The sequence below is a fragment of the Trichomycterus rosablanca genome, chromosome 2, assembly GCF_030014385.1.
Source record: "Trichomycterus rosablanca isolate fTriRos1 chromosome 2, fTriRos1.hap1, whole genome shotgun sequence".
NCBI classification, from domain to species: Eukaryota; Metazoa; Chordata; class Actinopteri; order Siluriformes; family Trichomycteridae; genus Trichomycterus; species Trichomycterus rosablanca.
In genome coordinates, this window is record NC_085989.1 from 38103569 (window position 1) to 38247747 (window position 144179).

Consider the following 144179-nt stretch of genomic DNA (forward strand, 5'->3'; position numbering starts at 1 on the left):
CAGACGCTCAGGTGGTGCAGTAGTAAAATACATCGTATCGAATCCCAGCTCTGCCATCAGACTGGGCTGGGCGCCTACATGAACAACGATTGGCTGTTGTTCACAGGGTGGGAAAAGCCTGACCGGGTTCCTCATAACTGGTGAAATTGCGATCTCTGCTGGCTGACCTCTGCAAAGGGCATGATCAATGACATCCTTTGTTCAGTTTGAAACAAAGGACAAAAACAGACTAACCTGTGAAATTAAATTTACCTATCCACATGACTTTAATTAGCCTATGAATGGAGGCTTTGATGCTTAAAAGAGCCAGCTTTATTCACTATTACTTGTTCACAGTGGCAAAGACAAGAGAGCTGTTTCAGCAGACCAGAAATCCTATTATCACTAAGCACAAGGAGTCTAAAGGGTACAAGACAGTCTCCAAAGACTTTGGCAGCCCTGCTTCAACAGCTACCCTCAACGGAAGTTACATTTGCATTGCAGCCCATCTCAAGTCTGTGCAAGTCCACCTGTATGTTCCACAACACTTTCATAAAAATATTGTATGGGCAGGTAAGACAAAAGTGGAATTTTTGAACAAATGCACAACACTTTTGGTCATGTTTGGAGGAAAAGAACACTGCACACCAAAACCTTATCCCAACTGTAAAGCATGGTCGAGGGAGCAGCCTGAATGGGCTGCTTTGCTTCCTCAAGGCCTAGATGCCTTATGATCATTGGGGGATAAAAAGGTGTATCAAAACATTTTATAGGAGTGTCAGAGTTGCAGTCCAAGACCTCGAGTCAAAGACAGATTTGCTAATGCAGCAAGACAGCAAGACCCAAACTGCACAAGTAAATCAAAAGAATAGTTACAAAGAAGGAGATTTGTGTTTTGGAATGGCCAGTCTGAATCCTGAGTTTACCCCTATCAAGATGCTTTGGCATGAGCTGAAGAGGGCTGTGCACGCAAGGCATCACAGAAATATTGATAAATGGAAACACATTTGCAGAGAGTTACGGTCCAGAATTCCTCCTCAACATTGTACAAATCTTATTCGCAGCAACAGAAAACGTTTGGCATAGGTGATGGTTGCTACATGTTATTAAATTTCAGTTTCCTTACTTCTTCCCCCTGTTAAGTAGATTTCTACTCAGTGTGCTCAAAAACAGACATGCACAGAAAAACTGCTTGTTATTAGGTTAGTTATACTGAGCTTGTCTATAATCGTGACTAAAATAAGTACCTGTGCTAAAATTGGTTACTCTACTTGATCAGTGACCATATGTATCGTTATGAGTGGTGAGAGGGCTTTATATGAGGGAAAACTGTAAAAGCATTAACGTCCTGTTAGTAACAGCCACACAGGTAAATTCTGCATACAAACTAAAGGCTGCCATCTTCTGGTTGAAACTTGAAAGGCAGTTTGCACCCTGTAGTGTGTTTTTACATTTTTGTGACTCTTTCTCCCTCTGCTGGACGCTCCTAATACTGCAACTGCTTTGAGTAATATATCATTCTGGTCCTAGCCATTGCTACAATAGTACTAAGTAAACTACTATTACTTCTATTATAGTACTACGATGATTTCTGCTGGTGTTACTGCAAATAATGATACTACCTGGATATAAGGTGTAACAAATCGGTGAAGGTGATAAACTACAGATCCCAGGGACTCTGGATGGATGGATGGGTGGATGGATAGATAGATGGATGGATGGATGGATGGATGGATGGATGGAAGGATGGATGGATGGATGGATGGAAGGATGGATGGATGGATGGATGGATGGATAGGTAGGTAGGTAGGTAGGTAGGTAGGTAGGTAGGTAGGTAGGTAGGTAGGTAGGTAGATAGATAGATAGATAGATAGATAGATAGATAGATAGATAGATAGATAGATAGATAGATAGATAGATAGATAGATAGGTTGATGGATGGATGGATAGATAGATAGATAGATAGATAGATAGATAGATAGATAGATAGATAGATAGATAGATAGATAGATAGATAGATAGATAGATAGATAGGTTGATGGATAGATGGATGGATGGATAGATAGATAGATAGATAGATAGATAGATAGATAGATAGATAGATAGATAGATAGATAGATAGATAGATAGATGATAGATGGATGGATGGATGGATGGATGGATGGATGGATGGATGGATGGATGGATGGATGGATGGATGGATAGATAGATAGATAGATAGATAGATAGATAGATAGATAGATAGATAGATAGATAGATAGATAGATAGATAGATAGATAGATAGATAGATAGATAGATAGGTTGATGGATGGATGGATGGATGGATAGATAGATAGATAGATAGATAGATAGATAGATAGATAGATAGATAGATAGATAGATAGATAGATGGATGGATGGATGGATGGATGGATGGATGGATGGATGGATGGATGGATGGATGGATGGATGGATAGATAGGTTGATGGATGGATGGATGGATGGATGGATAGATAGATAGATAGATAGATAGATAGATAGATAGATAGATAGATAGATAGATAGATAGATAGATAGATAGATAGATAGATAGATAGATAGATTAGATGGATGGATGGATGGATGGATGGATGGATGGATGGATGGATGGATGGATGGATGGATGGATGGATGGATGGATAGATAGATAGATAGATAGATAGATAGATAGATAGATAGATAGATAGATAGATAGATAGATAGATAGATAGATAGTATTACTGTACAATACTGTGTGGGTGAATAAATAGAATAAAGATATGTAATAGAATAAATAGCAATGGATGCATAGGAATAGTTGCAGCACTTTTCAAGTTTTTTTGTTAATTTTATTTAACGCTATTTCATAAATGTGAGATTCATCTGCGTTGAAACGCTAAGGGAGCATCTAAAAAGTGCATTAAGTCAGGTTGTAGTAATTACCTAGAGACCATTCGTGACAACTATATGAAGTCCTACAGTATGAGTACAGTAAAAACATATATCGTATACAATATTCTAAAAAAACAATGTGGCTGTAGTAAGTAGTACATTCATCTGTGACTTGTTACGGTACATTGGTGGATGGAGTAGCTGTTTGCTGTACTCGCAGTTACACCTTCTTAGTACTGAGTTGTTTTGGGTTTTTTTTTCTCCTGGCTCCTCTAATAGCTCTTGCTGTGGAGAGGTCGTCTCTGAAGCCTTACAGCCTCTGCAAAATAGGATTTTTTTCTCTTTCTTATCAGCCACACTGTGTAATGTAGCTGATGCATATTCCTTTTTTTTTTTTTTTATTCTTTTCAGCCACTGCACTTGAGTCTTGTTGCAGCCTACCCTTATCACCCAATTACAACTTGTCAGTGCTGTACTGAAAATGGTCCACCAGCTGAATTATGTGTTCAGTAATGGGCCTGTGTTTGTCCCTCTCCATTGATAATCCATTTCCAGGAGTCAGAACCTGATTGTTCCTGATTTCTAGATGACTATTTCCATTTTTAATCATGCCACGCCAGCAAATCTTGAAACACCAGCCAATCTTTCAGATTGCCCCTTGTGTGTAAAAGAATACTTCAAAAACCTAACCCACTTTAGTAGATTATTATTGCCATAACAAAATTAGAATACATTTTTACATATTGTAAATTTATCAACATCTAGAAAATGATGGATCTCTATGAAAAGATATTTGGTTATACAGTGATGTAGATAGAGCAATAATTTGCTGTAAGGTTGGCCAAAATTATCAGCCTGAAAGCTAGCAGGGTTTTGTTGACCCCAGTGCAATGCAAAACATTTTCTAATTTAAAGCAAGCAAAATAACAGTATCTAGAAATAAACTGGTTATATTAACAGAGTGCATGTAAAAGAGATCTGGAAAGTGTATTTTGCTGAGTCTATTCTTTTCCTGTATTTATTTAATTTATTTTGCACAAACTGTAGAGCAGCTTAACAATTTTTGTTATTAAATTTTTTTTTATTTAATTTGCTTATACAATTTCTCCCCTTTTCTCCCGACTTTTAGCGTATCCAGTTACCCAATTGCATTATGCTTCCTCTCTACTGATGCTGGTCCCCACCCTGATTGAGGAGAGCGAGACGTGTGAGGTAGCCGACTGCATTTTTTCACCTGCACGAGGCGAGTTCATATGCGGATCAGCTTTGTGTACGGAGAGCCACACCCTGATCAACGCATTATCTCTCGTCTCTGTGAAGGCGCCATCAATCAGCCAGCAGAGGTCGGAATTGCATCAGTTATGAGAAATCACTATCCTGCTCCAACCCTGTATGAACAACAGCCAATCGTAAATAAGTTTATGGCAGAGCTGAGTTTCGAACCGACAGGTTCGAAATGTCAGCTCTGGTGTGCTAGCGTGTTTTACCGCTGCGCAACCTGAGCGCCTTAACAATTTAATTAAAATAAAATTATAATGTATAATTTAGGAGTGGATGTGCTGTATGTTGAATTTAAATCAGATCCATATTGTAATTGTGCTGATGTTTATAATAAGGACTCGTAAGATTTCTTATAGTTTATACTTTATTAATTTAAAGTGACTTGAGATAAAGCCATGTGCAGAAGAAAACTCCAGATTAGTAAATTGACATACAGTATACTGTATATATTGCTTGTCAGTCTCAGTTTGAAAAATTCCACTAAACACCTTGCTCCAGTATCTGTTTGTGTACTACGACATTTATAAAGAGAAATTTGGTATTTGAGCCAACAACAGTTACTTCCAAACCTGTCCATGGAAAAAACAAACTCTTTTGACCTTTTTAAAAGGCCTGTAAGGTATTCAGGGATGGACAGTTATTCTGGGTATAGGGTGGTGGACAGCCAGGGTGTGATGGGTTTGCCAACCGGAAACACAAGGCAGAAATACACCCTGGACAGGGCACTGGTTCAACACACACGCACACACATAGTGGTAGCCTAGTGGATAGAGCTTTGGGCTATTAACTAAAAGGCTGCCATGCAGCCACTGTTGGGCCCCTAAGCAAGGCCCTTAACCCTGCTCCAGGGGCACTGTACAATGACTGACCCTGCACTCTGACCCCAGCTTCCAAAACAAGCTGGGATATGTGAAGAAAAATGTCATTGTATTGTACACATGTACTGTATATGTATAAATGACAAATAAAGGCATTCTACACACACCTAGCGGCCCATTCACCTCCTGCATTTTCTGAGGCTAGATGAAACTGCAGTACCCAGAGAAAACCCATGCAAATTAGAATATTTATTTATTCGTCATTCACTATCACTGATGCCACCTGAAACCGATGGGTGCAAGGACATCACACAAATACACTGACATTTAGGGACAATTTTGAGGTTATTTCAAACCCTCCATAATTTTGGGAAGTGACAGGAAACCTACATAGACATAAGGAGAACATACGAAACTCCTCACAGAAACAGACCATGCAGCCCACATTTTGAGCACATCCTCATAATCTCCCGCCAATGCAGTCACCACCTACTACATTACTGAAGTCCAATCAGCGCGCTTAATGCGTCATTTTGCCGCCCAGTACGTGTACCACTTTGGACGATTCCATTCTCACGGAAGGTGGGGTAAACCGTTTGTTCTAAACATTGTAGAAATAATATTTCAGCGTTCATCTATATATTTTATGATTAGTATGAAAATATTTCCACGTGTATATAGTTTGTTATTCTTATAGTTTAATCTAACCTGTAATGAACTTCACTTTTTTTAGCATCTGACACTCACACACCCTAGTTTTTGAAGTGATGGTAGAGTCCAGATTACCCGCCTTTCTGCTCTATAGCGTTATAAACGCTCATTCTGAGCTTTCTGCACCCTGCTGCTGTTACTATTGGCACTTTTATACACGTTATAGCTTTTAATTCTTGTTTTTTTTTAACTAATAGACTGCTTTTAGCTTGCTATTTTACCTGCTCGCATCATCCGCGATTAAAATGCCTTCCCGGACCTCGTTGTGTTTGCCGGAGGATGTGAAGGAACGGTATGTTAGCGTCTCTCTGTTTTTCGGCTAAGCTAGCTGCCGTTTAAGTCTTGTACTGCTAAATGTGTAATATTTGACAGAGCTAACTCTGCATTGTGGGGAATAAATAGTTAAGCAACCGCACTACAACATATATTGAACTTGGGGCTGTTCGGTTCCGCAGTTCTTAGAGTCGACTCAGATTTTCTGCTTCGAAATTGAGTCGATTTAGAGAGTCGACTCTACACAGTCCAGTATTCTATTTTGCCAGTGTTTGACATGTGCTGAAGTTTGTTCTGGTGCTTTGAAGCGCCACACCAAGTAGACAAAATGCAAAAGGTTTACAGTTGAAGGTGCATTACTTACGGACTGGTAACACATTTTATGTGAGTAAAATAAGCAAGCACTAAAAGTTTCGGTTATATAATTATCTGTTTTGAACGTGTTAGACAGCAAGACGGTCTTAAAATGTACATATAAAAGTAATGAATCAGTCATTTGAAGTCAGCCCTGGTCTATAAATAATACAGGTCAGGGATTTTCTACCTGGCTCAGGTAAAACAATAACTACACATTTTACACTGACCCTTGTATGCAAAAAAATCTACATTATAACTGTCATAAATTCAGGGCGTATTGTTAATTGATCAATCTAAAAGCATAATGATTTTTTGCATGATACTCAGATGAGCAATAATTCGCTGTAAACTTCAAAACGGTTCAATGCATTTACATTTTCTCTATACTATACTAGAAAATGTTGGCAATATCACCCAGCCCTGATGTATTTTTAAAAAAGTAAATGTGCACATACTTATTTCAGATATATTATCGCCTCATTCCTACTGCTTATGTGCTTCAAGTTATGGAATCGATTCCACTGCTGTGGAATCGACTCTTTGCTCTGAACATTAGCTCGTTAGCCGGCTTGTTTTGGTCTCTGAGCCATGTTAGCTAGCATAGTTTAGCTGTCATCCAGCAGGCTGAATTTGGCGCCAAATGATTGTTACTCACTTGCTGCCCCCACATGTTTCAACTGCGACGATTAAAATGTGGAACCCTACAAAATAAAGAAATGCATAATAAATATCCCTTATCAGGTCCGTTTTAATTTCACGTGGTTTAATTGTTCGGCGCTGTACAAAAGCGTTAAATACTAAACAATATGTTAACAGCCTAGTAAGTGGCATTTGCTCTTGTTTTGCATTGTAACACATTACTATACAATTGTTAGCAAAACGAATTATTGCAAATAAACAATGGAAAGTATTGTGCTTGTGTAGGACCTACAATACTTTTAGCTGTTTTAGCTATTATGATTTGTCCACCTCATTAATGGACTTCCTAATTAATGTCAGGTAGTGGTTGAAAGATATGCACCTTAAAAGTTAGAGGCTCTTAGGATAAATGTAATACTATGTCAGTAAGATGGTTTGTTTATTATCTCAGATTGCAGGTCCTGGACAGTGGTGATGACAGCCTTTCAGATGAGGTATGTCCATTTTGCCAAACAAAAGTTTGTTGCTTTGTTTTATACCTTGGTACCAAGTGAATACAAATCATGTGTTTTGCTCCAGGAATGTGTCAAAGAAAAGCTCAGGTTGGTGCAAGACTTCCTGCGTTCTGACACTCAGGACCAACTCAAAAGTCTGGAGGCCAAGCTGAAAAACTCTGAACTTACCACGGTAAGATTTGATTGCTGTCGAGTTCTTATTTCATTTTGTTCAGTGAACTTGGTCTCATTTCTTCCTCTTCCCTTGTTAGGAGGTGTACACATCAGAAGTAAAGGCTGTGCTCAAAAAAGCTCTGGGTTTAGACAAAAATGGTGTGGAGCAGAATGGGCATTCAAATGGCTGCTCTGAAAATGGATCCCATGAAGATGATGGTGAAAAGAAAGGAGCCATGGAGACACAGGAGGAAGGGGAAATAAAATCCCCCAGTACAGCAAAGGGCAAAGGTGGCCGACGCAGTAAAGCAGACAATGAACCCAAAAGTGAGTAGTGTGCAGTTTTATTGCATTTAATTTAACAAGCTTATTTATGCACATTTAGGTGTGTAATGTCTTCATGACTTTTCTTGTCTGATTCAACCCACAGAATCTCCTGCTGGTCCTAGAGTCACACGCAACTCTGGCAAACAACAAACGATCATGTCCATGTTCTCTAGAGTGTAAGAACAAAATCTCTGTCCCTTTAAAATGCATAATGGAATTTTAATTTTTTTATTTTATAGTTTTAGTAAATAGATATAGACTATAAAATGTTGAGTGTACTTTAATCTGTATTCAAGTAAGAAGTTGGCCCAGAGCCCCAACGTATTGTTGGGTGTTCATACCTCCATGGGAAATCAGAAAACCAAACATCATATTTGACCTTGCCGAAAAGAAGAAAGGAACTACACACCCAAACATATACATCAATGATTTTCTTAAAATTAAAGAAAAATACCCACTCCACCTTGCAATCTATACAGATGGATACAAAACTACTGACCAGATAACAGCAGCCATATACGCAAAAGGATATACAAACAAAGACAAACTACCCCAACAATACTCAGTTTACAGCCAACGCCATACTTACGGCATTAAAATATGCAGAAAAAGAACAGCGCAAAATACTAATTTGCACAGTTTCTAAATCATGCCTCAAAGCACTACAATCATACACATCACACACAATCAGCATTTTAACAGAGCAAGAATATGACATACAACTATGCTGGGTACCAGGACACAGTGGAATTACAGGAAATGAAAAAGCAGATCAAGTAGCTAGAGGAAAAACAAGACAAAATACAACGAACATCAAAATCCCATCAACCGACTTAAAAGCATCAATAAATCTCTACATCAAAGGAAAATGGCAAAATGAATGGAATACCCAGCTCACCAATAAACTATATGAAATACACCCAAACGTTAATGCCAAGCCAAGAATCCACCAGGGACGACGCATAGACCAGGTCATGTACACGAGGTGCCGAATCGGCCACTCCAGAGTAACCCACCAACACCTGATAAAAGGAGAAAACCCCCCAACTTGTGAAACCTGCCAAACACCTATATCAATAAAACACATCTTGATAGAATGCCCAAAATACACTAAAGAAAGAGAACAAGCACACATGCCAGAAACTATCAAAGAGACTCTCACACAAGACAACACAAGAAGACTTTGAACCTACCTTGCAACCATAAAAATGAACATATAATTTGGACCAAAATATGAAGACAAGACCTATTACTGCCATTAAATGACACCTAAGTGTTAAACATGGCGTTAAAACTTAAATAAATAAATCAAGTAAGAAGTTTAATATTTAATTTTGTATTAGTTTTGGACAGGGCAGCTTGGGGCAAGAAATGTTTAAAAACAAAAAATAATGTTAAATTGGGTGACTTGCTTGGATCATCCAGTTAAGTTCTATTCTTTTATGAGCACTTAACAAAAAATTAGTAATTGAACCAGGTGGCACGGTGGCTTGTTAATTAAGATTTCAAAGGTGCCGAATTCTAAAGCAACACAGTTCAGGTACTGCAATAAACCAGTTTTACTAGGTGGTTCTGATGGTTTAAAATGACTGCCTGGTTTTGGATCCAGCAAATGTGACTAATATAGGAGTGTAATTTGAAGTGTTTTTGTGCATATGAATCATTGTGCAAATTTTTATGCTGCAGGCCCAAGCGCAAGTCTGATGAGGTTATTGGAGAGACGGCAAATGGAGACGCTGAGGTTAAGACAGAAGAGGTTGATGTAGAGGAGGTAAACAATTAGGACAGGTTTAATAGTATTAGGATATGGCATTTGTCAACTTCTATTTAATTTTTTTCTTTGTTCAAAGGTTCGTGAAGAAAAGCGTCTCAAAACTGAATCAGATGAGTAAGTTTAAATTTAAAAATGTCAAACGGCACCTACCTGTTGTGTATGGGATCTATATTTTTAAAGGTAAAAGTTGCACTTTAGTCATTATTGTCTGATTTTTAGACCTTCTACTGAAAATTCAAATGCTGAGAAGACCAAGCCTGTGGGCACAGTCAAGGTCAATTCCCTTAGTTTCATAACATACTTACCTAAAAACTTTCCTGCCAGTGTAAACTGAATTAGTTGCTTTACTTATTGATGTTCCCTTTTCTACCTTTGCAGGCTCCTCCTCCCAAGTGTCCTGACTGCAGGCAGTATCTGGATGACTCTGACCTCAAGTTTTTCCAGGGAGATCCTGATGTTGCGGTAACATGCTGCCTTTATGTGAACAGCTTTGTGCCAGTGCTTTCCCACCTTCCAAAAACATGCAGATGGGTCGATTGGTTACTGTAAATTCCCCTTAGGTATAAGTTAATGTGCATGTTACTCTGTAATGGATGCATGCTAGACCTACCAGTTCTCGTTTGTATTAAGTGGTTAGTTTAATAAGGGTAAATTAAGGAAAATTTAACATTTTGGTCGGTGGGAAAGCACTGGTGCAAATTAATCCACAAGTGCCAGGCTTTCGATATCCTATACGTTTAATCATGCGATGGCATGTTTTTAATGTATAATTCTCACTGGCAGCTTGAAGAACCAGAGATGTTGACTGATGAACGTCTTTCCTTGTTTGACTCAAATGAAGATGGGTTTGAAAGCTACGAAGACCTGCCTCAACATAAGATTACAAACTTCAGGTACATAAATGAGATTTGCCAGGAAAATGTATTTTAAACTTCTCTATTCCATATTGACCAGGTGTTCATGTTTTCTTCTCCTCAGTGTGTATGACAAGCATGGCCATCTCTGCCCTTTTGACTCGGGACTTATTGAAAAGAATGTCGAATTGTACTTCAGTTGTGTTGTAAAGCCCATCTATGATGACAACCCGTGCTTGGATGGTATGTTTAAAACTTTTACCAAACTGATGCTATTATTATTATTCTTCTTTGGGGGTAATGTCTTAATTCTTTGAAGTAACCAAAGAAAAGATGAAATAATAAACTGGTTGCAATAACTAAAATAATGGCACTGTTACACGGAAGGTTTGCATGCAAATTACTAGGATGTTAAAGCAAAATGTACTAATGTAAAGTCAGCATCTTAATCTCCAAACATTTAAAAGACATTAAATGGCCCAAATGTTAGATTGGGATTACGTTCACATGATGTGCAGCAAAATCGCTTTTGTACTGCTTTGCCATTGTTTTCATTATCATGCCTCCAAATGTACAAATCACTGCAGCGCTTTCTCGTTTTAAGACAAAATACTTTTCGTGTGAATGCTTGGGCAGTGCCGCTGTAAAACACGCTAGCTTAAGTGCGGAGATCTCAAGCTCACTAGTATAACTCTTAATTGGGATGCTAATTGCTGTAAACCTGCCTTGTGCAGGTGAAAAGCAGCACAATGTGTTGGCGGGAGCATTGGGTACAGCCCTCCTTGGTCAGGGTAGGGGTCAGCCATAGAGGAGATACAGCTGGGTAATTGGACATGACTAGATTTTGAAAAAAAAAATGCATAAATGGAATAAAATGTGAATATTTAAAGGGTAGCACAGCTAGTGGAGAGCAATAAATCAATACCATCAGTCAGTATTGCATAAACATGTCTAACCCAATGATCATCGTATATCTTGCCTTTTAGGTGGAGTCCCTGCCAAAAAGCTGGGACCTGTCAATGCCTGGTGGATCACTGGCTTTGATGGGGGTGAGAAGGCTCTTATTGGCTTCACCACAGGTAACATGCATTATAATGACTCTCAAATGCATGAGAAGTCTGTCATGAATCATTGCTAACTACTTTCTCCATGCCACAACAGCCTTTGCTGACTACATCCTAATGGAGCCGAGTGAGGAGTACTCACTCATCTTTGCCCTGATGCAGGAGAAAATCTACATGAGTAAGATTGTGGTGGAGTTCCTTCAGAAGAACCCAGATGCTACCTATGAGGACCTTCTTAACAAAATTGAGGTTACTGCTTAAAACCTTATTTGATTTGAACAGAGAAGCAGATAAGCAAGACCAGACGGGTATAAAAACAAATATACAATTTTGTCTTTTTGCAGACCACAGTGCCCCCGGCTGGGCTGAACTTCAATCGCTTCACTGAAGACACACTGCTGCGCCATGCACAGTTTGTGGTGGAGCAGGTGGAAAGCTATGATGAGGCTGGAGACTCTGATGAACAACCCATAATTGTTACACCATGCATGAGAGACCTGATAAAACTGGCTGGTGTAACCCTGGGCAAGAGGTAGGTTGGATGGTATAGAGCAGCTGTTTCACAGCATGTTAGGCAATCGTCCACAGAGTTAAACTTGAAATATTATACTTGAATGTCTTGATGGCAAAAAAAATCATGATACCAAAGCAAATTAATAGGCGAACATGGTATACACAGGGTCACCCTTTCAATATACTATATCTAGCTGATATTGCAGTGATATATTGTGGTGTTTTGTTTAGATTGGGGAGGAAAAAAAAGGAAAATTAGGTTTTACACTAAAACTGTCCTGTAGTTAAGTGCATAGAACAAGAAATGCATTATAGTAGCCCTAACCTTCACCATTTCACATGAATAGCTTGTAATAAGTTTTTACAGTGTTATTTGTACATGTAATGCTGGATTCAAGTGACATACAGCAAATGCATTTATATACATAAAGCTAATAGCAAATCAATTTTATTTGTGCAAATGAAAGTGGCTGTTTAGCTGCTGCCTCTCATGTGCACCTGCAACCATTCTTTTGTAGTTTTGCCTTTGTTTCATGTCCTTGTCACTACTTTTTGAATGAGGTGGTACATGCAGTCCATTTATGCCTAGTTCACACTACACGATTTTTGCCCTGATTTTCGGCGACTGGTCGGCGCTAGATTTGCCGGCTTGGGAGCAACTCGGTGTTCACCCGGCGATCAAAACTCTGCTCTTAATCGCTAAGTGTGAACTACTCAACAACCGGATCGAGATATCTAGCATGTCGGATATCTGAATGGGTGTTTCCCAACTGGCAATGAGGACGCAAGATACAGCGTGAGAAGAAATGCAGGGGAGGAGTGTAAAAGGCTGTACAGGGGCTTAATATAGTTTATATCATAATACACAGGTGTTACACACAAGTTTTACAGTATTTCTGACCTTATTGTTCTCTACAAAACACTAACGTTGCAACTCACTACCCAACAACCCAAGCCAAATCCACTAAGATTCATTTATTTTTTTTTCTCTGTTTTTACGTGCACAAACTTTGATCGCTCGCTACTTGTGCATTTTAGGACGTGGTATCATTAAACCTTTTGTCACATCTCGCGTGTGTTTTCGTAACGACGATATTTGGGAGAGCAGAGAAGCTCGACTGCAATTCCAGTTGGTGATAGATCGTGTAGTGTGAAACCCCCTATCACCGATGAGTCGTGTAGTGTGAAATACACACCATCTGAAAGACTCCCCGAGTCCAGCTTCTTCATGATGGCACATCCATCTGTGCACATCCATATTTTCGGCGTCCTCTAGGGGGACCTGTGCTTAAACCAGTACCATGCAGCTTTACTGGCATTCCCTGGAAAACCCCAGAAATGGTGCTCCCTTCTTTTCACAGATGAGCAGGTTTACAATAAGCATGTGACTGACGTGAAAGTCTGGAAAAGCCTTGTTGAACGTTATGCTCCCTGCATCCATCCTCTCCAGAATGATCAGTTTAGTGATGGGTCAGGGGTGGTATGATGAGGCATATTGGGGAGCCAGTGGTACCCTGACTGGTTCTGAGGATTTCATTCCTAACAGCATTGTCAGACCTTACACTGCAGCAGTGGGCCTTCTGTCTATTATTTAAATTGCTTTAAACATGGTTATTGTAATTCTTCGTTTGTATCTAAAGTATTTGATTTCATTTTTTATTCACTAGAAGTTTTACATGCAATGTAAAGTGTTTGCATTTAATTAAAAATAATGCTTGCCTTGTTAATATGCAGTTTTAAGCTGCATAAAGAATCTATGGTTGGGTGTTAAACTTTTTTTCCTTTTTTTCTAAAGATTTTGTGGGAGTTTTACTTTACTGATTTGGGTGGTAGGTTATTATGGAATAAATGTGTTGCTGCTTGTACTTTTGTTTAATGCTTTTCTGGCATTTTCTAATGCAGCATGCTGTTGTACTGGTAGGTAACCCTTGATTTGTGTTTGGTGTTTCTTGACTGATGCTGAACTTTAGTCAGTACCATTTAAGCTTCATAAGTGGCTGCAAGGAATGGGTGATGTAGCACTGCCATTTGCTTATGAAAATAAGATTTGGTTAAAAACGTATTGTTTAAAAAAAAAAAAAAAAAAAAAGCTTAAGCCCTGTGACTGCCATGTCTTGGCTTTTGAAACATACCTAGTTTATAACTTATTCTGCATCACCCTGCCCTGTCATTTACATGTATACTCATTAGCTGCATGCCTTAAATTAAGCTTGGTTTTTTGTCTTTGCTCATGAGCACTTCAAGGACACCTGTCCTACTGCAATTCATTGGCTGTTTTATGAGCTTTACACTACCTGCTTAGTGTGTTTATGCAATTACAGTAGTCCATCTATTTCTCTGTACAGTTACCTTGTTTACCTTAGTATTATTAATGGAGAGAGACCTCATAGTGCCCCCATCAACCATACTTTTTTTTGCATTCTCCCCTAATTTTCCTCCCGGTCTAGTTGTATCCAATTAGCCGATTGCATTACACGTCTTCTCTACTGATGCTGACTTCCACTCCTAACGCACGGCCCCTCTGACATGTGCAGTAGCCGACTGCATCTTTTCGCCTGCACTGAGTTCATATGTGGATCAGATTCACACACTGGGTGGGTTGCACACTGATCCCATATCACTCATTTTTGGCTCGTTCGTATTTTACAACCTCATCTGGCTGATTGATGGTGCCTGAACAATCATTATTCGTGTAGGTGCCCAGCCTGCCGGTAGCAGAGCTTAGAATTGAACTCTTGAGTTTGATGTCAGTTTTGGTGTGCTAGTGTTTTTTATCGCTGTGCCACCTGGGCACCATTCAGTTTAAGTTGCTGGTTATTTGTGGTTCTGCAATAAAACTAACGGGACAGTATACAAGTTAAAATCCCAACTCTGCTTCACCTACACCTCGGGGGGGTCAATCCTGGAAAAAAGAATATAAAGCCAATAGCATCATGTAATCAGAAAGTCTAGCAACTCCCACACTGTTAATGGGCACTAACGTGCATTGTGCTTAAAAAGACTAGATACTGCTCTAGTCTTAATTGAAAGTGGGTTTCTAGTAAAGAAGCCAATGTGTAAACGGTACCTAAAACTGCTATTTAATTAAAATGATGCATCATGTAAGTTTATGGTCAGTGGGTCTTTTTCAATAATTGGTGGGGAAGAAAGGATTGCCAGGGTATACAGAGTAACTATGCACTACTGTCAGTAATTGTATACTATTCAGTGTAGCTCAAGTAAATGGTCTGTGTTTAAGTGTTCCTAATCGAGGGCTTGGTGAGTACATGTTAAACATGATGATTATTTGTAGTAATGGGTCTCTGTTTCCCTTTCCAGGCGTGCTGCCAGAAGACAGACTGTTCGTCATCCTACAAAAATCGAAAAAGATATCATGGGGCCAACAAAAGCTACCACCACTAAGCTGGTGTATCAGATATTTGATGCCTTTTTTGAAGAGCAGATTGATCAGAACAATAAGGATGGTGGAGTTAAGAGGCAGCGCTGTGGTGTCTGTGAGGTAAGCATTTGTTAATGCTGCAACTTTCACTTTTGAATAATTTGTTGCAAATTGTTGATCCCCCTGTGTAACTGGAGAGCACAGCAACCCCGCTGACGTTAAAGCCCAAAAGAGGCGTTACTGTAGTGTTAGGCTTTTAAATGGTTTGTCATGGTCAGCAAGAAGCTAAGCAAGGTCTGTCTTAACAGAGCAGTAGGAAATCTTTAATCCCAGGTTCTCAAAAATAAAATGTTTAAATACAGATAAATTGCTTTCAAGTAGTGGGGAACATATCTTATGGCAGATGGAATTCCTATTACCTTGACTTAAAAGGAATAGTCAAGGAATCCTAGGTTTAATTTTGATATTAACAGACCACAGCAAGCCAATATTCAACTTTAATACTGTGTAAACCATTTTTAGAATTTTAAGTGTTATTTTGATGTATTTCTTCAGGTGTGCCAAGCTTCAGACTGTGGCAAGTGTTCCTCTTGTAAAGACATGATTAAATTTGGAGGCAGTGGTCGCAGCAAGCAGGCCTGTCAGAAGAGGAGGTTCAGTTTCATTACTGCTAGTTTTTACTTGCTGTATAAAATGAAGTTTATATGCTAAAGCAGTTCCTGATTTCTGATTTGGTGCATGAATAATTCTTGCTGTACTACTTTTCCCCTAGTAAGATGAAACTAAAATATATTTTTTTTATTCCAGATGTCCCAACATGGCAGTGAAAGAGGCAGAGGAGGATGAGAATGTTGAGGAGGACGATATTGCACCACTTTTTAAAAATGCTCCAAAGATGTCGCAGGCTAAGAAGAAGCAGACCAAGAATAAGGTCGCCTGGGTGGGAGAGCCAATTACAGTAGGTGCACTATATCAAATTACTCGATGCGTTTTAAAATTTGAGAGGTAATTGTGCCAAGTGTAATTTGGAATGTGTGTAGAATTTGACTTGTGTTCATTATTAGAAATATGAACAATCCTGATTGGCAGCATAGTGCTGTGTAGCTCTAGGATTCTAAATTAATCACTAGGATTGGCATGTATGTTCTGGCCTTTGTGCCAAATGCTTGATTACTCTAAATTGCTCCTGGGGATGTTAATGCTGTTGGCCATTGGTTAACTGGGTAATGACTTCCTCCTCAGTTAGTCATTTATTTAACAGCTAGTAAGAGAACTCTGTAACTTCACTCTCGATTTAAATTGAGGCTTTTAGTGTGCATGTGCTGCTTCTAGGTGCAACTGTGCGGAATTCATAGGCAAGTCGTAGCCTAGTGGTTAAGGTACTGGACTAGTAATTGGAAGGTCACTGGTTCAAGCCCCACCACTGCCAGGTTGCTGCTCTTGGGCCATTGAGCAGGGCCCTTGAGCAAGGCCCTTAACCATTAGTTGCTCAGACTGTATACTGTAATTACTGTAATTCGCTTTGGATGAAGGTGTCTGTATAATGTTTAATTGCGTATGTTAAACAGCTTGATTTAATTTCAAATGGGTAACAATTCATTACATTTTTGGCATTTAGCAGAGTTTAGCATCAGTATGTAGTCTGACAATGCACAGTCCCACCTAATATTTTGTTCCATGTCCCAGTATAAGATAAAACGTGTCTTATAAAAACTACTTTAAATTAGGAAGAGCTTTAATGTGCTGCATGTATTATTGCTTGTATAAATATAAACCCTTGTTCATATGTCTTATATTCTAATATGATGCTATAAGCTTGTTGATTATTGGCTGACTAATGGGCAATGGGTACTAATGGGGAAAGTAAACTGAGCAAAAACGATTATCTAGGAGCAGGATGCAAATTGCCATTGTTCAATAGATAGGTTTAACTGACTGTTCAAAAACCTTTATTTTTGTTATGATCTGATTTGCGGTGCATTGTATTCATTGTTCATTTCAGACTGAAGGAAAACGGAAGTACTACATGAAGGTACGTGTAGAGGATGAGGTGTTGGAGGTTGGAGACTATGTGTCTGTAAGCCCAGATGACCCCTCCCATCCACTCTATCTTGCCAGGTAAGTCATTTACTCTTTATACTTAATCTGAAACTTTTGCCACTTCATGTTTTAGTATGATCGTTGTGTAGCTGGATGGTATCTGTGTTTAATGGGTGTTAATTAAAATTTTCACATTTGTTGTTTTGGAATTGCAGGATTACTGCTTTGTGGGAGGATGATGAAAAGATGTTTCATGCACACTGGTTTTGCCGTGGCACAGACACCGTTCTGGGCGAGTCCTCTGATCCTTTGGAGCTCTTCCTTGTGGATGAGTGTGAGGACATGCAGCTGAGCTTTGTGCATGGCAAAGTGAATGTGATGTATAAGACTCCTTCTGAAAACTGGTTCATGGAGGTAAATCTCTACAAAACTTAAATGTACAACACTTGTTTGGCATGAGGCAAACAAACATACGGTTCTTTGGTGTACATGTTTAACAAGATGCACCAACAAACCATGCTCTCATGAGGTACCTTGTAAAATAGATGAGCTTTAAACATCTGGGGTTTTTGTTTAGGGTGGCTTAATTGATGAAATCAAGGTTATTGATGATGATGGCGGCAAAAGCTTCTTTTATCAACTGTGGTACGATGGAGACTTTGCTCGGTTTGAGACGCCTCCCGAGGTTGTATCAGAGGAAGACTCTAAATACAAGTGAGTTTAGCTTTCTGTTTAAAAGCTGCTTTGGTTATATTAATGTGCCTGAAGGTAAACTCAACTGTTTGTTGTGCAGGTTTTGTGCCAGCTGCACCAGGAATAAAGAGGTACAGGAGCAGGAGACTCCTCGTGTCTCTGATCCCCTTGAGGATGAGGAGCATGATGCGAAAGTGTTGTATTCCTTGGCCTGCCTGAAGGGTGAACAGTACAAGGTTGGAGATGGTGTTTACTTGCCACCTGAGGAATTTACCTTTGGGTAAGTTTTTATTTTATGTAAACAAAAATTGTGTAGACATTTATTGATCCGTTGGCATTTGGCAAACTATCTTTTTTTGTTACGCTTAGGATAAAGGCAGCAAGCCCGGTAAAGCGTTCTCACAGGAAAGAGGATGTAGATGAAGACCTGTATCCAGAGTACTACAGGAAGTCCTCAGATTACATCAAGGGCTCCAATCTAGATGCTCCTAGGCCTTTCCTTGTTGGTCGCATTAAGGAGATCTTCTGCAACAAGCGCAGCAATGGAAAGCCAGACACTTCAGAGGTTAAGCTGCGCCTTTACAAATTGTACAGGTAAAGATTCATGAATCTTGTCTAAGTTAATAAACCTTTCATGTAGTGGTAGGAAACTAGTGTCACATCTGCTTGGCAAGTACTTGTGAATGCACACTAATAAGGTATAGGATTTGGATTTTGTTTTAACTAGCGTGGGACTCAAAATCCACCCTACCATAAAAACGGGTAACTCAATGTCCCAGTTTCTTAGCCATGATAGTAGCCATAGCTGCTGACATGGTGTTAAGAATTAAACAAACAAACCTAGGGGAGTGATGGGTAAAATTGTAGTTTAACATTGTCTCAAACTTGTGCAATATGTAGGAACTTGCTGGATCAAGTCCCCTGGAGGCAGGACATACAGAATTCGCATTTCTCATTAAATTTATGCCATTTAGCAGATGACAAAAAATGACAATCCAAGTGATTTAAGGTGGCAGGTCCTTGCATAAGGATGGAACTTGGTGATGGGGCTAAAACCAGCAACTATTAGATTACTAGTCTAATATCATAACTGCCATTGACCAATCATTGTTCTTTAAACAAAGGTAGTGAGGATTAGTTGCCATTTTAATGCATACATTGCATCAGATGCAAATCTGTAAAATGCGGTTTCTCAAGAGCTTTAAATACATTTGCCCTGTTTGATGCAGATTTAAATTAAACATGTATCGTTCTTTCTCTGATTGCCTCTATCATCTTAGTTTAGATGAGCAGGGTCATTTCCACTGGTTTCTTTAATATTTGTTTTTCTCCAGACCTGAGAACACTCACAAAGGAGCAAAAGCAGGCTACCATACTGATATAAACCAACTGTACTGGAGTGATGAACAGGTTACTGTGAACATGAAAGAAGTGCTTGGTCGCTGTCAGATAGAGTATGGTGAGGACCTGGTGGAGAGTGTTCAGGAGTACTCGACTGGTGGACCTGATCGGTTCTACTTCCTAGAGGTAAAACTTGCTTTTTTTTAACTAGCTTAAGATTGCAGGCTCAAAGTTGCACTGCTTGTCTACTGCCTACCCAGATTTATAATCATTGAATGGTCTCCTCAGGCCTACAATTACAAATCCAAGAGCTTTGAAGACCCACCAAACCATGCACGCTCGGTGGTAAACAAGGGCAAAGGAAAAGGCAAGGGAAAAGGTAAATTAAATGTACATCTACTTTTACCACTTAATAAGGGTGAGCCTTAAATAGAAATGCATGCTTTGTCTTTAAAAAAAAATCTTTAAGGCATTATGTTTGCTTTGCTTTTCAGGTAAGGGGAAAGGTAAAGCTACAGCACAGGATATGCAGGAACCCGAGGTTCAGGATATTAAGGGCTCTAAACTGCGAACGCTGGATGTGTTCTCTGGATGTGGTGGTTTATCTGAAGGTTTCCACCAAGCAGGTAAGTCTCTGTTTAGTCATTCCTACCACTGTTCCCCCATGGAAAGCATTACTATTGACTGCATGTTTTGTTTATTTCTAGGCATCTCTGAGACCAACTGGGCCATTGAGATGTGGGATCCTGCAGCGCAGGCATTCAGGCTGAACAACCCTGGTACCACAGTGTTCACAGAGGACTGCAATGTGCTGCTAAAGCTGGTGATGTCTGGAGAGAAGACCAACTCCCTCGGCCAGAAACTGCCACAGAAGGGTGACGTGGAGATGCTGTGTGGAGGGCCACCTTGTCAAGGCTTTAGTGGAATGAACCGCTTCAATTCTCGCACCTACTCAAAATTTAAAAACTCCCTGGTTGTCTCTTATCTGAGGTAAGTACAAGAATAATGCAGCATATACACTGATAAGCCAAAATATTAGGCTTTGGCATGAGCTGTTTTTAAGAAGTGGTCCTGTTTGATAAAATGCTGGTAAACTAGACTGAAACTTATCTGCAAAATCGCATTTTATATTTGAGTATGGAGTGATTAAAGATACAATCTGCAATTTTACAACTACAATCTTGCTTTTCATCTTTTGCTTGCAGTTACTGTGACTACTACAGGCCAAAGTTCTTCCTGCTGGAAAACGTCAGAAACTTTGTGTCCTTCAAGCGCTCTATGGTCTTAAAGCTCACTCTGCGCTGCCTGGTGCGCATGGGTTACCAGTGCACATTTGGTGTGCTTCAAGTAAGTTTTTATATTGCATGAAAGAGTTAAAGCAAGTCAAATGCATTGCTGGCTCAACCTGTACAGTTTTCACTTAGGCTAGGTAGGTGTTGGGGCAAATCCTAACATTTAATTCTTGTTTGTTATAGGCAGGCCAGTATGGTGTAGCTCAGACCCGCCGCAGAGCGATTATCCTGGCTGCTGCACCGGGTGAGAAGCTTCCACGCTACCCTGAGCCATTGCACGTCTTTGCTCCACGAGCATGCTCCCTCAATGTAGTGGTTGATGACAAAAGATACGTCACTAACGTTACCAGGTAATTGCTCGTGCACGAACAAGATGACGCCTAACTAAAACACAGCATTTTATTCACCCCTATACAATCTGCTTTTCAGAGGGAATGGTGGTATCTACCGCACCATTACAGTGCGGGACACAATGTCTGACCTCCCAGAAATCCGGAATGGGGCTTCTGCCTTGGAGATTTCCTACAATGGAGAGCCACAGTCCTGGTTTCAGAGACACATCAGGGGTGCCCAGTACCAGCCCATCCTCAAAGACCATATCTGCAAGGTTAGCCTCGTTGTTCTTAGGTTGCTGTTTTACATATTGTCCTTTCAATTGGTTTAGCTCTATGGCCATTGTTTGTCTGTAGATGTATAATTTACTATTTATTTTATAGCTTTAGACCTGCGTTCATTGTGTACATGGTAAAACTACGGTAAAAGTAGATGGTATTTGCCAACATGATTAAGACTACTGTTGGTGTACATAAACTAACGGGTTAAATAGTTATATGTAACAATAAAAACAACACAAAGGTGCAGGTGTTTTGTATTGCTGCTGTAGTTGCTGTGAAAATTAGCACCACTAAAAGGTTTTTTGTTTGCTGTGAAACTAATTGAATTTGTTCGAGCCACTGTTGTTTGTTACCCTTGGACACATCAAGTAACATTTTGGCTATGATTTTGCAACTGCAGCTTATTTATGCTTTTCACTTCAGCTTGATTCAGCTTGTGTGCTTTTCGTAGTTTTGTTGTTTTCCTGTGAAACACATGGTGTGTGACTTTGCAACTCAAAACTTAAATTGCCCCTAATCCTGATTTTGAGAGGGAAATGCCATCCAGTAAGCTAAACCAACTCATTAACTCATCCTATTATGTTTTAGGACATGAGCGCTCTGGTGGAAGCGCGTATGCGCCATATTCCTCTGGCTCCAGGTTCTGACTGGAGAGACCTACCCAGTATTGAGGTTCGATTGCGAGATGGAACCACCACTAAAAAGCTTCGATACTCTCACTCTGACAAAAAGAATGGCCGCAGTGGCACTGGGGCACTGAGGGGAGTGTGTTCCTGTGCAGAAGGTGAGTTGCATGAAAAGGGTTTTTGCTAAAACAGCTTTCAGCATTTTTTTTTTTTTTTTTTTTTTTTAACTCTCTCTTTCCCTCAACCCCATTGTATTAGGCAAGCAGTGTGATCCAGCAGACAGGCAGTTCAACACCCTCATCCCATGGTGTTTGCCTCACACGGGTAACCGTCATAACCACTGGGCCGGACTTTACGGCAGGCTGGAGTGGGACGGCTTTTTCAGCACCACAGTAACTAACCCTGAGCCCATGGGCAAGCAGGTACAGTTCTTTATGCAGTAACAAGTTCTGCTTCTCATAGTGTTAACTAGAAGGCAGCATACATATAGTGCTTCACAAGGAGGGTTAGTTCAGTGGGGCAGTATGGCATATCTGCCACTTAACCCTAAAAGTGAAAATGTCTTTGAACAGCACTTGACAATGATGGACTGATTATGAGAATTATCTACTTCTCCTGCTGTGAATATAACCATGGTGTAAGCACGGGGTAAAATGGCTAAATATGTAAAAATATCTTTGCATGGTGAACCTTGTGTTCTTATTGTAATATATCAATTCTGCTTACTACCAAGAAATGCAATTAAATGTATACCTTAAATGTTGGAAAGACATAGTTAGCATGTTTGTTGCTAGTGATGAAAGTCCCGGTCTGAATTGTGATGTTGCAAATACAAAACTCTGATAAATGAAGAACTTCTCATAAGCAGAATGTACTTAATCGTACAATATTTCATTCCATATTTCTAGCCAGATCATCTCTGATTAAACATCCAAATTTAAGAACATGGTATTGCTTCCAAAATCAGTAAAGTTATAACCCTTTCTATGTTCCCAAGCTAGTGTTGCAGTAATAAATGTTGCTTAACCAGCCAAGAGATCATAAGGAACTTACTAGATGGTGTATAATGAGTCCAGTTAATAAAGCTAAAAATCATTTTTTGTGTGATTGTTTTTAGGGACGCGTTTTACATCCAGAGCAGCATCGTGTGGTCAGCGTTAGGGAGTGTGCTCGTTCACAAGGTTTTCCTGATACCTACCGCTTCTTTGGAAACATTTTGGATAAACACAGACAGGTAAGGACTGCCTCAAGTGGCATGGACATGAAGCAGAAGGTTAGTCTCTTACCTTTTTTAGCAAAACTTCTTTCTTTTTTTTAGGTTGGAAATGCAGTGCCTCCACCTCTTTCTAAAGCCATTGGACTTCAAATCAAGAAATGTGTACTTGAGAAGATGAAGGAGAATGCAACGGGTGAGGTTTAAATTTTACTTTTTTTTGTGCCCACTCAGTTTAAGCACAAGCACTGATCCTATGAATTTTAAAAAAAAATAAAAATAAAAAATGGACAGTTAAGTCAGATTTGCCATTTGCTCCAGCTAAGTTTCTGCTTAGAGATGACAGATCCTTCTAAACTTAATTCAATGGATTTAGAACTCGGTTTGTGGTTTTTGTTTAGCCTCGTCACACTCTCACTAGCTGAAAAGCAATTATGTGACTGCTTCCTGCCCAAAAGCAAATTCACAGGCATTAGATAAGTTACATGTAAACTGTTTGGTAGGTTAAAATATGCTACATGAACTCACTTTTGTAGCCACCAGCAAATCTCTCTTTAATGGCAAGAGGGCTGACACGGTGGCTAAGTGGGTAGCACTGTCGCCTTTCAGCAAGAGGATCTGGGTCCTTTCTGTGTGGAGTTTGCTTGTTCTCCCCTTGTCTGCATGGGTTTCCTCCCACAGTCCAAAGACATGCAAGTGAGGTGAATTGGAGACACTAAATTGGTAATTACTGGTTATGTTCATGACAGGAACGGTAGTTACTCATAACCTTGTGAACTGATTAACCTTGTGTAAGATCAATGTAAAACATGACATTAAAATCCTAATAAACAAACTACAATAGCAAGAGCCTGTGTTCTGGGCTTGACTCAAATATAGGAGGTGCATGGCATTATGTGCCCCTCCCCCATGGTTAGATTCCAGTATCGGTGCAACTTTGGTGTCGGTCCCAAACCTGTATAAAAGTTAGGTTGGGTGTAATAACTGCCAAATCACACATGCAGGTGATCCACAGTGAACCTCTAAAAGGAGCAGCCACAAGGAATTCTTTATATTGCTGGTGGGTACAAAAACCCCAAACTGATTGGGCAGATGGGTGTGGGATTACAGTGGTGTTCAAAAAAATAGCAGTGATTTAAAAAAAAAAATAAAAAAATAAAAAAAAATAAAAGTGAATAAAGCACAAATTCATTATAATAACTTATTTCCATAATTGCAAATGCACTGAAAATACTACACATTCAATCCTAAATCAAAACGTTAACAAAATGTAGCCAGTTTGTTTCAATCCTTTACAGAAAATTAAGAAAAATGAACTAGGTTCAAAAAAATAGCAGTGCAGCATTTTTCTTTAGAAACTCATATCTGTAAACTGAATGTTTGAGGTTTCACTTTACTTTAAATTACTGAACTAATATTTAGTGGCATAATTGTTTCCGAGATCTGTGTTGCATGGAGTCAACCAACTTCTGGCACCTCTAAACAGGTATTCCAGTCCAGGATGATTAGACGACATTCCACAGTTCTGCAATTTTGGGTTTTTGCGTTAAAAAAAAAAAAACCGCTTCAGACATCAGCCCACAAGTTCTCTATGGGACTGAAGTCAGGGGATTGGGCTGGTCACTCTATTACCTCAATCTTGTTTGTCTGTAACCAAGATGTTTTGGGTCATTGTCATGTTAAAACACCCATTTTAAGGACATTTCTTCTTCGACATAGGGCAACATGATCTCCTGAAGTATTCTGATATATTTAAATTGATCCATGATCCCTCGTATGTGATAAATAGGTGTAACACCATGGTATGAAAAACATCCCCATATCATCATTTTGTACCACCATGCTTTACTGTCTTCACAGTGTACTTTGGCTTGAATTCAGAGTTCGAGGGTTGTCTGACATACTGTCTACTGCCACTAGACCCAAAAAGAACAATTTTGCTTTCATCAGTCCACAAATGTTGAGCCATTTCTCTTTGGACCAGTCAATGTGTTCCTTGGCAAATTTGAACCCATTCAGGACACAATTTATTTTTATATACAGTGTATCACAAAAGTGAGTACACCCCTCACATTTCTGCAAATATTTCATTATATCTTTTCATGGGACAACACTATAGACATGAAACTTGGATATAACTTAGAGTAGTCAGTGTACAGCTTGTATAGCAGTGTAGATTTACTGTCTTCTGAAAATAACTCAACACACAGCCATTAATGTCTAAATAGCTGGCAACATAAGTGAGTACACCCCACAGTGAACATGTCCAAATTGTGCCCAAATGTGTCGTTGTCCCTCCCTGGTGTCATGTGTCAAGGTCCCAGGTGTAAATGGGGAGCAGGGCTGTTAAATTTGGTGTTTTGGGTACAATTCTCTCATACTGGCCACTGGATATTCAACATGGCACCTCATGGCAAAGAACTCTCTGAGGATGTGAGAAATAGAATTGTTGCTCTCCACAAAGATGGCCTGGGCTATAAGAAGATTGCTAACACCCTGAAACTGAGCTACAGCATGGTGGCCAAGGTCATACAGCGGTTTTCCAGGACAGGTTCCACTCGGAACAGGCTTCGCCAGGGTCGACCAAAGAAGTTGAGTCCACGTGTTCGGCGTCATATCCAGAGGTTGGCCTTAAAAAATAGACAAATGAGTGCTGCCAGCATTGCTGCAGAGGTTGAAGACGTGGGAGGTCAGCCTGTCAGTGCTCAGACCATACGCCGCACACTGCATCAACTCGGTCTGCATGGTCGTCATCCCAGAAGGAAGCTGACGCACAAGAAAGCCCGCAAACAGTTTGCTGAAGACAAGCAGTCCAAGAACATGGATTACTGGAATGCCCTGTGGTCTGACGAGACCAAGATAAACTTGTTTGGCTCAGATGGTGTCCAGCATGTGTGGCGGCGCCCTGGTGAGAAGTACCAAGACAACTGTATCTTGCCTACAGTCAAGCATGGTGGTGGTAGCATCATGGTCTTGGGCTGCATGAGTGTTGCTGGCACTGCGGAGCTGCAGTTCATTGAGGGAAACATGAATTCCAACATGTACTGTGACATTCTGAAACAGAGCATGATCCCCTCCCTTCGAAAACTGGGCCTCATGGCAGTTTTCCAACAGGATAACGACCCCAAACACAACCTCCAAGATGACAACTGCCTTGCTGAGGAGGCTGAAGGTAAAGGTGATGGACTAAACCCAATTGAGCACCTGTGGCGCATCCTCAAGTGGAAGGTGGAGGAGTTCAAGGTGTCTAACATCCACCAGCTCCGTGATGTCATCATGGAGGAGTGGAAGAGAATTCCAGTAGCAACCTGTGCAGCTCTGGTGAATTCCATGCCCAGGAGGGTTAAGGCAGTGCTGGATAATAATGGTGGTCACACAAAATATTGACACTTTGGGCACAATTTGGACATGTTCACTGTGGGGTGTACTCACTTATGTTGCCAGCCATTTAGACATTAATGGCTGTGTGTTGAGTTATTTTCAGAAGACAGTAAATCTACACTGCTATACAAGTTGTACACTGACTACTCTAACTTATATCCAAGTTTCATGTCTATAGTGTTGTCCCATGAAAAGATATAATAAAATATTTGCAGAAATGTGAGGGGTGTACTCACTTTTGTGATACACTGTAATATATATATATATATATATATATATATATATATATATATATATTTATATATTTATATATTTATATATATATATATATATATATATATATATATATATATATATATATATATATATATATATATATATATATATATATATATATATATATATATATTAAAAAAAAAAAAAAAACAACAACGGGACTTTGCAAAGAGTTCTTGCTGGTAAATTGGCTTCACTTAATCATCTTCTGTACTTACTGGTAACTTCAGATGTTCCTTGATCTTTCTGGAGGTGATCACTGGCTGAGTATTTGCCATTTTGGCTATTCTTCGATCCATTCGAACAGTAGTTCCACGCTTCCTTCTGTGTCTTTCAGGTTTTGGTTTTCACTTTAAGGCATTTAAGATCATTTTAGCTGAGCAGCCAATAATATTCTGCACTTCTCTGTATTTTTCCCTCTAAAATTAACTTTTTAATCAAAGTACTCTGTTCATTAGAACAATGTCTGAAACAACCCATTTTACCCAGTATTTCAGAAGGAAATGAGCTATGACCAACCTGTGCAACATTTGCCACCCTCCTACCTTAAATAAGTGCCAAAATTGATACCCGTTCTTCTGCAGAATGAATGGCTTCACCAATTGAACTCCTCACTGCTATTATTTTGAACAACCCCCTTTCAATCAATGCTTCGATTACTTAGAATGAGTGGCATTCATGTCCTAATTGTTGGGTTTTTGTTTTCAATACTCTACTACACTTTCAAGTAACTTTTTTTGCTATGTAGAAATAGCATTTCTACTAAAGTGATTTATCAGGTTAATGGTGTTGGACTGCTATTTTTTTTTTTTGAACACCACTGTACATGTATGGCTCTAACATTGCCTATTTCTTCTTTTTTCAGAGCCTGTGAAACAGGAGAAAATGGAGCTGTGTGATTAAAGCGTCTGCTTGCGTTTCTGAATTCAACATGGGACTTTTCTCCCATTTATTCCATTGTCTCTTGCTGATATTGAGCCACTCGAGTGGCATCTTTGGACAGTCTGTGCAGTGCCATCACCAGTAATGTTTTATCATTTTCTATGTGATTTTAAATTGTGTATTTACAATCTCCACTCTGGTGGTATAAATTCTATGTAGTTTTTATATGTTGTAATTTCAAATAAAGCTCTTAATCCCAGTGAGGGGATTTCCCCCTGAACATGAGTAAAAGTAAGACTGTTTCTCCTCCCCAAATAATAACAACTTGTTGGCAGGGGTGACTGGTCTTGACAAACAGCCAGTTTCAAGTACAATGTGTAATTTGTGAAAATGACATCTTCATTTTTACTATCCTGGTCAGGGTCCCATTGGTTTAGGTGCAACGCTTCAAGATGTATGCTTGCCTTGCACAATTAATTGGAGAAATATGTGTATTCCTTCACACCTAGGGCTAATTTAAAGCAGGCAGTCCATCTTTTGTGTGTTTAGAGGGTGGGGGAAGTACCTGAAGAGGTGTACAGACGTGAGGAACGTCTAAACAGACTGGTTTAAATTCCTGCCCCTAGTTACAGTTCTCAATGTTTCAACCCAGAATCGACAGTGACACTCTACGAGCTGCTGTAGACTTGCCATATACAAATAAATGTGTTTTTACAGTACTAGCAGTACTTTTGTGAAAACGGTAGCTTTACTTTACATACTATGTTCATTTCAATATCATTTGCACATATCAGAGGTGTGTGTGCCAGCTGGTTCCTCTTCTCAACCAGTGAGGGGTTCTGTGCAGCTAACCGGCACATGGCACTTCTGGGGAATTAAACCTTAGATCCAAGTTTTCATTTCCAGAATTCTATAACTTTTTGACAACAGTTTGGGGAAGGCCTTTTTCTCAGTGCTGATTCTAGTGTAGCACCTTCAGGGTGATTTGGAACTTCGATTGGGAACCAATGCTCTTTGGAAATAATGGGCAAAAATTTACACCCCCTGTAAATTTGTACATTTGCCAGTGTGTAAGCAGGATTGCTTAATATTTACTTAGCTCAGAGGTTAAGGTACTTGATTAGTAATCAGAAGGTTGTGGATTTAAGCCCCACAATGCCAAGTTGCCCCTGTTGGGGCCCCTAAGCAAGGCCCTAACCACAATTGCTCAAATTGTGTTCAGTCATTTAGGGCAGTGGTAGTTCTAGTTAAGATACTGGACTAATAATCTGAAGGTTTCTGGTTTAAGGCCCACCACTGCCAGCTGGCTACTGTTGGGCCCCTGAGCAAGGTCCTTAACCCTAAATTGCTTAAATTGTATTCAGTCATTGTATTTAAATTTTGATAAGTGTCTGCTAAATGCCACAAATGTAAATATGAGATGAGTCACAATGATGCAGCTCTTGGATTAATGTTCATGACAGCACAATCAGAAAATGACTGAGCATGTATGGCTTACATAGAAAGTTGAGAATAACTTGGGTTTGCAAAACTGCTTCTGAACAAACCACTAAAGTTGTGAAACAATGCATGAGATTATAAGACAAGTGCATAATGACATTTGCATCACACCCCACTCATGTAATCATGCAACCTCAGCCACCAGTCTCGCTCGCCTTGATCCTCCACCCAGAAGACATGCATCAAGGCTCTTTTCTGTACTAGCACCCAAGTGGTGGAACGAACTTTCTCTGTCTGAACATCTGAGTCTCTCAATGTCTTTAAATGACCTCTTTACCAAGAACGTAAGCTGAGAACTAACACGTACTTTCTAACACTCATTCATTTTATTTCCTATAATAAAAAAAAATGTGTCAACAGAGTTTCAGCAGATTTGTATTCTTGGACTTGTCTACTTAAACTAGAGTAACTTTACTGTGGAAGCACTTCTGCAAGTCGCTCTGGATAAGAGCGTCTGCTAAATGGCGATTTGTAAATGTGCTAGGTTTGGCAAAAAATGAACATACCCCTACCTGTCGTAATAATTCGGGTTTGTTTTTGCAGCCTCAGGAGCTATTGACCAATTAACTCAACCAGATTACAGTGGTACCTTGAAACTCAACGTCAATTGGTTCTGGGACTGGCGTTGAGTTTCAAGGTATTTTTACCATAAGGATGTATAGGAAACTAACTGCATGTATTTTAGGCTCATGTAAAAATAATGGGGTTGGTTTTGACACTTATACACTGACAATAACACGAATAAAAAAACACTAAAAAAAACCAACAATTACAAACAGTTAAAAATCAATAAAAATACAATAAAAGCTGCACTTTACCTTTAATTCTTTATTGTTTCCTTATGCTTCTTAATCATGAAGATGCTTGAGCTTGGAACACAGTATTCAGTTCAGTAAAGGTGCATTCACATGAGAATTGACAAAACCACTTTTGAGCTGCTGTGGCATTATTTCCTATGGAGTTTGATGGTGTACAAAGCTTAACGTGACTTATTGTACTAAAACAAGAGGAATTTCATTAGAGGAGAGAACTTATGAGCAGTAATATATAGTGTTCCTGTCTCCTTCTTTTAGTACATTAAACAACGTTGAGCTTTTTCTAACAATAAGCATTTTAGATTCCAGGAAGAGCTGATTTTCACAATTTCTCAGAATCCCGAGCTGTAACACAAGTTTAAAAGTGAAACTGAGGAAAATCCAACCAAACAGATACCTGTGGAGCTTTCAGAAAGAATTTGACAGCTATTCCACACAAATGTAGATTCATCTTATATTCACACTTTGATGATGTTTTACCGCACCAAAGCTGTTATTTTGATATTAACTAAATAAATTTTTTTTTTTTTTTATCTAAAAATGTTGAGTTTAAGGGAAACGTTGGGTTTTAAGGTACACATTTCTCGACGAAGGGCGTTGAGTTTCAAAGATTTTTTGTTTAGGGGACGTTGAGTTACAAGGTACCACTGTATTTTTTAAAACAGTATGCTTCCCCCCTTTTATCCTTATGTAATCGTATTTGTTTTCCACTGCCTCAGACCTCTACTCTGATACCTCACACATGCCCTCTTCCTCTGCAGGTTTACACAGACAGAAATATCAATTAGTGCTCTATAATTCACCATCTCTGTACAGGCACCTTCAACCAGCCAGCATAGGCCACAATTGCAGGAGTACTGAGGAACCCATTGGGCCAGTTCTCCCGACAGACAGTCAATTATGACTGTGTTGATGCCCAGCCTTTCGATAGCACAGCTGAGATTTTAACTTGGATCTTAGTGGTGGTGGAAATAAAAATCAAGCAGTTAGAAAATCCACATAGAAGTCCAGACCAAAAAGAGCTCTTAAACATCAATGAGTCAAGGCAATTTTGTAAAGAAAACTGTGAGATTAAAATCTCTTATAAAATACAGAACTAAATGAAAGTGAACATTAATTTTTACATGTTAGTATATAAGTACCCTTTGTTTAAGCATGTTAGCACTAGCTACACTGCAAACCACCATCATCCAGCTCTACAGCAGTGTTTCACTTTACGTTGGCCAGAGGCTGTGGCAATTTTTAAAAAACTACAGTAGTACCTTTTTTTTAACAGTACTCAATGTCCCCTAAACTCAAAACACCCTTCATCAAAAAATTTGTACCCTTAACATTCCCTTAAACCAGGGGTGGGCAATTAAATTTTCCAAGGGGCCACATAAGAAACTGTTGTGGAAGGCCGGACCAATAGGGTAAACTTAATTCTGCTTAATATTAATTTAATCTCTTTATAAAAAGCAGTAAATTGTACAGTTCTGATAATCTGTTACTGTTTAGATGTTACAATCAGAAAATGAGAAGTAGGCAGAGTAAAAACATCAACATTATTTCACTATTTAATCAACTAATTTCTCAAAAACAAATGTGAACAAAATAGTGCTATTGCTATTTAGTTTGGAGTCTTATTACCTCATTTGCTGTCATTTAGTCCTTTGGTATTGTTGGATATTCTTTTTAAAAGCACAAAGCTGGTCCTGACTGCTTCAGTTCTGGATGTGTTAAACTTTATAAAAAAAAAAGTCCTTGTTGCTTTTGCAGTTTAGTTAGTGAAGCTTCAGGTGTGACGCTCTGCATCGTTCATGTTCTTGTATTTCTCTGTTTAGTACCATAACAGCAATTTAAATCCTAAATTGTGATCCTTAAACAGCTTTACACCTGACTTCAGTAAATACTTCAGAAGTCCGTGTGTCACCTCCGTGAAGCTGGCCCCCCATGTGGTCAGAAATGGAATATAAATATTATTATGCGTTTGTGCTGGTTTGTGCCGTAGGAATCATCATTTGTGCTGGCACCGTTTTAGAGAAATTAAGTGTTATATTTTATTACCCGTGACGTCACTCAGCCCCCCATCAGAGCCCAAATTGCACCAAAAGCATCTCATTCGTTTGTGCTACATTTGTGCTGGTTTGTGCTGCTAAAAGAAACATTTGTGCTGTTTTAATTCTCAAGTTATTACGCTATAAATATTACACCCGTGACGTCACCAGCCCCCCATTAACGTCCAAATTGCACCAAAAGCATCTCATTCGTTTGTGCTACGTTTGTGCTGGTTTGTGCTGCTAAAAGAAACATTTGTGCTCTTTTCATTCTCAAGTTATAGGCTAAATAATATATTTTTTTATAAAGTGAGGACACCTGGCCCCTAAAAATGTCCAAATTGCACCAAAACCCTTTAATTCGTTTGTGCTGGTTTGTGCTGCTAAAAGAAACATTTGTGCTCTTTTAATTCTCAAGTTCTAGGCTAAATAATATTTTTTTTATAAATTGAGGACATTTAGCCCAATAAAATGTTCAAATTGCATCAAAACCATCTCATTTGTTTGACATAATTTTGTTTGACATCATCTCATCTGGGTGACGTCATTGGATGTGGATTCCACTTTGCACAGATATGTCAAAGCACTCAGCCATACTGCGTATGCTCTTCAATATCCTCTTGAAACTAAACACGCAGTTTTAATTGGTTTTCATGTTTTAATTGATATTCCTGCAATATACACAACTTATGGCAGAACATAACTTACCACACGTTTGTAAACTGTGAATCACTTAACACTACAGAAATATACACTACAAAAATATAGGTTTTACATGGCATTCTCTCTATTCATTCTTATTTAGTCGCATCAATAATTTTAATGTCAAAAGTCCTTTGATAAATAAACCAATTGTCCTTATGTGACTTCTTAACGGTGGGGCCAAAGTCTGAGATACAGGGTGGGGACCTGTTTGACTGTAAGCAGTCATTTTCAGACAGCACAACTTAAACTTAAACCCCTAAAATTTCTTTTCCAGGTAAAAATTTTTTTTCAATATTTTGTACTTTATTGTCACTTTATGAAGAGAAAAGTGTCTCAGTAGACTCAACATCAGTAATAAAATACTGAGGCAGAGTTGGAGTGTTTGTTGTATGAATACAAGTATTTTATGAAGAATGCAATGCATGTCTAATTTGACATGCAGTTTACTGGTGATCAGGATTCCCATATGTGTATCACTGTAATGACACTGTAAAGAAGTAACCCCAAAGCTTCCTCGGCTCATTAACATTGTTTGCAAGAATCTACTGCAGCATCCACTTACAAAACACACAAATATATAACCCTCAGCATATAACGTCATATTAGTCATTAAGGTTATACTTGTTTATCCATCTCCCTGTGCAACTTGCTGTCAGTTCTGTTAGGTCTTCACAAATCTGCATACTTTACACATTTATACTTTCCATCATGCTGCCCTGCATATTTATTGTATTAAGATGCACTGCCTTGTCTATTTACACTGCACTCATTCATTTTGTTTGTACTTTCCCTTTCACTAGATAGCATGCTGCACCAAAACCTTGGCAGAATGTCATTCTGCTCCACTATACACCACATTACCACGTTATTATAAAGACCTACCTTTCAATTACGCTCACTGGCCAGTAAATTGGGCTTCAACAACCCAAGGCATGGCATGATAAAACATTATTTTTATGCAAGTTTTATAAAAAAAAAAACACATGAGAAAGACCATTGTCCTAGCAACAAAAAGTTGGTAGTCACGTTTGACTAAGGTCTGAGCATACTTTTCTTTTGTCCTCTCCTCAGGCAACTGTTGGAAGAGACATTCTAGGAAAGAGTTTTCATAGCGCATAAACACATAATTCTCATTTTAAGGTAATTTATTGCTTCTAATAAAACCCTGTAATAGTCCTCTGAGAATTTTAATCATATTAATGACATTTAGAACAAGATTGGACAGTTCTGTGAAAAATATAAAACAAACATATGCTGTACATACACATTAAAAGGCAAGTGAAAGACAAATCAACTGAAATTGAAAATGATTGCATCAAAAATATAGGTAAAGGTAAAGGTAGATGAAGACAGTGACAGCTCTAATTCTGGCACATGGTCTCATGTCCTAAATGAAGAGATCTGGAACATGACCAGATTAGCCTGCATACTTAGTTTCAAGAGAGCAAAAGTGTACCCACACAGTGCATCTCAGTGCATTGACATCACTGGCCACTGTACTGAAAAATTGTCCATTTCCAGTGAGAGTCTACTAGAGGTGAGCACACCAGCAGTGCTAAAATGCAGAACTGATTACATTGATGACAGTCTTCATACTGGAAAGGCAAAGCACATGCAATCTGGAGAGAAAAGACTGCCGGTCTCTGAAGAACTCTGGCAGGGTAAAAAACTGCTACATGTGTGGCGAGCCACAGAGGCTTACAAGATAATGCCACTCGGTAACCCAGAGCTGCCCACCTACCAAGCCTGAGTACATTAAGAAAAGCCAAACAAGAGAGAGGGGATAGGGAGGTAGAACACAAACACCCCATCCTTTCCCCCTCATCTAATAAAATACAGTGTGCCTCATAGGGGCAGTATTCATGACATCGGCCTTGACAAATTTTTTATGCCACTATTGGACCCCCTCTCAACTACTAGTCAAAATACTAGTAAAGACTCAAGTGTAAGTTTTAATGCTACAGGTACAGTAGTCAAAAGGCTCACATCCGGACATATATTTCCATATCAAGGAGTTCTGTCCTCACATGGAGATACTTCTATTCACATCAGTGGTGCAAATGCTGTCTGAGCGGCATGACATTAACGCCATATCAAACTTGGTCTCTGAATGGCTTAGAGGAGGAGCATCTGTACCAAAAGAAGTTGTTTCTGATTTCTCTCTTGCATTACTGGGTGGTCTTGTTAAAGCCTTTACTTCTTACTCTGGTTTGAACACATATATAAATAGAATAACAAAGACATCAGAGCTATAACACAAACCATGGAATTTTGCTGTGACTAAACTTTTTTAAGCTATGTTACATTTTGATTATTTGGTGAGTCTGTAGGTAGAATATACTTGTTGACGGCCCACAAGCATTTAAAACCTTTGAAATAACATTAACATTTGGAATTCACAAATCAATTTAGCTGTGTAACATGTGTATGGATAATGTTATGGATAACATTTTAACATTTAAAATGTTAAAGGTTTTAAAGGTATTGCTCTGTGATGCAATTTTAACATTGTTAGGGGCTAAGTGTCCTCACTTAATAAAAAAAAGAGAGAGAATTTAGCCTATAACTTGCAAATTAAAACAGCACAAATGTTTCTTTTAGCAGCACAAACCAGCACAAATGTAGCACAAACGAATGAGATGCTTTTGGTGCAATTTGGGCTCTGATGGGGGGCTGAGTGACGTCACGGGTAATAAAATATAATACTTAATTTCTCTAAAACGGTGCCAGCACAAACGATGATTCCTACGGCACAAACCAGCACAAACGAATAATAATATTTATATTCCATTTCTGACCACATGGGGGGCCAGCTTCACGGAGGTGTCCGTGTCTTGTTAAAAACTGTCAGTCGTGCTCAGTTCTGTTCGCCGACACATTACGGTGAAACTGGATACACTCACACACAAGTAAATCGAAACTTACGGAAATGTAAGGACATAGCAGTCCTGTAAAAAAACAAAAAATCCTGTTGTATTGCATTTATGATGTACATTTATTTACGTCTGAGTTTTAATTGCCACTGACCTCAAGCGGGCCGGTTGGGGATGCGTACAATGCTCAGGTCTGCCCTAAACTAAAGATTTGCGACTGCTGCTTTGTTGTTCAGCATATGAGACATTTGTGTGGAATAACCATCAAATTCACTCTAAAAGCTTCACATGTATCTGTGTTTATCTGGATTTTTCTCAGTTTCACTTTTAAACTTGTGTTACAGCTCGAAGTTCTGAGAAATTGTGAGAATCAGCTTTTCCAAGAGTCTAAAATGCTTATCGTTAAAAAAATGCTTATTGTAAATTAATGTATTAAAAGAATGACATAGAAACACTAAACCTCTCTTTATTATTACTGCTCATAAGTTCTCTTCTTTAATTTAGAAGCATAAGGAAACAAAGAAGTTAAGAATTATTCTATTAACAATTAACTGTTTTCAATCATTTCAGTTTTTTTTTATTATACTTGGGTTAGTTTCAACCACATAATTTTACATTACTCTAAAATGCATGCATGGACTATGGAACGCATTAACAGGTTTTCCATACATCCTTATGGGGAAAAAGTACCTTAAAACTCAAATGCTTTTTAAACTTAATGCCACTCCCAGAACCAATTGACGTTGTGTTAAGGTACCACTGTACATTCAGTGCAAAAACTTGAACATTTACAAAATAAACCTGTTTGGGCTTATAATTGAAAAAAAAAAAAAAAAAAAAAAAACTTAAAACATCAAACAAGATAAAACACAAAAAACACAAAGCAAGCAAACTAATTATTAGCAAGTTTATTTCATTAACAGCCATACACTATTGGACGATTGCTCAATCAACCTTTTGGAATATAAATGAAGCCCCACGTTTTCAGTTGTTGGAAGGTCTATAAAAGAGAAAATTTGATTAGGGTGAGCAACTGAAATGACACCAAAGATTAGAGACAACACAAATACATGCATGAATACATATAATAATATATGCTTTGACCAAACTTGCTATAGCATACATTTGCCTAGCTATAAATAAGGCTGTAATTTTTTCATTTAAAAGTGTGTTAACAGCATTTAAGGTATTCATTTACAGAGACTTGAGAGACCAATTGTGAGTTTAAAACAGGGGAAAAGAATTGTGGCCAATTGTAGCATTTAGTGCACACTTTCTATGTATGTGCTGGAAAAAGAGAACTAGTGAGACGTTTGTTACTTTAGAGGATGCTAACTTAGGTTTATTAATAGCACAACCACAACACATTCTAGCATTAAAGCTAACAAAATAACCAAAATGCATCTCAGTAATTTCAATATAAAATTGAACACATTCATTGATGTTGCTGGTGTTCTAGCAGTACTTACTTGGCCCATTCCACATTGAGGATGAGATGATCATAACCAAAGCCAGACACTCCCGCAATGGCTCTGGCAGCATCCTCACGCCGATGGAAACTGATGAAGGCAAAACCCTGAAGCACATACAAACAATATTTAGCTTAGAGGGTAAATGTTGAGTTACACAGTGACCAATTGTATGTGTGTGTATGTGTTAGTATCCCTTATTATACATTTATATACAAAATACCTATAATAATACTATGTGGAACTGACTCAGTTTTGCATGTTCGTATGAGTACATCATGTAATAGCTGCAGATTTGTCAGCTGCACATTAATGTTGCGACTCCCCTGTTCTACCAAATGCCAAAGTGCTCGGTCAGATTGGGAAGGCTGTTGAAGTACACTGAACTTATTGTCATATTCTTGTAACTTAAAATTCATCAAATATTACACACTTGTCTAGCCTCGTCTGTCTGCTGAGGATATATTATTATAAATATATTTTTGCAGGGCAAAACTGAATACTTAAATCCGACACTTGTAGGCCTTGCAGAAATCTCTAAAGCAATAGTAAAAGTGAACAAATTTGGAGGGTGAAATTCATCCACCCTGTCACCATGAGCTCACAGTTGACCTGCTGCTAAATAAAAAAAAAAAACTTGTATTTTCATTTAGATGTTTAACATGCATAACAATTGTGGTGTTAAAAGCCTAGGGCTTCAAAATCATTGCAACAGCTTTTCAGACAATTTCAGACATGAATTATTGATATTAATGTGCAGAGTAGTTTACATTTGGCTCTGTTCTGTAGTGCATCGCTTTCCATTCCTCATGAAAGAAACCCCTCCAAAACACCAATGAATAAAACTCACTTTAGATTGGCCTGTGTTTTTGTCCTTGGCCAGGTAGATCCTGGAGATGGAGCCAAATGGTCTGAAGAGCTCCTGGAGATCAGTTTCTCTCGTATCCTCAGACAAGTTGGTGACACGAATTGTAGCGTTGTCATCAGCTTAACAAAAATAAAAAGAAGTTATTATTATTATAAGTGTTAAAACAAACATTCAAACCTTCATTTAAAAAAGGAAGCATATATATATATATATATATTTTTTTTTTTTTAAATGTGTCTGCTTATGTTTTTACATACCTCTGCGGTTGGGCTGCATGGACTCCCCTCTGCGCGTGCCACCATCTCTCAGGCTGGGAGGAACATACTTGCCAGTCTTGCTCTGGACCGGCTGAACAGGCTCAGGCTCTAGAGATCAGGCAATAAATGATATACATTTAGATGTATCAATTGTATGTAATAATCTTATTTAAAAAAAACTTCTGTGGGTGTCTTTGGTCATTATATGCAATTATATGAGCAAAATACTTAAAATGCTCCAAACAAAATTGTGTGTCAGGTATTGTAATCAATAGTGTCAAGGCTTTCAAGGAAGGAAAACACAAAACTGTGTATTACAAAAGTTACTGTCTTTATTAGCATACCTGTGGCCTTCTCTTTATCCCCAGTGGACAGGCCCAACTGCTCAGCCAGCTCCTTCTGCATGGGGCCCAGAGTATCTTTGTATGGACAGCGGGTGGTCCAGTGATCCCCCTTACAAATACGGCAGGACACAATCTTCTGCCCTTTGATTTTGTTCATGGGATCATCATCCTGGTCTTGAGCATTCAAGTCCTGTAAAAAAAAATGTTGTGTTCTTAAACTTCTGTCTGCTTGTATTGGAGTAAGGAAATATTTAATACAGAAGCACTTTAGCTAAAGCTAAATGCCAAAAATGTAACTTTAAAACAAATGTGCAAAGGTGGATTAAATATTTCTTAATTTTAATGCTTCATTAATAAAACACACAAAAAACATTTAAGCATATTATTCTAAAAATAATATATATAATAATATATAAAATAAGCTAGAATTATTTACATTGCTAAGCTTTCAAATGGTACCTTCTTTACCAATAACATATGTTAATACAGTGGGTGGGAACCTGTATTAAAAATACGAGCCAAGAAGGGTGTTAAAAACATAACCCAAGTAATTTACATGCAAGATATTATTTAGTTTTGGTAAACTTGGCCATGTGCCGACAACAATTATGCCACATTACATAATACATTGGCTGGTGTTGTAGAAGGAATGACAATCCATTTTTGCTGCTCATTAACTGCTTTACTAAGAGATGATATGACAATGCACTTACCTCCTTACTGGAGATGAAGGTCATGAAGACATCATCACTCACTGTGGTGGTGGCAACATTAGGACCTGGTTGGTCATATTCAGAATTGCCAAACTTTTTCCAATTCTGGCCAGAAATAAAATAAAATAATGATAAGTGTCATAATAAAATAATGCACATTAATACTAAATGTTTTTGCACAAGGTGCAAATATCATCAATAAATCTATACATTAGCAATCATACCTTTCTCCTAGCAACAGCTTTGGATGCTTTCCTTGTCTCAATTTTGAAAGTTCGGACAATCTGTTTGCATCAGGGAGAAGAAAATGGTTGTGAACGTGTACAGCAAATTTACTGTATCCAAACTTGTTCCATCTCATTAAAAAACTATTCTTACCTTACTCTTTTTGCCATCATCGTCAATCTTGTATTCTGTGATGGTCTTGATATTACCTTTGACCGTCTCCTTTGGTAAAGGGAGGACGTCTGTAAATGTACATATAAATGCTTAAATAAAGTGAGAGCACTTTCGTCACGTCTCTTAGCATTTTATGTAGGTCAGGATTTATTTAATATTATACCAAAAGGTGCTCAGATGGCATAGTGGTAAATTACACTAGCCCACTACCACTGGGATTAAGGGTTCAAATCTCCAGCAGTGCTATCGGCCAGTCTGGCGCCTGTGTACAGACAAGACTGGCTATGTCCTTATGGAAAGGGAGGGGTGTTTAAATACAGTGGGGCCAAAAAGTATTTAGTCAGCCACTGATTGTGCAAGTTCTCCTACTTAGAAAGATGAGAGAGGTCTATAATTTTCATCATAGGTACACTTCAACTATGAGAGACAAAATGTGAAAAAAAAAAAATCCAGGAAATCACATTGTAGGATTTTTAAACAATTTATCTGTAAATTATGGTGGAAAATAAGTATTTGGTCAATAACAAACAAGCAAGATTTCTGGCTCTCACAGACCTGTAACTTCTTCTTTAAGAAGCTCTTCTGTCCTCCACTCGTTACCTGTATTAATGGCACCTGTTTGACCTCGTTATCTGTATAAAAGACACCTGTCCACAGCCTCAAACAGTCAGACTCCAAACTCAACCATGGCCAAGACCAAAGAGCTGTCGAAGGACACCAGGAAGAAAATTGTAGACCTGCACCAGGCTGGGAAGAGTGAATCTACAATAGGCAAGCAGGTTGGTGTGAATAAATTAACTGTGGGAGCAATGGTAAGAAAATGGAAGACATACAAGACCATTGATAATCTCCCTCGATCTGGGGCCCCACGCAAGATCTCATCCCGTGGGGTCAAAATGATCATGAGAACGGTGAGCAAAAATCCCAGAACTACACGGAGGAACCTGATGAATGACCTGCAGAGAGCTGGGACCAAAGTAACAAAGGCTACCATCAGTAACACACTACGCCGAGAGGGACTCAAATCCTGCAGTGCCAGGCGTGTCCCCCTGCTTAAGTCAGTACATGTCCATGCCCGTCTGAAGTTTGCCAGAGAGCATATGGATGATCCAGAAGAGGATTGGGAGAATATCATGTGGTCAGATGAAACCAAAATGGAACTTTTTGGTAAAAACTCAACTCATCGTGTTTGGAGGAAGAAGAAGAACCCAAGAACACCATACCTACTGTGAAGCATGGGGGTGGAAACATCATTATGACTAATCCGTGTTAAGGGAAGAATGAACGGGGCCATGTATCGTGAGATTTTAAGCCAAAACCTCCTTCCATCAGTGAGAGCATTGAAGATGGAACGTGGCTGGGTCTTCCAGCATGACAATGATCCCAAACACACCGCTCGGGCAACGAAGGAGTGGCTCCGTAAAAAGCATTTGAAGGTCCTGGAGTGGCCTAGCCAGTCTCCAGACCTCAACCCCATAGAAAATTTGTGGAGTCCGTGTTACCCAGCGACAGCCCCAAAACATCACTGCTCTAGAGGAGATCTGCATGGAGGAATGGGCCAAAATACCAGCTACAGTGTGTGCAAACCTGGTGAAGACGTACAGGAAACGTTTGACCTCTGTCATTGCCAACAAAGGTTATGTTACAAAGTATTGAGTTGAACTTTTGTTATTGACCAAATACTTATTTTCCACCATAATTTACAAATAAATTCTTTAAAAATCCTACAATGTGATTTCCTGGATTTTTTTTCTCATTTGTCTCTCATAGTTGAAGTGTACCTATGATGAAAATTACAGACCTCTCTCATCTTTCTAAGTAGGAGAACTTGCACAATCAGTGGCTGACTAAATACTTTTTGACCCCACTGTACGTTTTTAATGCAAACCTACTCTGTCAATTTTATATGGCCCTATGTGTTACTAATTTAACAAACTATTTAGTACCTTGCATTCTATTTAAGGTATGTTATAATGGTGTGAGCTGTGTTTTTGCACAGGCATCTTAATGGCTCATTCATTATTCATATTCACCTAATTCATTATATTGTGTATAACAACTGACAGGTCCAAGTAAAAATGTTGGTGCACTTAATAAAATTACAGATGTTAATCTGTATTTGTGTCTTCAATATACATGTTAATCTATATGTGTGTCTTCAGTATATAGATGTTAATCTATATGTGTCTTCAATATAGATGTTAATCTACAGGGGTTGGACAAAATAACTGAAACACCTGGTTTTAGACCACAATAATTTATTAGTATGGTGTAGGGCCTCCTTTTGCGGCCAATACAGCGTCAATTCGTCTTGGAAATGACATATACAAGTCCTGCACAGTGGTCAGAGGGATTTTAAGCCATTCTTCTTGCAGGATAGTGGCCAGGTCACTACGTGATGCTGGTGGAGGAAAACGTTTCCTGACTCGCTTCTCCAAAACACCCCAAAGTGGCTCAATAATATTTAGATCTGGTGACTGTGCAGGCCATGGGAGATGTTCAACTTCACTTTCATGTTCATCAAACCAATCTTTCACCAGTCTTGCTGTGTGTATTGGTGCATTGTCATCCTGATACACGGCACCGCCTTCAGGATACAATGTTTGAACCATTGGATGCACATGGTCCTCCAGAATGGTTCGGTAGTCCTTGGCAGTGACGCGCCCATCTAGCACAAGTATTGGGCCAAGGGAATGCCATGATATGGCAGCCCAAACCATCACTGATCCACCCCCATGCTTCACTCTGGGCATGCAACAGTCTGGGTGGTACGCTTCTTTGGGGCTTCTCCACACCGTAACTCTCCCGGATGTGGGGAAAACAGTAAAGGTGGACTCATCAGAGAACAATACATGTTTCACATTGTCCACAGCCCAAGATTTGCGCTCCTTGCACCACTGAAACCGACGTTTGGCATTGGCACGAGTGACCAAAGGTTTGGCTATAGCAGCCCGGCCGTGTATATTGACCCTGTGGAGCTCCCGACGGACAGTTCTGGTGGAAACAGGAGAGTTGAGGTGCACATTTAATTCTGCCGTGATTTGGGCAGCCGTGGTTTTATGTTTTTTGGATACAATCTGGGTTAGCACCCGAACATCCCTTTCAGACAGCTTCCTCTTGCGTCCACAGTTAATCCTGTTGGATATGGTTTGTCCTTCTTGGTGGTATGCTGACATTACCCTGGATACCGTGGCTCTTGATACATCACAAAGACTTGCTGTCTTGGTCACAGATGCGCCAGCAAGACGTGCACCAACAATTTGTCCTCTTTTGAACTCTGGTATGTCACCCATAATGTTGTGTGCATTGCAATATTTTGAGCAAAACTGTGCTCTTACCCTGCTAATTGAACCTTCACACTCTGCTCTTACTGGTGCAATGTGCAATTAATGAAGATTGGCCACCAGACTGGTCTAATTTAGCCATGAAACCTCCCACACTAAAATGACAGGTGTTTCAGTTATTTTGTCCAACCCCTGTATATGTGTGTCTTCAATACAGATGTTAATCTATATGTGTGTCTTCAACATAGATGTTGATCTATATGTGTGTCTTCAACATAGATGTTGATCTATATGTGTGTCTTCAATATAGATGTTGATCTAGATGTGTGTCTTCAATATAGATGTTGATCTATATGTGTGTCTTCAATATAGATGTTAATCTATATGTGTCTTCAATACAGATGTTAATCTATATGTGTGTCTTCAATATAGATGTTAATCTATATGTGTGTCTTCAATATAGATGTTAATCTATATGTGTCTTCAATATAGATGTTAATCTATATGTGTGTCTTCAATACAGATGTTAATCTATATGTGTGTCTTCAATACAGATGTTAATCTATATGTGTGTCTTCAATACAGATGTTAATCTATATGTGTGTCTTCAATATAGATGTTGATCTACGTATATGTGTGTCTTCAATATAGATGTTAATCTATATTTGTGGCATAAACCTTTCGTAAATCATTAATAGAAATGTACAGCAGGAATTTCACACAATACGATACATTGTAAAGAATTACTTAAAACTGTCATTAAACTAGATGGCTACTGTCACATGCTACTGCTAAAGATAACAGATTATTTCCTACCCGTATTCTAAAAAGTTCGTCAGGATTGGTTGTAATTTCCCGCCCTCGTGCAATGATTGTCTAGTTTATGCGACGTAAACAAAACCTGGCCAATCAAAACGATGAGGCGGGACTTCTCGAAAACGAGTGGGGAAAGAATAGCAAACAACTGGTACGCGATTAAATACGAACTTAATAAAAACGCATGTCCCGACAATAAACTTAACTATGTCCAATAGTACATATATATATTTTGTATTTTACTTAAACTGTAAACTGTACACCAAATGCAACGTGTAATACATTTTGACGCAACTTCTACATTTTCTCAGACACAATTCTTAAAGGACAGCTTTCGAAAGGACAACAATTGCACCGCATACGCGTGTCCATGCTGATATTTTACCCATACGCAGCACACAAATATAGTAAAACTGGATTCTGAAGAGACATTAGGTCTCCGCCTGGTTGTGGCCTCTGCTTTCCAAGCATGCTGAATAGTGAGCTAAGCTAACAAACTTACCTTCGTCTCCCTCCTCTTCCACCTGGTCGGCCCAGCTAGGCTTTGAACTATAAGAAACGTTTCAATTAGCCCAATAAGCACAATGAAAGTAAACATTCTGTAAAACAGATATGAAAGGTGTACTTACTCGTCGTATTCTATAGACGGCATGCTGACTTGCCGGTGGTTAGCTAGCCTCGAGAGAAAAAACGATCCCGGGAACAATGTAAATATCGCGAGATTTGCTCGTCACGTCGTCGGCATACTTGCGTACTACATACTTCACAAGAACACACTGCAATATTCCGTGTAGTATGCAGTATAGTACGTATTTGATTTATTGTAACACTGTTGGAAAGGTTACCTTAAAAAATCACATCATATAGTTAGTATTTTCAGACATTGTGATCAAATTATGATAACTTTAATTTAATTTGGCTATGAAGAAGAACCTAAAATAAAAAAAAAGAATCCAAATTAGTCCCAATTTTAAACCATATTTAAGAGTAGGGTAAAACAACACCTGGATCTGGCCAGAATTATCACCGAAAATGTTCCAGGTTTTTGCTAACTACTCGCAGTGTGAATAAAATAATAATACCATTGTAATTAAAATGTTTTACAAAGAGTATATAAAACACAAAGAGTCTGTAAACCTTAGATTTTGAAGGGTGGGTTTTAGACAGATTTAACCCAACCCAGCCCCTGCTAACGATGGTAAAGTTTGTTTGTTTGTTTAATAGGATTTTACCATCATGTTTTACACTGTTTTACACAGTTACTCATTACACAGGGTTCATCAGTTCACAAGGTTATATCGAACACAGTCATGGACAATTTAGTATCTTCAATTTACCTCAAGTGCATGTCTTTGGACTGTGGGAGAAAACCAGAGCACCCGGAGTAACCCACGCAGACACGGGGAGAACATGCAAACTCCACACAGAAAGGACCCAGACCGCCTCACCTGAGGATTGAACTCAGGACCTTCTTGCTGTGAGGTGACAGTGCTACCAACACTGTAAGCCCGGACTTTATATTTAATCAAACATTTTTAGTACAACATACATAAATTATTTAAGTTTTTTTGCTCTACTATAAAATGCAGAGTACATTGTACTCATTTGAGTACACATTTAAATGTGCTAAAAGATTTAAGTTTACTAAACAAAAAAAATTACTTTTCTATCAGATTAACTTAAAAAAGTTAAGTTAAGGTAATAAAACAGAAAAACGCCACCATTTACATGTAAGTCCGCCTTTTTTCAGCTTGCTGTTGGTGAATCAGGCAGCCATTTGTTTTAACTTTTGAAACCTGTTGTTGCAAATTACTTTTTACTTTTCATTGAAGGCTTTTTGCAAAAGTAAACTTGTCTTCCTGAAATGTCTTTTGTGAAGTGGAACCTTTGTTAAACTAAGTGGACAAACATTTTCTTCCTCATTATGCTATTTTTGAGTAGCATGTACACCAGTCTGATGGGGCTTTTTCATCTTCCGTCTAATTTTGGTAAGTGTTGTACTTTACTTAACAATTTTGTTTAAAATAAATGATCTTAATGTTGACACTAAATAAATAATCAAACAGCGCTGCTTTATTTGCCGTATTTAGGCTACATGCTAGCATGTTAGCATGCTAGCCTTCATACGAAGCAAAGAGTGTGCTGGCTTGCTTTATTTTAATCCTTAAATTAATGCTATTAATGTTGATTCTGTTTCTTGTTTCTTTTTGTTGTTTTACAGGTTCATGGTTACTGTGAGGAGCTGTTTGTGTTTCATCAGAACTTTATATACAGTTTGTACAGTTTTAAAGATGTTTTCTTGACATGTTGTATTTTAAGTAAATACTTCTGAAGTGAAATAAAGAAAAATAATTTTATAATTGTGTCTGTTTCTCTATAAACATTTGTAATTCATATTTAAAATGTGATTAACATGAAAACTAAGAAGAAATCAATAGTTTTTTCCATTGAGCTCAAGATAATAAGTAGAATTATTGGGAAAAGCAGTTGGTATAACAAAAAAAAGAAAGTTTAATCAACTTGCCTTTTAGGTGTAATAACTTAATGTTTTAAGTTATGCTAACTCAAGTTTTCATTATACATTACTTAACTTTTTTAAGGCAACCGGTTTCCTCAAATTTTTTAAGTAGATTGAACTTATCCGGGCTTACAGTGCACTGAGCCACCATGCCGCCCGCTTATGATGGTAAAGACTGACTGAAATCAACACAGGATCAGTCAGAGGTTGAGTCAAAGACATGACTCTGAAGTTGGTGATTAGTGGTCCTAGATAGACTGTCAGAGTCAAATGTTTATTCCTAGGTTATAGAGAAAGTGAAATATGTTGGATGATCAAGAAGTGTCCAGGGGTGTTCTGGATGAAATCCCACCAACTCCTCTTTTCACACTTCTCACAGCAGAAGGAGGCAAAATTAAAAAGCATCCATATTATAAATGTGGCATGCCGTACACTTATTAATCCTGTTTTAAGATTCTAAACATGATATTGGCATGAATCTAAAGAACAAACATGACATATAAAGCACAGGGTCTTTTAAATGTTCTGTAAAGTTCTTGCAATGTTGTAGATCCATACTGTATGTACAGTTGCAATCAATATAATTCAACCCTCACTGTAAATTGGGTTTATTAGCAAAATTTCACACTTTAAGCTGTTTGCAGTAAACCAATCAAACAAAAGCAATTTAAATAGCTCAATACAACTAATATTAGTGGTTTTCTCTAAATTCAACACATTGTGCCACTTTAAATGTCTTTAGTGCTTAGTAGAGCACAATTTTGCTGTTATGACCTGCTGCAAATGTGATGCATAGCCAAAAACCAGCTTATGGCAGAATTTCTGATGAAAATGAGCTCATTCCTAACGGGCAGTGGCCTCCAGTTTACAAATATTCTTGGGTTTGCGTGCTGCAGCCACCTTCCTCCAATCCCACCAAACATTTTCTATTGGCTTCATGTCAGGCAACTGTAACGACCACTCTAGAATCCTCCAGGACTTCTTCTGAAACCAAGCCTTGGTGGACTTTGAGGTATGCTTGGGATCATGAGGTATGATTGAATTCATCTTGCCCTCCACATGTTGCATATTTCCAGTTCGAAAGTAATTTGTTAGCAATCAGTTACCTGTCTGAAAGTAATTTCAGCTAGCATTCGCTACCCAATCTAAAAACTTTTTTGTAACCATTTCGTTTCTAAGATAATTTTAATCAGCATTTAGTAGCCTATTTAAAAATCCTTTCAGAAAGCAATAGCTACACTGCCTGAAAGCAATATCAGTCAGCATTTGCTATGCAGTGTGAAATAATTACTGTAACAGTTGTAACTGCTGAACGCAAGACTACACCGTTAACACCACTAACACCCTGGACTACACACTGTACCCAATATTGATTATCTTTTATTGTCATATTATACATCATTAAGACCATATATTTAGTAATTTTTTTTACATTTCTATATTATTATTATTATATGCATTTTATGTACAGTATATTAGGGCTTGGTTGGCGTAATTGAGGACATCTACTCTATACGCTTTACACTGGTAAACGTAAATATACTGTTAAGTGTTGTCTGTTTATGTTTTTACCATAAGTAGGAACATATTTGAAACCCTGTTGTCCTTGTATCTGCTAAATAAACTCATTATTAAAGACATAAAGCATTAAGCACATTGCTTTGCATATGGAATGCCATAACACATGTTGCACTTTGTTTAATATGAAACACTAATTAGAATTTGATAAAAGGTTTAATATAAAATTGGATTTCTTTGCATTGCACTACTAATATAAGAAGCCTTCATTGTGATCACAATGGTGTTGTCACTTACAAATGACAGTTTTGCACTATTTATAAACCATGTTGACATTTTGGGCCATATTTTTATGCCATACAGTTTGTTGTTAAATTAAAAAAAGCTGAAATGAGATGCTGAATGTGATTTTTTTCGAGGAAAATTAATTGTTTAGATTAATCAACAAATCGGTAAAATAGTCAATAGTTTTATTAATAGAAAAATAGTTGCTAGTAGCAGCCCTAATGTTTATAGACCTAATACCACTTATGTAAATAGTTATAGTTATAATTATCTATCTATCTATCTATCTATCTATCTATCTATCTGTCTGTCTGTCTGTCTGTCTGTCTGTCTGTCTGTCTGTCTGTCTGTCTGTCTGTCTGTCTGTCTGTCTGTCTGTCTGTCTGTCTGTCTGTCCGTCCGTCCGTCCGTCCGTCCGTCCGTCCGTCCGTCCGTCCGTCTGTCTATCTATCTATACTTGTTCGAGATGCTGTATAAGTTTAGGGGTGGTTCTATGATAGTTATGTGCATGGAAGCATCACATTTTAGAGGAGCCATTTTAAACACGGAATGTTAAGGATCATCAGTCGTGACATCATCACAGTAACTTAGAGCAGACTTCATGTCTTGTGATGTCATAGAGAGTGAAGCCTATAAATGTACCTCCCTCAGTTTCATCAGTCATTTGCTTTCAGCTCAGCGACGCGTTAATACACACGACTGCTCCAGTTAAAGACTGAAGATTTATTACTGAAGCCTAACAAAATGGATCAGGATAAACTGAAAAGGAGTCAAAGACAGGAACATCAGCCTGGATACTTTGTAATCTTGGAGAAACTCAACCCCTGCAGAAGCAGTAGAAAATTGCTAGAGAGCTCTAGACAAAGAGGGAGTACCACTCTCCCTCCATTGGCAGTGCAGGAGAAAATGGCAAAAACACAGAAGAATCCAACGTGTTCAGGAATTTCTTCGATTGAAACGCTTCCAGCACTGGTTGTTCAACCATGTTCAGTCACTGAACAAATCCTGAAAAGAAGCACTGCTGGTACATTTACAGCACATCTGTGTGATGATCATCAGAACCACAAGGAAAGGATTGCAGGTAGACCAGGTAGAATCATAACCCATTTGTGTGAGAGCAGCTTTCAGGGTAGCCGTGATTTTATGAAGCCTCATCCACCAATCTCCATCAAGTCTATTTTAAAAAAGACTGCATCTGATGCTGTTCCCCTGCCAAGGCCTCCATCCAGGAAGGACACGTCCTGGATGGAAACTACAGTTTCTTTCCCGAACAGAACTGTGGCCTCTTCTGCCCAAATGCATGACAGCAGCACTTCTGCTAAATCTCAGGCAGTTCCAGATTTTCATCCTAGATCTCCTGCCGAACCAAAATTCAGGAAAAACATAAGCGTAAGGAGGTCTACTGATGTTCTTAGAGCACCTACACTTGATCTAAATGCAGTGGTGGGTAAGCAAAGGCCAATGGTTAGAAAAGCTAAAGACAAATGCTGTGCAGAGGAGCAGAAAGAGCATAGAGTGAATCTGGTAGGTGGATGCAGGGGTTTGTTTGTTCCAGTTGTGGATGTAAGCAAGATGCCAGTACTGAAACTAGGCTCCTCGAAAAAATCAGTTAGATCTTAGGAAGAGCCAGAGGTGTTTTACGTACCTCAGGCCTCGGTAAAAAACAAAAAGACAATTATACAGAGATAAAAATTTGCAAAAAAAATAGAAAAGGAAAATTAAAATAATAATAATAAAAAAGTGAGAAAGTAAAGAAAAAGAAAGAGCACTTTTATAATTTTATTAAGCTCTCTCTAACCACTGACTAAATTATTCTGGACACTAGTAATTTTCTTCCTAATAATGTTTAGGGAGTTTTACCTTACCACAGTCACACTAGACTTGCTCATTAGGAGTAAGATTAGATTGAAATACTAATACAATTTAATTTAACAGAGAGAAAGAGCCAGACATTGATGAAGTTAAATTCAGAACATAAGCTCCCCTTGTAATGAGTTGTATATGGGCACAATAAATAACCTCCATGAAGTCTATTTTGTCTAGGGTTGCAGCTGCTGTTTTCCCAGAACCAGAGAACTCTCCAAAGAAGATGCTTGAAACATGGAGTGAAGTGGACAGAGCTGTTAAGCTGATGACAGGGTTCAGTGTTGTTACCCCCCACAAGCTGTAGCTCCCTGTTGGTCGGATGCATCCATATCATTTTTCAGCAGCTTCTGGAGCACTACGGGATGCAAGCAAGATGCCAGTACTGAAACTAGGCTCCTCGAAAAAATCAGTTAGATCTTAGGAAGAGCCAGAGGTGTTTTACGTACCTCAGGCCTCGGTAAAAAAGAAAAAGACAATTATACAGAGAGAGAAAATGTACAAATAAGTAGAAAATTAAAATAATAATAATAATAAAAAAAAGAGAAAGAAAAGAAAAAAAAGAGCAGGTTTATAATTTTATTAAGCTCTCTGTAACCACTGACTAAATTATTCTGGACACTAGTAATTTTCTTCCTAATAATGTTTAGGGAGTTTTTCCTTGCCACAGTAACACTAGACTTGCTCATTAGGAGTAAGATTAGATCGAAATACTAATACATTTCAATTTAACAGAGAGAAAGAGCTAGAGATTGATGAAGTTGAATTCAGAACATTAGCTCCCCTGGTAATGAGTTGTATATGGGCACAATAAATAACCTCCAAGAAGTTTATTTTGTCTAGGGTTGCAGCTGCTGTTTTCACAGAACCAGAGAACTCTCCAAAGAAGATGCGCGGAACATGGAGTGAAGTGGACAGAGCTGTTAAGGTTGATGAGAGGGTTCAGTGTTGTTACCCCCCACAAGCTATAGCTCCCTGTTGGTCGGATGCATGTATCTACTTTCTCAAAAGCTTCTGGAGCACTACAGGAGGACAACAACATCTGGAGATTCATGCAAGAAATGATGTCTGGTGTATTCTACTATCTCTGCCTTCTAAAACTTCAGCCCAAATATCATTAATAAAATTTAATAAAACGATTTATTCTGTATTGTTACATTATTTTTATAGCTATAGCTAAAGCAAGAATTCACCCTAGACAGAGCTTCTGGCCATCCCTGTTTTAAAAACATTTACACATTCAGTTAATTCCTTATTCACCTACTTACACCTACACTGTAAAACTTTTTACTGTAAATTGAAAATAAAACACAGGTAGCTGGGTAAATAGCAAATACATTCTCCTACTGTAATATGACAGTATACAGAGTAATTTTACAGTATTACTCTGGTATATTTCTACAGGAGAATACTATCATTATTACCCTGTAATTATTGCTTTTTATTCTGTCTGATTTTTTAATTTTAAAATACTTTAATCATTTTATCTACATTTAACGTGTGAACAGACAGAAAAAGAATTTGAATGTAGACAGGTTGGAGAGACCCGCTCCAATCACTTGACTGGTCAGGTTGCACCCTAGATTGTACGTTTAATAAGATCACCAGAAGTTGCTGGTCTAGGGTTGATCAAGGTCCTACAACATCTGGTCTCGAGTATATTATTATTGTATTACTGGTGCAGAACTGCTGGAGTTCCTGGTGCTCCCCCTTGTTGTGTGCCAAGGTGGTTGGGTAGCAAAGGTGATTAATAAGTGATCATACATACAAACCCAAACAAAGATTAATGTAATACAATAATGACTCAGACCTGGACACAAGTACGAATCCCTTGGACTAAATTCATATTAATAGAATCCAAGCTAGCTGATAAAGCTTCAGTAAAACTTTAATACCTCTTTGCTAATCAGAAAGGAATAATGGGCATAGCTATTACAGTCAAATATGCTAAAAAAAAAAAGCTTAAATCAGGACAGATCCTGATAGAGTGCAAGAAAATGTACAGGCAGATAACCTCCTCAGTATCAAATACTTGGTTAAAATCAGCTTAGAAATGCCCACACCCAATACTTAACAGATGCAAAGGTATCATCAGGTGTAGAGCACTGGAAGACATGGAGGAGGAGGAGATAACCAGAGAACTATCACCACAAGATGTGAGTCATGAAAAAAGTATCACAATTAGACACATCATAACATTCAATAGAGTTAATCTCCCAACAAAACTTAAAATTAGATATCAAACAACTGTCCAGTCTGTACAAGGTAAAAAGAAATCCAGAAAATCAAAAGTACTTAGAAGTGAACCACGCAGAGACCGTGAAACAGATGGACAAAGAAGACTAATTAAATTAGCCAACAAGCAGAGCTGAAAATTCTTCGACAGTACGACGGCGTATTTAAAAGTTCAATTCAGTCAAAATAATTTCGTGAATAAAGTCAAAATAATTTCGAGAATAAAGTTAAAATAATTTCGAGAATAAAGTCAAAATAATTTCGAGATTAAAGTCAAAATAATTTCAAGATTAAAGTCAAATAATTTCGAGAATAAAGTCAAAATAATTTCAGGAATACAGTCGTATAAGTTTCAATTTCGAGATGAAAGTCAAAATGATTACAAGAATAAAGTCAAAATAATTTTGAGAATAAAGTCAAAATAATTTCAAGATTAAAGTAAAAATAATTTCGAGAATACAGTCGTATAAGTTTCAATTTCGAGATTAAAGTCGAAATGATTACAAAAACAAAGTCAAAATAATTTTGAGAATAAAGTCAAAATAATTTCGAGAATACAGTCGTTTAACTTTCAATTTTGAGATTAAAGTTGAAATGATTACGAGATTAAAGTCGAAATGATTACGAGATTAAAGTCGAAATGATTACGAGATTAAAGTAGAAATAATTATGAGATTAAAGTTGAAACATTATGGCCATAGCAACCTCAGTGTGAGGGATGTTCATGATTTGTTATACTTTTGTATCGGTTTCACAAATAAAGAAATCCCCAATCTCCTGCACATCAGAACCAGTTTGTTGTTAGTATAAGTACAATGAAACGGCTTTGCAAAAAACTGTGTTTATTTAGAAGAACATGTGCCATCATTGCGCTTGGCGTCTGCATCGTCAGCAGTACTTCAACCGTGCCTTATGGACTGGTATGATAAACTAAAGCCGTATGGCATCGCTGTAAATGATTGCACTGACAGGTTTAGTCATCATGTCAAGTAGATGCAAGTGTACAATACAAACAACCACCCAAAAATAATGGCAGGTTACTAGACAACCACAATAACTCTCATTATAAACTGCCCTCGGCGATTGCGTGCCGATCCAGGTACTGAGACCGGTGCTTCTCTGAACTGACAAGCCCTCGACGGCTGCACACTCTTTGGCTATTTTGACTTTATTCTCAAAATCAAAACTTAAAAATATTTTTTACTGTGTCCCTAATATGCGGTCGTAGTAAAGAGATGCAGATAGATGTAGGAGAACATAAGATCCATCACTTCTTCTGCCAGTGTCTTTCCTTTGAGTTATGTGGCCCATTAGCCCTATTTAGCCCTCAGATATTTTTGTCAGTTCCGATTTGTGTCTGAAAGATTTTATGTTTCATCTACAGACCACTCTCATGTTATCCCTTTATGTTTTTTTATTATCTCTGTAATTAATCCCTGTTCAACATCTGGACTGTTCCTGCATATATTAAGCATGTACTTATTTACCCCTGCTTAAGAAGCAGAATTTAAGTTCTGTGGTATTAAATAACTTCTGTTTCTTTTTTTGGATGAACATTCCTTTTAAAAGTATTAGAAAAAATAGTTTGTAATGTCACTAAAATATCTTTGAAGTACATACCAAAACATTTCTGGAAGAGATGGGAATTTTTTTAAACGCAATAAAAACAAGAATGTGTGATTTGTTGATTCTCTTAAACCTTTATTTAACTCACAAAAGTAAAGATGTTTTCACTGACCAACTTGTATTATTAACTAAATTGTATTATGTAATTTAAACAAAAGCGAGGATGTACATCACATTTATACTTACAAAAATGGCATTTACACAATCATATAATATATACCAAGGTATTAAGTTAATTATTATTATACCTTGGATTTTACCAAAGTAACATTTATTCATCTGAGCTCCTTCTACAGCACATTGTCCTGATACCATCAGACACAGCCAAATACAGGATGGGGTGAAGACACATGTTTAGGCAAGCTAGTGCCTTTGACGTCTGGTATGCTTCGGACACAGAGCAGTTTCTCATATCTTTTCTTCTTAGATAGAATTCCCATAACTGTAAAATGTGATATGGTACAAATATAGCATACAGAACACAGACCACACCCACAATCAGAGCCACCTTTTTCTTCTCTAATGTAGTGATGTTTGCATTTTTAAAAACCACCAATATTACACAAACATATGATGCAAAAGTAACTATAAATGGGAGTAAACACCCCATAACAGCCATAAACCACCTGTAGGAATTAACTCTATAATTATGGGATTGATCTGCAAATAAGGAACATTGATTATTCTTATCGACACCTGCAAAGTAGAGAATCGGAGATGACATGATTGCCACAAAGATCCAGACGAGCACACTGATGATCTTGGCATGTTTCGGGCGCACACAGTTTCGAGTAAAGAAGGGATAAGCTATGGCCAGGTATCGATTAACACTGATGCACATGATGAAGTAAATGCTTACATACATGTTACAGTTGAAAAGAAAGCGCTCGATTTTGCAAATGGTAATCCCAAAATTCCATGTACATTCTTTTGAGTAGTAGTCGATGAGAAGTGGAAGAGTGAGGACATAAAGGATGTCGCTGATGGCCAGGTTACAGAAGAATACCACTCCAGTGTGCCAGTTCTTTCTTTCCTTGATTATAAGCAACACAAGGGCAAAAATGTTCCCCACCAGTGCCACACACAGCTCCACGCCATAAATGGGGGGTAACAGGTCTGTTTGAAATGTATCATTACAGTGACTGGTCATGTTTTTTCAATTAGTCTGTGACTCCTGCAAAACAACAAGTTTGCTTTACTTTCTAGTATTTCATTTAAGCTGTAACAGAACAGATCAGAGATAACATTAATTCCATTTCCTTTTTACGCACACATTTAAATGCAAATTGTCTGAGAACACTAGTGGACGTGCTTTTGTTTTGTATTTGTTTTTAAGTGTGGTTCTGTCACGCAACTTCATTTGTTCGAGGATCACATTCATATTGATTATTAAACAAAAATTAGGCTTTCTAATGATAATTATTTGATCAGTATTTAAATGACAAAGACAAGATTGTAAGACAAATCTTATAAGCACTTTATACTAAATACATTATACAAACAGCCAAACACGTCATCTGTCTGTAAACTGAAGCTGAGGCATAATTGGATTATACAACAGAGAAGTAATCCAATAAACAAATGAAGCCAATCTATCACAGGGCTTTAACCGCCCCAGATGTAGCCAGACAGCTGATAACAGTGTCCAATCCCAATCTCAGCAGTGTGGGTTGGCATAATAGACTATATAAAAGATAACTGGCATAAAAAAAATCACTGAATCCCATGTGTAGTGTTGATATTATTGGCAAAAGACATTTTGTTTCCAATTATTCTAAAAGAACATAAACAAAGTACTAACAAAGTAAAGTAAAAATAGTTTTTACTTTTATGCTACTCTGATAATCATGTGATCATATTTTCTGAAGCACACAATCCATATTAATAACGTACAAGTTTCAGTAATTTAACCAATCACTAAGTTAGGTTTCTTTACTGACCTACAGTACTATCAGCTGAGTTCCATCTCTTCACTCATTCTGAACAGAAATACCACTGATGCATAAGTTTCCATTACATCTGCATCAAGTTGACACAGCGCACACACATAACTTTCATTTTCTTCCTGTCTACATTTTTTAAATATAACACAACCATACAGTCAGTGAAGCATTGTGAAGGATCCAATAAAATCCTAATGTATGCTGTAAATGCAGTGATCAGCTGTATAAAGCTTTTTAAAAGCAATATTGCATGTAATGGCACTAGTATACATACACTGATCAGACATAACATTATGACCACCTCACTGTCCATTTTATCAGCTCCACTTACCATATAGAAGCACTTTGTAGTTCTACAATTACTGACTGTAGTCCATCTGTTCCTCTACATACTTTTTTAGCCTGCTTTCATGCTTTTCTTCAACGGTCAGGACCCCTACAGGACCACTAGAGAGTAGGTATTATTTAGGTGGTGGATCATTCTCAGCACTGCAGTAACACTGACATGGTGGTGGTGGATAAGACACAGCAGCGCTGATGGAGTTTTTAAATACCTCACTATCACTGCTGGACTGAGAATAGTCCACCAACCAAAAATATCCAGCCAACATCACCCTGTGGGTAGCGTCCTGTGACCACTGATGAAGGTCTAGAAGATGACCAACTCAAACAGCAGCAATAGATGAGCGATCGTCTCTGACTTCACATCTACAAGGTGGACCAACTAGGTAGGAGTGTCTAATAGAGTGGACAGTGAGTGGACACAGTATTTAAAAACTCCAGCAACGCTGCTGTGTCTGATCCACTCATACCAGCACAACACACACTAACACACCACCACCATGTCAGTGTTACTGCAGTGACGAGAATCATCCACCACCTACATAATGCCTGCTCTGTCCATTGAAGAACAGGCTGAAAGCAGGTTAAAAAGGTATTTAGAGAGACAGATTGACTACAGTCAGTAATTGTAGAACTACAAAGTGCTTCTATATGGTAAGTGGAGCTGATAAAATGGACAGTGAGTGTAGAAACAAGGAGGTGGTTTTAATGTTATGGCTGATCAGTGTATATAAAAGGTCTCGCATATCTGTTTGCAGAGGGCAAGGTTTCAGTTTTTTTTAGCTCACATTATAAGCGGTTTGTTATATTAGGCATAAAGTTCACCACAAATTTGCATTCTGTTTTCTCTGCCACTTCTTTGTAGACAGTTTCTTATTTCATAACTGCTTTTGCAGATCCTCTTCTCAATTTGTATTTTATATTTACTTTGCAGTATTATGAACATGCAATAATTGACAGAACCATACATTCTGCTTGGTTAGAAAGTCCTGAAGGAGAATGTGCCTCTTAGTTTGTAACTTTAAGGTATAGTCCTGACTTAAATCCCATTAAGATGCTGTGGCTAGACCTTAAACAAGCAGTTAAGTCAAATGTAGCCAACATTTCTCCACAGAAATTAAAACGAGTCATTGTAAGTTATCTTAAACAGTTGTTACTGCCCGTAGTGGCACAAGCAGTTATTAGGTTTCCCAGTTATGTGTTTACATTGTTTGTATTAAAATTTGTTTAATATTGAAATATACAGTATAAATGTGATAAATTAGCAAAAATAGAATAAATACTTTTTTCATAGCATTGTACACAATGCATGTTAACTGTACTGACAGGAACGCCTTTATAGGGCAGGGCACATCTATATCCCAAACCTCAAATCTCATAATTGCAAAGCATGATTTAACAGAAGCGTGAAGGATTAACTCATGTGTTTAATAAGCACTTTGTATGTGCTACTGGACTAATAAACTTGAATAACATCAGAACAACCAGCAGGTTCTTAAAATCAGTGTTCTACATCTCCAACACTTATAATTATGTACAATAATATATGTCATTATTATTATCATCATTATTATCAGTATATTTAAAGAAATACTAGATAGAGTAACATTCAAAATTGGTATTATTTCTATTATTTTCTATATCTCTATTATTTTATAAATTTGTACTTATTTTTGGTCACTTATCAGCTTAAATATTTTCCAGGTGCTTTGTTTTTAGATGTTTTTAACGGATTTTTAACAAGTGCTACATCAGTTAACTAATTGTAAAGCTGTAATTTACTTTTTCAAGTTTTCTTATAAATTTCTTTTGTTAGTACTCACTTTGGTTTGGTTTTTGGCAGGGGTGGAGCAGGTAGGCAGGAATGAACATGAATAGGTAGGAATTGGCTACAATCAGTCATGTGTCTGAAGAACATAATTGATATAAATAACTTGAAAAAAAGTTTGATTAATTAATAATGTAATCATAATTACTGAGTTTGTTTGTGATAGCTCAGTGGTTAAGGTACTGGACTAGTAAGCAGAAGGTTACCGGTTCAAGCCCCGCCACCACCAAGTTACCACTGTTGGGTCCCTGAGCAAGGCCCTTAACCCTCAGTTGCTCATTGTGTAAGTCGCTTTGGATAAAAGCGTCTGCTAAATGCTGAAAATGTAAATGTAAATGTAAATGTTTGCTTTACTCACCAGCAGCACTGTTAGTTGTCCTACGATCGCTTCACAGAGTCTAAACTGATGTATAAATTACATAAGGTACATTTGCATAGAGTGAACACATCTTCCACTCATCAGAAGCTTAACAAGGACTTTTATTTTCTGTGTGTTCTAGCCCTGGGACATTTCCTTTATAATGTAACACGCCCAGATTTACATAAAACCATGACGCTAGTAAAGCGTCTGAGCAATTTAATAAAAGCTGGATTTATTATTGCTGTAAATGCAACATTTGTAAATTATTTGTATAAGCCTTTTTCAATACATGTGGACATATAAAGGCACAGGTATGTGTATGCCGTGTGCAGTTTTCTCACAGCTTTCATGTAGCTCACATTCCCACATACACAACAAACTTATTTAAAAACGTATTATTATCTGATCTGTCTTAGAAAGAGTGCCTTTTTATTGCAGGGGCATATCTATAACACACAGCTCAAACTTTATCACTGGAAAGCTTAACTTTTCAGATCATTCATTTAGAGCAGGGGTGCCCATACTTTCATGGCTTGAGATCTTTAATGTTCAGTCGATAGGTCATCGCGATGTACTTTTTAAAAAGGTTGGCCTCATCATTTTTCAAAACTATATTAACTATATACAGCGACTAGGCATAACATTATGACCACTGACAGGTGAAGTGAATAACACTGATTATCTCTTCATCATGGCACCTGTTAGTAGGTGGGATATATTAGGCAGCAAGTGAACATTTTATCCTCAAAGTTGATGTATTAGAAGCAGGAAAAATGGGCAAGCGTAAGGATTTGAGCGAGTTTGACAAGGACCAAATTGTGATGGCTAGACGACTCGGTCAAAGCATCTCCAAAACTGCAGCTCTTGTCTGCAGTGGTCAGTATCTATCAAAAGCGGTCCAAGGAAGGAACATTGGTAAACCGGCGACAGGGTCATGGGCGGTCAAGGCTAACTGATGCATGTGAATACTGCAAAAAATGAATGAAAACTTTACACATTTTATGCCAATCAGGTTGACCTGGTTGAATTGAGGCACAATCTACCAACTTATTTGAAGTATTGGGCACCCGTGATTTAGAGGTTCATGAGTAGGCAAACCTGTGTGTGAATGATTCATTTGTTTATTAAACATTATGAATGTGATACTTGTATGCCACATTCGCATCACCAGCAGGTTCTTAAAAAATTTTACCTTTGGGGTTAACCATGGGGCTTGCTCAGGAAAAGGGCCATCATGCCACGACTTTGTCAGCTTGCTCGTCCAGGGTGGTTCCCTTGTGACAAAGGTGTTGTGTCAGAAAGACTTGTCAAATGTATTATATAAACTGGAGAGTCTAATTAGAATTTAAAGTTAAATCTGTCTGTCTGTCTGTCTGTCTGTCTGTCTGTCTGTCTGTCTGTGTCTGTCGGTTTAAAGACTTTTCCACCATTCCTCTTACTGAGCTTTAAAAGAAATACATTTGCATTTTAGACAGGTTAATCACAGCTTAAGTTGTTTAGCTGTTGGCTTCTGTATGATTTTTAATTGTACCACAATTGAAAAAAAAATATTAAAGAAGGAAACTATTTTTTATGGCATTAATTTTTGGGACTGTATAATGTACAGTGGTATAAAAAGTAATTAAGCTATTTATGTAATATCATGTTTTGTTGTTATGAAATTAGTAATCTTTCCACCACTGTGTAAAATTCTTAAATAAGTGTATCTGCATTCTCCAGCTGACAGCTTACAAAATTATGTTCACAACAATTTAAATATTGGATTTTTTGTTTAGCTTTAACTACATTAAAAATAAGCAGTAAAATGTAAGAAATGTTATCTTACACAATGACAATGGTACTAAATTGTTTGTAAAATAGCGGAAACTTTATTTACTGTCGTGGAACATTTTAGAAAACAAAACAAAATCAATTAGTTCACATCAATATTAACAGAACATTGTATTTACACATCTATAAAAACCAGGGTATTAAAACATTTATTCATCTGAGCTCCTTCTACAGCACATTGTCCTGATACCATCAGACACAGCCAAATACAGGATGGGGTGAAGACACATGTTTAGGCAAGCTAGTGCCTTTGACACTTGGTATGCATCTGACACAGAGCAGTTTCTTATCTGTTTTTCTATTAGATAAAATTCCCATAACTGCAGAATGTAGGGTACAAATGAAATGGCGTACAGTATACAGACCACACCCACAATCAGAGCCACCTTTATCTTCTCTAATATAGTGATGTTTGCATTTTTAAAAACCACCCATATTACACCCAAATAGGATGCAAAAGTAACTATAAATGGGACCAAACACCCCATAATGGCCATAAACCACCTACATGTATTAACTCTATAATTATGGGATAGATCTGCAAATAAGGAACATTGATTATTCTCATCGACACCTGCGAAGTAGAAAATCGGAGATGACATGATTGCCACAAAGATCCAGACGAGCACACTGATGATCTTGGCATGTTTCGGGCGCACGTGGTTTCGAGTAAAGAAGGGATAAGCTATGGCCAGGTATCGATTAACACTGATGCACATGATGAAGTAAATGCTTACATACATGTTACAGATGAAAAGAAAGCGCTCGATTTTGCAAATGGTAATCCCAAAATTCCATGTACATTCTTTTGAGTAGAAGTCGATAAGAAGTGGAAGAGTGAGGACATAAAGGATGTCGCTGATGGCCAGGTTACAGGAGAATACCACTTCAGTGTGCCAGTTCTTTCTTTCCTTGATTATAAGCAACACAAGGGCAAATATGTTCCCCACCAGTGCCACACACAGCTCCACGCCATAAATGGGGGGTAACAGGTCTGTTTGAAATGTATCATTACAGTGACTGGTCATGTTTTTTCAATCAATCTGTGACTCCTGCAAAACAACAAGTTTGCTTTACTTTCTAGTATTTCATATAAACTGTAACAGAACAGATCAGAGATAACATTAATTCCATTTCCTTTTTACGCACACATTCAAATGCAATGCAAATTGTCTGAGAACACTAGTGGACGTGCTTCTGTTTTGTATTTGTTTATAATTGTGGTTCTGTCACGCAACATTTGTTCAAGCATCACATTCATATTGATTATTAAACACACTGATCATTTACACTCCATGTAAACATTCAAATGAATGTCTTTTTTAAAAGGTAGACTTTTTAATGATAATTATTTGATTTATATTCATGTTTGTTTATCAGGATTTTAACGTCATGTTTTACACTTTGGTTACATTCATGACAGGATAGGTAGTTACTTGTTGTCCAAGATTCATCAGTTCACAAGTTTAATGTCAAACACAGTCATGGACAATTTTATATTTCTAGTTTATCTCACTTGCATGTTTTTGGACTGTGGGCGGAAACCGGAGCACCCGGAAGAAAACCCATGCAGACACAAGGAGAACATGCAAACTCCACACAGAAAGGACCCAGACCGCCCCACCTGGGGATCGAACCGAGGACCTTCTTGCTGTGAGACGACAGTGCTACCCACTGAGCCACCGTGCAGACCGATTTGTATTTAAATGAAAACTGTACAAAGACACGATTGTAAGACAAATCTTATGAGTACTTTATTAAATTAAACATTATACAAACAGCCAAACCTGTCTGTAAACTGAAGCTAAGGCATAGTTGGGTTTTATAGTTCATGCAAAGAGTGGGTTTATTGATGTGAAATTATAGAAATGATTTGAAATTATAGAAAATATTTAAGTGACCCCACTGCTAATGACGATCATGTGATCATATTTTCTGAACAACACAATCCATATAAATAACATACAGGTTTCAGTAATTTAACCAATCACTAAATTAGTTTTCTTTATTCACCTTCAGTACTAGCAGCTGAGCTACCGTCCCTTTACGTACCACTGATGCGTACGTTTTGCTGTTACATCTGCATCAAGAGAACACATTCCACACTTATCAAAAGCTACAAAGTTACTTTCATTTTTTAATTTTTTTCCTGTCTACATTTATTTTTGGACATAACACACAGTTTTATATAAACCATACAGCCCATGAAGCACTGTAGCAGTTTAAATCCTAATGTATGCTGTAAATGCAGTGATCATCTGTATAAACCTTTTAAAAGCAATATTGCAAGTAATGGCACTAGTATACGTATATAAAAGAACAGGCATACCTGTATGCAAAGGGTATGCATATAGATCTCACACTGAACATCAATATATTAGCTGTTGTCAATGTGGATGTAAAATAACAGCTTTGCTTTTAACATGCCTATACAAATGGAGTTTGATAGGCAGGGGCGTAACTACCGGGAGGGGGGGGGGGTAGCTGCACTGGGGCCCATGGTGGGGAGGGGGCCCTCCACGACATGAACTCAACCCCCCACCGCACTGCCACCCCATTTCATATATATATGAAATTTGTTGAGGGGGCCCAAAATCTTTTTTGCACTGGGGGCCATGAGCTACTGGTTACGCCACTGTGGGTAGGTCAAACATTTTATACAGCAACAAACAGTGCTGTTAAAAAGTATTTACCCTTTCCCAGTCAGACTTATATCTTTCGTTTCAGATCATCAAACTACATTTAATATTAAACAAAGATAACCCAAGTAAACACAAAAGTAATTTCCCCCTAGCTAAATCACATTACTAAATCAACTATTTAACCACATTTGATTAATAATACGGTTCAATTTCATTAGCCACACCCAAGCAGGATTATTGCCAGGCTTGTTGAATCTAAACATCACATAAATAGAACCTGTGTGACAATCTGAAACCGAGTAGAAGGTCTCAAAAAGCAGCACATGATAGTCATGTGTAACAAAGTCAACAATGGTGAACTTTAGCAGGAGTGGCTGGCTTACCAACATTTCACCAGCTCTACAACACATTAGCACACCAGAGCTGACATCTCAAACTCTGCTACCAATAGGCCAGGGGCCTGTATGATTGGACAATGATTGGCTCATTTGCCAAAAATAAATATCTAGATGACCATCAAGACCCTCAAGGAAATAAAGTCTAAAGTCCTAGTCAGGTGTTTTTTACTTTTATGATAAATGTCTGATCATGTGTCTGAACAACATAATTGATATGAATAATTTGAAAAAAGTTTCATTAATAAATAATGTTATCATAATTACTGAGTTTGTTTGCTTTACTCACCAGCAGCACTGTTAGTTGTCCTACAGTTGCTTCACAGAGTCTAAACTGATGTATAAGTTACATAAGGTACATTTGCATAGAGTGAACACATCTTCCACTCATCAGAAGCTTAACAAGGACTTTTATTTTCTGTGTGTTCTAGCCCTGGGACATTTCCTTTATAATGTAACACACCCAGTTTGACATGAAACCATGAAGCTAGTATAGCATCTGAACAATTTATTAAAAGCTGGATTTATTATTGCTGCAGATGCAAGATCCATCCATCCATCCATCCATCTATCTAATCTAATCTAATGTTCATTGTCATGTTTAACAGTTTCCCCACTGTGTAAAATTCTTTGCATTATAAATATTGCTTTATAAACATCTGCATTCTCCAGCTTACAGTAAAAATTTGCAACAACAATTCAAATATTGTTTTTTATGCAGAAAAATGTAAATAGTAAGACATGTTATCTTACAGAGTGTGACTGTACTAAATGGTATGTAAAATAGCAGAAACTTTATTGTTTACTGCTGTGGCTACATTTTATAATATTTGTCCATGTTAATATTAACAGAAAGATCTATAAAAATGTATACCAAGATATTAAAACATTTATTCATCTGAGCTCCTTCTACAGCACATTGTCCTGATACCATCAGACACAGCCAAATACAGGATGGGGTGAAGACACATATTTAGGCAAGCTAGTGCCTTTGACACTTGGTATGCATCAGATACATAAGGGTTTTTCAATTTATTTTCTCTGAGATGAAAGTTCCATATCTGCAGAATGTGATAGGGTACAAATGACACGGCGTACAGAACACAGACCACACCCACAATCAGAGCCACCTTTTTCTTTTCTAATGTTGTGATGTTTGCATTTTTAAAAACCACCCATATAACACCCAAATATGATGCAAAAGTAACTATAAATGGGAGTAAACATCCCATAACAGCCATAAACCACCTGTATGTATTAACTCTATGTTTATGTAATTGATCTGCAAATAAGGAACATTGACGATTGTTTTTGACATCTGCGAAGTAGAGAATCGGAGATGACATGATTGCCACAGAGATCCAGACGAGCACACTGATGATCTTGGCATGTTTCGGGCGCACGTGGTTTCGAGTAAAGAAGGGATAAGCTATGGCCAGGTATCGATTAACACTGATGCACATGATGAAGTAAATGCTTACATACATGTTACAGATGAAAAGAAAGCGCTCGATTTTGCAAATGGCAATCCCAAAATTCCATGTACATTCTTTTGAGTAGTAGTTGATGAGAAGTGGAAGAGTGAGGACATAAAGGATGTCACTGATGGCCAGGTTACAGGAGAAAACCACTCCAGTGTGCCAGTTCTTTCTTTCCTTGATTACAAGCAACACAAGGGCAAATATGTTCCCCACCAGTGCAACACACAGCTCCACGCCATAAATAGGAGGTAATATGTGTGTTTTAAATGTACTGCTACAGTTAATCATCTTCTTAACAATCACTCTGTGCTTCCTGCAAAACAAGAAGGTTATTTTTATTAGAATTATTTCACAGGTTATAGATGATAGATTATTACAGACCATAGTTTTAAATGAAGGAAGAAAGACATGTAGAGTTATTTTAATTCAAACAGGATGTTGTGGGGAACCTGAATTATAACCTGAATAAGTGCTTAATTCCTTTGTAACTGCCTTTTCAGATAAAAAAGTAATACTACACAAAAGGGCCACAACACATAAAAAGTAGAAGAATAGAACTATCAGTCACCACTGATGTTCTTGAGAAAATGAATTGCTGTCTTAATGCATCACCTTTTGCAGCAATTGCTAGAAGTAAATGCTTTCTTGGCCTTGTTTTTTTTTTTTGCTAAATACAGTATATGCTAATTTGCAATTGATGTGTACGTGTGAAATGTTCAAAAACACTGTACACGGGTGATGCAACCATGCTTTGGTATAAAAAGAACATCCAGGAAGGGGCTGGACCTTTATGAGCAAGCATAAATAAATGCTTACCACTTTAAAAATGCATCATGCAATAATTCAGCATTTAAAAGAACAAAGAACTAAAAATGTACCGCACAGATTTTACTACCCTAAATCAGAAAAAAATTGTATTTCTTACATTTACTTTGACTTCTGTTTTATTTCAGATAGTACGAACCTGAGATATTTCATGTTTTGTCTGGTCAGCTTCATTACATTTGTTAATATACAGTCAAGCTGGAAAGTCTGCACACTTTCACCTTCTCCATGTTTTATTACAGTACAGACTCATTCTATAATAGATTGTCAACTGCCAACTTTTAAATGAACAAAAATTGCAATAGAATGCAATGTTTTTTTTGTTTTCAGTTGAGCTCATTAAGATCAGTAAGTGAAAAGCCCTTACATACGTCATGCAATCGTTTTAATTTTGATGGCACAAGGCAACATCAACACATTGACTAATTTTTTCATCTGAAGAGACAGTTCTGTGTGCAGCATGGTGGTGCAGCAGATAGTAACCAGTTATATAAAGTCAAATTTACTCTTCCCAAAGAGGAAAAGGGAGTAAGAAAACCTCACTAAAACATTTCAAAATATTTGAACTAGTTAAAAATGGAAAAATAATACGTAATATAAAAATACATTATGCTACTCTGATAATCATCTGATCAAATCCATATAAATAACTTAATCTCTTTTGTTTACTCACCAGCAGTACTTAGCCAACGTACCGTCTCTTCACAGATTCTGAACAGAAATACCACAGATGTTCAAAGTTTCCGTTTCATCAAGCGAGCACATCTTATGCGAGCACATCACTCACTTTCATTTCCTCTCTGTCATTTCCATAAGAAAACGAGTTTTACACGAAACCACTAAGACAATGAAGCATCCGTTCATCAGTCTCACAGTCTCACTCTTATTATTGATTTTAATTAAGCAAAATGCAGTACTATGTTTAAAGGCACGATCATTATGAAGAGTAAAATTTTTCACAGCTTTTACATACATTCACAAGTTGTTCTGGCAAGTTGCAGCCACTTTGTAGACAGTTTCTGGTTTCATTACTGCTTCTTCATGCTTTTACACTGATCCAGTTTGGTTGGTGTTTTTTCCCTTTATGTTTTTTACCCTTTATACTGTGTTTTTCATGACTAGATCCTTAAAGTGTCGTAAGTTTCCTCTTTTTTGTTTAGGTCACTTGGCAAGCAGTTTCCTCTTTGCAGCAAGAACCGTGTTTAACATATCTTTTTTATGTAGTTGACTTCAAAAATAAATACATGTGAGAATAAGGAGTTAAAAGTCAAATCAGCAGAAACCTCATACATTTATTATGTTGTATTTGAATGTCATAAACTGCATTTAAAGGTCATTATTGATTTTTTTATGTATAATGTATGTACTGTATGTATAATGTATAAATGTATAAAGGTAAGAACCGTTTTGGACCTTACCTCCATCAAATTCAGTCCCTACTTTCTTCAGTGACATTCATACTACGCAAACACATGCACTCATGCATTTATAAATGACTCACAAAAAATCTTTCCCTGAATGTGGTTCAATGTTTAAAGGTTTCAGGGTTTCGGAAGGCAGCGTTAAATCCTGCTCATGAGAAGTTCAAATATGACTGACTTCTTCTAAATGTTCTAACCTGGGTTTACTCCCTGGCTTCAGTAACTGTCTATTAAGGTTTAAATATTTAAACATGATTGGCATGATTTCTTCGGCTCTGACAATGTTTCCCAACTCAAGAGAATTGTTTTTACCAGCAGGACAATGCTCCACGCAATCAAGGTGTGGATGAAGGACCACCAGATTTAGATCAAGTCATAGCCAAGTTAGTATGTAGACCTAAACCCCAGTAACCAAAAAGATGATGGATAGTCTCTAATCGGTCTCTAATAGCAAAACTGTTGCTAAGCTTGCTGAGAAACACCCACTGGTCTGACGTTCTTTTTATCCACACCAATTGATGACAAAACAGCTTCTTCAACCTAACCCTTCATATTCCAATACAAATTAATTAAGCAACTATAAATGGGTTTAAATGAATTATTTGTTTGGATTTATTTTTGTTTGTGTTGATTTTCAAATTATTTGTAGAATATCTTCTCCGACAGGGCCCTGATGGTTCGCCTAGTGCAGTCAAGATTACCACAACTATCAGTCACCACCACCAGTGGATGGTGATAGGGTAGGCAGTACAAATTAAAGTCAAATAGCAGTTTACGATAAAGATGAGGGGCAGAAATGGGTTTACCATCCTGGCAGTAAGCAACACAACAATCCTCCTTGTGGCACCAGGGCTAAAGGTCAACAAAATATGGTAGCTGCAACAGCCAGGACAGAGACCTGGACAGAGAGAAATCTAATGTAAAGGTTTGTCATTTTTGACACAGATGCCAGTCATCAGGTCATTTGGTCAATGTTAAGCCAGACCATCACTGAAGTAATCACATTTTTCAGCTGATTGTTAAGCTGGAAGGAGAGGAATTACTGCATGACCTGCAGGCTGTGGAAGAGGCTTAAAACACTACAGTCCATACCTCTATGGGTAGTGGTTCACTCTAAGGGTGCAGGAAGAAGTTTAGTGTTTCTGTGTCATTCTTTTAGTACATTAAACCACTTCTGTAAAGCACTTTGAATTTCCACTGTGTATGAAAGGTGCTATACAAATAAACTTGCCTTGCCTTGCTGTACTGCTTAAGCCAAGTGCTGAGCAAAGTGGCAATTTGCGCCGAGGCTCATGGTTTTGCCGCTTCTCAAGTGAATGCACCCTAAGAATGGACTACTCCTTACTTTACTGGCTGCTCAGTTTTAAGGCGCTGATGAGGCAGCTTTATAGATTGCCCACGACGTTATAGACGCCAGAAGCACCCCAAGGCTTTGAAAAGTCTGTTGCCAAGGAAGATTAAGCTTTCCTCTAGACAAGATAACCAAAGCAGTGGTAATGCCAGGCCAACATTGAGTGGTTTTGGAAACACAGTAATGTATGTCCCACGGGGTGGTTGTGGCAGAGTCCCAATAGATAAGATAGCAGTTGATGCCCTGGGGCCAATTCCTGGGATTGAAAAGGGCAATGGACAACTTTATAAGGTGGCCAGAAGCAAATGTCAATCCAAACCAAGAAGCAAATGAACAAGGGATGTTTAAAAATTTTCCACACTTTTATATTTTGGTTGGAGAGAGCTTATAGCCCGGATTTAGCTCCATCTGATTTCCATCTTTTTGGATGCTCAAAGAAGCTTTAAGGGAAAGAAGATTCTCGTGATGATGATGTGAAAGCAGAGGTGCATCAGTGGCTACACGCTCAACCAAAAAATTTTTTTTGCTGATGCCAAGTTGGTACGTGATGTCATTTGTTCTTGAAATTCTTAATAAATAATAAAACGTGCTTTTTGAAGAACCCTCATAGTTTCGTAAATAGTGTGTTTGGTTCAGGAGATTCTAGTAATGTCTGTGTACTCGGTTCTGTACATATCACCCTTAATGACAAAGTGAAAAGTTTTTAAAGTTTATCCGATGATAATGTAAAATTGACTTCACTGAGGACAATGGTACCTTAACTTATTTTATCCTTAATTTTCATGCTTCAGATTTATTTAAACCTATTTACTTGCTGGTACTGGTTTCCTGTAGCTAAAAAACATTTTACGGTCTCTTGGTTACTCATGAAAAAAAGGAACCAATTTACCAGGCACGAAAATGTGTACCTTCAAACTTTTAACTTAAACAGTTCAGCTTGATAAGAACACAACATACAAATGCACCTTGGACAAAGCCAGTACACTGCAGGCCATTACTTTTACTTACATTTACTTCCTCACACCCAGGGGAAAATTATAGTGGTTAAATGACATTAATTTCAATACGCAGAAATAGAAATGGTTAACCACGTCTGTACTTTTAAAAGAAAACCAAATATAAAGGAAGAATGACTGCCTAGTTTGGTGAGGCTGTCCTGAGAAACTTTTCACCTGTCAGTGATGGGGCCTCATAGAGAGCAGTATCTTCTCACAACAAATCAATTTGAACAAGCTTTTATCCTGTAACATTAAAAAAGTTGATTAATTCCAGGGAGCTCAGGTGGCGCTAAAGTCTAATGCACTAGCCCTTCAGTGCTGAGATCTCGAGCTCGAATCTCTGCTTAGCTTTTGGCTGACTGGGCACCTACATTAACATAAATGACCATGTCTGAGAGTTGCAGGGCCAGAAGAATTCCTCATAACTGCAACTGTGGAATTCGGGTGGCTTTTGGAAGGCGACAGTACGAAGACGGAGAATAATTGAGAGAAGTGCTTGACTGCGTACTCTATACAGCTTCAGGCAGATGAAAGGGAGTGGCTGGCTATTAGAAATCTAAGTGTCAGAGAGGGGTGTGTTAGGTAAGACTTTATCATACTTGTATTTAGACATATTCAAGATAATTGGATAAGTTAAATTAAAATTTAAAAGATTAAATTAAAAAATAAAAGAAAACCCTGCATCAATAAAATATAAAGGTGGGTTCATTCCACAAAGCAGAAACAAAGTCGATTTCCAGTTGCTCTAAAAACATAGCAAGGGCTAAAACCTGTAACTCTCACTCACTTTCTTAACCACTTATCCAATTAGGGTCGTGGGGGGTGCTGGAGCCTATCCCAGCTTTTTAATGGGTGCAAGGCACACAGTAACACCCTGAACGGGGCACCACACACACCCACTCACCTATAGGGCAATTCAGTGTCTCCAATTAACCTGACTGCATGTTTTTGGACTGTGGAAGGAAACCGGAGCTCCCGAAGAAAACCCACACAGACACGGGGAGAACATGCAAACTGCACAGAAAGGACCCGAACCGCCCTGCCTGGGGATCAAACCCAGAACCTTTTTGCTCTAAGGCGACAGTGCTACCCACCGTGCCACCCTAAAACCCGTAACTGCATCCCCCAAATCAGATTCTGTATTCTGGCTATATACCATCTTATCAACTCATTTCTAATGAGCAAAGCAAAACATACACATGCAGGCCGAAAAAATTGTCGCGACTTCTGAAAATCTGAAGTTTTTATTGCTGTAAATGCAATAAACATTTAAATAAACGTGTACAATCTGTGTTAGATTCAGCCAGCTATATGCAGTCTTTTTATTAAAGATGAAGTTTGTGTTGATGAAGGTTCACGTTTTATCTCAGCATCCACTGCTCCTTCAGTCTATCTACTTCTTTTTGAAGTTCCTTTTTGCTTTGCCTCCTTTTGGACCGGCTTTAAATGTTGAGCCAGTTTTTGGTCTTTGTCCTTTCCCCTTAGAATGGTGTTTGTCATTTTTCTTTTCCCCAAACCTTTCTGCCTTGTTTCTTCCAAATTTATTTTCTCCTTTGCTCTTTCCAAATCTGCTTCTGACTGCTCCTGACTTACTTGTTCTGAATCCTTTGCCCCCTACCCCAATTTTACCCATTTTCTTTCCCCCAAATGTCTTGCCAGCAAAGTTCTTAGCACCAAAAGCAGTCTTGCCAGAAGATTGTGGGCGTTTGTTTCCGCCGAAACCTTTTGAAGTAGAAAGTTTTCTTTTTTTGAATGGTGTTTGTGATCTGTCTGGGCCATGCTTCCTCTTTGCAGTGGGGAACATGTCTGAAAGTAAAACATAGAGAAACAGATTAACACCAACCAAGCATACTGGTTATATATTTATTTATTAGGATTTTAATGTCATGTTTTACACACTTTGGTTACATTCATGACAGGACAGGTAATTATTCGTTACACAAGATTCAGTTTAAGTTTAATGTCTAACAGTCATGGACAATTTAGTATCTCCAGTTCACTTCACTTGCACATCTTTGGACTGTAGAAGGAAACTGGCGCTCCTGAAGGAAACCCACACAGACACAATGAGAACATGCAAACTCCACACAGAAAGGACCCAGAATGCTCCACCTGGGGATTGAACCCAGGACCGTCTTGCTGTGAGGCGACAGTACTACCCAGTGAGCCACTGTGCCACCCCAAGAAGCAAATTAAAAAATCTAACCAGGGTTTCTCACAATTGGATCAGGACCCCAGGAACACCTAACATGAGGGTGGGGTCGCAGAAGATTATTACAAAATCATTATTAGGGAGTTTTAGGCAGATATCCTATGGAATATATTAAAATACAAGGGATCTTCAAAAAGTTTCAGCACTTTTATTTTTTGGTTGGAAATTGTGAGGGTGGGAGGAGCAGTAATTGGTTGTGTCTGAGAGAGAGCTTATAGTCCGGATTAAGCGCCATCTGATTTCCACCTTTTTGGACCACTCAAAGAAGCTTTAAGGGAAAGAAGATTTTCATGTGATGATGTGAAAGCGGCGGTGCATCAGTGGCTACACGCTCAACCAAAAATATTTTTTGCTGATGGCATTAAAAAGTTGGTGCAATGCTGGAAAAAAGCATTGGAAGGTGACTCTGTAGAAAAGTGATGTCATTTGTTTTTGAAATTATTAATAAAGAGAGTATAAAAGAAGTGCGGAAACTTTTTGGAAAAACCCTCATAAAAGCTAGAATAAAATGATTTAGTTTGATTTTGTGCTATAAAACACATTTTAAAAAATGTTACCTAAATAACCATATATGAGCTTTGTGATAAATGTTTGGAGCCCTTGAAAGTGGGCAAAATGAAATAAAAATAAAAAAGTATGAGAAAACCCGACCAATTCAATGCCCGAATGATAGACAATACCTTCATCTGGCTCCTCCCCAACTGCCTGTCTGTAATAATCTGCCTCATCCTCAGACTCCTCGTCAGCAGGCTGGTCCTCCTGCATCCCAGGATCCTCCACTTCACTGTCGTCAGATTCAGCCCCCTCTTGCTGCCGTTTTCTCTTCATGCCTTCCAAGCTCTTTTTCCTGCAACCATCAAACCCTTATTTAAAACTTAACTTAAACATATGTGTGCGTTCTGCAATTTTATCTCATTCTCACTGTACATACACGGTTGTTTAAAACTATAAGGGTGCAATTCACATGAGAAGTGGCAAAAGCGCTGGCTGTGACGTTGTTTCCTGTGAAGTGTGGTGGTGGCTGTTAGCTTGCCACTGCGCATTGGGCTTTTGATTTTTGTGCTTGCTGCTGACCTTTTTAAAGTGCCTTCAATAAGATGAACTGTTTGATATGACGTAGTAAAAGCAACTCAGGCAGTAAGAACGACACTTAACGTGAACAAAATTCAATGGGACATTGTACTAAAACAACAAATGAGGAAGTGCAGGACACCAGAGTAGCTCCACACCAAATCTGTCAAATGGTGCTTAGTGCACAGGGGTACAGTCATGCTAGAACAGGAAAAGGTGAAAAGTACACTGTATAAAGTTCTAAAGTGTCATTTACTTGTTTTCCCAACGTCTTTCCTTTTTCAGAGTGATGTTCTGATCCTGCTTCCGTCTGCGTTCTGTTTTCTCCTTCAGACGGAGCTCTTTCCTCCTCAGCATCTCCCGCAGCTCCTGTTCTGTCTTTGAAACTAAAGAAATGAAATGTATGATCATCAGACACTATGACTAATAACTATTCACTATAAAAAGTGTTTATTTTTTACAAACTTAGTCAACATTTTAAATGGATGCATCAGAGCGTTTACTTTGGAAAATCACTGAGCAGTCAATAATGTTTCAGTGTCATCATTTGCATCCACAAGCAAACATACATTAATAAAACAATTTTACATTCAATTATTTGGCAGATGCTTAATCCAGATTTATAAGTGTTAATAAGATCAATAGACTTAATTGCATTACTAAGAAAAGGCAAAAATGATAAATTATAATCGGAGGCTTTAATCATAAACATCTCAGAAGATGCATTGTTCTGATGACTTGCTTACAAAATAAACGTGTGCAATATATGCCACATTTTTAAATTAATTATTTTGTTTCAATTGTACATTTGAGAGTGTGAACACTAAGCATTAAAATTAAAATGTAACAATGTATCATTTTCTTGTTTGGTCTAGACCAAGGGATCCAACTAAGTTTAAACACGATTTAAGACAAATGTTGGCCCCCTAAATGACTAAGACAATGCTAACAAATAAATTGTATACATTTTTGTCATATGGGGTGACAATAAGATTTTTAGTGCTTATTTAATCAATTTATGTTGGCAAGATTTCTACTGTTGGTAAATCAGCCAAAAAGTACATTATTTAAACTGCATTATGTAGTGAGCAAACTTACCAATAGAATGATAGAGCACATTGCCATCCCCCATGCCTTCCACGATCTTTACCAGCTGTAGGGTCATCCTAGGGCCAATCTACACAAAATGAAAAACATTTAACCAATCAAACACATTTGAAACAATGGCCTCTATGACAGATCCACTTAAATTAATGCCACTCGCTTTTGCTTACCTCAGTAAGTCGGACAGCACTCTGCTGTGACCTCATGTTCCCGCGGCCTGAATACACCTGTGGCAGTTCGGTGATGTTGTGATCGCCGTCCTGCTCTGCTTCACTCTCCGACAGGTTTACCCCCCTTACAAAGTCACAGCACAAGATGCAAGTAGCTCATGAATTATATGTTTTAAAACCTCAAAAGACGGAGCTTCCAGATTCTAAATCAGATGCATCAGAGCGTTTACTTTAAAATATCATCGAGTACTCAATAATGTTTAAAGTGTCATCATGTGCATCATGGGATCAAATCTCAGATGTGCTATCGGTCTGCCGAGCGTCTACACGGACATGACTGACTAATGTCTAATCATGTCCTGGGGGGGTGAAGGATGGCCAAAACAGCCTAGCCATTAGGAGGTGCACTTGTCAGTGTGCACTCAGTGCCAGTCCTGATAAAATCCTGTTAAAATAGGAGGCTTCTCGTTGGTTCAAAACTCAGCTCTGCCATCTGGCTGGGCTGGGCGGCTATATGAACAACGATTGGCTTATTGTTCATACAGGAACAGGAAGCCGGACCGGGCTCCTCATAACTGATGCAATTACGACCTCTGCTGGCTGATTGATGGTGCCTTCACAGAGTCGAGGGATAACGTAGGCAGGGTGTGGCTCTCCGTACACAAAGATGATCCACAAATAAACTCACCTTGTGCTATCAGTCTGCCGAGCATCTACACGGACATGATTGACAAATGATTGATTGGCTCAGTGCCAGTTTTAAAGCCTGTATAAAAACAGGAGGCTTCCATCAGGAAAGGCAAATCCGCTGTGGCGACCCCTAAATACGGGAGCAGCCGAAAAATCCTCATTACGTTGACTTACTTCAGAAGCAGATCGCTGATGTCCTCCAGCTTGCTCATGTTGGGGAACCTCTCCTGCAGGATCTTCTTCACACCTTTGCTCATGCCCACAGGCACCACCTTCAGGCTGCTGCAAGACACAAGCAAAGGCACAAAGGTTAGTGGGAAAGCGTGTGTCAATCATTAATATTAATTTCCGATATGGGGTGCATCAGTGCGTTTACTTTGAAACCAATCACTAAAAAGTCATGCTCTAAACTTTCATCATCATGTGCACCAACTGCATGTGCCACCATACTGGAAAAGCATGCTACTTACTAATGTCGAAATTCGATTTCCTGAGTTGCAGGATCGTAATTCACCAACACACATCTCTTTATGTTGTTGAGGCTGACCTTGAAATAAAAAAAAAAATTGTGAAGCATTAAAAGCTGATTTTGGACATTAAGGTGAATGTTAAGACACAACATCAGAGTATAAGTCAAGTCATAGGAAGCCTCAGTAGACTATACATTCATCATGTTTTACTGTATTGTGACCTGTCAACATCATACAGATTTACCTGTCATTAGAATTTCATACAAGTAACTATAATCATATGTACTTATGGTCAATACTTACTAGTATTAATATTCCAGTATGAGGCTTACAAAATTGTAAAATCTGTACAATGTCTAAACTATTATATAAGGCTACTTGATCAAATTCATGGCAACAGTTTCAGAAAGTGCCCATAAAGACACCCAAGATTTGACACATTTGGTGAAGAGCAGCATTAGATTTTGCACAGAGCCCTGACCTTAGCCTCACTGAACACATCTATGATAAATTTGGTCATAATTTTGAGCCAGGCCTACTCTTTCTACATCAGTGTCTGAACTCAGACATGCTCTTTCAGCTGAATGAACACATATTTAGACACACTTAAATGTTGCAAATGTAGGGGTCAAAGGGTGCAACTCCAAAATGATGGCCAAGGATTTCATGGTCAGGGGCCCACATGCGTTTGCCCACGGAGTATCTAATAAGGACACACTGACATTTAAGGTTTTTGTATAAACAGATAGCACAAGTGTGCTGCTTTGTCCCAGGTAAAAGCCCCATAAACTCCTATCCTGACAGTATCGCACTATAACTAAGGCCCTACCTGATTCGCGAATATAAAAATCGCTTCTTGGACTGTTAAACTAGTCTTTTCCCGTGTTCGTTTGTTTATTAGGATTTTAACGTCATGTTTTACTTTGGTTACATTCATGTCAGGAACGGTAGTTACTCATTACACAAGAGTCATCAGTTCACAAGGTTATATCGAACACAGTCATGGACAATTTTGTGTCTCCAATTCACCTCACTTGCACGTCTTTGGACTGTGGGAGAAAACCGGAGCACCCGGAGGAAACCTGGGAGATCATGTAAACTCCACACAGAAAGGACCCGGACTGCCCCACCTGAGGATCGAACCCAGGACCTTCTTGCTGTGAGGCGACAGTGCTACCCACTTAGCCACCGTGCTGCCCCCTTTTCCTGTGTAATATGCAATTTACTGTGAAATGTAAACTTAAAGGTTTGTGTTTAGCGATTTAACATTTTTCATTCAAGTGCCTCACGTTTACTGGTTAATTTGTATGACGAGGCGGTCCTAGTGTAATCGAGCAACTTTAGAGTTTGAGGAGTTTATAAAGTAAAAAAAATACTGTAAACAAACTACCGGAAGCATAATACTTTACTGAGGTATAGCACAGACTCAATACGTAAACACATACATCAAACGTTGTCAGCACACTACACGACAGAGAAGTCTGCTAGCAATAGCAATCCTACGGCAATTTAGTTAGCAATCGGTTAATCAAAAAGTCCAATAAGTCAAAGTGTAAAGCAGCTAAAAACACTACTCAGGTTACAGAGTTTGGAAAACTCCCAACCAATTCTGTGGACGCAGAGGAGGGCGTGTCACAACACAGATGAGAATTTTATAGTAGGCTGTGCTGCATATTGTAGCTTCTATTTATTCTATCGTTTAATTTGAGTGACTGCCATAAAATGTGGCACTTTAATATAAAATGTATTTCCTTAGTTGTTTGCTAACAAACTTAGCCAACCATCTTAGATTACCAATAAATAAATTTGATATATGACATGAGAGAACTTTACATGGCTGTCTGTATTAAGTTAGATTTCGTTTATGAAATTGAAACAAAATGGAAAGTGCAAAATACATTCTCAAACTGCTGCATATAAAATGCTAGCAAAAAGCTAAATCACTCACATAACTAAACTAATTAAGACAGACCTGCTACATGACTGCATAACCGATGAATAAACTGTACCTTGTGCACATTGATGGAGGGAAACATGTTCTGGAACATCGTGGCCATCAGTTTAATGTGCATGCCCTCTAGGCCAAAATTATTCAGCACCAGCAATGGATGATGGGTAAACTGCTGTTCATGCATTCTGTGCCTCTTTAATGAGGAAACTATGTCTTTGATGAGTGAGTACTGGAAAGAAAACAGGTCTTATTTAATAGAAGTGTCATACTGGGTGGAATATTAGAATCAGAACAGCAAATACATCAGTGCGTTTACTTTGAACAATCACTGTGAGTCAACACAAAAAATGTCATCATCTGTATCTGCATGCCTGCAGCCAAAATATAATACTGATGGAAGAAAATTCCCAGCATACCTTAGTAACTTGGAAATGGAGCGTGGGGCCTTTAGGAAGTCTGGCCAGTTTCTGTAGGAAAAAAGACCATTTAATTGATGGAATGTAAGAGAATACAATGAATAACTGAAAAACATTTATGCAGGAATAAAGCTTTTATTTCTTTACATTTATAAACAATTCACTGCTTCTACATACACTGATCGGGCATAACATTATGACCACCTGCCTAATATTGTGTTGGTCCCCCTTTTGCAACAAACTGCGATGCACTGTGTATTCTGACATCCTTCTATCAGAACCAGCATTACCTTCAGCAATTTGAGCTACAGTAGTTCGTCTGTTGGATCGGACCACACGGGCCAGCCTTCGTTCCCCACATGTATCAATGAGCCTTGGCCGCCCATGACCCTGTCGCCGGTCTACCACTTATTTTTCCTTGAACCACTTTTGATAGATACTGACCACAGCAGACTGGGAACACCCCAAAAGAACTGCAGTATGGAGATGCTCCGACCCAGTCATCCAGCTATCGCAATTTGGCCCTTGTCAAACTCACTCAAATCCTTACGCTCGCCCATTTTTCCTGCTTCTAACATTAACTTTGAGGATAAAATGTTCACTTGCTGCCTAATATATCCCCCCACTAACAGGTGCCGTGATGAAGAGATAATCAGTGTTATTCACTTCACCTGTCAGTGGTCATAATGTTATGCCTGGTCGGTGTATCTCAGATATACAGTTGTTAAAATAGCAGCACATGTTTGGTGTCAGGTTTAAATCTGTAGTTTAGCACTTGAGCTCATCTGCATAGTTGCTTCTGCAAACAAAGGTTCAGCATTTTCTGCACAGAATAAGGTGTTGCACCCTGTACATGTGTGAACTGTGCATGCTTTGAGAGGACTCACTCCCTTATTCTGTCTACAACTGAAATGGTTTAGTTCAGAAATGAATAACAAAATACACCCCAAACTAAATGGACTAGTTAGTACAGCACTGGTTTTATGCCTTATTACTAAGGATACAAGTTCTTCCCTACTGGTGATGACTGGTGTATAGTCTAGTTGTATAGTCTGAATGACAATAAATTTCACTTTGACTTTGTAAGTAGCTAAACATTCCTGACTGACCAGACACTTGACGTAAAGTAAAACTAATCATTTGCATACACACAGGTCTGTGTAGCTACTTACCAAATTAACACTGGTCAGAGTTTTGGTAAACACAAGGAAGTGTGTGACGCCCAACGGTCCTGCCGCTGTTACAAAGTCTTTTAAAACATTTTTCTTTCGAACCTGCAGGGCACAGAAAACAAAAAAAAGTCCAAATAATTCAAAAAAAGTCCAAATAATTTGCAGTTGACTTTTACAATACTAAATTATTAATGCACTGGAATAAATACCTTTAAAGACTGTGCTGTGTAAGGCGCCATCACTTGTCGCATGTCCGTAACTAGCTGTTCGACATTCTTTCCGATCTCGCCTCGGTGAAATACGAACGAGTGCGGCACCCCTGCAAACGTCTCCTCCGCTAAATGGTTCGCTGTTACACGGGCCTTCTTTTGGTTTTTAGTCTGCAGGATTAAAAATGCATATGATTTCACAGTGTTACATTTAACCACATGATTAGAATTGCAGGTTGCTAGGTAAAAAAAAAAAAAAAAAGCTAATTGTCACTGAATGGTTCGATAAGCATAAGTCAATCATAAGAAAATCATATGATGTTGTCTATGCAGCTACCTGTGTTTAAGCCAAATAAACAAATCTAGAATAATTTGTCACATGTACTAAATATTACATTTAAAAAGCATGACACCAGAAGTTTTGAACACAAATTTGAATTCACTAATTAATTATTCATGATGGCTTGAGCCAATCTGCAAAAGCAGCCAGATAAAACTGTGTTTTCTAAAAACTATTTAAATTATTTTTTTTAAACTAGAAAACTATTCTTCTATACTAAAACCACAGTAATCACATCATTTGCAGGACTGCCTTTTAACTTTATATATAATAAATCATGCATCTTCTATTTTACACTGATTCTTGGGAGTTAGGTGCTCCCCATAAAAAGTAGACGTGGTTTTTACATTTTACACGTCTGTATGTCTACATTACAAATTTCAGTTTCAATGCCAGATATCAAGGACTAAATAAGTGTATAAAATAGATTGGCTCTAACTAGGGATGTCAATAACCAACCCACAATAAACATCCAACAGCTGCCAGTTGGTTTAAATTGAGAGCAGAGCTACAGATCTCTAGATAGTAAGAGTGCTGATTTGTAACTCACCCTCACCCACACTTTCAGAGAACTATATTACACATATATATTATTTATATAATGAAAACAAAAACAAATTAAAGTAAAATCACTGTGTTAACTGTTGTATGTGAATGCATATTAAGCTCTGCACATATAGATAGATATAAGAAGAAGAAGATATACTTTATTTGTCATATATACATATACAGATGTACAGTATAGGGTTGGGCGGTATGACGATATTACCGTATACCGCGGTATTCAAAAATGGTGACGGTATTCAAAAATGGTGACGGTATTTTTTAAATGTGAAGCGCCGAATTTCTGCTTCAGGTTTACCTTGAAAACTGAGACTTTAGGACATGCGCGCATCCACAGTGAGGGAGGGGTGGGAGGGGTAGGCGGTTGGAGCTCGCTGATTGGCTGTGGGGTGCTCACTGGTCATAACACAGAGAGACGAGTGAAGCAGTGTTGCCAACTTAGCGACTTTGTCGCTATATTTAGCGACTTTACAGACCCCTCTAGCGACTTTTTTTTTCTTAAAGCGACTAGCGACAAATCTAGCGACTTTTTCTGGTGTTATTGGAGACTTTTGGAGACTCGAACGTGAAAAAACACATCGTTCTGCAGTTACTGTCCTCAACGAGCAGCGGGTCCTGCCATGAGCTCCTCCCCCTTCCCAAAGCACGTGCGGTCAGTATCACAGTCAGTGTTGCCAGATTGGGCGGTTTTCCACCAAAATGAGCGGATTTTGTTGGAAATTGGCAGGGAAAAACACACTGTGGCAGGTGGACAAAATTTGGGCTGGTTTGTAATAATTTTGGCAGCTTAAAATATAAATAAAAAAAGCTATTGCTAAAGCAGGTGGAATATAAATAGGTCTACCTTCTCCCACCACATCCAACCCGTTGTCAAAAGTTTGACAGGTTATTCTTTCCAGTCCAAGACACTGTTGCCACACCCATCAATACAGTGATTCATATGTTAGACAAGTGATTTGAGTTGAATATGAAGGTAAGCAAGTCTCGTACATACAACCTCTCATATGTACGAGAGGGCAAACTTTCATTGCTTGCAAGTTTATTCTTATTTTCATGCAAAGGGTTGTGTGTCCCAACAAATAATGCATTTTACAAACTTGGCAGGCTACTTTAAAGACATGCAAGCAAAAATAATTTGTCCTTTATAATGTATAATTACTGATCTGTACACTTTCAGATATTAATTTGTAGGTCATGATGGTTTAACTGGTTTATTATTTGTGAAATGCTAAACATCATCTGCTTATCCTGTGTTTTGGGCGTTTTTTCATGCATTTTGGCTGAAAATTACTGTCGCAATCTGGCAACCCTGCTCAGAGTAGCTCAGTGTTGTCTTAAAAAACAAAACCAAACCACGAATCAACAGAAGAACGTTCATCTGTAGTTCTAAACATATTTAGGGTGTTTTTACCCACTTTTTGTCTCTCCCACGATGTTATTCCTCTACACCGTCAATTACACGCAAATTGACCTTATGCAAATTAGGCGATGACGTCATTTAGCGACTTCTAGGACAGCCAATAGCTACTTTCCTTACTGAGGAGTTGGCAACACTGGAGTGAAGAGCCACACTGGCTAGCGTTAGCTGTGAGCTAACAAGCAGAAACTGAAAAACGGCTCGTCTTTTAATTTTTCAAAATCAACATTTTTTATCAGTTCAACCGGAAATGAACACAAGCGCGTGCATGCGCGGACATGTACTTATTTACTAAATATATCTTCAGTGTAAATCGAGCACAAGTGTTGAGAAAAAGGAGCAAACAGTAATAATAACGTTACGCCCAATCCGCTGTTCTGACTCTTGTCTGCCATAGATTTTCCTGCCTATGTAAGAACTATTTTTTCCTAAATAAAAGCGCTATATTAAGAAAAAAAGAACATCTCACCTGTCGTGTAATGTGAATTATAAAATATATTGTCTGGCCCTTTAAGAAAGTGAAGCGCACTATAGGGCGTAGGGAGCGAGTGTGTAGGGAAGAGATCGGATTTGTACCGTTTCTGTGCTCGAGTTTTGTAAAGTAAAGTAGCGTTCTCGTTAACCACTCAAATGTTTGGACTTTGAATTATTTTAACATTACTTTACATCACCGTCATCGCAACATGAACATTTACATTCATATTTTTTGTTACGGTATAGAACTTAATTCTGGATTACAGGCATAACTAATCGTACACGTTCATACACTTTTAAGAAATATCTGTAACTATAAACTAAGCAGTTAACTTTTGAAATATATTGAAGTGTGTAGCCTGCTATTATTCTGTTTTGTGTGGGCAGAGAGAGATTACAATAATGTGCGCTGCACATACAGATCAATATGCAATATGTGTTAGGGGATCTGGGCATCATGCTCCAGTATTAAAGTAGGACTCTATTTTTCTCTCTCTATCATTTTATAATAACTACACCAATGCTGTCTGGAAATGATTTACGATATGGGTACCTATTATGTGATTAGTATGTTTAGCTTGTTCATGTGATGGAATGTTTGCTGCCATCTCTGTTTGAAATTAAACATTCTGAATGTTGCAGTGGTAACTTCAGTCAGTACAACTACAATCAGTAGGTCGCTTGTTCGAGTCCCATCACTACAAATTTGCTGTTAAGCCCCAGAACGAGGTCTTTGAAGCCCAATTGCTTAGATTGTATACAGATACAACTGTAAGACGTGTTGAATATAAGCATCCACTAAATACCGTACATGTGAATGTATACTACACTAGATATAAGGACAGTGTTTTCATTTTACTGTTCTACATTACTACCATGCTCACTATGGGTCAGTGGTAGCTCTGCAGTTAAGGTACTGGCTAGGTAAGCTGGTTCCAACCCTACCACTGCCAAGCTACCAATGTTGGGCCCCTGAGCAAGGCCCTTCACTCTCAATCAATCAATTTATATACACATATACATATATATATATACACACACACAAATATATATATATATATTCAGTTGTTCTGGCGCTTGAAGTTAAATAAGTTAGCCTTGTAGCACCGTGGTCACTTACCTTGTTCTTTCCCATCTTTAAAAGTGGTGTTAATGCACCTCTACAACTACGATTTCATCAAGTTTATGTCAGTAAGCGCTTGTTTTTGTTTTTTTAGATTTGAACGTGTACAAATATTACACTTTTCTAAACAGCTACATGTCGATTAGTCGCATCTCCAGTAGTCACTTCTCTCTAGCGCACGTTGAAAATCACGTTGTAAACGCAAGAACTTTTTTCCCACCCGTATTTCAACAAGCTCCGCCTTCTGTTCTCTGATTGGTCACAATGAACAAGTCAACCACGCTATGATTGGTTAGTGAACCTTTAGTCATTCTTCGATATGCTTAAAAGACTGTCATTCAGCATGTGAGTAACCAATCCTAGAGCAAAAGGCGGAGAATGTCGGAAAAGAGGTTGGGAAACAAATGCATGCCATGTGGATTATAGGGCGCATGCGTGTTGACACATGCGGCAAAGAACTGCGATGTAGTTTTGTTTTTATCGCTACCTGCTGTTTGGAGGAATGGTGTCTTTTAAAACGTCGACGAGGAGCAAAGTAACAAGTTAAATGTACAACTGCTTAAAAATTCAACCCCTTAACTATTTTACCTTTTTGTTTTACATGTTTAATATATATCAAAGTATTTTCCGGGTAATTTGAAAATATGGTTAATTCGATTAATGTAAATAAAAAGGCTAAACGGTTTACAACAACTCACCAAATCAAAAATATCTAATAGATTTTAAAAGTATTTATGAATGAATATCTTACATCTTATGCAATCTATTACCTTGCCAACACACTCAATTTGTTGATAGTCAATAAATGAAATTCATGCTGCACACAGAGGAGCACTGTTGTGTTTCAAATATCATTCCTTCTACTAAATAGTGTGCTAAATTCGATTTTAACCGAGAGCGAGGCTGCTATTTCGAGCACACTGCGTAGGATTTTATGTACGAATTTAAACGCGGCCCTTCATCTTGCATTTTGCTCCGTGTGGACCCTAATACAAGGAGTTTTGTAAATTATTCCAAAATATTTATGTTGTTATTGTACGCATTGTGTAAAACAGTGCTTATTGTTTATGGATTCGATTTAGATTATTTGTTGACAGTTTCTTTACTAGCACTTACACACTGCAGCCCTGATCATGAGTTGTATTTATTTAATTAGCATTTTTTTTTTCATAATTGGCAGGTATTTTTTTTATGTGGGCAGTTAGATACCATCAGCCGGAACCAAATTCCTTGTGTGTATCCACATACTTGGCCAATAAATCTGATTCTGATTGTAGCATAGTGGTTAAGGTACTGGTCCAGTAATCAGACGGTTGCTGGTTCAAGCCTCACCACTGCCAGGTTGCCACTGTTGGGCCCTTGAGCAAGGTCCTTAACACTTAATTGCTTAGATTGTATACTGTCACAACAATAAAAGTGTCTACTAAATGCTGGAAATGTAATGTGTTGAGTGAATAATGTTAAAGAAGCGTATTGCAGCGACTGCTGTACTCTGGAGCTTCATTTACTTATGGTGACTGCAAATACAATACTGCAGTAATACTGCAGTATGCTGAGGTTTGAGATAGGCACTCTGGGTATTGCAGTGCACTTTGTATGCATTGACTCTTGTGTTGTAAATAGTTGTGGGTGTGTGGGTTTTGGAAAGGGGGGGCGGGATTACACAGTCAGTGAGTGTGTGTGGGCCTAGTTCATTACCAGTTACAGGTTTGTGTGTGTGTGGGTTTTGGGAATGCATTTTACTGCGTTAAGTTAGTCCTACTCTGGTAAGAATATTGTGTGCTCTGTGCTTGTGAGTTTCCATTACTGACAGTGATAGCCTAGTGGGTAGATCTTTGATCATCAACTGAAAGGTTGAAAGGTTTGAGTTTGAATCCCAGTTCTGCCATGCAATCTTCTCGGCTCCAGGTGCGCCGTAGACTGGCTGACCCTGTGCTCTGACCTTAGCTTTCAAACAAGCTGGAATATGCGAAAAAAGGATTTAGTTGTACTGTACACCTGTATATGTATATATGACAAATACAGGCATTATATTCTTCTATTCTATTGATGACCAATCAGTGTGACTGCATTTGTGCTTGAAATATCCCAGAGGTTGCCAGATTTCTAAAAATGAAAGTACAAATTTGAGATTTACTCCTACTTAATTGGTGGGGGGAAGAAAAAGATCCCAATCCTGAAAACCATGAACAAATGAGTACAACCACCTTGTTAATGATTAAAAATAAAACGTGTATTCTTAAAGCCCAGATTAGAAATAAACTTCATCTGAATTAGCTGGAAACAAATGTGTGCTTCTGCGGTAACCACTGCATGTCATATTATTTATATTGATGTTAAATAGTCAATGATTGATGTTAAATAATTTATTTATGTACATCTATCTCTATCAGTCTATCCATCCATCTACATATCTTATCTATTGAATTTCATAGGAAACATCTGATGGAACTGAACCACAAATGAACCTTTCACCTAATGATAAGGTTTAATAGCAATTCATGTTCTTTGTAGAGCTGTTTACAAAGCAGGGAACAATTTATAAAACTTTAATTTTAAAAAGTGTTATTAGTTTTTTATATTATATATTTTATATATGAATTTTGTTATTTTTTGAAGAAGGGTGCCAGTACATTTGCAATTGATTATATGTTTTTTCTGGTTTAATATATTTGAAAAATGAAATAGAAAAGACCCTTGGGGTGAGTGGACATTTCTAACAGTACCTTTATTGCTGCTAAACTCTAGTGCGGGTGGGGAAGTAAAATAATGGATAAGGTGCAGACGGAGTGCAGGTCAGGACCGTATGGACAATAAGGAAAGGGAGGAGGTGCCATTAGGCTGCTTTGTAATTACTCTGCTCTGGTCTCTTTGTTTACAGCGGCATGAAAAGAGGGATGAACTTACGGGGGGATGAACTTACTTTAAGACCCCACTGTCAGTTTTTTATCATCCTGCACTTCATTGCTGAATGTAACATACACCCTGCTGAGTCGGGCCTTTGCTTTTTGCTTGTACTCTAGCCAACACGCCACTGTTCTTCTGGTTCCACTTTCTAAATTTTCTAATAACTTTTTCTTTGATGTTTGTCATTTTTATTTGGAAGTCACATTTACTTCCAAAGCCAAGCTCAGGACTGACTTCATCACAGGAAATCAGCCATAACAGCTTTAGCTACACTTGCCTTGTTAGACTGCTACTGGTAAGTCTTACATAATTATTGTACCTTTTATAACCAGTTGTTAATCATTTAGGTAATATGTAGTTTTGATTCAACAGAATAATTCATTTATTTATTTATCCGAGCATTACAAATCTGTGTATGCAATGTGCAATTCATTATAGCTAACTCGTACATTACTGCTCAATATTAAAACCTTTTTACACTTTTAAAGATGTCAGATGTGAAATTATTTAAAGGTTGTATTTAACTTATTGTGTTTTATTTTATTGATTTAAAATTTAACAAAATAATATACACTATATGAAAGAAGTATGTGGACATCTGACCATGTGTTTGTTTTACATTCCATTCTAACACCATGGGAATTAAAATAGAGTTGGTCTTGCTTTTGCAGCTATAACAAAATCCACTCTTCTACTTAGTATTTTTTTACTGACCAGGATAAAGTGGTTAATGAAAATGAAATGACTGAAAAATCTTTTTAAAATGCGTCTGTAGGAATTTGTGCCTATTTAGCCAAAAGAGCATGTGGTTGACTGTGATTGTGAATTACAATTATTCATTTGCTAATTTATTGGGAAAATATTCTAATAAAATAGAAGAAATAGAAGTGCTATTAAAATAAAATGTAGTCACAAATTACATAAATCTAGCAACCAAACACCTCTTATTATTATTATTATTTTATTTTATTATTGCAGATAATAGACTCAAAACAAACTATAGGATTTCATGATAACCAGCATTGCAATTACATGCAATTAAATATTAATATTTCTCTTAAATCTAATGTGGGCTAAATTAAATATCTTTCTTGTTTACCTTTTATTACATTATTTTTAAAAAATATTTAAAAGCTCTTGGTAGCAGATATTCTCTTTTATTTTCTGTTATTTCTGCAGATTAAAAAAAAAAACAAGGTAGATCTTTTGTTATGTTTGTGATTAGGACAGTACCCTCTCTGTTTAAAATGCTGTTGTATTTAGAATGAAATTGGCTTTGAACATTTGACCATGAAATGAGGGTCAGCTTTCGTAGCACTGTTTTTGTTTACCATGGTTTAGTTCATGTTGACTTGCTAATTAACCCTGCAATAAGCTCTAGTCTCCCAGGGAACATCTGGCATGCATCAAAACTGCAGAGCCTCTGAAAGAGTCTGAAAGAATGAAGGTTACAGAAGTTCACTTAATGCATTTTTGTAATCTGTTTTTGCAGTAGATGTAAGAAGCAACTACCAGGCACACTGATGGAGACCCTGAACAATCGTGCATTATCTCTGCTGTTGGTGTATTTTTTTATTTTTGAGGTGGAGAGCAGTGTGGAAGCAAACAGCTCTAAAAGTGAGGGTGCTCAGAAACATCCATCACACTCCTCTGAGAGCAAAGCCAGTCGGTGCTCCTACACCTTTATCGTTCCCCAGCAGAAGCTGACTGGAGCTCTTTGCTTAAACACAGCAAGAACCAACAACTCAGAGACGGCTGCCTTACGTGCTCAACTGAGCCAGCAACAGGAACAGCTGGAGAAACTGAGGGTACGTCTGGAGCAGGAGGAGGTAGTGGCAAGTGAGATTAACACACTGCGTCAAGAGAGCAGTACCATGAATGCACGCATCACCCAGCTGTACGGCCAGCTGCTGAATGAGCTCCTCAACAAGCAGGAGCAGGCTGTGGAGCAGAGGCGTCTAGAAGAGCTGCTGGTAAACACAACCTTGCAGGTAGTCAGAGGCAAATCAATATCTATACATCATATCAGGAGTGTATACTCAATTATGATGAGCAAAAATTTCGAATAATGATTTACTGTGGAGACAAAACATAAAAAAAGTCAAAAACACTTGTAAGATGGAGAATATTTGATGTGATTTGTAGCTTAGCGGTTAAGGTACTAGTAATTAGAAGGTTGCTGGTTCAAGCCCCACCACTGCCAAGTTACCACTGTTGGGCCACTGGGCAAGGCTCTCATCCCGCAATTGCTCAAATTGTATATAATGATAATTGTAAGTTGCATTGGATTAAAGTGTCTGCTGAAATTGTAAAGTTTGTTTGTTTATTTGGATTTTAACGTCATGTTTTACACTTTGGTTACATTCATGACAGACACACGGTAGTTACTCGTTACACAAGGTTCATCACTTCTCAAGGTTATATCGAACACAGTCATGGACAATTTTGTATCTCCAATTCACCTCACTTGCATGTCTTTGGACTGTGGGAGGAAACCGGAGCTCCCGGAGGCAACCCAGACAGACATGGGGAGAACATGTAAACTCCACACAGAAAGGACCCGGACCGCCCCACCTGGGGATCGAACCCAGGACCTTCTTGCTGTGAGGCGACAGTGCTACCCACTTAGCCACCGTGCCGCCAAATTGTAAAGTAAATGTATGGATGTATGTAGCGAGTCGGTTAAATTCCATAAAAATGGATCTATCCTAAGTCCCCAAATAGTTCAAATTAGATTAAAAAGGGAATCAATTATTATTATTATTATTATTATTATTATTATTCATAGTAGAAGTGGTAGTGGTAGTAGTAGTAGTAGTAGTAGTAGTAGTAGTAGTAGTAGTAGAGCTGCTAATTTTGTTAATTGGCACTATTTGATTCCAGGCCCATAGTTCAGGGTACAATCAAAATGTAATAACATATTTGATAGCTAATTCAAAGTGAATTCATCTAATTTTACAAATTAGTGAAATTAATAAAACCAATGCAGAGAACATGCAGTTAGGTAATTTACAAAAGTTAGCTTACAGACAGAAAAGGTTAATGAAGTGTGACTGAAGCTACCTCATACAGTGCATACGGGTCATGTTTTATGTGCAATGTAAGCATTCACGTACACTTTTCTAGGGCTCATTTGAAACTAAAAGGTGATCGTGCATTTGCAGTTTATGCTCCGAGGCTATGGAACACTCTACCTCCTAATATTCGACAAGCACCTTCGGCCGCTGTTTTTAAATCACTCCTAAAAACATACCTTTATAAGCTGGCATTTGAACAGTGAGGAGCCGTGGTAATTATAATTGTTTAGTCTATTTTTATCTGTTTTTATTTTGTCTCTTACTCTGTACTTTTATTTGGTTTTTACTTTTTTAACATAATGTTGTCTTATGTATGCTTGTTCGATGTACAGCACTTTGGTCAACGTAAGTTGTTTTAAGAGTGCTTTATAAATAAAATTTACTTACTTACTTACTTTTCAATTAGTGGTAGCCAAGTGTAATCTGCTCTACTTAACTACACTGGCACACAATACAAAATCCCTGAAAAGGCAAATTATACAGATTGCTCTTTGTAGCTTTACTGTTAAACTGTTAAAAGCAGCAGAATCGTTAATATAATTATAGATATAAATACTTTCCCACCAAAATTATGCAACTCAGCTTTGTCAGCAAATGTTTTATAATAAACGGCACAAACAGCTCAAAATGCACATTGATTTGCAAATTGCCTGTACTGTATTATTCTATTACTGGTTATAAAATGTTTTATGTTATAAAAAAATTTCCTGCAAGTTGAATGCAAGACGTTTTAAAATATGAAATAGTTAAAAAGTACAGTTTTAATTTACAGGGTGGCACGGTGGCTCACACTGTCGCCTCACAGCAAGAAGGTCCTGGGTTCGATCCCCAGGCGGGGCGGTCTGGGTCCTTTCTGTGTGGAGTTTGCATGTTCTCCCTGTGTCTATGTGGGTTTCCTCCGAAAGCTCCGGTTTTCTCCCATAGTCTTTGGGCTGTGGGAGGAAACCGGAGCTTCCGGAGGAAACCCACGCAGACACCACACAAAAAGGACCTGGACCGCTCCATCTGGGTATTGACAGTCAAATAAAGACTTGTTAGTGTGATATTTTGAATGTTGGTGGTCCACTAAAATGTTTTTTTTTTTCAGGTTACAAAATGTAATTGTTGGACAACATTTTTCTTTTAAAACATGTAATTTGCATAGGCTTGATTGACATATTTTCTGAAAAGCTTGGACCTTCAGCTGATCAAGTACTTTGGTTTATTTGTAAAACGTATTTGAATTATTTTTTAAATTGTATAATGCAGTGGTGCCTCATTTTATTTGCGACCTTAACAATTTATGACAACATTTATTAGTAATAAACAATAACATTAATAAATAATATATTATAAATATCAATCTGTTTGGTTTTAAAGGAAACTTAAGCAGCAGCTTATTTAGCATTTTTAGTTCTGGTGGAATGTTTTGCATTACCTTAAGTCTTCCTGGTTTGTAGGAATCACAGGTGTGTGCATTTAGTTACGGACAATTAGTATGTTCTTTTCTTCTGACTTTCTCTCCTCTCTCAGGTGCTTCAGCTATCCAGCAGCTACAGAGAGCTGGAGAGAAAATACGAAGGACTTGTTTCCCTGGTGAATAACCAGAGTCAGATAATCATGAACATGGAGAAACAGTACCAGGAATGTGTTGTCGCTAAAGATAAACAGGTCAGTGAGATCTATAGAGGTGTCAGAAGTATTTTATATGCTGACATGGAGCTGTATTTTTATATATCATGTCAAACACACACTGTTGGTTATGACTGTGACAGGAGGTTTCATCATCAGCAGGGAATCAGTCTGACAGGCTGCAGAACAAGAGCTCTGAGCCCAAAGTTGCACTCAGCAATGTTCAGAGGGATCAGAGTGCACCTTCACAACAAAACCCCAAACTGCAGGAGACAGCTGATCTTCCTACAGAAGCTCCTTTTATCAGTTTCCCTGCCACTAAGACTCCAGGTAAACTCACAAACTTTTTAAAATGCAAAACATTCTTTTTTTAGGGTAACTTATTCTAAATAGCCACATTTGATTCTATCAAATAGAATTGTATGTTATTGACGTAGTTCTTATACTTGGTAGTACTTTACCAATTAAATTACTTAAAAGCTAGACTGTGTGGGAAATAGAAAGTACAATCAAACAGAAAAAAAATATAGAATAATTTCCAAGGTTAGGAAGTATTATGTGCGATCTCAGGGTTGTAATTATAATATGTGATGTTTGGGATGGTAAACAGAACAGAATTATTTCACTTTAAATAGCACTGCAAACTGCAAACCAATAGCCAGAGTCTAGCCTGAGTATATTAGCCAGAGTCACATAGTTTTTATTATTCGGTGGCTTGGTGGCACTGTGGGTAGCACTGTTGACCCACAGCAAGAAGGTATTGGATTCGATTCCCAGGTGGAGTATGAATGTTCTCCCTGTGTGTGTGTGGGTTTCCTCCCACAGTCCAAAGGCATGCAGTCAGGTTAATTGCTACAAAAATGGCTCCAGGTGTGAATGTTTGTGCATGTGTGTTTGCCCTGTAATGTACTGATGACCTGTCCAGGGTGTTTTCTACCTTTTGCATGGTGAATTGTACCCACTACAACCCTGAAAAGGGTGTTAAAAAGCACAGTGAAATGCACAGTTTTTATTATTCTAATAAAATGTGTAAAAAGTTTAAAGTTGATAGTTGCACTAGACATTTTTCAGGTAATTTAAGTAGTTAGATAAGGTACAAGTTACAGAAAAAGACATAGGGCATAAAATCCATATTTCTTCAGTTTAATTTTAGTTTTTTCCTTATTTGGACTTGTACGGTTCATATGCAAGTAAGTAGATACTGGCAAACATACCTATAATTTAATTATATTGTCTGGTGAAAGGGGTGGCACGGTGGCTTTGTGGGTAGCACTGTCACCTCACAGCAAGAAGGTCCTATGTTCGATCCCCAGACAGGGCGGTCCGGGTCCTTTCTGTGCGGAGTTTGCTTGTTCTCCCCGTGTCTGCGTGGGTTTCCTCCGGGAGCTCCGGTTTCCTCCTACAGTCCAAAGACATGCAGTCAGGTTAATTGGAGACACTGAATTGCCCTAATAGTGAATGTGTGTGTGTGTGTGTGTGTGTGTGTGTGTGTGTGTGTGTGTGTGTGTGTGTGTGTGTGTGTGTGTGTGTGTGTGTCTGTGTGTCTCTGTGTCTGCCCTGCGATGGACTAGTGCCCCGTCCAGGGTGTTACTGTGTGCCTTGTGCCCATTGAAAAGCTGGGATAGGCTCCAGCACCCCAAACGCCACATTACATTACAGGGCACGTGGTTTAAGGTGGTCCCTCATTAAACAGTCCAGCCTTTAGCAAATTACAGTACAAAGCAATAGCAGCACTGGGAGTTAAAAAAACAATGTCAGATCGTATGCTTGGCGTTCATATGGTGTTGATAATTCAGTAAAGACAGAATATGTAGATACACTTTCAAATCTCACAACCCCCTCAGACTAAAAACCCCCTAATAACACGAAAGCTCAGGATCATGGTCACTGTTGATCAGGCTTCCTCAGAATCACTTTGTGCGATGCAGTACAGACAGAATGCCATCCCTCTTTCAGAAACAGCCAATAGTGTCTGTATTTAGATGCCCGACTGGACGATACCACCGCTGGAGATTTGACCCAGAATCCCAAGTGTAGTGAGTTAGCGTAATTTACCATTATGCCACCCGAGCACAAATACAAATTGTTTAAATCATGTAAAAAGTACAAGTTTATATTCAGAAAAAGTTCCTCATGTTGAGGAGGATATATGATGTTCAGTATTGGTCATGTTACTTGTGGGAGGAACAGCTGAACATTCCTTTGCAGTAAATAGATAAGCAGCAGCTTCATGATAGCCTCTGTGTATACATTATATGACCTGTGGTTTTGATAACCAGGATGGAATTCCAAGCTGGTCTTTGTAATCTGCTCATTAGAGAATTCCTTCCAAATCCAGCAGTAGCACTTAAATGATATGAGTTTACTCAATATTACTCTATATGGCCAAAAGTATGTGGAGGGTGTCTGTAGAAATGTGTGTTCATTAAGTGAAAAAGGTGACTATTTGTGAGTTTGGGCACTGATGTTAAACAAAAAGGTCTGGATTGCGATCATTGCATCCAAAATGTGTTTGATAGGGTTGAGGTCAGAGCTCTCAGCAGGTCACTATGGAAGTGTCTCTAATGTGACTGACAGGAAAAATATAAACACAAACAAGGAGTTGCAGCCTGTACCTGTTTTTTTTTTAAGCATTGTTTTCACACTTCTATGAGGCACATTTTTGCATTTTTGTTTCATCATGTTCTTCAGATATTTACACATTCCTACAATTATTTCCTACTAATTGTAGGGACAGTAAAATAATGACCAGTGCACATTTGATTGTCAACCATTCATCGATCCTGCATAGAAAAGACACTGGGTATGAGGTGGGCATTACACTTCTACAGTAATGTGGAAAACAGTAATGTACCTTTTTTTAAACCTTTTACATTGTTTGATTTTATACATCTATAAATATATACAGTATATATAATATATATATACAGTATATAAATATATACAGTATATATATATATATACAGTATATATATATATATATATATATATATATACTGTATATATATATATATATATATATATATATATATATATATACAGTGTATCACAAAAGTGAGTACACCCCTCACATTTCTGCAGATATTTAAGTATATCTTTTCATGGAACAACACTGACAAAATGACACTTTGACACAATGAAAAGTAGTCTGTGTGCAGCTTATATAACAGTGTACATTTATTCTTCCCTCAAAATAACTCAATATACAGCCATTAATGTCTGAACCACCGGCAACAAAAGTGAGTACACCCCTAAGAGACTACACCCCTAAATGTCCAAATTGAGCACTGCTTGTCATTTTCCCTCCAAAATGTCATGTGATTTGTTAGTGTTACTAGGTCTCAGGTGTGCATAGGGAGCAGGTGTGTTCAATTTAGTAGTACAGCTCTCACACTCTCTCATACTGGTCACTGAAAGTTCCAACATGGCACCTCATGGCAAAGAACTCCCTGAGGATCTTAAAAGACGAATTGTTGCACTACATGAAGATGGCCAAGGCTACAAGAAGATTGCCAACATCCTGAAACTGAGCTGCAGCACAGTGGCCAAGATCATCCAGCGTTTTAAAAGAGCAGGGTCCACTCAGAACAGACCTCGCGTTGGTCGTCCAAAGAAGCTGAGTGCACGTGCTCAGCGTCACATCCAACTGCTGTCTTTGAAAGATAGGCGCAGGAGTGCTGTCAGCATTGCTGCAGATATTGAAAAGGTGGGGGGTCAGCCTGTCAGTGCTCAGACCATACGCCGCACACTACATCAAATTGGTCTGCATGGCTGTCACCCCAGAAGGAAGCCTCTTCTGAAGTCTCTACACAAGAAAGCCCGCAAACAGTTTGCTGAAGACATGTCAACAAAGGACATGGATTACTGGAACCATGTCCTATGGTCTGATGAGACCAAGATTAATTTGTTTGGTTCAGATGGTCTCAAGCATGTGTGGCGGCAATCAGGTGAGGAGTACAAAGATAAGTGTGTCATGCCTACAGTCAAGCATGGTGGTGGGAATGCCATGGTCTGGGGCTGCATGAGTGCAGCAGGTGTTGAGGAGTTACATTTCATTGAGGGACACATGAACTCCAATATGTACTGTGAAATACTGAAGCAGAGCATGATCCCCTCCCTCCGGAAACTGGGTCGCAGGGCAGTGTTCCAGCATGATAATGACCCCAAACACACCTCTAAGACGACCACTGCTTTATTGAAGAGGCTGAGGGTAAAGGTGATGGACTGGCCAAGCATGTCTCCAGACCTAAACCCAATAGAACATCTTTGGGGCATCCTCAAGCGGAAGGTGGAGGAGCGCAAAGTCTCGAATATCCGCCAGCTCCGTGATGTCGTCATGGAGGAGTGGAAAAGCATTCCAGTGGCAACCTGTGAAGCTCTGGTAAACTCCATGCCCAGGAAAGTTAAGGCAGTTCTGGGAAATAATGGTGGCCACACAAAATATTGACACTTCAGGAACTTTCACTAAGGGGTGTACTCACTTTTGTTGCCGGTGGTTTAGACATTAATGGCTGTATATTGAGTTATTTTGAGGGAAGAATAAATTTACACTGTTATATAAGCTGCACACAGACTACTTTTCATTGTGTCAAAGTGTCATTTTGTCAGTGTTGTCCCATGAAAAGATATACTTAAATATCTGCAGAAATGTGAGGGGTGTACTCACTTTTGTGATACACTGTATATACTGTATATATATATATAAATATATATATATATACAGTATATATATATATATATATATATATATATATATATATATATATATATATATATATATATATATATATATATATATATATATATATATATATATATATATACAGGGGTTGGACAAAATAACTGAAACACCTGTCATTTTAGTGTGGGAGGTTTCATGGCTAAATTGGACCAGTCTGGTGGCCAATCTTCATTAATTGCACATTGCACCAGTAAGAGCAGAGTGTGAAGGTTCAATTAGCAGGGTAAGAGCACAGTTTTGCTCAAAATATTGCAATGCACACAACATTATGGGTGACATACCAGAGTTCAAAAGAGCACAAATTGTTGGTGCACGTCTTGCTGGCGCATCTGTGACCAAGACAGCAAGTCTTTGTGATGTATCAAGAGCCACGGTATCCAGGGTAATGTCAGCATGCCACCAAGAAGGACAAACCACATCCAACAGGATTAACTGTGGACGCAAGAGGAAGCTGTCTGAAAGGGATGTTCGGGTGCTAACCCGGATTGTATCCAAAAAACATAAAACCACGGCTGCCCAAATCACGGCAGAATTAAATGTGCACCTCAACTCTCCTGTTTCCACCAGAACTGTCCGTCGGGAGCTCCACAGGGTCAATATACACGGCCGGGCTGCTATAGCCAATCCTTTGGTCACTCGTGCCAATGCCAAACGTCGGTTTCAATGGTGCAAGGAGCGCAAATCTTGGGCTGTGGACAATGTGAAACATGTATTGTTCTCTGATGAGTCCACCTTTACTGTTTTCCCCACATCCGGGAGAGTTACGGTGTGGAGAAGCCCAAAAGAAGCGTACCACCCAGACTGTTGCATGCCCAGAGTGAAGCATGGGGGTGGATCAGTGATGGTTTGGGCTGCCATATCATGGCATTCCCTTGGCCCAATACTTGTGCTAGATGGGCGCGTCACTGCCAATATACATTATATGACCTGTGGTTTTGATAACCAGGATGGAATTCCAAGCTGGTCTTTGTAATCTGCTCATTAGAGAATTCCTTCCAAATCCAGCAGTAGCACTTAAATGATATGAGTTTACTCAATATTACTCTATATGGCCAAAAGTATGTGGAGGGTGTCTGTAGAAATGTGTGTTCATTAAGTGAAAAAGGTGACTATTTGTGAGTTTGGGCACTGATGTTAAACAAAAAGGTCTGGATTGCGATCATTGCATCCAAAATGTGTTTGATAGGGTTGAGGTCAGAGCTCTCAGCAGGTCACTATGGAAGTGTCTCTAATGTGACTGACAGGAAAAATATAAACACAAACAAGGAGTTGCAGCCTGTACCTGTTTTTTTTTTAAGCATTGTTTTCACACTTCTATGAGGCACATTTTTGCATTTTTGTTTCATCATGTTCTTCAGATATTTACACATTCCTACAATTATTTCCTACTAATTGTAGGGACAGTAAAATAATGACCAGTGCACATTTGATTGTCAACCATTCATCGATCCTGCATAGAAAAGACACTGGGTATGAGGTGGGCATTACACTTCTACAGTAATGTGGAAAACAGTAATGTACCTTTTTTTAAACCTTTTACATTGTTTGATTTTATACATCTATAAATATATACAGTATATATATATATATATACAGTATATAAATATATACAGTATATATATATATATACAGTATATATATATATATATATATATATATATATACTGTATATATATATATATATATATATATATATATATATATATATATACAGGGGTTGGACAAAATAACTGAAACACCTGTCATTTTAGTGTGGGAGGTTTCATGGCTAAATTGGACCAGTCTGGTGGCCAATCTTCATTAATTGCACATTGCACCAGTAAGAGCAGAGTGTGAAGGTTCAATTAGCAGGGTAAGAGCACAGTTTTGCTCAAAATATTGCAATGCACACAACATTATGGGTGACATACCAGAGTTCAAAAGAGCACAAATTGTTGGTGCACGTCTTGCTGGCGCATCTGTGACCAAGACAGCAAGTCTTTGTGATGTATCAAGAGCCACGGTATCCAGGGTAATGTCAGCATGCCACCAAGAAGGACAAACCACATCCAACAGGATTAACTGTGGACGCAAGAGGAAGCTGTCTGAAAGGGATGTTCGGGTGCTAACCCGGATTGTATCCAAAAAACATAAAACCACGGCTGCCCAAATCACGGCAGAATTAAATGTGCACCTCAACTCTCCTGTTTCCACCAGAACTGTCCGTCGGGAGCTCCACAGGGTCAATATACACGGCCGGGCTGCTATAGCCAATCCTTTGGTCACTCGTGCCAATGCCAAACGTCGGTTTCAATGGTGCAAGGAGCGCAAATCTTGGGCTGTGGACAATGTGAAACATGTATTGTTCTCTGATGAGTCCACCTTTACTGTTTTCCCCACATCCGGGAGAGTTACGGTGTGGAGAAGCCCAAAAGAAGCGTACCACCCAGACTGTTGCATGCCCAGAGTGAAGCATGGGGGTGGATCAGTGATGGTTTGGGCTGCCATATCATGGCATTCCCTTGGCCCAATACTTGTGCTAGATGGGCGCGTCACTGCCAAGGACTACCGAACCATTCTGGAGGACCATGTGCATCCAATGGCGGTGCCGTGTATCAGGATGACAATGCACCAATACACACAGCAAGACTGGTGAAAGATTGGTTTGATGAACATGAAAGTGAAGTTGAACATCTCCCATGGCCTGCACAGTCACCAGATCTAAATATTATTGAGCCACTTTGGGGTGTTTTGGAGAAGCGAGTCAGGAAACGTTTTCCTCCACCAGCATCACGTAGTGACCTGGCCACTATCCTGCAAGAAGAATGGCTTAAAATCCCTCTGACCACTGTGCAGGACTTGTATATGTCATTTCCAAGACGAATTGACACTTTATTGGCCGCAAAAGGAGGCCCTACACCATACTAATAAATTATTGTGGTCTAAAACCAGGTGTTTCAGTTATTTTGTCCAACCCCTGTATATATATATATACAGTGTATCACAAAAGTGAGTACACCCCTCACATTTCTGCAAATATTTTATTATATCTTTTCATGGGACAACACTATAGACATGAAACTTGGATATAACTTAGAGTAGTCAGTGTACAGCTTGTATAGCAGTGTAGATTTACTGTCTTCTGAAAATAACTCAACACACAGCCATTAATGTCTAAATAGCTGGCAACATAAGTGAGTACACCCCACAGTGAACATGTCCAAATTGTGCCCAAATGTGTCGTTGTCCCTCCCTGGTGTCATGTGTCAAGGTCCCAGGTGTAAATGGGGAGCAGGGCTGTTAAATTTGGTGTTTTGGGTACAATTCTCTCATACTGGCCACTGGATATTCAACATGGCACCTCATGGCAAAGAACTCTCTGAGGATGTGAGAAATAGAATTGTTGCTCTCCACAAAGATGGCCTGGGCTATAAGAAGGTTGCTAACACCCTGAAACTGAGCTACAGCATGGTGGCCAAGGTCATACAGCGGTTTTCCGGACAGGTTCCACTCGGAACAGGCTTCGCCATGGTCGACCAAGGAAGTTGAGTCCACGTGTTCGGCGTCATATCCAGAGGTTGGCTTTAAAAAATAGACACATGAGTGCTGCCAGCATTGCTGCAGAGGTTGAAGAAGTGGGAGGTCAGCCTGTCAGTGCTCAGACCATACGCCGCACACTGCATCAACTCGGTCTGCATGGTCGTCATCCCAGAAGGAAGCTGACGCACAAGAAAGCCCGCAAACAGTTTGCTGAAGACAAGCAGTCCAAGAACATGGATTACTGGAATGCCCTGTGGTCTGACGAGACCAAGATAAACTCGTTTGGCTCAGATGGTGTCCAGCATGTGTGGCGGCGCCCTGGTGAGAAGTACCAAGAGAACTGTATCTTGCCTACAGTCAAGTATGGTGGTGGTAGCATCATGGTCTTGGGCTGCATGAGTGTTGCTGGCACTGGGGAGCTGCAGTTCATTGAGGGAAACATGAATTCCAACATGTACTGTGACATTCTGAAACAGAGCATGATCCCCTCCCTTCGAAAACTGGGCCTCATGGCAGTTTTCCAACAGGATAACGACCCCAAACACAACCTCCAAGATGACAACTTCCTTGCTGAGGAAGCTGAAGGTAAAGGTGATAGACTAAACCCAATTGAGCACCTGTGGCGCATCCTCAAGTGGAAGGTGGAGGAGTTCAAGGTGTCTAACATCCACCAGCTCTGTGATGTCATCATGGAGGAGTGGAAGAGGATTCCAGTAGCAACCTGTGCAGCTCTGGTGAATTCCATGCCCAAGAGGGTTAAGGCAGTGCTGGATAATAATGGTGGTCACACAAAATATTGACACTTTGGGCACAATTTGGACATGTTCACTGTGGGGTGTACTCACTTATGTTGCCAGCTATTTAGACATTAATGGCTGTGTGTTGAGTTATTTTCAGAAGACAGTAAATCTACACTGCTATACAAGTTGTACACTGACTACTCTAAATTATATCCAAGTTTCATGTCTATAGTGTTGTCCCATGAAAAGATATAATAAAATATTTGCAGAAATGTGAGGGGTGTACTCACTTTTGTGATACACTGTATATATATATACAGTGTATCACAAAAGTGAGTACACCCCTCACATTTCTGCAGATATTTAAGTATATCTTTTCATGGGACAACACTGACAAAATGACACTTTGACACAATGAAAAGTAGTCTGTGTGCAGCTTATATAACAGTGTAAATTTATTCTTCCCTCAAAATAACTCAATATACAGCCATTAATGTCTAAACCACCGGCAACAAAAGTGAGTACACCCCAAGAGACTACACCCCTAAATGTCCAAATTGAGCACTGCTTGTCATTTTCCCTCCAAAATGTCATGTGATTTGTTAGTGTTACTAGGTCTCAGGTGTGCATAGGGAGCAGGTGTGTTCAATTTAGTAGTACAGCTCTCACACACTCTCATACTGGTCACTGAAAGTTCCAACATGGCACCTCATGGCAAAGAACTCTCTGAGGATCTTAAAAGACGAATTGTTGCGCTACATGAAGATGGCCAAGGCTACAAGAAGATTGCCAACACCCTGAAACTGAGCTGCAGCACAGTGGCCAAGATCATCCAGCGTTTTTAAAGAGCAGGGTCCACTCAGAACAGACCTCGCGTTGGTCGTCCAAAGAAGCTGAGTGCACGTGCTCAGCGTCACATCCAACTGCTGTCTTTGAAAGATAGGCGCAGGAGTGCTGTCAGCATTGCTGCAGAGATTGAAAAGGTGGGGGGTCAGCCTGTCAGTGCTCAGACCATACGCCGCACACTACATCAAATTGGTCTGCATGGCTGTCACCCCAGAAGGAAGCCTCTTCTGAAATCTCTACACAAGAAAGCCCGCAAACAGTTTGCTGAAGACATGTCAACAAAGGACATGGATTACTGGAACTATGTCCTATGGTCTGATGAGACCAAGATTAATTTGTTTGGTTCAGATGGTCTCAAGCATGTGTGGCGGCAATCAGGTGAGGAGTACAAAGATAAGTGTGTCATGCCTACAGTCAAGCATGGTGGTTGGAATGCCATGGTCTGGGGCTGCATGAGTGCAGCAGGTGTTGGGGAGTTACATTTCATTGAGGGACACATGAACTCCAATATGTACTGTGAAATACTGAAGCAGAGCATGATCCCCTCCCTCCGGAAACTGGGTCGCAGGGCAGTGTTCCAGCATGATAATGACCCCAAACACACCTCTAAGACGACCACTGCTTTATTGAAGAGGCTGAGGGTAAAGGTGATGGACTGGCCAAGCATGTCTCCAGACCTAAACCCAATAGAACATCTTTGGGGCATCCTCAAGCGGAAGGTGGAGGAGCGCAAAGTCTCGAATATCCGCCAGCTCTGTGATGTCGTCATGGAGGAGTGGAAAAGCATTCCAGTGGCAACCTGTGAAGCTCTGGTAAACTCCATGCCCAGGAGAGTTAAGGCAGTTCTGGGAAATAATGGTGGCCACACAAAATATTGACACTTCAGGAACTTTCACTAAGGGGTGTACTCACTTTTGTTGCCGGTGGTTTAGACATTAATGGCTGTATATTGAGTTATTTTGAGGGAAGAATAAATTTACACTGTTATATAAGCTGCACACAGACTACTTTTCATTGTGTCAAAGTGTCATTTTGTCAGTGTTGTCCCATGAAAAGATATACTTAAATATCTGCAGAAATGTGAGGGGTGTACTCACTTTTGTGATACACTGTATATATATACATACATACAACCCCAAATCAGAAGAAGTTGGGACAGTATGGAAAATGACTTTTATTTGATTGCAGACAGGACGAACCTGAGATATTTCATGTTTTATCTGCTCAACTTCATTTCATTTATTAATAAACATCCATTGCTGCATTTCAGCCCTGCAACACATTCAAAAAAAGTTGGGACGTGGTCAATTTATGGCTAGTAATGAGGTGAAAAAACTAAATAATGATGTGATTCTAAACAGGTGATGTCAACAGGTGATTGTAATCATGGTTTGGAGTCTTTGATGAGCAGAGATGACCAGAGAATCTCCAGTTTGTCAACAAATGTGTGAAAAAATTATTGAAATGTTCAGAAACAATGTACCTCAAAGACAGATGTACAGGAAGGGATTTGCATATTTCTCCCTCTGCAGTGCATAATATCATTCAATGATTCAAGGAATCAGGAGGAATTTCAGTGCGTAAAGCCCAAGGGTGCAAGCTTAAGCTGAACACCCGTGATCTTCTATCCCTCAGACAGCACTGCATCAAGAACCACCACTGAACAATAGCTGATATAACCACATGGGTGAGGGATTACTTTGGCAAACCTTTATCAAGCACTATAATACAGAGTTACATGCACAAATGCCACTTAAAACTTTACTGTGCAAAAAAGAAGCCTTATGTTAACCATGTCCAGAAGCGGTGTCGACTCCTCTGGGCTCAAAGGCAACTAGAATGGACCACCACACAGTGGAAACTTGCATTGTGGTCAGAAGAATCAGCATTTCAAGTCTTTTTTGGAAAAAATGGATGCCGTGTGCTCCGGACCAAAGACGAAAAGATGATCCAGACTGTTATTAGCAACAAGCCCAAAATAACCACATGCTGCACACATTACAAAGACATGGCTGCGGAAGAAGAGGGTATGAGTACTGGACGGAACTGCCTGCAGTCCTGACCTGTCCCCAATAGAGAATGTCTGAAAAATTTTTAAACGAAAAAAGTGACAACTACCCCTTACTGTTGTACACCTTAAGACGTGTTTACAGGAAGAATGAGACGAAATAAATCCTGAAACACTAAATCACTTGGTATCCTCGGTGCCAAAATGTCTTTACAGTGTGGTGAAAAGGAATGACAACTTTACAAAGTGTTAAATGCTTTACTGTCCCAACTTTTTTTGGAATGTGTTGCAGGCCTGAAATGCAGGAATGGATGTTTATTAATAAATGAAATTAAATTGAGCAGATAAAACATGAAATATCTCAGGTTCATCCTGTCTGCAATGAATTAAAATCATACTAAATGTAAGAAACTCTATGTTTTTTATTATTTGCATTTTCCATGCTGTCTTCTGATTTGGGGTTGTATATACAGTATATAAATGTATATATAAAAAATTTGACTTATGTTTCAGAATTTCAAACTACTTTTAATATCAGACAAAGATAACCCAACTAATCACAAAATGCTTTTTAAATTATGATTTCATTCATTAAAAACCCATTAAAAACCCAACCTGGTCCTGTGTAAAAAAAGTATTTGCCCCTTTGGCTATTAAATAAACCACTTTTCCAAATTCAGCTTGCAGCTGGTATGGCTAAATGTAAGAAAAGTGATCATAGTTTTACCAGAGGGATTTAACAGATTAATCTCCATTTATCAGACACATTTTGTTGCAGTTGCTTTTGCAACTAATTGTTAATTAGAAGAGCAGTGATTACTGTTTGATATACTGTAGGTGATGCATAACAGTTTTCCCTCAATAAATAAAATGAGCATTTAAAACTGAATTGTAAAATTTTTATGAGGATGTGAAACCATATATGAAAGTGTGACATATATGCAAAAAATAGGAAATTAGAAAAGGGAAATACAAACCGCATTTTCAGAAAAGTTGGGACACTTTCTGAAAATGCAACAAAAACTAAAAATAAATTAATCTGAGTGGATTTGGCTACATGAACAGTATGGATTCTTCTATAGTGAGTTGGAGGTTAATAAATATTTTTGCAATGCAACGTTGGTTCCACTCACCCCATATCTTGCGTTTCCATTGGCTGTTCGACATAGCACTCATTGCCAGTCGGGCAACTCAGATTAAGATATCTGACATGCTAGAAATCTCGCTTCGGTCGTGAGTTGCTCCCGAGCCGGCAAATCTAGCGCCGACCAGTCGCCGAGTGAAAATCAGGGCAAAAATCATGTAGTGACAATTAAAATAATTACCAGTGCACATTTGATTGTCAACCATTCATTGATCCTGCATAGAAAAGACTATAATGTGGAAAAAAGTATTTACACCCTTTTTTAAACTTTTTACACTATTTGATTTTATACATCTATAAATGTGTGTATATATACAGTGGGGCCAAAAAGTATTTAGTCAGCCACTGATTGTGCAAGTTCTCCTACTTAGAAAGATGAGAGAGGTCTGTAATTTTCATCATAGGTTCACTTCAACTATGAGAGACAAAATGAGAAAAAAAAATCCAGGAAATCACATTGTAGGATTTTTAAAGAATTTATTTGTAAATTATGGTGGAAAATAAGTATTTGGTCAATAACAAAAGTTCAACTCAATACTTTGTAACATAACCTTTGTTGGCAATGACAGAGGTCAAACGTTTCCTGTAAGTCTTCACCAGGTTTGCACACACTGTAGCTGGTATTTTGGCCCATTCCTCCATGCAGATCTCCTCTAGAGCAGTGATGTTTTGGGGCTGTCGCTGGGCAACACGGACTCCACAAATTTTCTATGGGGTTGAGGTCTGGAGACTGGCTAGGCCACTCCAGGACCTTCAAATGCTTTTTACGGAGCCAATCCTTCGTTGCCCGAGCGGTGTGTTTGGGATCATTGTCATGCTGGAAGACCCAGCCACGTTCCATCTTCAATGCTCTCACTGATGGAAGGAGGTTTTGGCTTAAAATCTCACAATACATGGCTCCATTCATTCTTCCCTTAACACAGATCAGTCGTCCTGTCCCTTTTGCAGAAAAACAGCCCCAAAGCATGATGTTTCCACCCCCATGCTTCACAGTAGGTATGGTGTTCTTGGGTTTTTCTTCTTCCTCCAAACACGACGAGTTGAGTTTTTACCAAAAAGTTCCATTTTGGTTTCATCTGACCACATGATATTCTCCCAATTCTCTTCTGGATCATCCATATGCTCTCTGGCAAACATCAGACGGGCCTGGACATGTACTGGCTTAAGCAGGGGGACACGCCTGGCACTGCAGGATTTGAGTCCCTCTCGGCGTAGTGTGTTACTGATGGTAGCCTTTGTTACTTTGGTCCCAGCTCTCTGCAGGTCATTCATCAGGTCCCTCCGTGTAGTTCTGGGATTTTTGCTCACCGTTCTCATGATCATTTTGACCCCACGGGATGAGATCTTGACCCCAAGGGAGATTATCAATGGTCTTGTATGTCTTCCATTTTCTTACAATTGCTCCCAGTTGATTTATTCACACCAACCTGCTTGCCTATTGTAGATTCACTCTTCCCAGCCTGGTGCAGGTCTACAATTTTCTTCCTGGTGTCATTCGACAGCTCTTTGGTCTTGGCCATGGTTGAGTTTGGAGTCTGACTGTTTGAGGCTGTGGACAGGTGTCTTTTATACAGATAACGAGGTCAAACAGGTGCCATTAATACAGGTAACGAGTGGAGGACAGAAGAGCTTCTTAAAGAAGAAGTTACAGGTCTGTGAGAGCCAGAAATCTTGCTTGTTTGTTATTGACCAAATACTTATTTTCCACCATAATTTACGAATAAATTCTTTAAAAATCCTACAATGTGATTTCCTGGATTTATTTTTCTCATTTTGTCTCTCATAGTTGAAGTGTACCTATGATGAAAATTACAGACCTCTCTCATCTTTCTAAGTAGGAGAACCTGCACAATCAGTGGCTGACTAAATACTTTTTGACCCCACTGTATATATATACACAACCCCAAATCAGAAGAAGTGGGGACAGTATGGAAAATGCAAATAAAATAAAATGCAGTGTTTCTTACATTTACTTTGACTTTTATTTGATTGCAGACAGGATGAACCTGAGATATTTCATGTTTTATCTGCTCAACTTCATTTCATTTATTAATAAACATCCATTCCTGCATTTCAGCCCTGCAACACATTCCAAAAAGAAAATTGGGACAGGGGCAATTTAGGGCTAGTAATGAGGTGAAAAAAATAAATAATGATGTGATTCCAAACAGGTGATGTCAAAAGGTGATTGTAATCATGGTTTGGTACAAAAGCAGCATCCAGGAAAGGCTGAGTCTTTAATGAGCAAAGATGATCAGAGGATCTCCAGTTTGTCAACAAATTTGTAAGAAAATGATTTAAATGTTTAAAAACAGTATATATGTGATTTGCATATTTCTCCCTCTACAGTGCATAATATCATTAAACCATTCAAGGATTCCAAAGGAATTTCAGTGCGTAAAGGCCAAGGATGCAAGCTTAAACTGAACGCCCGTGACCTTTCATCCCTCAGATGGCACTGCATCAAGAACCGCCACTCAACAATAGCTGATATAACCACATGGGCAAGGGATTACTTTTGTCAAGCACTAAAATACAGAGTTACATGCACAAATGCCACTTAAAACTTTACTGTGAAAAAAGAAGCCTTATGTTAACCATGTCCAGAAGCGGTGTCGACTTCTCTGGGCTCGGAGGCATCTAGGATGGACCATCACACAGTGGAAATGTGTATTGTGGTCAGATGAATCAGCATTCCAGGTCTTTTTGGAATTCCAAAAGCCAGGGTCTGTCATGGTATGGGGTTGTGTCAGTGCCCTTGGCAAAGGTCATTAACACTTCTGTGATGGCAGCATTGATGCAGAAAAGTACATTGAGATCTTAGAGCAACATATGCTGCCTTCAAGACGTCATCTTTTCCAGAGACGTCCATGCATTCAAGACAAGACAATGCGAAACCACATGCTGCACACATTACAAAGTCATGGCTGTAGAAGAAGAGGATATGGGTACTGGACTGGCCTTCCTGCAGTCCTGACCTGTCCCCAATAGAGAATGTGTGGAGAATTTTGAAATGAAAAATGAGACAACGATGACCCTGTACTGTTACACATCTTAAGACGTGTTTGCAGGAAGAATGGGACAAAATAAAAGCTGAAACACTAAATCACTTGGTCTCCTCGGAGCCAAAACATCTTTTAAATGTGGTGAAAAGTAATAGAGACATTACAAAGTGGTAAATGCTTTACTGTCCCAACTTTTTTTGAAATGTGTTGCAGGCCTGAAATGCAGGAATGGATGTTTATTAATAAATGAAATGAAGTTGAGCAGATAAAACATGACATATCTCAGGTTTATCCTGTCTGCAATCAAATAAAAGTCAAAGTATGAAACTCTGTGTTTTTTATTATTTACATTTTCCATACTGTCCCAACTTTTTCTGATTTGGGGTTGTATATTAACTGTACAAAACCTTAACAGGATTAAGCCATGTATTAATCCTGGGACCACAAATCAGTGTGGCACCAACTTTATTTGCTGTGTCACCATGGCACCCGCCAATACAGCATTTGCATGTCTATGAAACTTAGCAACACTACAGTATTTGTTAACAAAAACTTAAAAACCACAAATAAAAGAGAAATGATACATATTTGTTTAACCACAAGAACAGAGAAAAAAGCAGCTGAATATTTTCTCAATTCTCTTTTATTCATTCAGGCTTAGGGGAAACACCCAACATGTATTTCTTTGCCAGATGTGCAAATATTGTACAGTAGACCCTTGACTTATGAATTTAATAGGTTCCAAAGGGCTGTTCTTAAGTCAAAGTGTTCGTAAAGTTAAACCTATTTTATTTTTGCAGTACCTTACACTGTAATAAATTTCCTTCTTTTTATATAAAATGTATCTACCAGAAACAATAATAACTCTCATATTTCTCTAATATTTCCTTCTTTATTTCAATAGTGTTGTATTTTGTAGGTGTAATTGCACAAAAGAAAATACTTTACTGAGCCGAATTTCTTCTTCTCTCTCAAACTCAAACTCACTCACTGTCCCCACTGTCTGATACACAGTGACAGCTACTAGCAGGAGTAATTATACAACAACAAATGAAATTTTCTCACCACTGCTCTTTCTCTGCACATTCTTTGGGGACATTTTAATATTGAATTTTACAAAATATAAAGAAAACACAGAATAACACCGTGCGCTGTGTGAATGTTCCCTCACTGTGTATATACAGTGCCTTGCAAAAGTATTCAGCCCCCTTGAACTTTTCAACCTTTTGCCACATTTCAGGCTTTAAACATAAAGATATGAAATTGTATTTTTTTTGTGAAGAATCAACAACAAGCGGGACACAATCGTGAAGTGGAACGAAATTTATTGGATATTTTAAACTTTTTTTAGAAATAAAAAACTGAAAAGTGGGGCGTGCAATATTATTCAGCCCCCTTGCGTTAATACTTTCTAGCGCCACCTTTTGCTGCGATTACAGCTGCAAGTCGCTTGGGGTATGTCTCTATTAGTTTTGCACATCGAGATACAGAAATTTTTGCCCATTCTTCCTTGCAAAACAGTTCGAGCTCAGTGAGGTTGGATGGAGAGCGTTTGTGAACAGCAGTTTTCAGCTCTTTCCACAGATTCTCGATGGGATTCAGGTCTGGACTTTGACTTGGCCATTTTAACACCTGGATAAGTTTATTTGTGAACCATTCCATTGTAGATTTTGCTTTATGTTTTGGATCATTGTCTTGTTGGAAGGTAAATCTCCGTCCCAGTCTCAGGTCTTTTGCAGACTGCAACAGGTTTTCTTCCAGAATGGTCCTGTATTTGGCTCCATCCATCTTCCCATCAATTTTAACCATCTTCCCTGTCCCTGCTGAAGAAAAGCAGGCCCAAACCATGATGCTGCCACCACCATGTTTGACAGTGGGGATGGTGTGTTCAGGGTGATGAGCTGTGTTGCTTTTATGCCAAACATAACGTTTTGCGTTGTGGCCAAAAAGTTCGATTTTGGTTTCATCTGACCAGAGCACCTTCTTCCACATGTTTGGTGTGTCTCCCAAGTGACTTTTTATAGATATCTTTGAGAAATGGCTTTCTTCTTGCCACTCTTCCATAAAGGCCAGATTTGTGCAGTGTACGACTGATTGTTGTCCTATGGACAGAGTCTCCCACCTCAGCTGTAGATCTCTGCAGTTCATTCAGAGTGATCATGGGCCTCTTGGCTGCATCTCTGATCAGTCTTCTCCTTGTTTGAGCTGAAAGTTTAGAGGGACGGCCGGGTCTTGGTAGATTTGCAGTGGTCTGATACTCCCTTCATTTCAATATGATCGCTTGCACAGTGCTCCTTGAGATGTTTAAAGCTTGGGAAATCTTTTTGTATCCAAATTCGGCTTTAAACTTCTCCACAACAGTATCTCGGACCTGCCTGGTGTGTTTCTTGGTCTTCATGATGCTCTCTGCGCTTTAAACAGAACTCTGAGACTATCACAGAGCTTGCTGCACTGAAAGTAAAGGGGCTGAATAATATTGCACGCCCCACTTTTCAGGTTTTTATTTCTAAAAAAAGTTTAAAATATCCAATAAATTTCGTTCCACTTCACAACTGTGTCGCACTTGTTATTGATTCTTCACAAAAAATTACAATTTCATATCTTTATGTTTAAAGCCTGAAATGTGGCAAAAGGTTGAAAAGTTCAAGGGGGCTGAATACTTTTGCAAGGCACTGTATATATATACAGAGAGAAAGACGCTCGGAGTCAGCTTGTTTGTGACGTCATGTGTTTTGCAAATTTCGGTTCGTAATCCGAAATTAGTTCGTACGTTAAGTTGAAACAGATCGCTCGTAACCCAAAATGTTCGTATGGTAAACCGTTCGTAACTCAAGGGTCTACTGTAAATTGAAAAAAAAAATGCTGTAGATTATTATTATTAATCTCAAAAATGAGTCTGAACAGAAAACCAAATTATGTGGTGAACAAACCAGTCAAACTTTTTGAAGAGTTGGCTACTGTGACATAAATAACTGAGAATATTACCGATATGCAAATCAAATTTACGATAGTAAAATCCCACTGGTGTCTGTGTGTCAAGCTTTAAGTCATAAGCCAGTCATCCTAGGCATGAATCAGACATGCATGCAGAACCGCAAGCGAGTTATCAGGGCCCAAATGAATCTGAGATGGACAAACAACAGTGAAAATGTGTTTTGCGGACAGACACATTTTAGTTTGTTTTTAGGGGGAAATGGACGTTGGATTCTATGTCCCAGAGATGAAAAAGACCATTAAGACTGTTACCACTGAAAAGTGCAAAAACCACCATCAGCGTTGGCATTGGGCTGCATCAGCACATAAGAGGAGTTTCAGACAACAGCTATGCCAATCAAATTTACAATGATACAATCCGACTGGTGACTACCTTGGACAAGTAAGAATAGGCTTACAGTTATAAGCCAGTGACTTAGAGGTAAGTGACAAATCTAGCTAGATGCCTGGGATTTGTATTGACTAATCCTAGGCATGAGTCTTTAAATGAAAAGCTAGGCTACCTGGCATTATACTGTACATGGCTGACCCTGCAAGACTTTAATTGTATTACTTTTGTGTAGAAATGCTAGTGATTGAGGAAAAATTAGCATTATACCTGGCATTATACGGTGCATAGCTGGCCATGCAAGTCAGTAATAAAGGTTCTGGAACAGACCTGTTGAAGAATTTTTTGCAGTAAAATATAGCACAGATAACTGATATTAATAAGCAAGTAAATGGATTTCTCATCTTCAGACTCATTGTTGTATACTCACTGTGGCCTGCTATTTTTTATAGATGAATAAAAATAAATGTACATAAATCCAATTCCAATAATTCCAAGTCTAATTTTTACCTGCAAAATGTATAGTTCATTACCTAGATTAGTGCACACATTATCAGAATCAGAATAAGCTTTATTCGCCAGGTATGTTTGCACACAAGGAATTTGTTTCCGGTTGGTAGCTCTCTACAATAGGCAGAAAGAAAACTTTCTGAGTCTGAATAGTGACAAGTCAGAGGCCATATTGATTGCCTCTCCAGCTACTATTAAGAAGCTTTACTGTTTCTATTCCGGATTTCAGAAGTTCATTATCTAGCCAGATTAAAAATCTGGGAGTGATCCCCATATCAAAAATACTTGTAAGGTAGCCTTTTTCCATCTCAAGAACATTGCCAGGATCCATCCCTTTCTTTCATATGCTGCTGCGTAGATGATTATCCATGCATTTGTAACTTCTAGAATTGACTACTGCAATGCTGTACTTCATGGACTCCCTGCTAGGGTTTTGAACAGCCTGCAGTATGTACAAAATTCAGCTGCAAGGATTTTAACCCATACTAGATCCTGGGAGCAAATCACCCCAACTTTAAAACACCTACACTGGCTTCCAGTACAATACCGAATACAATATAAACTGTTGGTGCTGGTTTACAGATCTCTACACGGCCTTGTACCTTCATATCTTGGAAGTCTGTTTACATCATATTCTCGGTCTCTTCGCTCTTCCACCTTGCATCTGTTAAAAGTTCTTCCCTCTAAATTATGTACATTTGGTGTCAGGGCATTCAGTGTCATGGGCCCCAAGTTGTGGAATAGTCTCTGGAATAGCTGTCTTCAAAACCCATCTCAAAACCCATCTTTTCCTGCTGGCTTTTGGGTGACCCAGAACTGTGCCACATGCTTGGTGTTTCCATATTTGTAAATGTGTATTTTAATTATAATTTTTCTTAGATTTTATTTATTTTTATTGTACAATGTCCTTGAGTGTCATGAAAGGAGCTTTTCAAATAAAATTTTATTATCATTATTATTATTATATACATATACAGATGTACAGTACAATGAAATTCTTTCTTCACATATACCAGCTTGAGTGCAGGGTCAGCCATTATACAGCGACCCTGGAGCCTAGGGCCTTGCCCAACAATTGCTGCATGGCAGAGCTGGGATTCGAACTCTTAACCCAGTTGATAGCCCAAGTCAAGTCAGCTTTTATTGTCAATACTGCAATATGTACAGAACTTACAGAGGATTGAAATTGCGTTACTCTCAGACCCATGGTGCAGAAATACCCACTAGGCTACCACTGTCACTGTACATCATAGAGTATATGTAAGTGCAGTAAGGCATTTAAAGTAGAGTAGTGTGGCATGTAAACAATAGGTCAGTTTTGCTATTAATGAGTGTAATGGCATTTGAAAAAAAAAACTGGTCCCTTTAGGTCAAACTGTATCTCTTAGGTAAATGTGTGTCTTGTTGCAGGACCGTGGCGAGACTGCCAGCATGTCCTGGACTCAGGAGAAAGCACAAGTGGCATCTATCTGCTGCGTCCTCGCAACTCCAACCGTCTGTTCCAAGCATGGTGTGAACAGAGCCGTGTTCAAGGAGGCTGGACTGTCATCCAGCGGAGACTGGATGGCTCTGTTAATTTCTTCAGAACATGGGATCAGTACAAGGTCAGCTCAGCTCAGCTTCTTACATTATATGCCAAATTAGAATCTACAAACTGAATTTAAAAATAATTGGGACAGCAGATGAAATGCAAATGAACAGAAACCCCAGAATAGAATAGCAGTGATTTGTAAACTGTAGATTAGACAACACAAGACAAAACCAAGACAGCTGTAAAATGTTAAAAAATAATCTAAAACAGTTGGTTATAAATAAGGCCCTACCTAATTCACAGCCGTGAAAATTACAACGAGGACCATGAAATGAGCTGTTTCCCATGTAATATGCTATTTGCTGTAATAGTAAAAAATTTAAGGTTTGTGTTTAGCGATTTCATTAATGTAGCATATGAAATATGAGGCACAATATACAATATGAGGCGTCCTTGCAATCATATGGTAGTAACGTTTGCTGTGGTGTAGTGTGTTGACAATGTTTGATGTATGTGTTTACGTATTGAGTGCATTTTGTCCATTTTGGGATTACATAATCAAAGAAAAAGTGTGCTTCTCTATGCATGTGATCATCTCTGTGCCACAATAGTTTGTGTACAGTTTATTTCTTATTTATAACTCAGCAAACTCTAAAGACACTCAGTTATTTAGCAAATCGGTTAAACAAAATGTTCAAGATGTCGAAGTGTAAAGCAGCTAAAAACACTACTGAGGTAACTGAGTTTGGAAAACTTCCAACCGATTATGAGGATGCAGAGGGGGATGTGTCAAAACACAGACGAGAATATTCATCTTTGAGAGGGAGCTATTAAGATATTCTGTGCTGTGTATTGTTGCTTTTATTGATTCTATGTTGTAAAAAATGAGCATTAATGAAAGGCTTAGCAGGAGTGGCTCAAAGTTTGTTACTTTGCAAAAAACTGCGCAAATGAATATTCCAATAGTTTAGGAACAATGCTTCTCAATGCATGAATTTCAAGGAAATTGGGTACTTTACCATCTACAGCAGGGGCGTAACTACCGGGGGGGAGGGGCAGGGGGGTTAGGTGCACTGGGGCCCATGGCGCAGGGGGACCCTCCACGACATGAACTCAACCCCCCTCCGCACTGCGCCCTACTAAATAGTACTACTAAATAGTAAAATATTAAAATAACTGAAAGACAATGAAATATCAGAATACATATAATCAAAATATACAGTGAGTGCACAGCAAGGGATTTTGGGACTCTGTAACCTGCTTAACGTTACTAGAAGGCACGCCACATGAATTTCTGAGTGAGTACTTTTAATTCATTCTGATCAGCTATCAGCATGAAGTTTGTTGAAGGGGCCCAAAATTTTTTTTTGCACTCGGGCCCATGAGCTCCTAGTTACGCCACTGATCTACAGTACGATTCCTAACATTACTACAATCAGAGAAAAATTTGTTAATAAAGGGCAAGGTAATGTTCCATCACACAGCACTGCATTAAAAACTGTAATTAATATAAACACAAAGGATTGAGAGTACTTAAAAAACAAATGTCATATATCAACATTCAGAAATGACACTGACTTAGCTCAAGCTTATCTGAAATGGTCTGATTCCAGCGGAATTACTGATTACTGTGGGTATGGCGTTATTGGTATCACACATTCAACCTTTCTTTCCGTAAACATGATAAACTGAATCATTGATAAATAGTTCTAATTTGTCTAAATGCTTTGTACACATTTTAGCATGTCTGTTTTTATGGTAGTTTTGCTCGGGGTAACGAAAATAAAGATGATTGCCTTTACTTTATTCTGCAACTTCTAGCGTTATTATTAGTCTGAGAGCACATTTAAATAATGCATGGAGCATCTGTCCAGGGATAATTTGTGTTTTTCATTTGCAAATTATTAGATCACTTGTACTAAGAGAGATTTTAAGATGTTTGCTATGGCTCTGTGAATTTTTTATTCGAATGATGTTTAAAATTGTGCCTGAGGAATTTAAACAGCTCTCAAACCTTTTATCAGAATTGCTACACATTGCATAAAATCTTGTTAACAATAGTTATATAATAAGGGCATATATAATAAACAGTGTCTTTAATATAAAAGACACTGCTTATTATGTATGCCCTTATTATATAACTATATAAATATAGTTATCAAATACTTTGTTTATGTTCATAAATACAAATTTCTCCCCAATGTATTTATGAAAAGGGTGATAGTGTATATAATTCAGGATGTAGAGTAAAATTTTCCTCCTTATCCACAGCAAGGCTTTGGGAATCTGGATGGTGAGTATTGGCTGGGTCTGGAGAGCCTTCACTGGCTCACCTCTCAGACCTCTTACAAGCTCAGAGTGCTCTTGGAGGATTGGCAAGGCCGGCAGGCATTCGCAGAGTACGAGAGCTTCCGTATAGAGCCTGAGACTGACTGGTACCGTCTAAGACTGGGCACCTACCAGGGTACTGCTGGTGATTCGCTCTCCTGGCACAACAACAAAGCTTTTACTACACTTGACCGCGATAAGGACGCCTACTCAGGTTGCTAAATCTTACATATGCTATTTGAACTTAGCTTCTTATTGTGTTTATTATATAATAAGATATACAACAATTCTCTTACAGGAAACTGTGCTCATTACCAAAAGGGGGGCTGGTGGTATCACATGTGTGCCCACTCTAACCTGAATGGGGTTTGGTACCGAGGAGGCCATTACAGAGGTCGCTATCAGGATGGAGTTTACTGGGCTGAGTTCCACGGAGGCTCGTACTCCCTGAAGAGGGTCACCATGATGATCAAACCCATTTAACCTTAAGTACAGGAGAAATAAAGCCAGATATGTTTACTACTGAACTGTACAGACAGAAAATCATCCAGATACAGAACCCTCATGTGGATGGTTATGTTAGATTCTACTGGGTTTGGATTTGTTTGGGTTATACTATTTGTCAAATGTTATTTTAGTCATTAATGGGTTTTAAAGATTATAAGAGATTATGAGCACAGCTTAATATGTACTACATCTTTGAGTTAATGTCATTTAAGCATTACTTTTATTTAGTGAATTAATATGTTACATTGCATTCTGTTCTTAGTATTAATGCTTGTATGACATGTTTCAGGGTAAAAAAAAAGTATAAATTCATTAGCAGGGTAGTGCTTTTTAATGCCCAAACATTACAGGATATTTAGCCTACCTACTGAATGAATTATAATTAATTTTGCTTTTATATATTATTATTTTTTAGTTTTTAACTAATTATTTAGTAATCAAATGGAATCATATAAGCAAGATCATCTTAAAAGCTACTAAGAAATACACCGATAAGGCATAACAATATGACCACCTTCCTAATATTGTGTTGGTCCCCCTTCATCGAGGCATGAACTTCACTAGACTCCTGAAGGTGTGCTGTGGTATCTGGCACCAAGATGTTAACAGCAGATCCTTTAACTCCTGTAAGTTGTGAGGTGGGACCTCCATGGATTGGACTTGTTTGTCCAGCACATCCCACAGATGCTTGATTGGATTGAGATCTGGGGATTTTGCAGGCCAAGTCAACATCTCAAACTTGTTGTGCTTCTCACACAATTCCTGAACCATTTCTGCTTTGTGGCAGGGTGCATTATCCTGCTGAAAGAGGCCACAGCCATCAGGTAACATGAAAGGGTGTACATGGTCTGCAACAATGCTTAGGTAGGTGGTACGTGTCAAGGTAACATCTACATGGATGGCAGGACCCAATGTTTCCCAAAGCATCACACTGCCTTCGCCGGCTTGCCTTTTTCCCATAGTGCATCCTGGTGCCATGTGTTTCCCAGGTAAGTGACACACATGCACCCGGCCATCCACGTGATGTAAAAGAAAACATGATTTATCACACCAGGCCACCTTCTTCCATTGCTCCATGGTCCAGTTCCAATGCTCATGTGCCCATTGTTGGCGCTTTTGGCCGTGGACAGGGGTCAGCATGGGCACCCTGACTGGTCTGCGGCTATGCAGCCCCATATACAACAAACTGCAATACACTGTGTATTCTGACACCTTTCTATCAGAACCAGCATTAACTTCTTCAGCAATTTGAGCTACAGTAGCTCGTCTGTTGGATCGGACCACACGGGCCAGCCTTCACTCCTCACGTGCATCAATGAGCCTTTGCCGCCCATGACCCTGTCGCCGGTTTACCACTGTTCCTTCCTTGGACCACTTTTGATAGATACTGACCCCTGCAGACCGGGAACACCCCACAAGAGCTGCAGTTTTAGAGATGCTCTGACCCAGTCATCTAGCCATCACAATTTGGTCCTTGTCAAACTCATTCAAATCCTTACACTTGTTCATTTTTCCTGCTTCTAATACATCAACTTTGAGGATAAAATGTTCACTTGCTGCCTAATATATCCCACCCACTAACAGGTGCCGTGATGAAGAGATAATCAGTGTTATTCACTTTACCTGTCAGTGGTCATAATGTTGTGCCTCGTCGGTGTATGTGTTAGCATTATGTTAGCTAGCTAGCAAGCAGTGGTGTTTAGTAACTAAGTAATAATACTTCGATGATGATGCACCACCCAAATAATACCTACTCTGTAGTGGTCCTGGGAGAGTCCTGACCACTGAAGAACAGCAGGAAAGGGGGCTAACAATGTATGTAGAGAAACAAATGGACTACAGTCAGTAATTGTAGAACTACAAAGTGCTTCTTTATGGTAAGTGGAGATGATGAAATGGACAGTGAGTGTAGAAACAAGGAGGTGGTTTTAATGTTATGGCTGATCGTTGTATTTGTGACTTAAATGTACAACCAAATAAGAACATTGGGACAGTATGGAAAATACAAATAAAAACCAAGCAGTGTTTCTTACATTTACAATGACTTTTATTCCATTGCATATATGAACCCAGTATATTTCATGTTTTAAGGTTTCAAACAGATGATTGTAATCATTATTTGGCACGAAAAAGAAAATGTACTGTATTTTGTTCTATAAATTCAATATACTTTCAATACTTAAGTACATTTATTATAAGAACATTACTTTTGATACTTAAGTACATTAAACATCAGATACTTTAAGACTTTTACTCAAGTAGTTTTACTCAATTTTACTTTAACTTCTATCGAAGTAAATTTCTGGTAAGATACTTGTACTTTACATTTTCATTACATTTTCAGCATTTAGCAGACGCTTTTATCCAAAGTGAGCAATTGAGGGTTAAGGGCCTTGCTCAAGGACCCAACAGTGGCAACTTGGTGGTGGCAGGGCTTGAACCAGCAACCTTCTCTTTACTAGTCCAGTACCTTAACCACTGAGCTATCACTTTTACTCAAGAAATTGGGCCACATATCTTGTGTGTTGAAGGCAGACAGCTCAATGGGCTGAGGAGAGTTTGGGGTATCCATAGAAATTGGCAATGGCGTAACTAGCAGCTCATGGGCCCCAGTGCAAAAAAAAAATTTGGGCCCCCCTCAACAAATTTCAGATGGATGGATGGATGGACGGACGGAAGGACGGACAGACAGACAGATAGATAGCTGGATGGATAGATAGCTAGATGGATGGATGGATGGATGGATAGCTAGCTATCTAGATAGATAGAGATTAGATATATAGATATAAACATAGATAGATAGATAGATAGATAGATGATAGATAGATAGATAGATGGATGGATAGATAGATAGATAGATAGATAGATAGATAGATAGATAGATAGATAGATAGATAGATAGATAGATAGATAGATAGATAGATAGATAGATAGATAGATAGATAGAGTAAGTAAGTAAGTAAATTTTATTTATAAAGCACTCTTAAAACAACTTACGTTGACCAAAGTGCTGTACATCAAATAAGCATACATAACACAACATTATATTAAAAAAGTAAGAACCAAATAAAAAAGTAAGACAAAATAAAACAGATAAAAATAGACTAAACAATTATAATTACCACGGCTCCTCACTGTTCAAATGCCAGCTTATAAAGGTATGTTTTTAGGAGTGATTTAAAAACAGTGGCCGAAGGTGCTTGTCGAATATTAGGAGGTAGAGTGTTCCATAGCCTCGGAGCATAAACTGCAAATGCACGATCACATTTCAGCTTTAAACGAGCCCTAGGAACAGTCAACAAGTTCTGAGTGGCTGATCTTAAAGATCGCTGTGTGGTTGCGGGAGAAAGCATACCACTGAGATAAGCCGGGGCTTGACCATTAAGCGCTTTAAAAACAAATAAAAGCACTTTAAACTGAATCCTGTGCTGAACAGGCAGCCAATGTAGTGAGGCAAGGACTGGTGTAATATGGTTTCTTATTATTTCTTATTATGTTTCTATGGATGTATAGAAACATAGATAGATAGATAGATAGATAGATAGATAGATAGATAGATAGATAGATAGATAGATAGATAGATAGATAGATAGATAGATAGACAGACAGACAGACAGACAGACAGACAGACAGACAGACACAGACAGACAGACAGACAGACAGATAGATATAAACATAGATGGATGGATGGATGGATGGATGGATGGATAGATATTGACCTATAGTAATGTTAAGGAGGTTACACAGATGCACACCCAAAATCCCTTGCTGTGCACTCACTGTATATTTTGATTACATGTATTATGATATTTCATTGTCTTTTAGTTATTTTAATATTTTAATTAACGAAAATGTTGTTGTGTTTTTACTTTCGTTATCGCCGCACTTTACCGCTAGCATTAGCATTAGACTCCAAACAAAATAGCAATAGCACTTTGTGTAAAGTTAATTTTAAACCTACACATTTTGTCCACACCTGATTAAATAGTAAAATAATGTTGATGTTTTTACTCTGGCAGCTTCTCATTTTCACTGCCTGATTGTAACATCATTGAGCTTGGTTAAAGGCGCTATATAAGTTGAACTTATTATTATTATTATAACATTTACTCTTAACAGTAACAGCTTATCAAAACTGTACAATTTACTGCTTTTTATAAAGAGATACAATTAATATTGAGCAGAATTAAGTTCACCCTTTTGGTCCGGCCCTCCAAAATAGTCCCAGTTTCTCATGTGGCCCCTTGGTAAATTTAATTGCCCACCTCTGGGGTAGGGCATCCACAACATCCCCAAAAAAGCAAGGTTACAGCTGAGTGACAGCGCACCATAGCTCGTCAGGTGAGCAGCCCTCTGCTTCAGTCAGTGAAGTTGGAGAAGATATCAGTAGTGTGCAGATGTACAAAAAAGAAATATGAATGTGGAAAATTAGTTGCTGCCCCCTTGCCTTAAATGTCATGTCCTGCATGTGAGACCTCAAAGAGCCTTACAGAACAAATACATATGTAAACATGCATTTTTGGCTCTTTATAATATGTATGGGGGGTGGCGTGTTAGTGCACTAGGTAGCACTGTCACCTCACAGCAAGAAGGGTCTGGGTTTGATTCCCAGGCCGAGCGACCAATGTCCTTTCTTTGTGGAGTTTCATGTTTTCCCTGTGTACACATGGGTTTCCTTTGGGTGCTCCGGTTGCCATCCACAAGTCCAAAGACATACAGACAGGCAAGTCCAGCTGGAGCTACTAAAGTTATAAAAAATGTGAATGTGTTGCTCCGGTGGCACAGCAGTAAAAGCGTACGCTGTTCACCAGAGCTGGGATCTCGAATACATTGTATCGAATCTCGGCTCTGCCTTGCAGGCTGAGGCTGAGTGGCTACATGAACAACGATTGGCCTGTTGTTCAGATAAGTGGTGGGACTAAAAGCCAGATGGGGACTAGTGCGATTACGACCTTTGCTGGCTGGTTGGTGGCGCCTGCATGGAGATGGGGAAGGAGTGCGGTAGGGGGTGTGGCCCTCCGTGCACAGCCCTGTACCGCACTGCGCTCGTCAAGTGTGGGTGATAAGATGTTCGATTGCTGTGCACGTTTCGGAGGGGGCGTGGAGCAGCCTCGTCCTCCCCAATGAGGAGCAGGGACCAGCATTAGTGAGAGGATGAAAAAGGGGTAAAAAATAAAAAATGGGAATGTGTGTGTGCCCTGTAATGAACTAGCAACCTGTCCATTGTGTTTCCTGTCTTTTACTCAGCAAATCAGACCCACGGGCGGCATGGTGGCTCAGTGGGTAGCACAGTCGCCTCACATCATAAATGTCCTGCGTTCGATCCCCAGGTGGGGCGGTCTGGGTCCTTTTTGTGTGGAGTTTGCATGTTCTTCCCATGTCTGTGTGGGTTTCCTTTTGGAGCTCCGTTTTCCTCCCACAGTCCAAAGAGATGAAGGTGAGGTGAATTGGAGATACAAAATTGTCCAAGACTGTGTTTGACATAAAAACTTGTGAACTGATGAATCTTGTGTAATGAGTAACTACAGTTTGTGTCATGAATGTAACCAAAGTCCCTAAAACATGACGTTAAAATGACATTCTAATAAATAAAGGCAAGACAAGGCAAGTTTATTTGTATAGCACCTTTCATACACAGTGGCAATTCAAAGTGCTTTACATAAAGAAAAAAAATTAATTAAAAGCATTAAAACATTCCTGAGATCTAGAACCTCAGAAAGACTTCTTTCAAACATTTAGTTACAATTAAGAGAGCATGAAATTCAAACAAGAGAGATAAAAAATTAAGAACATGAAAAATTAAAAGAAAATATTGTAAAATATACCCTACAATTTGGGAAATACGAAATTAAAACAAGAGAGATAAGCAATTAAAACATGAAAACTAAAAGAAAATATAGTAAAAATATACCCTACAATTTAGAATGTACACTACTCTATAAAAAGAATTATTAAGAGCATGAAAAACTAAAAGAAATATGGTAAAATGAGGGTAATAGCAAAAAATTTGAGCTCAATCATAGGCACAAGAAAAAAGAAAAGTTTTTAACATTTCTACATTTGAGGAACATCTAATATCTCCTGGCAGTCTGTTCCAGTTATATGCAGCCCAACAGCTAAATGCTGCTTCACCATGTTTAGTTTGAACTCTGGGCTCAACTAGCTGACCTGAGTCCATGGATCTAAGAGATCTACTAGGTTTATATTCTCTAAACATTTCTGAGATGTATTCTGGGCCAAACTCATCCAGCGATTTATAGACCAGTAGCAGCACTTTAAATTCTATTCTGTAACTAACTGGAAGCCAGTGTAGAGATTTTAGAACTGGAGTGATGTGCTCAGTTCTCTTCGTCTTAGTTAAAACTCTAGCAGCAGCGTTCTGAATGAGCTGTAACTGTTTAATGGTCTTTTTGGGAAGTCTAGTTAAGAGACCATTATAATAGTACTGGAGATAAAAGCATGGATCAGCTTCTCTAGGTCTTGTTGGCACACTAGACCCTTGAGTTTGGCTATATTTCTAAGATGGTAGAAGGCTGTTTTGGTGATGGTTTTAATATGGTTGGTGAATGTAAGATCCGAGTCTATTAGAACGCCAAGATTTCGGACTTGGTCTTTGGTTTTTAGAGCCCGGGAACTGAGGTGCTCACTGACACTAATCCTCTTCTCTTTGCTGCCAAACACAACAATCTCTGTTTTGTCCTTATTTAACTGTAAAAAATTCTGGCTCATCCAGTTATTGATGTTCTCCAGACACTGACACAGTGAATCTATTGGGCTGTAATCATCTGGTAAGAGAGCCAGATATATCTGTGTGTCATCTGCATAACTATGGTAATCAATGTTGTTAGCCTGTAGCATTTGGCCTAATGGCAGCATATAAAGATTGAACAGAAGAGGTCCGAGAACTGATTCCTGTGGGATTCCACATGTCATAGCCACCCTGTCAGATTCATAGCTGCCAATAGTGACGAAGTAACTCCGGTCTTCTAAATAGGACTTGAACCAATTAAGGACTGTTCCGGAAAGTCCAACCCAGTTTTCCAACCTGTCCAGCAATATTCTATAATCTACAGATGTTCTATGATCTACTATGATATGTTTTTATGTCACTGTGTAGCTTTTATGATTATTAATTTTTGTGTTTTTATTGTATTATACTTGACCGCATTGTAAAGCACTTTGTGGCTTGGTCCTAGAAAAGCGCTATATAAATAAACTTTACTTACTTACTTACTTACTTACTTACAGTGTCAAAGGCTGCACTAAGATCCAGTAAAACCAGAACTGATATTTTACCCGAGTCAGTATTCAGCCGTAGATCATTTAACACTTTTAATAAATAAATAAAACACTATTTATTGTTGCAACAGTATAATAGAAAGCGTTCTTGTGTTCGTCTGAGAAACCCCGTATAATCTCCTCTCTCCAAGTGGTTTCTAACAGGATTTCCTGCTGTTGGTGTCATTTAGGGTTTCAACATTCGTCTGCTCGACATAGGCAGGTGAAGCTGCATGAGTGGTTTTACTGTGCTGCATTTGAAACTACTGCTGGATCCATTCGCTTTTCATTATCATCATTATCTTCTTTATCTTCTTCTTCTGCACCATCATCACCGTGGGCCTCCTTGTAAAACCAAGCCATGAGGCTTATACAGACTATCAGCCTGGTCCTATATATGAACATAGCTGCTGGTAAGTTGTTCTAATGCATCTCACATAGTAGGTGTAGCATTTTATACTTTACTGTTTTATAATCTTGCTGCACAAGACTAAATCTTTAAAACAGGTTTATATACTAACATGAATTCTTAATAACAGCACAAATACTGATTTCTGGCTGTAATTAATAACAGTAATAAGCAGTGATAGAAGCATTAACTGGTAACTTGTACTTTAAGCTTTATTTAAATTTTTGTTTTGTTTTAATAGGACACTTTTATTCTAAACAGTCTACAATTGTGATTCAATTGAAGGTTCGAGGGGGGGGGGGGGGCAACAATGGCAACCTGGGTGTAGTAGGGTTAGGATTTAAACCAGTACCCTAACCATTGAGCTACCATTTACATTTTTTACATTAAAAGCATTTAGCAGATGCATTAATCCAAAGTGACTTGCAATCGTGACTAAATACAAAAGTTAAGGGCCTTGCTCAGGCACCAGACAGTGGCAACTTGGTGGTGGTAGAGCTTGAACGATCAACCTTCCAATCTGAAATACTGAAATACCACTGCAATGATTTGTTGCACATGGTGATCACATTTATCTTTGTAGTTAACAGTTTGTATTGTACAATTTTACAAACCAGTCAAAGATGTAAAGAGAACTTGGGTGTGGTCACTGTTACCTAATACTTTCGATCTCTAAGTAATATCACATGCTCATGGGTGTTACCTTAACACAGCAGAACTGTGATCTGAACAAAAGCATGTGTGCAAGATTTGCAAACTGTGGGAAGAGTTCAAAGTACAATTATAAATATTAAAATATTCTGTGGCAAATGTACAAGATCAATTTCAAATGAATCATTCAAGAAAAGTACAAAACAACTTCGTTAAACACTGAATTATGAATATTTTTACTCAAGAAAAAGCAAAAATACTGATCCAAAAATATTACTCTGGTTGCTTATTTTCACCCTTTCTTCAGTTGGCATTGACTTTACTCCCTTGTTTCTTGGGGTCTCAGAGACCCCAGTGTTGTATTTGTATATTTGAACTTATCAGAGAACAGGACAGAAGCTTTCAGGAACCAATTATGAGACAGAGGATTAGGGTTCAGTATGTATATATTTTCTTAACAAACAAGCAATAGCAAGTAAAATACTGCAGATAAGCATTCAACACAGAATATGATATATGTGAAAAAAGAACAAGAACAACCTCATCAATCTGCTATTTGAACCATCATCCCACCACCTCTAGACTGGGAAGCCTGTGCAGTCTTGGCAGGAGCTCAGCTGATCAGGAAAATCCTGGGTATTGTGTCCACTCCACAGGCTAGCCTCTGCCAAGTCTGCATAGGCTGTTTATTTGCTATTTCCATAAAATTAGGTAAAGTCATGAAGTATCAAAGTGATTAAAAAAGGATATTTTTGGAGCTTTTAAAGATTATTTAGTCTCAGAGACATCAAACAGAACACAAGGGTTAAAATATGGTTTACTGCCAAAAGTAAGCTTCCCTTGTAGATATAACAGCCTCCACTATTCTGTTAAGCCTCTCCACAAGACTTAAAGTGTCTGTGGGAATGTGTGCCCATTTATTCAAAATAGCATTTTTGAGGCTAGCAGTGGCTCATGGGCCCCAGTGCAAAAAAAAAAAATTGAGCCCCCCTCAACAAATTTCATATATAATAGATAGACAGACAGACAGACAGACAGATGTAGATAGATAGATAGATAGATAGATAGATAGATAGATAGATAGATAGATAGATAGATAGATAGATAGATAGATAGATAGATAGATAGAAAAATATAAAACGACCAAAATATAATGACAAGCTAAAGTAGACAAATACATAATACCTATTGTTGCCATTAAATGACACAAACGTTTTAAACATGGCGTAAATACCCAAATAAATAAATAAATAAATAAATTAGCATGGCTGAAACACCTGAACTCAGCAATGAAAAAGGTTCCGAATTCTGTGTATATAGAATAAAGTGTGATTTTAAAGGTAAACTACTCACTTTAAAATTTACTTTGGAATAGGCAGAAGCATAATTTTAACTGGCTTGTTTAAGTAAAAGTATAAAAGTAAATTAAGTAAAAAGAAAGGATTCTGTAGCTTGGTTCATACCATTCCAAATATAGTATAATATAATAATACAGTGGTACCTTGAAACTAAATGTCAATTGGTTCATTGAGTTTAAAAGGCATTGAGTTTTAAGGTATTTTTTTCCATAAGGATGTATAGGAAACCTGTCAATGAGTTCTGTGGTCTCGTGGAACTGCATATTTTAGGCTTATGTAAAATAATGGGGTTGTTTTTGACACTTATACACTGAAAATAACACTAATATAATATTATACTGAAATACAATTGGAAACAGTTAAATCTAATAAAAGCTGCACTTTACCTTTACTTCTGTATTGTTTCCTTATGCTTCTTAATTGTGGAGATGCTTGATCTTGGAATACTGTATTCCATTCAGTAAAGGCGCATTCACATGAGAAGCGGCACAGTAGCTTTTGCACTGCTTTTTAAAGATAAGCATTTTAGAAAAATAGCTGATTCTCACAATTTCTCAGAACCTTGAGCTGTAACACAAGTTTAAAAGTGAAACAGGAGGAAAATCCAGATGAACAAAGATTAATTACTAAAGCTAAAACTATTGAAGAAGAGACCTGTGCTAATAGACCACTGAAGTCGTGCCGTTATATTGTAGTCCACGCCATGTTGTTATGCCCATATTTGGTAACCCGGGTCTAAGAGAAATTTGAAATGGGAAAAAAGAATGGAGATTTCGAAAATTGCCTCTCTCACGTCCTGTAGCCATAAAAAATGTTCCAGAGCTGTTAGGTTTTGTTTTATGGAGATTCTTCTGTCTATTATCACTGGATCCTCTAAAAAGTCGTTAAAGAGTCAAAATATGAATATTGCTACACGAAAGCTAATGCTACTGCGCACGGAATTGATTTCACTAGACTAGACTCACTAATCTTTTTTTTCTTTTATAAGCCTCTTAAATAACCGCACAAAGCAGTGCGATTCACCAGTGTTACAGTGGGATGATATTTTTGGGGTAAAGTTTTAGTTTAAATTTTTAGTATCTAGCTACATTAAAGTAAAAAGCAAGGATGATTGGGTGTTACGCCTTTGGTTGTACTTAACAAAAGCGGGCTGCTCATTCCCTCAATTCGATTGGTGTAAGTCAGTGACGTCTAATTAATGCACAGTAGCATTAGCTTTCGTGTAGCATTATTAGTGTTACAATCCTTTAAAAACCTCGTAATTTAGAGGATCCAGTGATGTACAGAAGAAAAATGTACAAAGGACAAAACGTATAGGGTTCTGAACATGTTTATTTAGCACAGGATGCGTTAGAGACGATTTTTTTGAAAACCACATTCATTTTTCCTATAGGAAATCTGACTTAGACCCGGGTCTCTAAATATGGGCATAACAAGGACTACAGAATGATTCACGACTTCAGTGGTCTATTGGAGTATTATAATGTAACCAGTGACTTGTGACTTTGTGCTTTCAGCTGTAGGTGAAAAATGCTCTTTTTTGCTCAATGATCTTAAGCTTGATCCCTCAGAGCTGGTGATAAAATATGGAGATCCTGTCTCAGTGAATTGTACTTCCCTCATTGAGCACACTGAACCAGACTGGAATCTTCCACCAGAATATGTGTTTAGCTTTGACAATCAGACCGTCACCTGGAAAATGGACAGCCTAACCGACTGGGAACTGGAACCTCAGTGCTATATAAAACTGGATGATTTAGAATGCAACAAAACATTCCCACTTACCATCTACAGTAAGTATCAAATACTGAAGAGCTGTTGCTGTACTGATATCACAGAACAAATGTATGGCAGCACATTTCAGATCTGCAGTAGATTTTAAATTGCCATTTCTTACCAAAAAAACCATCACTCATATGATCGTGACACAACACGCACACACACATGACTTTCTGATTTGCCGGGTCACTGTACAGTTCACACTACACGACTGGATCTCTTGCACTTGGGAGTCTTTCAAGTCGTTGTGGTTTTCACACCGCAAGACTGATTGGTGATAGGGGGTTTCACACTACATAATCTATCACCAGGATGAGTCAGTCTGGTCTCCCAAACAAAGTGATGAAGGGGTTTATTAAAACTCTGTCCAAAAATGCACGTCAACAATAATCAAGCGATCAAAGTTGTTTGTCCGTTGATGTGCATCATAAAAGAAAAAGAGGAAAAATAAATGAATCTGAGTGGATTTGGCAACACGACTAGCAGGGATTGTCTGTTCTGTAGTGAGTTGGAGGTAAATAAATATTTTTGCAATGCAGTGTTGGTATTATGGTTTCGCATGGACGATAAGATAAGATAATCCTTTATTAGTCCCACAATGGGGAAATTTACATAGTTAGACAAGAAATGGTAACACATTGGGAGAGAGTAGGAGATAAAAAAAACCAGCAACCAGATTGTGCTCCATGAGGAGCACAATATGGTAACACGAAAAAAAGCCCCTAACAGCACACAAGCACATGTAAACATAAGAACATAACATAGTCACACAACGAGCCACGGGTTAGGGATGTGGGGATAGGAAAAAGTAACCAACTACGACAAGCAGCCATCCAGTGATTTGCAGCCATATGTCGGCGCGTGCTGCAGCTCGTCCTGCCGTATTGGTGGGATTAAGCTAAGAGTGGAGACGTTGGTTGGGATTGGGAAAGAGTCTGTCAGTCATTCCATTCCTGCAGCAAGAAAAAGTCTGTACAAAGTTCGCGATAACATGGCTGTTTACAGCTCTTACTGCCCAGAATGAAAAAACAGTCAGTGGAGGCAGGGTAGGTACATAGCAACAAGTCCTCTGGAGGAATTTCCTTATCAGCTAGGCCGTTGCTGATAACAGGGGAGCCAAGAGCAGAAATGACTTTTGTTTTGTCTGAGCACCATAAAATTTTAACACGAGCTCTCAGAATTAATGCGTCTCTGGTTCACCTCATTTCGCAAAGCCGTAAGTTTCTCCAAGATGAAATCCATATTGCGATTAATATTCACAGTCTGAGTTCCAACGGCTCTGCCCACCATATCAATCAAATTGGGCAGTTTCTGGGGACCTTTGACAACTGACCCAACTTTTTTAATTTCCCGATACAGCAGGGTAAAGCCTAATCCAATCAGCAAAAAACCCACAATCAAAGTTCCGAATAGATAAACATCCTCTACGTCCTCCAACGAAAGAGGTGCCAGGCACACGACCCTCCACTTCCCCCACGAGTCCATCGCGTATCCTGCCATCTGCGTTCCTTCGGGGCATGTGGGTTCCCCCGAACCCGAACTTCTCGATGAGAAGATGGTGTCAATAGCATTCAGAGACCATTTAACCAATTCCATAATTTGTTCTTTGAGGAGCAGTGCTAGAAAAATCTCTGTAGAGCAGAGTAGACGAGACAAGACGATACAGGAGAAGCCAAGCAGGGAAGATAAGGGAGGAGGAGGGAAAAGTGCATCCATCTTCCACGAGAGCTAGGATGAATAAGGTTACAAATACTGTAAAACTTGAGTGTATGCTGATGTATTCTGATAGAAACTATATTATGCCAGTTGGGCGACTGATCCAGATATCTAGCATGCTAGATATTTTTCTTCAGTCACCAAGTGCTCGGCAAGCGATTGTCAAGCCTCTCAGATCGAGTTGTTGAACAGTTCACACATAGCGATCGAGAGCTGAGTTTCGATCCCTGAGCGAACACCGAATTGCTCTCGAACTGCCACATCTAGCGGCGACCAGTCAGCGAGCGAAAACCAGGGCAAAAATCTTGAAAAAAACCTGACTGCATTTTGCTTCCTCTCTACTTCTGATTACCTCCACTCCGGACTTGTGACTAACACACGTCCCCTCAGACACATGTGAAGTAGCCGACTGCATCTTTTCAGCTGCACATGTTTCATTTAAACCCAAGATTTAAACCCCATCGAAAGATCTGTGGAGAGATCTGAAGATGGCCGTTCACATACACTTATCTAATCTTGAAATATTCTCGGGTGGCACGGTGGCTCAGTGGGTAGCACTGTCGCCTCACAGCAAGAAGTTCCTGGGTTTGATCCCCAGGCAGGGAGGTCCGGGTCCTTTCTGTAGGAGTTTGCATGTTCTCCCAGTGTCTTCGTGGCATTCCTCCAGGAGCTCCGGTTTCCTCCCACAGTACAAACAGAAAACATGCAGTCAAGTTAATTGGAGACACTGAATTGCCCTATAGGTGAATGGATGTGTGTGTGTGTCTGCCCTGCGATTGACTGTCGCCCCATCCAGGGTGTTACTGCGCCCATTGAAAAGCTGGGATAGGCTCCAACACCCTCTTACGACTCTAATTGGATAAGCGGTTATTTTAAAAAAACATGTTTTTATGTATAATGTATTGTTAATTTAGTAAATTAATGTCAATTATATCCATACAAAATGTGAAGTCCAGGGTCTGAATGCTTTCTAAATGTGCTGTAAGCAAAATACATAAGAAAATGAGGCTGAAGATTGATAAAAAAACCTTTGTTTCATTAATACCTTTCTGTCTGCAGAGCTTCCAGACAGGGTGTCCATCAGCATGGTGGACCACACAGGTCCACTGTTTGAAGGCATGCAGTACGAGCTCCAGTGTGATGTTCAGAATGTGGCTCCTGTTCACCTCCTCACTGTAAACTGGTACAAAGGAGAGACTCTAGTGGAAAGCAGAAATGTTTCAAACTTCAGCATTACTCCAGTGAATCAAGCTTTTACACTCCCGATCTTCCCAAGAGAAGCTGATAATGGAACTTGGTACATGTGTGAAGCAGTGCTGAACCTGGGACCAAAAAGACCTGACCCTCCTCCTACAGTCAAATCAGATCTGTTCATCATAACAGTAGATGGTGAGTGATCCACATACCTATTTATTACATATTTCATGTGGATTTAGTATTGCATGTGTGGATGCAAGTAATTCAAGGCTACATACATGTTTGTTGTTGTAAAAAGAGGCCTTCCCCTTTTTGGATTACCTTTGTTCAGATTTATTACGCTAAATTATTTTAAAGGACAAAGTTCTCCAACGACAATACTATGAAAAAGTAATTGCTCCCTTAGCTTAATTGGTTGCACCACCTTTATGTTGCAACATCTATAACTCAACACTAATAATTCTATAATTTTATATATTTTTGCCATATAGGTGTATTAGCCTGCATTTTTTGCCAAACTGTTCTAAATCAGACACACTAGACTTGCTAGGTTATTGTGCATTAAGTGCTCATTTTAAGTCAGAACATCACTATCAGACATTCAGATGTAAAGCTGCTTTTTCTGGGCAGGGAGAGCTGCAAACTAGCACACGCCTTCTATGACATCTGCACAGTTTTTAACCGCATCTATTTACCTACCAGTGATTGAGTAGATGCTCCTCTCCTTTTATTTGCTTCCCGACATATACTGAGCTTGTCTCTCTTTTCCAGATTGTGAGTTATCACACACTGGTGGACCGAGTAACCGGTGTTGTGATAACTCAATTTAACATTACTGTCCTTTTATCTTTTGGTTTTCTACTTTTCTCTGTGATCGTGGGTTTTGCTGGGGATGTGTTGCCAATGTCATTGTGGGGTGAGTGCATGTCCACCTGAGTTTTCTGACATATGCTAGGGACACCCTATGGGGCAAACATGTCTTTTCTTTTTTGAGTGAGCTTGTGGAGTGTGACACCTTTTACTCCACTCATCCACATTGTGATGCAGACTTTATTTGGTCCTTTTGTTCTTACTTTGTAGTTTTATTGTTGTTTGTTGCTCTTCGCTTGTGGCTTGTATTATAGAACTGAAATCCTGGCTGAACATCATCTTCCTAAAACTTAATACGGACAAAACAGAACTCTTGTTAGTTGGGTCAAAGAATGTCATCAAGAAAATGGCTAATTTTGTCATTTACATTGACAATGTCCCGATAAAGCCTTCACCCACTGTTAGGAACCTTGGAGTTATGTTTGATTCCCATCTCTCCTTTGAATCTCACATCAGTTCCTTAACCAAATCGGCATTTTTCCATCTTCACAACATCTGCAACATCTGCGACCCATACTCTCTATTACTGATGCTAAAACTCTGGTTCATGCCTTCATTTTTTCACACATCGACTATTGTAATTCTCTACACATTGGTCTTCCTACTAAAATCATCAATAAGCTGCAATACATTTAAACTTGGCGGCGAGACTTCTCACCCAGAACAAAAAATCGGCCCACATCACCATCACCCCCATTCTAAATGAACTGCACTGGCTCCTGATCACATCACGCATTAAATTCAAAATTCTGCTTTTCACTTTTAAAGCTCTCCATTTGGCCCCAGCTTATCTTCAAGAGCTCCTACACTTTTACATTCCCCCTCTTGCTCCTTAAGGTCCTCCAGTAGTAGGTTTCTCTCTATACCTCTGACTAAACTCTCCTCAATGGACGGCAGATCTTTTAGTTCTGTTGCTCCTAAGCTCTGGAACTTTCTGCCTCAATCCCTGCGAAATTGCTCTTTTATATCTTCTTTTAAGTCTCTGTTGAAGACTTTTCTTTTCAAACTGTATTTTTGTTTCCTCTTTCCTGTAAAGTGACCTTGAGACTGTGAACTTGAGACTATATAAATAAAACTTATTATAATTATTATTATAATTAATTAGATACAGTATTGTTCTGCCCTGGCTAAGCATCCTGCATATTGGGTTCATTGTGCTGGTTCTTGCAGATACAGGACTACACCTGCTGCTTCAGCCACCCTGTTACAGGCTTTTAAAGTTTGCTAGATGCTAAAAAACTTACTTCTTAACTATGTCGTCTGTGATCAAACACATTTGAGAACTTATATATAGGTATAAAAAGCAAGAGAGTTATACATAAAAAACCCTAATCCTTACTGTTTAGTATGGTGAAGTACTAGTGATGTTTTGGGGCTGTTTATGCACCAAAGGCCTCAGAAGCTAGGCTTTATTATGGACTTTTAGATAAAGCCTTGAAATGGATTGTTGTATTGTTGTTGTTCTGCCATGCAGCCAGCGTTGTCAGGTGGAACCAACTCTAATGTCTACATCAATACTGGCCCTAAGCCAAATGTACACCAAATGACTAACCAAAGAATAGCATGCATTGCAAAACAAACTGAATTCACACTGAGAAAGTTGCTGGTTACTAGGAGAACAAAGCAAACACCAGCAAAACAAAGATGGAGGTACCACCGAGCATTTAGCGACTGCTAAACCACATGGCAAATGGAAAAAAGCTCGCGGTTGTTTTTTGAACTGACGTAACAGCACCCAGGTTCTTTTTTTTTTTTTTTATCATAACAGGAACTCTCCTGCCTTCATTTTCTTTGTTTAAATACTGTCCAGGTCAAATGTTTACACACACTTATTTCTTTAACTGTATTATGTACATATTTATGTCCAATTTTTAAATGTTTTTAATACAGATGGCCTAAAAATGGTTACAATCTGAAGCATTTTTTGTTTTAAATTTTACTCTGCTGATTATGACTGACTACAGTTAGGGACAAATAAATAGGGCTAGTTCGATACCCCCTTAGAACTTATATGAAACATTGATCTCCAAACTGTCACCTTATGCTGAGAGGAAATTTAATTAATTTGCATAGTGAGATGTAATACAGTTTAATAAAATTACCCCTTTATTCTCAAAATATTCCGACTTATTCTTGAATTGTAACAGTAGCCCTAAAATGCTAAAGAAACAGTACAGTAGACCCTTGACTTATGAATTTAATTGGTTCCGAAGGGCTGTTCTTAAGTCAAAATGTTAGTAAGTTAAATCTATTTTTCCCATAAGAAATAATGTAAACAGAATTAATCTGTGCCAGACCTCCCACACCACCCCCTTACCTAACCTTTCTAATGTATTAAATAGTCTTTTATGTTATAAATACAAGTATATTTTCCTTTAAATCTTAAATTATAGAATAGACATTCTTGTAATAAACAACAATACACAGTAGTACTATACATAAAAAGCACACACATCACATTTCAGTACGTGTGCTGTACCATACACCATAATAAATGTTCTTCTTTTTATATAAAATGTATCTAGCAAAAACAACAATAACTCTCATATTTCTCTATTATTTCCTTCTTTATTTCAATAGTGTTGTATTTTGTAGGTGTAATTGCAAGAAAGAATACTTTACTGAGCTGAGTTCCTTCTTCTCTTTCACTCACTTCCCCCTCTGTCTGATACACAGTGACAGCTACTGGCAGAAGTAATTATACATCAACAAATGTAATAGATTTGTTCATTTTCTCATCACTACGCTCTCTCTGCACTTTCATTTTAATATTGAATTTTACAAAATATAAAGAAAACACAAAAAAAACACAGTCCGCTGTCCGAATGTTTGCTCACTGTATATACAATGGGGGAAATAAGTATTTGATCCCCTGCTGATTTTGTAAGTTTACCCCCTTACAAAGACTTGAACAGTCTATAATTTTTATGGAAGGTTTATTTTAACAGAGAGAGAGACAGAATATCAACAAAAAATCCAGAAAAAAAACATTAAATAAAAGTTATAAATTAATTTGTATTTAATTAAGGGAAATAAGTATTTGATCCCCTACCAACCAGCAAGAATTCTGACCCCCACAGACCGATTATGTGCACAAAAGGCACACAAATTAGTCCTGTCCCTGTATAAAAGACTCCTGTCACAGAATCAGTTTCTTCCATTCAAATCTCTCGACCACCATGGGCAAGACCAAAGAGCTATCAAAGGACGTCAGGGACAAGATTGTAGACCTGCACAAGGCTGGAATGGGCTACAAGACCATCAGCAAGAAGCTTGGTGAGAAAGAGACCACTGTTGGTGCGATCATTCGAAAATGGAAGAAATACAAGATCACAGTCAATCACCCTCACTCTGGAGCTCCATGCAAGATCTCACCTGGTGGGGTAAGAATGATTCTGAGAAAGGTGAGGTCAGCCCAGAATTACACGGGAGGAGCTTGTCAATGATCTCAATGATCTTGTAGCCCATTCCAGCCTTGTGCAGGTCTACAATCTTGTCCCTGACGTCCTTTGATAGCTCTTTGGTCTTGCCCATGGTGGTCGAGAGATTTGAACGGAAGAAACTGATTCTGTGACAGGTGTCTTTTATACAGGGACAGGACTAATTTGTGTGCCTTTTGTGCACATAATCGGTCTGTGGGGGTCAGAATTCTTGCTGGTTGGTAGGGGATCAAATACTTATTTCCCTTAATTAAATACAAATTAATTTATAACTTTTATTTAATGTTTTTTTTCTGGATTTTTTGTTGATATTCTGTCTCTCTCTCTGTTAAAATAAACCTTCCATAAAAATTATAGACTGTTCAAGTCTTTGTAAGGGGGGTAAACTTACAAAATCAGCAGGGGATCAAATACTTATTTCCCCCACTGTATATATATATAGAGAGAGAGAAAGACGGTTGGAGTCAACTTGTTCGTGAGGTCACGTATTTCGCGCATTTCTGTTCATAATCCGAAATGTGTTCGTACGTTAAGTTGAAAAGGATCGCTCATAACCCGATGAATGGTATGGTAAACCATTCGTAACTCAAGGGTCTACTGTATTGGACAATTTAGGATCTCCAATTCACCTCACTTCTTTTGGAAAACTGTAAAACTATGTCTTTTGGAGGAAACCCACACATACACTGGGAGAACATGCAAACTCCACACAGAAAGGACCCAGACCGCCTCATCTGGGGATCGAACCCAGGCCCTTTTTGCTATGAGGCAACAGTGCTACCCACTTAGCCACCATGCCGCCATATTTTTAAATAAACAGAACAGCGGTTACAGTAACTGTCTTTGCTTTATTCTATTTATGGTCGCAGTGGGTCCAATTCACTGGGCAAAAGGTGGAAAACACCCCGGACAGGTCACCAATCCATCACAGAGCAACACTTAAAGATTTCTGTATGGAAACTATAGCTAATAACAATTTTACCTCCGTGTCTGCACAGTGGGTCGATCTTGTCATGACGTAAGCGATAACAAAGCACCCCCCCGCCCCCCCTCACAATCAATGGCTTAATTGTCTCAATAGTGTAGTCACTTACGTTCCTGGGCACCACCTTATCCAGGGACCTTAAGTGGGAAAAGAACACACTCTATATCACCAAGAGTGCTCAGCAGAGAATGTTCTTCCTGAGACAACTGAGGAAATTCAACCTCAGAGTCTGCTGATCCAGTTTTACACAGCAATCACCGAGTCCATCCTCACATCATCTATTACCATCTGGTTTAGTTTCTCCACAACACGTGAACGAGCCAAACTCCAGCGTATAATCAGGACAGTGGAGAGGATCATTGGATGTAGTCTGCCAACACTTGTAGACATCCACAACAGCCGAGTGCTGAAGCACGCCGGCAAAATTACAGCAGACCCCTCTCATCCTGGACATACCCTTTTTCAAACACTTTCGTCTGGCAGAAGACTCTGGGCAATCAAAAGGAACACAAACAGCTGACGCTAACAGCTTTTTCCCAAGAGCTGTAACACTTCTTAACCACAGCTGTTCCCTTGGTTAAATACTTTTTAACAGTCCATGTACTGTCTGGTCTGTGTGTACTATTATGTGTATCACCAAAACAAATTCCTCGTATGTGTAACATACTTGGCAAAATAAAGTGATTCTGATTCGTATTCTCCAACCTCATGAAGCAATATAGAAAATTATTATGTTGGCAAAGGGGAATTTAAACTAATTAACCACACCTGCATATTTCCTCATGACCTTTATTTACCTATTTTTTCCAGAGGTACCAACATTTAGCTTTAGGTTTGTATTACTTGTTGACTACATGTGTCATATAACCCCAAGGTTTGAGTACATTTTGGGTACAAGAAAAATTGTGCAAAGTTTATTGTTGCATGTTTTTATGGTTGTTACTATAAAGGTTACTCATTTATACTCATGTATACATGAATGCAGTTGTGCAATGGAAGACGACTGGAGTCAAATACACTGAAAAAAGATATTTCCTTTTTTGTGCAGAGCTTCCAGGCAGGGTTTCCATCAAAGCGGTGGGTCACATGGGCCCAATGATTACCTACAGACAGTACGAGCTCCAGTGTGATGTTCAAACTATGTCTCCTGTTCACATCCTCACTGTGAACTGGTACAAAGAAGAGACTTTAGTGAAAAGCAATGTTTCTGACTTTAGCAAGACCCAAGTGAATCAGACTTTTACACTGCCGATCAACTCCATAGTAGCTGATAATGCTGAGACATCTGAGTTGATGGAAACAAACAATACTAGCCTTGCAGAGCGTGCAGGTGCCACTGAGGCAGGGACATCATACAACACAAAGTCAGTAAGACAGCAAGCAAAAGCCCAATAAAACTGGCATTTAAGAGAACCTCCCAGGTACAGCACATTGTCTGATTAAAGAGACCGCCACATGATAATCTACACCACCATTCCTCCTGCTGGCTATTTGTGGCAGCATATATGGACATAATTCTGTAATCTAAGCCCACTGCAAATCTCCATGACAGGTGTGACCATTATGATAAATAAATAATGGAGGTATATTTTAGGAGACTCTAAAAATCAAGCTGGGTTCTTTTTCCATGTCAATTCTTGTCAGCAGGGAGTTTGGCATATTATTAACAACTATGAATATGGTATATAGCAGTTAGTGATTAATACATAAAGAAAATATATAGATATAGATTTATGTTAACATGACACCAAAATGTTGTATAATGATGTTTTGGCAGATCAGTGTCCCATCACTGTTCAACCTCAAAAAGTAGCAGTTGAGTATGGAACCTCCACTTCGGCAAATTGCTCTACTAACTTGCCCTACGATGGAATGGGTTGGGAGGTATCACAAGGAAAATGGGAAAAGACTGGAGATGGGTTCTTAACCTGGAGGGTGGAAAACGTCACAGAATGGTCCATAAAGCCAATGTGCTATATCAACATAGGTGAATTGCAGTGCACAATCCACCTCGATGTTACAGTTTACAGTGAGTTTTTTTTATAAACTTCATAATATTATTTAACTACATTATTATAATTTGGTTATAATATTTAAGCTCTCGCTTTTAATGTTATATGTGTTGCCTTGTATTTAGCCCCTAAATTATTTTATATGTTATTCTCACAGATCACACATGTTAAATGTTGTGGTTTCATAAATGATCTACAAAAGTTTCTTACATTTGACTTTTATTTGATTGCAGACAGGATGAAACTGAGATATTTCATGTTTTATCTGCTCAACTTCATTTCATTTATTAATAAACATCCATTCCTGCATTTCAGGCCTGCAACACATTCCAAAAAAAGTTGGGACAGTAAAGCATTTACCACTCTGTAATGTTGCCATTCCTTTTCACCACATTTTAAAGACGTTTTGGCACCGAGGATACCAAGCGATTTAGTGTTTCAGCTTTTATTTTGTCTCATTCTTCCTGCAAACACGTCTTAAGATGTGCAACAGTACGGGGTCGTCGTTGTCGCATTTTTCGTTTAAAAGTTCTCCACACGTTCTCTATTGAGGACAGGTCAGGACTGCAGGCAGGCCAGTCCAGTACCCGTACCCTCTTCTTCCGCAGCCATGTCTTTGTAATGTGTGCAGCATGTGGTTCTGTATTGTCTTGTTGAAAAATACATGGATGTACCTGGAAAAGATGACGTCTTGAAGGCAGCATATGTTGCTCTAAGATCTCAATGTACTTTTCTGCATTAATGCTGCCATCACAGAAGTGTAAATGGCCTTTAAGGGCACTGACACAGCCCCATACCATGACAGACCCTGGCTTTTGGGCTTGTTGCTGATAACAGTCTGGATGGTCCTTTTTGTCTTTGTTTTTGGTCCGGAGCACACGGTGTCCATTTCTTCCAAAAAAGGTCTGGCATTCTAATTCATCTGACCACTATACATGTTTCCACTGTGTGATGGTCAATCCCAGATGCCTCCAAACACAGATAACTTGACACTATTTCTGGACATGGTTTTAAGTGGAATTTGTAAATGTAACTCAGTATAGTAGTCCTTAATTAAGACTTGCCAAAGTAAATTCTTGCTCAGTGAATGACAGTTCTTGATGCAGTGCCGTCTAAGGTGTGCCCTTGCCCTTAACACACTGAGATTCATCAAGATTCCTTGAATCCACTTTCAGTAAGCATGATTTGAAACAAATGCAGTATTCATAAAAGGCTGAATCTTTGAGAAGCAAAGATGGACAGAGGATCTCCAGTTTGTCAACAAATGCGTGAGAAATCATCTGTTAACATCACCTGTTTAATATCACATCATTCTTTACCTCATTACTAGCCCTAAATTGCCCTCATCCCAATTTTTTGGAATGTGTTGCAGGCCTGAAATGCAGGAATGGATGTTTATTAATAAATGAAATGAAGTTGACCAGACAAAACATGCAATATTTTGGGTTCCGACTGTCTGATATGAAATAAAAGTCAATGTCAGAAACGCTGCTTTTTCTTTAGTTTTTCTCACACTGTCCCAACTCTTTCTACATCGATCAGCCATAACATTAAAACCAACTCCTGGTTTCTACATGCACTGTCCATTTTATCAGCTCCACTTACCATATAGAAGCACTTTGTAGTTCTACAATTACTGACTGTAGTCCATCTGTTTCTCTACATACCTCTTTAGCCTGCTTTCACCCTGTTCTTCAATGGTCAGGACCCCCACAGGACCACCACAGAGCAGGTATTATTTGGGTGGTGGATCATTCTCAGCACTGCAGTGACACTGACATGGTGGTGGTGTGTTAGTGTGTGTTGTGCTGGAATGAGTGGATCAGACACAGCATTGCTGATGGAGTTTTTAAATACTGTGTCCACTCACTGACACTCCTACCTAGTTGGTCCACCTTGTAGATGTAAAGTCAGAGACAATCGCTCATCTATTGCTGCTGTTCGAGTTGGTCATCTTTTAGAACATCAGTGGTCACAGGACGCTGCCCACGGGGCATTGTTGGCTGGATACTTTTGGTTGGTGGACTATTCTCAGTCCAGCAGTGACAGTGAGGTGTTTAAAAAGTCCATCAGCATTGCTGTGTCTTATCCACTCATACCAGCACAACACACACTAACACACCACCACCGTGTCAGTGTCACTGCAGTGAGAATGATCCACCACCCAAATAATACCTACTCTGTGGTGGTCCTGACCATTGAAGAACAGGGTGAAAGCAGGCTAACAAAGCATGCAGAGAAACAGATGGACTACAGTCTATATGGTAAGTGGAGCTAATAACTCCCAACTGGTTTGGTGTAGGAAAATACTGATTTGAGGGCTAGATACTAAGGCACTGTAGTTTACATATTTATATGTAATGAAGCATCTGACTTCTTTTCCCACAGAGCTTCCAGACTTGGTGTCCATCAGCTCGGATCATTCAGGGCCAATGATTGTAGGTGGTCAGTACAAACTTCAGTGTTATGTTCAAAACATTGCACCAGTTCAGATGTACCGTGTTCACTGGTACAAAGGGGAAGCTATAGTCCATAGTAAAAAGTTTACTGACCCGAGCAAGAATGCACTGAATCGAACTTTGTTCTTTAAGCCGAATCTCAGCAATTCTGATAATGAAGTTCAGTACAGTTGTGAGGCAGTTCTGAATCTGGGACCAGATGGACCTCCACCTATTCGATCAAATTCTCTTACATTTACAGTGTACTGTGAGTGCTACACATTTCCTTCAGATTTTTATATGTGAATAATATCTTTTCTGTCTAAAATAACAAGTATTTTCTTTTTTTCAGACAAGCCCGTTATTAATTGTTCAGAGTGGTCTCCTATGGTAAACACCACCTTGGAATCATATCCATATAAGGCTACTGGAAAACCATCTCCAAACATCAACTGGTTTCAAGGAAAATCCCCAGTCAACTCCAGTAAGCGTCTTGACAAAGATGACTCTGGCCTATATGAATTAGTTGCTACTAATGAGGCGGGCGATGCATCCTGTATCATAAACATCACAGTTGAGTGTGAGTAAACAATCTGGTGAAAATACTGAAAAAAGCATGATAACTGTATTACACTTACACACACTCCCACTCACACACACACACGAGTGGGGGGTTGGTGTTGTGGGGTTGTTGGGTTCTACCTTCTCCACTGACTCAAACTTAAGTTTAATATGTAAAAAGATGTCACCAGCAAGTGTGAGTTGCTCTACTTAACAGTCAAGTTATTCATATAAAAACATTATGTCAGGCAGGGTGTATTGGGTGACTGAATGGTCATAAAAAATACAGCCTGAAAACTGAGCCTTGTAAGAACAAGAAATATAGTTTTGGTGTTAACCTATGACACTGATAGACAATTTTTAAACACAGATTTAAAAAAGTAATAACATGCTCTTTTTAAAGCTCTGAACAGGGTTATCATCGTTAACTAAAACGAACGAAATAACAAAAAAACATTTTCGTTAACTGAAATAAATAAAAACGGTAATTAAAAGGACAGTGATAGCTTATTGGTTAAGGCAGTGTTTCTCAACCTTTTTTCAGTCACGGCACCCTTTAAAAGTATGCAAAATCTCAAGTCACCCCAGTCTAAAATGTATTAAAAAACTTACACTCTTCATCCCTCGGACTGCTAACACACACGCACACACACCATAAGGTGTCATTTAGGGAGGGAGGGGTAAACGTGACTTACTTTTAATGGGAAACCTGAGCCTGGGATGATGCACACAATCGCCCTATTCTGGCAGGGATGGATGAGAGGCAGACGCGGAGCTCCTGGTCCAGAGCCCTCAGTCGCTCCTTGTACTTGTTTTTGATGTAAGTTAGGCTCGAAAAGCTCAGTTCGCGCCATGAACGAATCAGATTTAACATAATTAAATGAGTTTATAGTTTATTTCTCAATTATTTGTCATTATACTAAGAGCACTGCTTCTTTTCTGCATGTTCTCTCTGTAACTCGGTTCATGACAAATAAGGACATTCGTATTGCCAAAGCAAGTTAGAGAGAAATAATAAAAATAACAATAAGAAAGAACAAATATATACAAAACAGTTACTTGTGCAAAAATATAAAATAGAATAAAATATTAATAAAAACTGTGCAAAATAATAACAATAAAAATTATAATATTTACATTATTGAGGTAGTATTAACGATCAGTTTGTGTGTGTGTGTGCGTCTCTCTCTCTCTCTCTTTTTTGTGTGTGTGTGTGTTTTATATATTAATAATTTAAATATTCAATTATTAATATTTTATTCTATTTTATATTTTTTGCACATGTAACTGTTTTGTATATATTTGTTCTTTCTTATTGTTATTTTTATTATTTCTTTGTAACTTGCTTTGGAAATACGAATGTCCTTATTTGTCATGCCAATAAAGCTTCTTTCGAGTTTGAGTGTTTCTCTCTCTCACGCGCTCTGTGTGTGTGTGTGTGTGTGTGTGTGTGTCTTGCTCGCTCTCCGCTCTCCGTTTTCAGATTAGAATTTCGGCAATAAACAGCTCTTATTATGACTGATTAATTCCCTGTACTGATGATAGCGGTTGAGAAAGGCTTGGTAAAGGTACTGGACTAGTTCAAGCCCCGCACCACCAAGTTGCCACTGTTGGGTCCCTGAGCAAGGCCCTTATCCTTTAATTGCTCATCGTGTTCTGCTCATTGTGTAAGTCGCTTTGGATAAAAGCGTCTGCTAAATGCTGAAAATGTAAATGTAAAAGAAAAAACGATAACTAACTGAAACTGTATTATGCGTTTACAAAACTAACTTAAACGTACTGAAATTATAGAGAGAATACCCTTCGTTTTCATGTTTGTCAATTTATTTATAAGCCTTGTGAACTGATATGAAATCGATTATTTCCACTCGAGCAGTTTTACGTTAGCTGCCGGCACCGTACGGTACCTCATGTGGCCTTTTCCAAACCGTTCCCTCCTCACTAACACTCCACTACCGAGTGACACTCCACGTGAAGTTTATGTTTTTCTCAGATTGAGCTCCCTGATGTGTGTCTCATGAATTAGTTTATATTATTATTAGGGCTGTTGTAATCGTGATTAACGTGTTAAATTTTTAATCGCGATTAAAAAAATTAATCAAGATGAAAAATTTTTATCAAACTATTTTTATTGGGCTGTTTGTGCCATGTAAATATGTGTCTCTGTGGTAATTTGCATTTCTTAAAAGTGCATGAAGCAGAACGCTGATTAACAGAACAAAATAAGCACAGCCGGACACCATCAATTCTGAGATCTTCCCTACACACTTGCTCCCTATGCCCCTATAATACACTTAACATTCTTAAAGGGCCAGACAATATATTTGTAATTCACATTACATGACCGGTGAGACGTTAGAAAACAACATTCTTTTTCTTAGAATAGCCCCTTTTTTAAGGAAAAATAGTTCTTGTGTGAATTACAAGGACAGGAAAAACTACGGCAGATACAAAAGGTGCACCGGGGCCCCTGGCAGGGGGGCCTCCACAACATAAACTCAACCACTCACCTCACTGCCCCCACGTTGGCTGCACTCGCCAGGTCATTATCATTATATTACAATATATTTTTTAAGTAAAATTAAAAGAACTAAAACTGTGCAGTAAAAATACCAGAGGCAGGAATTTGGACTTGAAGTGTAATCTCTGAGTGAGTACTTTTAATTCATTCTGATCAGCTATCAGCATCTGCAATTTGTTGAGGGGGCCCAACATTTTTTATCGCGTGACAGCCCTAATTATCATGTTCATGTGTGTCCTTAGTCTATTGACTATTTTCAGCAGCAGTATTATACACATTTTGCACTTAAGGCTGCTATCTTGTGGACTGTTACAGTTTTTGTGGACAGTTGGTTGTTCAACAGTAATTGAATACATTTTTTAAATGGTATCTTTTGTTGAGTTTTTATTGCACAATACTTACTCTGACTCTTTTGAATTCTGCACCTGAAAAATAACCCACAGTATAAAAAAACTAATACTAGAACTAATGAAAACTAAACTAAAACTAAGCATTAAAAAAATAATACAAACTAATAAAAACTAGCAAACCCACTCTAAAAACTAATTAAAACTAACTGAATTAGAGAAAAAAAAGTCACAACGAAATAAAACCAAACTATAATGAAAAATCCAAAATTATTATAACCTTGGCTCTGAATTGACATGGCGGGAAATGAATGACCCATAGGAAATGTACAGGCACCCTGTCCAGGGTATATTCCAGCATTGTGTGGGTAGCCTCCAGAACCACTGATTATGATGAAGCAGTTAATAAAGATGAATGATTATTAAACAGAATTTTTTTTTTCTTACCTTCATTTTAAGCAGATTGTAAGAAAATGTAAAAAGAAAAACGAGTCTGCTCCTACTCAACTCACACTAAAGCTTACATTTCAACACGATTTAGGAGTCAGTTTCTTTAGTAAATTTTTTTGTCTGTATTAAACTCTGTATGACTATAAATGTAACATGTGCAATCTATATTACTTTCTCTTTCTTTCTTTCCTTCTTTCTTCCTTCTTTCAGGCCGTCTTTCCTTCCTTCTTTCTTTTTTTCATTCTTCCTTCCCCCCTTCCTTCCTTCTTTCTTTCTGTCTCTGTCTGTCTGTCTTTCTTTATTTCCTCCCTTCTTACTTACCTTCTTTCTTTTTGTCTCCTTTTTTTCGTTTTCTTTTGTTTTCTTTCTTTCCTTCTTTCTTTCTGTCTGTCTGTCTTTCTTTCCTTCTTTATTACTTACCTTCTTTCTTTTTGTCTTTCTTTTTTTTCTTTCTTTCTTTCTTTCTTTCTTTCTTTCTTTCTTTCTTTCTTTCTTTCTTTCTTTCTTTCTTTCTTTCTTTCTTTCTGTCTGTCTGTCTGTCTGTCTTTCTTACCTTCTTTCTTTCTTTCTTTCTGTCTGTCCGTCTGTCTTTCTTTCTTTCCTTCTTTCTTTCTTACCTTCTTTTTTTCTTTCTTTCTTTCTTTCTTTCTTTCTTTCTTTCTTTCTTTCTTTCTTTCTTTCTTTCTTTCTTTCTTTCTTTCTTTCTTTCTTACATTTGTTCTGTCTTTCTTTCTTTCCTTCTTCGTTACTTATCTTCTTTCTTTTGGTCTTTCTTTCTTTCTTACCTTCTTACATTCTTTCTGTCTTTCTTTCCTTCTTTTCTTTCTTTCTGTCTGTCTTTTTTCTTTCTTTCTTTCTTTCTTTCTTTCTTTCTTTCTTTCTTTCTTTCTTTCTTCGTTACTTACCTTCTTTCTTTTTGTCTTTCTTTCTTTTTTCCCTTCTTTCTTTCTTTCTTTCTTTCTTTCTTTCTTTCTTTCTTTCTTTCTTTCTTTCTTTTTCTTTCTTTCTTTCTTTCTTTCTTTCTTTCTTTCTTTCTTTCTTTCTTTCTTTCTTTCTTTCTTTCTTTCTTTCTTTCTTTCTTTCTTTCTTTCCTTCTCCCTTACTTAACTTCTTTCTGTCTTTCTTTCCTTCTTTCTTTCGGTCTTTTCTTCCTTCCTTCTTTCCTTTCTTCCTTCTTTCTATCTTTTATAAACTAGTGTTGTGGTTGATATTTTACATTTACATTTACATGGTTGATATTGATGGTAACCTCTCTTTTCGTAGATGGTCCTACATTTGATTGTCCTTCAAACTTCGAGGGAAAAGAACATGACCCCTTAATTAACTGTGTAGTTCTGGCTTCCCCTGAATCCGAAGTCACCTGGTACAAAAATGAAAAAATTGTTAACATGCCTAATAATCTGACAAAAGAAGACAACGGCTTATACAAGATCACAGCCTCCAACAAACATGGACATGAAGATCACTTTCTAGACATTAATGTTTTCTGTAAGTTCTTTTATACTGTTAAATAATATATATTTAAAAGTAATTAAAACACGTAGTGTCATTGATGCAAGGCA

The 144179-nt window shown here is 38.5% G+C and overlaps 7 protein-coding genes and 1 non-coding gene across 9 annotated transcripts; 2 read left to right on the forward strand and 6 right to left on the reverse strand.

The window, feature by feature from the left end:
* Window positions 1-5876: 5876 nt before the first annotated feature.
* dnmt1 (DNA (cytosine-5-)-methyltransferase 1) lies at window positions 5877-29755 on the forward strand. The gene is made up of 34 exons (XM_063015134.1): window positions 5877-5971; window positions 7400-7442; window positions 7528-7635; window positions 7715-7943; window positions 8047-8119; window positions 9630-9714; window positions 9794-9831; window positions 9937-9991; window positions 10096-10179; window positions 10501-10610; window positions 10696-10814; window positions 11558-11650; window positions 11733-11884; window positions 11980-12167; window positions 15467-15647; window positions 16083-16180; window positions 16335-16485; window positions 17530-17645; window positions 17783-17981; window positions 18145-18281; window positions 18361-18540; window positions 18630-18854; window positions 19595-19787; window positions 19890-19980; window positions 20096-20227; window positions 20309-20591; window positions 20807-20948; window positions 21077-21243; window positions 21323-21500; window positions 22096-22291; window positions 22392-22555; window positions 23251-23367; window positions 23452-23542; window positions 27869-29755. The coding sequence occupies exons 1-34, from the start codon at window positions 5925-5927 to the stop codon at window positions 27904-27906; spliced, it is 4503 nt and encodes a 1500-aa protein (XP_062871204.1). The 5' UTR covers window positions 5877-5924; the 3' UTR covers window positions 27907-29755.
* Window positions 29756-36707: 6952 nt separating this feature from the next.
* eif3g (eukaryotic translation initiation factor 3, subunit G) lies at window positions 36708-44686 on the reverse strand. Its single transcript, XM_062990820.1, has 10 exons — window positions 44594-44686; window positions 44467-44513; window positions 39844-39932; window positions 39690-39749; window positions 39466-39570; window positions 38753-38942; window positions 38409-38516; window positions 38134-38270; window positions 37284-37390; window positions 36708-36814 (listed from the first exon to the last, which is right to left on the reverse strand). The coding sequence occupies exons 1-10, from the start codon at window positions 44614-44616 to the stop codon at window positions 36799-36801; spliced, it is 882 nt and encodes a 293-aa protein (XP_062846890.1). The 5' UTR covers window positions 44617-44686; the 3' UTR covers window positions 36708-36798.
* Window positions 44687-54280: 9594 nt separating this feature from the next.
* Window positions 54281-55159, reverse strand: LOC134309182 (P2Y purinoceptor 11-like). The gene has a single exon (XM_062990821.1). The coding sequence runs from the start codon at window positions 55157-55159 to the stop codon at window positions 54281-54283; it is 879 nt and encodes a 292-aa protein (XP_062846891.1).
* A 5206-nt stretch (window positions 55160-60365) lies between these two features.
* LOC134309183 (P2Y purinoceptor 11-like) lies at window positions 60366-61341 on the reverse strand. The gene has a single exon (XM_062990822.1). It carries the CDS (start codon window positions 61339-61341, stop codon window positions 60463-60465), a length of 879 nt encoding a protein of 292 aa, XP_062846892.1. The 3' UTR covers window positions 60366-60462.
* Window positions 61342-64048: 2707 nt separating this feature from the next.
* LOC134333262 (P2Y purinoceptor 11-like) lies at window positions 64049-66358 on the reverse strand. The gene is made up of 2 exons (XM_063015159.1): window positions 66330-66358; window positions 64049-65144 (listed from the first exon to the last, which is right to left on the reverse strand). Exon 2 carries the CDS (start codon window positions 65117-65119, stop codon window positions 64241-64243), a length of 879 nt encoding a protein of 292 aa, XP_062871229.1. The 5' UTR covers window positions 65120-65144; window positions 66330-66358; the 3' UTR covers window positions 64049-64240.
* Window positions 66359-70651: 4293 nt separating this feature from the next.
* Window positions 70652-82974, reverse strand: ppan (peter pan homolog). Its single transcript, XM_063015146.1, has 12 exons — window positions 82807-82974; window positions 78892-79062; window positions 78683-78784; window positions 77511-77561; window positions 77153-77323; window positions 75144-75220; window positions 74848-74955; window positions 73984-74107; window positions 73808-73886; window positions 72966-73095; window positions 72319-72485; window positions 70652-71232 (listed from the first exon to the last, which is right to left on the reverse strand). The coding sequence occupies exons 1-12, from the start codon at window positions 82819-82821 to the stop codon at window positions 70820-70822; spliced, it is 1608 nt and encodes a 535-aa protein (XP_062871216.1). The 5' UTR covers window positions 82822-82974; the 3' UTR covers window positions 70652-70819.
* On the reverse strand, window positions 77388-77461 carry LOC134309464 (small nucleolar RNA U105B). The gene has a single exon (XR_010011179.1). It is a non-coding gene; the product is annotated as a small nucleolar RNA U105B (small nucleolar RNA).
* A 2604-nt stretch (window positions 82975-85578) lies between the features above and the next one.
* angptl6 (angiopoietin-like 6) lies at window positions 85579-116646 on the forward strand. Of its 2 annotated transcripts, XM_063015171.1 has the most exons (7): window positions 85579-86011; window positions 87209-87707; window positions 90306-90443; window positions 90548-90734; window positions 111650-111843; window positions 114042-114312; window positions 114397-116646. In XM_063015171.1, exons 2-7 carry the CDS (start codon window positions 87240-87242, stop codon window positions 114579-114581), a joined length of 1443 nt encoding a protein of 480 aa, XP_062871241.1. In that variant the 5' UTR covers window positions 85579-86011; window positions 87209-87239; the 3' UTR covers window positions 114582-116646. The 2 variants fall into 2 exon arrangements, with proteins under 2 accessions (XP_062871241.1, XP_062871251.1); XM_063015181.1 differs by lacking the exon at window positions 85579-86011 and having other exon boundaries at window positions 87169-87707.
* Window positions 116647-144179: the final 27533 nt, after the last annotated feature.

Excerpts from the sequence above, each read along its gene's own strand:
- dnmt1 (XM_063015134.1), top strand. The coding sequence starts at position 5,925 with ATGCCTTCCCGGACCTCGTTGTGTTTGCCGGAGGATGTGAAGGAACG. Across the intron at positions 7,443-7,527 it reads ATGACAGCCTTTCAGATGAG|GAATGTGTCAAAGAAAAGCT; the intron begins GTATGTCCATTT and ends GTTTTGCTCCAG. Across the intron at positions 18,282-18,360 it reads GAGGAAGACTCTAAATACAA|GTTTTGTGCCAGCTGCACCA; the intron begins GTGAGTTTAGCT and ends TTTGTTGTGCAG.
- eif3g (XM_062990820.1), bottom strand. The coding sequence starts at position 44,616 with ATGCCGTCTATAGAATACGACGA. Across the intron at positions 38,943-39,465 it reads CCTTCATCTCCAGTAAGGAG|GACTTGAATGCTCAAGACCA; the intron begins GTAAGTGCATTG and ends TTTTTTTTACAG. Across the intron at positions 38,271-38,408 it reads CATGCAGCCCAACCGCAGAG|CTGATGACAACGCTACAATT; the intron begins GTATGTAAAAAC and ends ATTTTTGTTAAG.
- LOC134309182 (XM_062990821.1), bottom strand. The coding sequence starts at position 55,159 with ATGACCAGTCACTGTAATGATACATTTCAAACAGACCTGTTACCCCCC.
- LOC134309183 (XM_062990822.1), bottom strand. The coding sequence starts at position 61,341 with ATGACCAGTCACTGTAATGATACATTTCAAACAGACCTGTTACCCCCC.
- LOC134333262 (XM_063015159.1), bottom strand. The coding sequence starts at position 65,119 with ATGATTAACTGTAGCAGTACATTTAAAACACACATATTACCTCCTATT.
- ppan (XM_063015146.1), bottom strand. Across the intron at positions 78,785-78,891 it reads ACACAGCACAGTCTTTAAAG|GTTCGAAAGAAAAATGTTTT; the intron begins GTATTTATTCCA and ends TGTGCCCTGCAG. Across the intron at positions 75,221-77,152 it reads CCTCCATCAATGTGCACAAG|GTCAGCCTCAACAACATAAA; the intron begins GTACAGTTTATT and ends TTTTATTTCAAG.
- angptl6 (XM_063015171.1), top strand. The coding sequence starts at position 87,240 with ATGGAGACCCTGAACAATCGTGCATTATCTCTGCTGTTGGTGTATTTT. Across the intron at positions 90,444-90,547 it reads TTGTCGCTAAAGATAAACAG|GAGGTTTCATCATCAGCAGG; the intron begins GTCAGTGAGATC and ends TGACTGTGACAG. Across the intron at positions 114,313-114,396 it reads CGATAAGGACGCCTACTCAG|GAAACTGTGCTCATTACCAA; the intron begins GTTGCTAAATCT and ends ATTCTCTTACAG.